Source organism: Oncorhynchus kisutch, linkage group LG6 (genome assembly GCF_002021735.2).
Source record: "Oncorhynchus kisutch isolate 150728-3 linkage group LG6, Okis_V2, whole genome shotgun sequence".
NCBI lineage: Eukaryota > Metazoa > Chordata > Actinopteri > Salmoniformes > Salmonidae > Oncorhynchus > Oncorhynchus kisutch.
In genome coordinates, this window is record NC_034179.2 from 72,738,605 (window position 1) to 72,842,843 (window position 104,239).

At 41.6% G+C, this 104,239-nt stretch overlaps 4 protein-coding genes and 1 pseudogene across 8 annotated transcripts; all 5 read left to right on the forward strand.

The window, feature by feature from the left end:
• Window positions 1-23,709: 23,709 nt before the first annotated feature.
• LOC109893385 (interleukin-21 receptor) lies at window positions 23,710-48,524 on the forward strand. Of its 2 annotated transcripts, none has more exons than XM_020486601.2 (9): window positions 23,710-23,951; window positions 34,530-34,645; window positions 35,087-35,195; window positions 35,391-35,578; window positions 35,949-36,088; window positions 36,197-36,368; window positions 36,521-36,602; window positions 37,252-37,345; window positions 47,415-48,524. In XM_020486601.2, exons 2-9 carry the CDS (start codon window positions 34,588-34,590, stop codon window positions 48,114-48,116), a joined length of 1,545 nt encoding a protein of 514 aa, XP_020342190.1. In that variant the 5' UTR covers window positions 23,710-23,951; window positions 34,530-34,587; the 3' UTR covers window positions 48,117-48,524. The 2 variants fall into 2 exon arrangements, with proteins under 2 accessions (XP_020342190.1, XP_020342189.1); XM_020486600.2 differs by lacking the exon at window positions 23,710-23,951 and adding an exon at window positions 33,981-34,210.
• Window positions 48,525-49,523: 999 nt separating this feature from the next.
• On the forward strand, window positions 49,524-52,704 carry LOC109892253 (uncharacterized). Of its 2 annotated transcripts, none has more exons than XM_020484695.2 (9): window positions 49,524-49,642; window positions 49,750-49,837; window positions 49,956-50,088; window positions 50,262-50,446; window positions 50,564-50,712; window positions 50,801-50,972; window positions 51,172-51,268; window positions 51,382-51,463; window positions 51,569-52,704. In XM_020484695.2, exons 1-9 carry the CDS (start codon window positions 49,532-49,534, stop codon window positions 52,100-52,102), a joined length of 1,551 nt encoding a protein of 516 aa, XP_020340284.2. In that variant the 5' UTR covers window positions 49,524-49,531; the 3' UTR covers window positions 52,103-52,704. The 2 variants fall into 2 exon arrangements, with proteins under 2 accessions (XP_020340284.2, XP_020340285.2); XM_020484696.2 differs by having other exon boundaries at window positions 51,175-51,268.
• Window positions 52,705-55,394: 2,690 nt separating this feature from the next.
• On the forward strand, window positions 55,395-72,416 carry LOC109893386 (3-phosphoinositide-dependent protein kinase 1-like; annotated as a pseudogene). Its single transcript, XR_004210396.1, has 18 exons — window positions 55,395-55,451; window positions 55,561-55,615; window positions 57,940-58,131; window positions 58,284-58,326; window positions 58,527-58,659; window positions 61,728-61,816; window positions 62,208-62,283; window positions 62,467-62,535; window positions 62,998-63,094; window positions 63,207-63,380; window positions 63,527-63,756; window positions 64,047-64,104; window positions 64,348-64,500; window positions 64,599-66,312; window positions 67,569-67,980; window positions 68,428-68,523; window positions 69,445-69,570; window positions 70,213-72,416. The product of XR_004210396.1 is annotated as a 3-phosphoinositide-dependent protein kinase 1-like (transcript).
• LOC109893387 (BTB/POZ domain-containing protein KCTD5-like) lies at window positions 65,825-72,416 on the forward strand. Its single transcript, XM_020486603.2, has 6 exons — window positions 65,825-66,312; window positions 67,569-67,677; window positions 67,889-67,980; window positions 68,428-68,523; window positions 69,445-69,570; window positions 70,213-72,416. Exons 1-6 carry the CDS (start codon window positions 66,094-66,096, stop codon window positions 70,240-70,242), a joined length of 672 nt encoding a protein of 223 aa, XP_020342192.1. The 5' UTR covers window positions 65,825-66,093; the 3' UTR covers window positions 70,243-72,416.
• A 4,736-nt stretch (window positions 72,417-77,152) lies between these two features.
• LOC109893388 (SUMO-conjugating enzyme UBC9-B) lies at window positions 77,153-99,213 on the forward strand. 2 transcript variants are annotated; one of them, XM_020486604.2, is made up of 7 exons: window positions 77,153-77,323; window positions 79,144-79,215; window positions 79,707-79,790; window positions 80,129-80,201; window positions 82,751-82,860; window positions 96,358-96,437; window positions 96,658-99,213. In XM_020486604.2, the coding sequence occupies exons 2-7, from the start codon at window positions 79,150-79,152 to the stop codon at window positions 96,716-96,718; spliced, it is 474 nt and encodes a 157-aa protein (XP_020342193.1). In that variant the 5' UTR covers window positions 77,153-77,323; window positions 79,144-79,149; the 3' UTR covers window positions 96,719-99,213. The 2 variants fall into 2 exon arrangements, with proteins under 2 accessions (XP_020342193.1, XP_020342194.1); XM_020486605.2 differs by having other exon boundaries at window positions 77,157-77,323; window positions 79,120-79,215.
• Window positions 99,214-104,239: the final 5,026 nt, after the last annotated feature.

Consider the following 104,239-nt stretch of genomic DNA (forward strand, 5'->3'; position numbering starts at 1 on the left):
CAATGTCTACACTGTATTTCTGCTCAATTTGATGTTATTTTAATGGACCAAAAAAATTGCTTTTCATTCAAAAACAAGGAAATTTCTAAGTGACCCCAAACGTTTGAATGGTAGTGTGTGTCTATAAATAGTCTCCTTCTTGCCCAAATAGCCATTACACAGCCTGGAGGTGTGTGGTGTCATTGTCCTGTTGAAAAACAAATGATAGTCCCACTAAGCGCAAACCAGGTGGGATATCACTGCAGAATGCTGTCTGATGAGTCCAACATTTGTGACAGACAAGGGATGTTTAGGGTTTTATCTATGTAAATGTGCATGGCATTGCCTACACAATTGAAAGCATCGCCACGTTTTGTGACTAGTCTTGTTCCTTTTGTAGCTTCCTGGATCTCTGCTCGAGCCCATCTGCACTATGAGGCATGTCCACAGACTTGTCTGGTAGTGGTGTGCAGGTCAGCTGTTTGTTTTTCCGCCCCCGCCCTCAATTGTTAATAACCCATCCCCAACCACCCGACTATATGTGATAAAGGGAAATCTGAGGCCTGCACCTGACCCTAACCTGCAAATATAGAAATTGCGCTGTAGACTACATTTGGTCCCAATCAGACAATTTTTGAGAACTAAGTGCAGTTCTCTTAATTTCTTGTGCAGTGTGAACACTCCAATGGAACTCAGAACCCTCAAAAGATCCCCAGAAGTGAACCAAACTGAGACCATCTCGAGAGGTGGTCTGTTCGGTTCGCTTGAATTCCACAGTCTGGTTCCCTTTCTAAGGGCAATGTGAACACAAAGCTCCCAGGTTCACTTGTCATTATTCCGGCACCACACACTCCCCTCAAACTCAACTCGGGACCTCAAAGCCAGTTCCACTGCATTTTTCATTGTTCCCCTCTAATCAGGGATTGATTTAGACAAGGGACACCAGATGGGTGCAATTAATTATCATGCAGAACAGAAAACCAGCAGGCCCTGGACCTCCTAGGGTAAGAGTTACCCCTGCACTAGACCACTGCAGCACTGTTTCCCCTGCCATAACCCATCCCATTGGTGCCACAAAAGAAAGAAGATGATGATGATGTGCAGGTTCACAGACAAAACATGGGGTGGGTATAATTTGTGGAACGTTCCAGGAATCCGGAATCATGGGGTGGGTATAATTTGTGGAACGTTCCAGGAATCCGGAATCCGTTCCAAAAACTTCGTAAATAACACGGTTGCCAACAAACAACGCATACAGAGTCGTATAACAGTAGAATGAGATACCGGGTAGGGAGTGAGCTATGTAATTACGTTTTTCACTCACCACGTTTATTCGGAAAAAATGTATTTTCGTTCTGGTAGCCTCCACCATTTCTCATTCGTTGGTTTAGTTATTATTTCCGGTGTTCCTGCATTTGCGGGTAAACTATGTTGCGCCTCAATTGGGGAATCGCTGTGGTTGAAATGTAACTAATGACCGCAAGCCCCAGTATTTTATTAGCTAGGTGGCTTGTACACAATTGTTACCGATGAAGCATGCATTGTATTTTGCCAAGTTCTCTCTGTTAATCCTGTTTCCCAAATATAGCAGGTAACTTGTGTCGATGTTGTTGAGTTCATCTTGTCTAGTTAAATAAATTAGAACATTTAAAATATATACTTTGACCTATTTCAGGTTACCCCAAGATGCTTGATTCACTACACCTGCTTTTGAATAACTTTCCAGTCGTTTGTGTTTTACATTCCGACTTTTGAACGTCTGTTTATTGGACATATATGTTAGTGTCTAATAAACAAAAGAGCAATGTATGTAAAGCATCCCATCTGTGTTAAGGTTATAGTGTGTGTGTATGGTGTTGTTTCTCTTTATGTCCACTAGGTGTCAGCACAGTTTCAATAATGTCACACCTGGTTCACAACATGTTTTCATGTGTAACAAATCGTCACATGCGTATTTGTCACATGCGCAGAATAGTACATATGTAGACCTTACAGTGGAATTCAGACTTACAAGTCCTAAACCAACTATTTAGTTGTAAGAAAAATATGTGTCAAGTAAAAAATATATATATTTTTAAAAGTAACAAATCAATAAAGAGCAGCAGTAAAAAAAAAAAAATAGCGAGGCTATGTACATGGGATACCTGTTAGTCGAGGTAATTGAGGTGTTCCTTTCAAGTCCAGCGGTGTATATTACTTAACAAAAAAAATATTTAAAATACTCCACTACATTATGTTTATATCTGGGGGGGTTTTGTATCTGTACTTGTACTCTTTCTGTTTCTTTACAACTTTTAAACTTTACTTTTTTACTCCATACAGTTTCCCTGGCACCCAAAAGTGCTTGTTTCATTTCGAATGCTAAGCCGGACAGGAAAATGGTCCAAATCACACACTTATCAAGAGAACATCCCTGGTCATCCCTACTGCATCTGATCTAGCGGACTTACTAAATGCTTCATTTGTAAATCATGGCTGAGTGCTCCCATGGCTATTTCTTAAATAAAAAAACAAGAAAATTGTGCTGTCTGGTTTTTAATATAGGGAAGGTCAAATCATTTATAGATTTAGTACTGATACGTTATCACAACTCTATTAAAAGACATTCTACACAAGGTGTCACTTCATTTTTTAAATATTTGATGGGAACAATCCCCTACCCCTCTACACAACTAAAGTTAGCTCTTTCATGCCCATAAAAGGCAACATCAAAAATGGCTCTCTAAAAACCTCCCTTCTTGGATTTGAACTCTCAATCTCTGGTTTGGGGAGCAAATGCCATAACCACTACTCTACCAGACAGACAGAGACAGAATGTTAAGGGGTACATCAAAATGCACACATCAAAGACAACATTTCAGAGGTTAGAGAATGGTGTGGGGGCTTGTTCTTCTTGGGTACACCAACCGTTCCTCAATCTTCTTTTGATGACTACAAACAGAGATTATGACTCTTCAAAACCTATACTATAGGATGGATGTGTTTAGGAACGGGGGACGAAATCCGAAAGAGGCGTGTCTCCAATTACCAACAAATAGACCCTAGAAATGTTATTCCAAAATCTTAATATTGGAACTTTGTCCCTTCATTTGCCTACTACTGTCTATAAGCTATCGTAACATGTGGGGTTTTTCTTGGGGACAAGGTATCGGAACGCTTTTGAATGGTCTACAAAGCATGCCCCCAGGTCAAAGTTGGCTTTTTCAGACAAGGATAATATATTGTTATTCCACGACATAGTACATTATCAGAACTCTATTAAAGAACATTCTACACAAGGTTTATACAGGTGAGGACAATGGTTAAAAAAAATGGGAGAAGAAGACTTCCTCATTGTACTGTATATCAGAATATATCACAACTTATTCCAAAAAGCTCAAGAGTTATTGTTCCCTTCAATTAAAATATTTCCAAACTACTTTCTGCACATTTCTGCTACCGTCTTAGGCTATACAAGTGCTATCTCTTGAAAAACAACATGTTGATACCTTTGCAATACCTTTAGCAGTAATAATAATAATAAACCTCTGCTTTAATAAAGGAAACAATAATGACAGGTGTGTTGTAATAAAAACAAGTGGTGTCCACTGACTAAATGCAGTATTTCTGGAAAACCCAGACATTCACAAAGTTTGTGATGAATGACAGGTTGTTTATTCATTCAAAATAGATTTGGCCTTTAAAATTAAATTAAGCTGCTTATTTTCAGGGTTCAGTGAAAGCGGGTCATTTTTTACCCTTGGGACAAGGGGGGTAAACAGAATGTTAAGAGTACACAATGGTTAAGTAAAGTATTTACAAGGTGTCTAGTCATTTGTTGTCATTAATGTCTAATTGACCACACATTAGTGCAAGTAGAAGTGCAGTCAATGCTACACAGGTGTCTGTCGTCTAGGTGCTCATTATAAGTGCTTGAAATCATAGACTGACTCCTTTGCTGTGTTCTAGAGCATCAAGACTGTAATCGATCAAGGGTGAATTGTGACTGAATTACTGAGCTTCAAATAATATTAAGTCGTTTTTTATAAATTCATCTAATCAGTCTCCATTCACCTTAAAAGTCATCTGCAATCTGGAACGGGACTCCAACAATTCATTGACACAGTTGTGACTGGTAAGGTTTATTTGTTATAGTATCACATTTGACACATGACATGGCAGAATTCATATAAATATATTATTAACATACAGACGCCATGTAATTTAAGTGAAAGGATGTGACCCTCCAATCTAAAATGTAAGACTTCACATTTCAAAAGTAGTGTATTGAAAACATTTCACCCAATTATTTTTCAGTTTGTCATTTCCCTTAAATTGTACAGTCAGTCATCCATGCTATATGAAATGATAGGGTGATGAACACTATGGGTGGAGGTCATCCGGAATTTAGAAGGATCAATGGGTCAACGGTCCAATATCTTATCTTTAGGGCCAGAATGGCACTAGAAACACATGCAGGTGAAATACCCTTTCATTTACCAAAATGACTGAATGCATTATCAGACAAACATGCATGCAATACCCTAATCTTTAGCCTTTACAGTTATGGAAATATACTGAAATGTTGAAATGGGGTTTTCTGTTACCTTGGTGGTCTGCAGCACCACTAAGGACCATTCTCCTATGCTGTAGGATACCCCATCAGAAAACATTTAGTAACTTTTTTGCTTTTATACAAAAAACTAGCCTTTAGTGGCCCATTAGCTAACCACAACGTTCCTGTACAAAGACTAATGAACTACTAAAACTATCTGACAATTTGGGGTAGAAAAAATCCATATAATGCGTGAAAAATGAACCGGGTCTTTTCTGTGCCGGTCTTTAAGCATAAATGTATACTAATATATTAATAATGCATCCAGTCTCTGATTATTGATGATATTTCCCATTCTGCCCAATTGTGACCTTTGACCCCATGCATACGCCCTTTAATTTCCACATTCTGGATGACATCCTGCCAAACTTTGGTATGTCACTGTTTGATCTAGCATGTGACTGTTTTTTCCCCAGCACTTGTCCAATGTTGGCTGGCCTACTATGCAGTTAAATGGAAAGGTTCTACACGATGTAGACATTACATGTGAATTGGGATGAGGGGAAATGCCAATCAATGACAACTGAAATGGCAAATATTATCTGTATATCAGTACTTGTTCTTGTAGACATACTTTGAATATGTTTAATATGTGGGTGAAGCATTTAATTTGTAGTCTTTATTAATTTGTGTTAGTGGAATTTTAAATTCCTGTATGTTTTGTAGCCAAAACCAAATTCACACTCTTTCTAAATCATTAATGATTTGTAAGTTCATTAATTATGCATGAAGTAGATAGAGACCAGTCTTAAAAGCCAGGTAGCAGCGTTTAATTCAAGAGAGTACTCCCACATACACATATTTCCACAGGTTATAAACTGAAAATGACGTCAGCGTTTTCTAAACGTTCACCAGTAGAGGCCCTCTAGCTCTCAAGCCTTCGCTCTACGCCTGAAGTCAAGGTCAGTCAGTATAAATCAGCATTCTAGACAGTCTGGAGATAGGCCGTTCCTGCCACCTGGAAATTGTATGAATGAACTAAGGAACAGACCTTCATTGTTACTAAACTCCTGACTACATTATATACAATTGGGAATGGGAGCAAGAGAGAAAATTCATATGTACAGTACATTATAGCATTTGGACTAGTCAGTTCTGATTGGAATGTATACATAATTCGTCATTTCAACCATAATTTCCTCTAACAATTTGTCGTTTTGAGTGGGCTGTAAATATTTTTACATAATCTGGTCTGATGCCTGTGTAACATAACTAATGATCATGATTTCAATTCAGTTTAATGATATCAAACACTCACTTCTCCTGAAGCGCGCACATAATATTATTTGCCATATGTGTAAAAGCATTTAGACTTGCACATGCATGGCCTAAAAGGACTTTGCACCATATTTCCTCTACATACTGAGAATTGAATGGGTGCACTTTGGGAGAACTGAGATGTTTGGTACTAATTACTTGCTACCTCCTTCCTCCCTCAATGAAGCTATCACTGCTTAGACAGGATTGGGCAGGTCAAACCAAGTGCTCCACTACATGGGTTTAACCCTTCTAGTTATTTATAATCAGTTATTACTTTTAGGGAGGAAGAACGGAGGGATATGTAAAGATTGAGCAAGCCACTATTGTCAGCTCGACATCCCAATCGTGTTATTTGGATATAATATACTTTTTACCTCTGACCTGTATACTGTCTGTACCATTCCAGATATCTCGTACAGTGGAAACACTTGAGCGTCTGCGTCATCCGCATCAGCAATAACTCATCACTCCTACTCCAGGTAAATTTATTAGCATTAAGTTTGATACCCAAAAAACCCCACTCAACCCCAGGGACCAAGTGTCAACATTCAATCTAACCTGGGGTCTTGCGTATCAAGTGTCTCAGAGTAGAAGTGTTCCTCTCGGATCAGTTTTGCAGTTTACAACAAGAATAAGATTAGACACATCCTAGATCAGCACTGACTCTGAGATGATTTGTGGATGAAGTCCCAGGTCCCCCTCTGTCCATGATCTGATGATCATTTGGATCTTAACATGCCACCTCGCTGGCAACTTTTTAGCCCCCCTACACAACTTGTTCTGATATTTATTACACACTTTAAAAAAGTGTTTTCTATTGTTAGGTATTGCTGCATTGTGGGAGCTACAAACAAACGTTTTGTTAGGTATTACTGTGTATGTTACAATTTGATAACCAACTGCTGATTCATAACCAAATCTCAATTTCACCTTGTGTATTTTACTATTCTAATACAATAGTAAGTGACTGAATTCTTTAAAAAATAAATCCTAATAATAATGGTAGGTGGCACCCTAGCTACTGCTTATGTCCCTTATACCTGCAGCCCACTGGTTATGAATGATAACGTAATTCCATCCTCCCTGGAAGTAATCATTGCTTAGACATGATTTGGCAAGTCATGTATTTAGAAATGATTACAGGGGGGATATGGTTAATTTACTAGAATTCACTTTAAATCCTTTACCCTTAATGTCAAATTCTGCATGAAGATTTTAAATCAAAATGATTTAATTTATGTAGAATGTAAGAGGTCTCAATTCCTTTCTGAATGTACCCCAGTCTGGCATAGTAAACGATTTGAAGCACTAGAGATATTTTTCCATATAACATTCCATATAGTTAGTTAACTGTCTTAATATCAATACTTATACCAACGTAATTTTCCTTGTCAGAATGCCAAAGAGAAAGAGGGCCCCAACTTTTGATGACATTGCCTCAGTTGTTGAAAGGCTAGGCCTCTCACCAGAGGAAGTTACAGCAGCGAGCTACCAACAGGAAAATTGATTATTTTCTTTGATAGTCATTGAACTGGAAAGGTCTAACACCTTCAGCTATCGCCGTCAACTCTACGATGTATGGAGTAAGGGAAGGATGGCCAATGCACAACCCCACTCCGTCTCCCAGATTGCCCCATCACCACCCCAGGTCCTCCAACCACTACCACAACAAGTATACACCACACGCCTGCTGCCTTTAACACCAGTACAAGCAGCTGAAATGATTGAAACGGTTGATCCCACTAAGGTATCCCACCGTCCACCACTCCACCCCAAGCCTGGAGACATTTTTCTGTTTGCAGGTAGTTCCTTGTCATGTGAGGACTGGAAAGCGGACCAAAAAAGATGGATTCAGAAGGGATCCCACAGCCTTCCTCGCCGTTCACCAAAACTAAGTGTGCGGTACTATGCAGGAAAGGAAGCACCAAGGTTCCAAAAAAGGGAGTATGAGTTGCTTCACCAGCCTGATACTCCTGTGCTAATTCACTACTTTGGTGAGGAGGCACACTCCAATGTGCCCCACCCCCACGGCAACAGCCAACAGCAGCAAGCAAGGGATTTCATCCGATCGGCTACCTCAATCATAGATGAAATGTCCCGGCGAAAGACTGAAACACCTGGCAAAGTATACTCAGACATGACTAATAACCCACCACCACCCCCAAATGCATCATTCATGCCAGTTTACCAACCTCGCAACTTGGCACAAGTAAAGAACACAATTCGTCGAGCAAGGGACGTCACTGTTTTGGACCGGGACGAGTTGGTGGCAACACATATGATGGGTGACATTCTCCCCGGATTTGTCACCCATATGGAGACTCGACCCGCAACCCTTCTGGTAGTGGCAGCACCAGAAATGGTTGAAGAGGCCAAGACAGTTATTAAAAGCAAACACCAAGGGGCACATTTTTCACTATGACACCACGTTTGACCTCTGCAATTTTAATGTTTCACCCCTTGTTTTCCGTCATGTTGCGTTTCAAGAGGCACCTGTCCTTCCCCTGGCATTCCTCATTCACACCACCCGGCACATGAAAAACCACAAACAGTTCTTTCGCACCATCCTTTCATTCCTTCCCCAACTATCAACAGCAATCTTCTGCACAGACCGTGAGGCGGCTATTGAGGGAGCAATCCAGTCTGTGCTGCCGCAAGCCAGGATTGTCAATTGCTGGAACCACATCTCCAACAATGTGAAGCACAAGATGGGGTCAGAGGGTGCCCAAGCTGTGGCCGATTACCAGCAGGCCATCAAATAGCTCTTGGCAACGAAATCAAGGAGTGACTACGAATGCACACTGGCGAGGGTGTGTCTTCACTGGAGCCCTGATTTCAAGGCTTATTTCCATCAGTCGCTCTCTGATGCCATGGACAAGAGCGCACAATACGTGCTCAACAGCTTGGGCATCCAGTCAGATGGAATAACCAACAACTGCTCAGAGAGCTTCAATGCTGTCCTCAAGGCATTGGTTGGATGGAAGGTCAGAGTAGATAAATTGGTTTATCTACTCTACCAACTCCAAACCAATGCCTTGAGGGAGGTAATCTAGGGAATTTCCACCTGACCCCTGAGTGCCATGAGCAATTTTCCAGGCGAATGACCACCACCAGTTTCCCCCACCACATTTTGCTGAAGGCATCCAGTACTGTGTGGCACAAGAAGAGGTTGTCATGGAAGAAACTGGAGCGGAGGCCATAGCCAGGATGATTGTGGCAAAAGGACGGATCCTCCTGGTGCCAAGCACCAAATCGTTCCTCTACCAGGGCTTCTCAGACAAGCAGCATGTGGTTACTCTGTTGCCAACGGAGACGTGCTCCTGCTCTGCATCTGACCGTGCCCAGAGGTGTGTCAACCGACTGGCAGCTGTACTGGCCATTGGAAGTGTGGACAGTCCTATGCCAATAAAGCTGAGGACAAGGGATCTGGCCGCAAAACGCTCTGGCCATAAGTGTGCCACCAAGAGCATGTCCAGACGGGCACCAAACAACAGGAAGAGCAATCGACCGTTCATCAACAGGTCGGTCTTATGTGTTGCTATTTAGTTACATTTCTTATGCTGCTATGGTTACCAGTGAGCTGAGATGAGGCGGGGCTTTACCTAGCAGAGACTTTTAGATGACCTGGAGCCAGTGGGTTTGGCAACGAGTATGAAGTGAGGGCCAGCCAACAAGGGTATACAGGTCACAGTGGTGGGTAGTATATGGAGCTTTGGTGACAAAACGGATGGCACTGTGATAGCCTGCATCCAATTTGTTGAGTAGAGTGTTGGAGACTATTTTGTAAATGACATCGGCGAAGTCGAGGATCGGTAGGATGGTCAGTTTTACGAGGGTATGTTTGGCAGCATGAGGGAAGGATGCAATGTTCACATATGGAAGCAATGTTTCCTCCTTTTTGCCATATTCCTTGCTGATATTCTGCATTGCAACGGGGACATGTGAAAGACAAGCCTGACTTCTCCCCTCTCTGGGCCAAAGGTGACTGAGGCCCATATGATGGAGGCAGTGCAGCTGCCAACACCAGATTCGGAAAGGAGATATTCTAATGATGAGTTCAACAGTTAAATTATATAAGCATGTTCTGCAGATAAGGCATCTTGATTATCTATGTTACTTAGCTAATTCTGATTTCTCCACCCCAGTACTATTCCACAACTGAGTACATCTATTGTATGGTCAGGCAAAAATTGTTGGACCATTTATCCAATATCCGGCATACAAGTTAAGTTGAGCTGTCAATGTTGAGACTACTTTTACATTTATGGTCCGGTTGCATATTGACTTAATTATCCTATGTGTTCATGTTATGAATGTTGTATGCTATGAAGAGAATTATAAAGCATTATTGATTTCAGTTAAGCCATCCCATTTTCATTCATGAGCAGCCATTCATGTGTTATGCAGGTGTATGAATGTTTTCCTCCCCAAACAGATACTGGTTTGATGAACGAACCCGCAGAACTGGGACAGAATCTGTTTTCAGCAATGTTCCCTGGCAGGCGGCGACAATACCGCACACCAAGCAAATCGACGGCTACAATTGTGGAGTTTATGTGCTGCTGGTGACTTCATATGCTAAATAGGTCCCAGGATAAATCGGTAGGGAAATTTGTTATGTTAGAAATCTGTGCGTAACCCTTAATGGTAGGCCACCCAAAAGTGAGTCAAAAGCAAATGCACCCACATTAAGAGATCTTTGAGGGTTTAGCCAAAGTCATTCCATTGAGAGGATTAGATTAGCATAACAAATTAGTATACATTTCACACCTGTCATGTGCACGCCTAAGAAAATGGTCTGAAATGAGTTCAAGAAGAAACAATTTTCTTCTGTTGCTAACCGATGTGCTATGGTGTCCACTAATGAATATGACCCAGGACAATAGGGAACTTGGTTGCTATGTGACAAACTAAATTAAATGTTGGTGTAATATCATCAAATCAGTGGAGCTTCAACATCACCAGTGTGCTGCCTTGTTTTCATGATTGCAGCCAAGCAACAAAGGTTTTCCAAAGTAAGATTATCACAATGAATAAGATGATTATTGTTAGGATGACAAGGCAGTTGGAGGCCTGCTTTCACACGGTCTTATATTTCCCAATGGCCCTATAGATGGTAGACATATTTATCCCATTGTCTGTCCTTTATGTACTACCTAGATGGCCAGAGAGTTAATGCAGAGGGAGAAGGCACTAAGTGACCCAACTGTCCCAATGCATGTTAACATCGGTGGTGACAGAATGGAGGTGGCCAAAGAGATCCTGGACAAAGGTGAGATTGTCTATCACTTTTTTCAATCTGCCAATCTAAAGCTGAAGACTTGTAGCCTAGTCTACATCATACACTGCTCCTTGTGTCATTACCATGTCAAATAAGGTGATACAGGCCAGCAGCCCAAGTCACTGCTGCATTATCTCATTTACTGTTGCTACATTGTCCTGGCTCCACTTTAATAGACTATTAATAATGTTTGATAGCACTATTGTTTTACCTTACATGTTTGAACTTGGCAACATTTAGTTGTAGTTTCAGCCTACATGGATGTCAAAGTAGCTGACCGACCACATTATAATTCCTCAGTAGCCTATAACCTAACATAACCTCCCCATGTTTTATTTTTTAAATGTTTAATTTCACCTTTATTTAACCAGGTAGGCAAGTTGAGGGCAAGTTCTCATTTACAATTGCGATTGTAGGGAGGTTGTTATTTTCTTCTAATTAATTTGGTTGTTGGTAAACAAAGACCCCACTGCTGAAAGACGCAAAGCCCGACTAAACTTCTCAAATCTACCTAAAAAATTTTGTATCTTTTAGAAGAAATTACACATTTATTTAAGAAAATGGTGAAGGTGACCATATATTTGGCAATAACTCTATATAGTATTTCATCCTAAGGCATTAGGTGATATAGCTGACATGCTTCCTTTATTCTTTCAGAACTTAACAGGAAACTCTACTGCAGTTTCTGTGCAACAGATGAGGGGGGAGACTGGGTGAGTTAGCATTGCAACTCCTCACACAGTTGACATGACAATTCTCTTAAGAACTTTGACCTTTCAATGTTTGAAGGGCCCAAAACATTTCCATTGCACTATGAACAATGGCTATAGGCAATTGCTGTGGTCTTTCTATTACTGTGGTCTAAGGGGGTGTTGAGTTTTGTAGTAAATATATGTTCATAACCTTAAAGGGATGGATAAGTAATTTTACTCATTTAAATGTTTTCTTACATTTAAAGCAGGTAGTGACTTCAATCTTCAGATTTTTTTAACAAGCCACTGCCAACAAATGCTAATTGTAATTTCTTCACCGAACTGTCCATTTCCCCTCTTCGCCACATTCATCGCTACATCATCTCTTGAATGGATTGTGGGTCAATGATTTCATCTAAAATGAAATGGCAGTGGCTAGTTAAACAAACCAAATTGTGTATTGCTGAGCTATCCTTTCAGCTGTGACATCATATAATGGACTCAATGGCCTGATTGACATGTACTTTCACAGATGGAGTGCTCCACATGCTCCAGTTGGTAGCACACCTCCTGTGCTGGGGTATCCATCAGCATTTACCATCAACACATGGAGAATCCTGCCTTACAATGGATATGCCTACCCTGCCACAATTGAAAACCTGCACACCAAGGCTACTATTGGGTTGATACTGTGTCAAATCTATATAATGTCCAGAGGTGTAAAAGATTTACAACTACAGTAGATAGATTTTAGGGATGTCCCCGACGGGGAAAAAAATCTGGGTTGACTTAGTCTTCCTGTTCTTTCCACCAATCGATTGGTCTAAATGTTAAAATGTATTTTTCCATATATAGACAGACACACCAGACATGCTTTATAGATTTATAAAGCCAGGTCGAGCAGTTGCCATACAGGGCAGTGATGCAACCCGTCAGGATGCTGACAATGGTAAGGCTGTAAATCCTTTTGAGGATCTGAGTACCCATGCTAAATCTTTTCAGTCTCCTGAGTGGGAATATGTTTTGTCGCACTCTCTTCACGACTGTCTTGGTGTGCTTGGACCATGTTAGTTTGTTGGCGATGTGGACACCAAGGAACTTGAAGCTCTCAACCTGCTCCACTACAGCCCCATCGATGAGAATGGGGGCATGCTCGGTCATCCTTTTCCTGTAGACAACAATCATCTCCTTTGTCTTGCTCATGTTGAGGGAGACGTTGTCTTCGCCCCACACGGTCAGGTCTTTGACCTCCTCCCTATAGGCTGTCTCCATCGTTGTCGGTGATCAGGCCTACCACTGTTGTCATCAGCAAACTTGATGGTGTTGGAGTCGTGCCTGGCTGTGCAGTCATGAGTGAACAGAGTACAGGAGGGGACTGAGCACGCACCCTTGAGGGGCCCCAGTGTTAAAGATCAGTGTGGCGGATGTGTTGTTACCTACCCTCATCACCTGGGGGCTGCCCGTCAGGAAGTCCAGGATCCAGTTACAGAAGGAGGTTTAGTCCCAGGATCCTTAGCTTAGTGATGAGCACTATGAGGGCACCATGGTGTTGAATGCTGAGCTGTAGTCAATGAATAGCATTCTCACATGGGTGATCCTTTTGTCCAGGTGGGAAAGGGCAGTGTGGAGTGCAATAGAGATTGCATCATCTGTGGATCTGTTGGGGCGGTATGTAAATTGGAGTGGGTGTAGGGTTTCTGGGATAATGGTGTTAATAATGTGAGCCATGACAAGCCTTTCAAAGCATTCCATGGCTACAGACGTGAGTGCTACGGGTGGATAGTCATTTAGGCAGGTTACCTTAGTGTTTTTGGGCACAGGGACTATGGTTGTCTGCTTGAAACATGTCGATATTATAGACGGGAAGAGGTTGTAAATGTCAGTGAAGACACTTGCCATTTGGTAAGCGCATGCTCAGAGTAAACATCCTGGTAATCCGTCTGGACCTGCGGCCTTGTGAATGTTGACCTGTTTTTAATTAAAGGTCTTACTAACATCGGCTGCAGAGAGCGTGATCACACAGTCGTCCGGAATAGCTGATCCTCTCATGAATGTTTCAGTGTTACTTGCTTCGATGCGAGCACAAGTTATTTAGCTTGTCTGGTAGGCTTGTGTCACTGGGCAGCTCTCGGGTGTGCTTCCTTTTTGTAATCTAATAGTTTGCAAGCCCTGCCGCATCCGAAGTGCGTCAGAACTGGTGTAGTATGACTCAAAAAATGTATAGACAAGTCACTGGTGCTTCATTTTTGCTTGTAAACAGAAAAAAAAGGATGATCGTAGTATCATCACACCCTGATCTATTTCACCTGTCTTTGTGATTTGTCTCCACACCCCTCCATGTGTCACCCATCTTCCCCATTAGCCCCTGTGTATTTATACCTGTGTTCTCTGTTTGTCTGCCAGTTTGTCTTGTTTGTCAGGTTAATCAGCATTTTGTGTCTCAGCCCCAAGCTTTTTCAAAGTCTTTCTCGACCTACTGGTGTTGACCCTTAGCATGCCTGCCTGACCACTCTGCCTACATTAACACTCTGCATGCCTCTGTGCCTGCCTACCTGAACACTCTGCCTGACCCTGTGCCTGACCACTCTGCCTACCTGAACACTCTGCCTGCCTCTATGCCTGCCTACCTGAACACTCTGACCACTGCCTGACCACTCTGCCTGACCACTCTGCCTACCTGAACACTCTGCCTGCCTCTGTGCCTGCCTACCTGAACACTCTGCCTGACCCTGTGCCTGACCACTCTGCCTACCTGAACACTCTGCCTGCCTCTATGCCTGCCTACCTGAACCCTCTGTCTGACCCTGAGCCTGACCACTCTGCCTGACCCTGTGCCTGACCACTCTGCCTACCTGAACACTCTGCCTGCCTCTGTGCCTGCCTACCTGACCACTCTACCTGACCCTGTGCCTTACCACTCTGCCTACCTGAACACTCTGCCTGCCTCTGTGCCTGCCTACCTGACCACTCTGCCTGACCCTGTGCCTGAACACTGCTTGACCCTGAGCCTGCCTACCTGAACACTCTGCCTGTCGACCTGGACCTTTGCTTCCATTTTGATTTCTGCCTACCCCTACCCTGAACCTGCCTGCCATCTGGTACCGTTGACCCACCTATGGTTACTGACCAGCCATACCCGGGTGTTGGACATGCTGCTAGAGCAAATCTGTGTGTTCTCTGGAGGGCAGCCTGCCACGGGGGTAACCCCACCGCTCCTCAGTAACTCGACGGTTAGCAGCACCGGCCACTCTACCTTCCTGGGAACCAGGTTACCTACTCCAGAACGCTTTAATGGAGAGCCGGGCACCTGTCGGACATTTTTAGCCTAGTGTGCCCTCATTTTCGAGCTTCAGCCCTCCTCCTTCCCCTCGGCTCGCTCCAAAATAGCCTACCTCATTACGTTGATGTCTGGAAGGGCTCTCACCTAGGCTACCGCTGTATGGGAACAGCAGCCAGCCATATGCGTGAGCCTGGAGGGGTTTGTGGGAGAGGTGAGGAAGGTTTTTGATGCCCCGTTCTCCAGGAGAGAAGCTGCCTGTAAGCTAATTCAGCTCCGGTAGAATGCCCGCAGGGTGGCCGAATATGCAGTGGATTTCCGCATGTTGGCAGCAGAGAGTGCATGGAACCCGGAAGCACTGTTTGACATGTTCCTGCATGGCGTCTCGGAGGAGGTAAAGGATGAGCTTGCTGCTGGGGAGTTACCCACTGGTCTTGACTCTCTCTCTCATCACTTTGACAATGCGCATCGATGGGATTGCGGAACGTCAGATGGAGAGGAAGTTTGATTTCATTCACACGTTCAGGGATTCGACCTCTCCTCCGAGTCATCCTGGAAGTCCCTGAATTTCCCGTGGCCAGCACCCGAGAGTTCCCGAACTTCCTCGAGAGTCACCGACGGGGGCAGAAGCACTGTTTCCCGAGTCCATACAACTAGGCAGAGCTGGGCTGTCGCCAGTGAAACGTCAACACAGGATCCGCACAAAGAGTTGTCTATATAGAGGGACTTTTGGTAATTTTGTGTCCTCGTATCCGGTAAAAGACCAGGAGCGAGTACTCTGGTTGGCCATATGGAGACCTTTTCTGCTGCCCTTCCTCGCATCATTTCACTCTGCTGTGGGGAAACCAGTCCAAATGTTTCCGGGTCTGTTAAGTGGAGCGACACAGTGGAACCCAAGAGCAGACTACGATGGGGAAACGGGGATGAATAAACCAAAATATTTATTGTTACACAGAAGGATATGGAGTGCAGATCCGGGGAAGCTCGGATGAGTTGCAGAAAAAAATAGATGTGGAGAGGTTGAAGTTGGCTGAGAAAAACAGGGTAACAGGTCCTGAGGGGAATCCAAGGTAGTAGTGGTGAGTAAAATCCAGAACAAGGTAGTTGGGTGGTGAGATGGAAAAGGAGACAGGCGGCAGAGTGGTAACTGCAATGAGAGGATAAACGGTGTCAGGTAGGGAAACAAGCACAGCAGGGTTTCTTGCGTAATCATAAATGGCTAGAATCATGTACTGACTGAGCAGAGATCTCGATCTGGCAGAGTGGAAGTGGCAGGACTGAGTATTTGTAGAGGTCTTGATTATGGAACAAGTTGTAGCTGGTAGGGATCTGACTCAGCACACCTCTCTCCAACCACACAATCATACACACAGAGAGAGAGAGAACGGGAGAGTAACTGCAGTTCAAGAAGACACCAGATGAACACCAGAGGGCGTAGCAGGAGCAGATGTGACAGGGTCCTCATTGACTCTGGGGTCGATGAGAGCTTTTTGGAGCCCACACTAGCTTCCGAGTTGAACATCCCTACTCAGCCACTATTTATTCCCATTGATGTTCGACCGTTGAACAGGTGCTCTGTAGGTCGGGTCATGATAACACCACTCATCAACCTATGGGTGTCAGGGAATCACAGCGATACCATTCAGTTCCTGCTTTGGGATTCTCCTGGGCCAAACGGCACAATCCACTCATCAACTGGTCTACCGGTGCTATCATGGCCTGGAGTCCGTTCTGCCATGACCATTGTCTGAATTTCGGCACAACTTCCCCCGGGAAGGCTTCCTGGGTCCTCGTAGGTGGTTACAGACCTCTCTGCCATTCACGAGGAGTACCAGGATCTCTGGGAGCTTTTGAACAAGTCCCGGCCCACTTCCCTTCCGCAGCACTGCTCCTATGACTACGAGATTGACCTTCTTCCTAGCACCACACCGTACCGGGGACGTCTGTACTCATTGTCGGGACCATAGACGAAGGCTATGGAGAACTACATTAGGGACTCTCTAGCTACAGGATTTATCCATCCCTCCTCTCCCACTGGCGCAGGCTTGTTCTTCGTGGAGAAGGACAAGACCCTGCCCCCGTGCATTGACTATAGGGGACTCAATGACATTACTGTTAAGAACCGATATCTGCCACCACTCATTTCCTCGGACTTCGAGCCTTTCCAGGTGGCAACTGTATTCTCCAAGCTGGATCTACGAAACACCTACCACCTGGTGGGGATACGAGAGGGGGACGAGAGGGGGACAAGTGGAAGACCGCTTTCAACACGGCCAGCGCCCACTAACTATCTGTTCATGCACTTTAGCATCACCAACTCCCCTGCTGTGGTTATCCGTGACATGCTGAATCGGTTCGTCTTCGTCTACCTTGATAACATCCTTGTCTTCTCCCACTCCCCCCAAGAACACATGCTCCAAGTCCAGCAGGATCTCCAGCGCATTCTGGAGCGATTTCCATCGCTCCACCACTCCACCAACACCTCCTGGGGTTAGCCAACTTTTATCGCCACTTTATCTGGGATTACAGCATCCTTGCCTTCCCCTGTCTGCCCTCACCTCTACCAAGGTTCAGTTCACGTGGTCCACGGCCGCTGACCGGCTATTCCGGGACCTGAAATGGCGCTTGACCACAGTTCTGATGTTGGTTGATCGGGACCCTTCCTGTTAGTTTGTGGTGGAGGCAGATGTTTCTGATGTCGGAGTGGGGACTGTTCTGTCGCAATGTTCTGCCCTGGATTGGAAGTTGCATCCCTGCGCCGCCTTCTCCCACCACCTCAACGCCACAGAGGAATTATGATGTGGGGAATCGGGAGCTTCTAGCAGAGAAGATGGCAATGGAGGCACTGGCTTAAAGGGGAGGAGCATCTGTTCATTGTGTGTACAGACCCAAAAAAATCTGTAGTATCTCTGCTCCGCTAATCGCTTGAACTCCAGGCAAGCGAAATGGTGGCTGTTTACCCAGTTCAACTTTTCCCCCTCCTACCGGCCGGGGTCCAAGAACATCAAGCCGGATGTTTTGTCTCTCTGCTATAACCCCACGGCTACCACCCCAGAGCCCGAGACAAACCTTCCTACCTCTTGCCTGGTGACCCCACTCAGCTGGGGTATAGGTGAACAGGTCCGTTAGGCGCAGCAGTCAAATCAAATTGATTTATATAGCCCTTCGTACATCAGCTGATATCTCAAAGTGCTGTACAGAAACCCAGCCTAAAACCCCAAACAGCAAGCAATGCAGGTGTAGAAGCACGGTGGCTAGGAAAAACTCCCTAGAAAGGCCAAAACCTAGGAAGAAACCTAGAGAGGAACCAGGCTATGTGGGGTGGCCAGTCCTCTTCTGGCTGTGCCGGGTGGAGATTATAACAGAACATGGCCAAGATGTTCAAATGTTCATAAATGACCAGCATGGTCCAATAATAATAAGGCAGAACAGTTGAAACTGGAGCAGCAGCACGGCCAGGTGGACTGGGGACAGCAAGGAGTCATCATGTCAGGTAGTCCTGAGGCATGGTTCTATAATTTTGCACGCCCAATTTTTCTGTTTTTGATTTGTTCGAAAAGTTTGAAATATCCAATAAATGTCCTTCCACTTCATGATTGTGTCCCACTTGTTGTTGATTCTTCACAATAAAATGCAGTTTTATATCTTTATGTTTGAAGCCTGAAATGTGGCAAAAGGTCGCAAAGTTCAAGGGGGCCGAATACTTTCGCAAGGCACTGTATATACAGGGGGGTGCTGGTACAGAGTGAATGTGCGGGGGCACCGAATAGTTGAGGTAGTATGTTCATGTAGGTAGAGTTAACTAAAGTTACTATTGCTTGCCCCTGTTTGAGTATTAAACTATTGTTTCTTTGACGTGGTCTGCATCTGGGTCTTACCTTCATACCTGATAATTATGGTAAGATTTGCCAAGTGTAGGGCTTTGTACGCGTCTCTGTGTGTGGAGTAAAGGTGGTCTCGAATTTGTTTCACTCTGGTTGTGCATTTAACATGCTGATAGAAATTAGGTTAAAAAAATTGCCCACACAGATGTGCCTTTGTTGCAACCAATTAAATTACTTCCTACAGCACATTTGCTACTTCTCCCTCAAATTCAAAGGAAAAGGTAATGTGTAAAAACATTAAGGTAACAGAAGAATTGACAAAATATCAAAGGCATGTTGGATTTTTCAAACTTTTTTTACTCAGTACTTTGTCAATTATATACTTTTACTTGTAGGGTGTTTTTTTTATATAGTCAAATCTAATTAAAGTAACAGTACCCCGATCATTTCATACTATTGCAATACTGAACTGTATAGATGGGTTATGGTTAAGCTGGCATAAGCGAATGATAGTGGATTTCAGTTCACTTTTTTTTTTTTTTTTCAATTAACTGACTGAAATTTACCTCTAGGTTCTTAGAGAAATGCACATGCTCGTTTAATTTTGAATTTAAAAAACAACCTATTATGTGTGAAAATTGGTAGCCAGCAGGAAGCCTACATAGCTACAGTACGTATTTTCCTTTCTGCAACTTCTACAGAGAACGTTAACCATTATATTGACGAAAAGGAATTTGGACACAGTTGGTGTTTACCATCAGTGGCATTAAAAAAGCCTTCACTACCATAATGGTATAAAGGCATTGACTCTTGATTAATGTATTGGAAGACTGTCCTAAATGTCTTGGGTATGATGGGATAAGTTATACTATCCTGACTGTATTAGTCTCAACCTACCATTTCTGATTTTAACTATATGGTTACTGTGCTTCAGGAAGTATTCAGACCCCTTGACTTGTTTGACATTTTGTTACGTTACAGCCTTCTACAATTGATTACATTGGTTTTCTCTTATCAATCTACACACAATTAGAGCACAAGGTGAGACCCCGATGCAGACATGGGAGGCAGATGGTTTGAGTCTTGATATTTATTAAACAATCCAAAAGGGCTAGGTAAGAAAATGGTCGTGGACAGGCAAAATGTCAACCAGTTCAGAGTCCAGGAGGTACAGAGTGGCAGGCAGGCTTGAGGTCAGGGCAGGCAGAATGGTCAGGCAGGCGGGTACAGAGTCCAGAAAACAGGCAAGGCTAAAAAAAAAAATGTGAGGACTAGCAAAAGAGAATCGAAGCAGGAGCAAGAGAAAATGCTGGTTGCCTTGAAAAGCATACAAGACAAACTGGCACAGAGACAGGGTAATATACACTAGGGATAATAAGTAACACCAGGATGGGGTGGAGACAATCACGAGAAAGGTGAAACTGATCAGGGTGTGACATTTAGAAAGGAACTCCAATTTATTGAAACCAAAATGTAAATCAAAATATGGTAATGGCTCACATCAAGCAATCATGCCGGAAACCCTAGACCCACTCCAATTGGCATACTGCCCCAACAGATTATTTTTTATTTTACCCAATTTCGTAGTGTCCAATTGTTGTAGTAGCTACTATCTTGTCTCATCGCTACAACTCCCGTACGGGCCCGGGAGAGACAATGGTTGAAAGTCATGCGTCCTCTGATACACAACCCAACCTAGCCGCACTGCTTCTTAACACAGCGCGCAGCCAACCTGGAAGCCAGCCGCACCAATGTGTCGGAGGAAACACTGTGCACCTGGCAACCTTGGTTAGCGCACACTGCGCCCAGCCCGCCACAGGAGTCGCTGGTGTGCGATGAGACAAGGACATCCCTACCGACCAAGCCCTCCCTATGCTGTTAATTGACTATAGCTCAGCGTTCAACACCATAGTGCCAACAATGCTGATCACTAAGCAAAGGATCCTGGTACTAAACACCTGTCTCTGCAACTGGATCCTGGACCTCCTGACGGGCAGCCCCCAGTTGGTAAGGGTAGCCAACAACACATCTGCCACGCTGATCCTCAACACTAAGGCCACTCAGGGGTGGGTGCTTAGTCCCCTCCTGTACTCCCTGTTCACCCATGACTCCATGGCAAAGCACAACTCCAACACCATTAAGTTTGCTGATGACAACAGTGTTAGGCATGATCACCGACAACGATGAGACGGCCTATAGGGAGGAGGTAAGATACCTGGCAGTGTGGTGCAAAGACAACAACCTCTCCCTCAACGTGAGCAAGACAAAAGGAGCTGATTGTTGACTATAGGAGAAGGAGGGCAGAATAGAACCCCATTAACATGGACAGGTCTGAAGTGGAGAAGTTGAGAGTTTCAAGTTCCTTGATATCCATATCCCCAACGAACTATCATAGTCAAAAACACACCAACACAGTTGTGAAGAGGGCATGATAACACCTTTTACCCCTCAGGAAACTGAAAACATGGGTCCCCAGATCCTCAGTTATACCGCTGCACCATCAAGAGCATCCTGACCGGTTGCATCCCCTCCTGGTATAGAAACTGCTCGGCATCTGACTAAGGCGCTACTGAGGGTGTATCGTCGGACGGGGCCACAGTATTTAGGTTGCAGTAGTTTGTGTAGGGGGGTTAGGGTCAGTCAGTTAAACCTGGAGTATTTATCCTGTCTTATCTGGTGTCCCGTGTGAATTTAAGCATGCTCCCTCTAATTCTCCCTTCTATCCCGGAGGCCCTGGGACCATGCCTCAGGATTATCTGGCATGATCACTCCTTGCTGGCCCCAGTCCACCTGATCGTGCTGTTGCTCCAGTTTGAACTGTTCTGCCTGCCACCCCTCATAGCCTGGTTCCTCTCTAGGTTTGTTCCTAGGTCCCTGCCTTTCTAGGGAGTTTTTCCTAGCCACTGTGCATCTGCATTGCTTGCTGTTTTGGGGTTTTAGGCTGGGTTTCAACATCGGCTGATGTTGTAAGGGATTTCTGAATAAAATTTGATTGCTGACGGCCGAGTACATCACTGGGTAGAAGCTTCCTACCATCGAGGACCTACTGTATATACTAGGCAGTGTCAGAGGAAGGGCAAGAAATAGTCCAACACTCCAGTTACATTGTAAAGAAAGTAATTTCAATATTATTGTGATATTATGTCATGGAGTAAAAAACTTGAATTTGGATAAATTACAAACCTTGTGTGCAGATGGCTACTTTGACCTGGGGGCATGCTTTGTAGACCATTCAAAAGCGTTCCGATAGTTTAAAAATAGTTGTAGTAGTAGATATGATGGTGAATTCCCAAAGGAGAGGTTGTGAGTTAAATTCAGTTCAAGAGCATGCTAACTTGCTTTTGTTGCCTTGACAGAACAATGTTGAGGTGGGGTTCCGGAAGGACATAGACAGACAGGGAAAATGGATTATAAAATGTGAGGGGAAAGGAACTAGTGTTGAGAAGGAGTGCTGATCTACAAACAAACCCACCCCAGTCCATATAATCTTATTCCAGAGACAACTGATTCAGAATGATCTAGGCAAAGCTGATCGTAGAAAAGTGCTCCTCTGTACGCATTTATGTCAAAGTAATATTATTCATTCTACTCACAAATGCTAAACAGATCCTAGTTCAGATATACGTCTTGAACAGTGGTTGAAAAAGTTAATATATGTTAATAGAAAATGTCTCAAGTAAAAGTGAACCAGTAAGATACTAAGTAAACCTCATTGCTAAAAGATACTTAAGTATCAGTGGTAAAAGTATAAATTATTTGACCTTCCATATATTAAGCAAACCAGACAGCACAATTCTCTTGTATTTTTAATTATGAAATAGCCATGGGAACACTCAGACATAATTTACAAACGAAGCATGTGTTTAGTGAGTCCGCTAGATCAGAGGCAGTAGGGATGTTCTCTTGATAAGTGTGTGAATTGGACCATTTTCCTGTCTTAGCATTGAAATGCATAAAGTACTTTTGGGTGCCAGGGAAACTGTATGGAGTAAAAAATATATTATTTTCTTTAAAAATGTGGCGAAGTAAAATTGAATGTTGTAAAGAAACGGAAAGAGAAAGTACAGATACAAAAAAAAAACAGATATAAACAGAATGTAGTGGTAGTTTAAATACATTTTTGTTAAGTAATTTACACCACTGTACTTGAAAGGAACACCGGTACCCCATGTATATAGCCTTGCTATTTTTATTTTACTACTGATCTTTAATAATTTATTACTTTTATTTCTTATTTTTTACTTAACCAACAATTTAGTTGTAAGAAAAATGTGTTAAGGGCTTCATTTCAGCATTTAACTATAAGGTCTACACGTAGTATTCGGCGCATGTGACAAATACAATTTTATTTGTTACACATGAAAAACATGTTGTGAACCTGGTGTGACATTATTGAAGCTGTGCTGACACCTAGTGGACATCAAGAAGATCTACACTACACACACACATATTAAAGATCATATATATATTATACTCACACACACTTTAACCTTAACACAGATGGGATGCTTTACATAAGTTGCTCTTTTTTATTAGACACTAATATATATGTCCAATAAACAGACGCTCAAAAATCGTAATGTAAAGCAAAAACGACCGGAAGGTTATTCAAAAGCCGGTTCTAGTGAATCAAGCATCTTGGGGTAACCTGAAATATGTCAAAGTATATATTTTAAATGTTCTAATTTATTTTATCTTTATTTAACTAGGCAAGATGAACTCAACAACATCAACACAGATACAAGTTACCTGCTATATTTGGGGGAAAGGATTAACAGAGAGAACTTGGCAAAATACAATGCATGCTTCTGTAGTACGAGTAGGTATATACAGTATCATCGCTAACAATTGTGTACAAGCCACCTAGCTAATAAAATACTGGGGCTTGCGGTCATTAGTTACATTTCAATCACAGCGATTCCCCAATTGAGGCGCAACAAAGTTCACCCGCAAATGCAGGAACACCGGAAATAATAACTAAACCAACGAATGAGAAATTGTGGAGGCTACCAGAACGAAGAGTATTTTTTTCCGAATAAACGTGGTGAGTGAAAAACGTAATTACATAGCTCACTCCCTACCCGGTATCTCATTCTACTGTTATACGACTCTGTATGCGTTGTTTGTTGTCAACCTTGTTATTTACGAAGTTTTTGGAACGGATTCCTGTTGGAACGTTCCACAAATTATACCCACTCCAAAACATGTGCTGTAAAAACATTAGCGATTGTGAAGGATCCACAGACATTACAAAATATACGTGGAGTTTTGTACTGACACAATGTTTAGATTGTTTGTTTGCCATATGTGATCTTTAGGCTAAGGGAGCTTCAAAAACATTTTATTCCATTGTGGGTTTGAATAGTGTGAAAAGACAACACATTTGGTCACAACATAGGGTACAAAATCAACGCTAGCTCTTAAAGGGGTAGTAGCCTACATTGGGTGTGCAATTTTCAAATACAGCATTATCTGCTGTTATTATGCTAATTATTCTGTTGTCAATAAATGTACATGTCAATAGTATCTTCTGATTATAATTTATGGCTCATAGTTGAACTAAATGCAATCTATTAGCTTCCAAAATGTGAGTAGGTATATCTAGCTGTCCAATAAAACCTGACAGAGGAGGTAGTTGCATCCCAATATAGCGTCTGGAGTATAGGCGAGTGTGTGTGTCAAAAGGAAAGTAGTGGGCGTGCGGAAAGGAGTGGGATGTGTCGAAAGCACTCTGCTTTAGGTTAGAATAAAGACAGAAAAACTCTGTGGTTAGACGGTTTTAATTGAGAAATGTTTTTCTTCCACGATTTCTGATCACGCAACGACCATACGTTGAGATACAGTACCGCGAGAGTTTGGACTTCTGTTTTGAAGCCAGAGGATGAGTCTGAGTTGTATTTCACTGATAGTTTTACATTGTCGGTATTGATGATGGGTGTACTGTTGCTTCTTGCGTTGTATGTGTGTGCTTACCTGGACTGTGACCCGGATATTGGCTACTAGGTAGCTATTTCCCATGTATCAAGGTCACATATAGATGGTTATTAATATTAGTTATTTATTGTGTAGGCTTATTCTACTTGAAATAAAATCATGTGCGAGAAAAAAAAATCCACATTGCTCCTGCCGGCGACACGACCATGATAACCAGTAGGAAGACTCTTCAAGTCGGCATTGTCATGCTGGAGGGTCATGTCAGAGCACTGGTCGCCGGCTTACTATCGATTCTTAGTGCAGCCCAATCAGCCATGCAAAACAGTCTTAATTGTTCATGTTCAGCACTACTTGTTGAAGTTAGGATGTTGCCTGGTACAGAGTACCAGCGAAATGAATAGTGGCAGTACGACATACGGGTAAAGCATGAGCGCATCACAATAATTAGATGGCATGAAAACTGTAGGCTATTACACCACAATATATCATTACCGCCTATCAGTCGCATCATTACCGCCTATCAGCCTATGGTCTTAAAAACGTGTGGTTCGAAGTTAACACGGACATTTTGCCAAGGCAGAGATGACTGGCGTAGACACGCGTGGGCAGCAAGACGCATCAATCAATTTGAGCTAAAAAATATATACCTTTTATGACAATCACCGAATTGACATACACTTTTTGCAGTTTGTAACATACGTCACATACGGCACAATGAACTGTTTGGATGCTGGGATTATTTTAGTGGATGAACGTGCGCAGCTAGTCTACTTTTTTAAGTAATTTGTTTGACAATCAGATGAAAACATCATGACTGGTTGTGTTCATGCCACATTAAAATGCAATACATTTTTACAGTTAAAAATGACCTGTTTTTACTATTCACTAAGAATAGTGGATATGACCCCTTCATACATTGCAATTTGGTCAATAATACATTAAAAATACAAATCTAAAAATATAAGTTGTTACCCAAACCTGCCTGGATTTCTGGAATAGTTCAAAAATACTAATCTAAACGGAAAATATATATTTTTCAAACCTAGCAAACATCTGAATTGAGAAGTTAACCTGTGGTATTTTCCATTGGGGGAGAACTGCTCTGATGTAGTAGGCCTACATAGTCTCAATTTCTACTGAGCATCTGCCACAACCAGGTCTCATAGACTAGACGTAACATAGTAAATGTAAATCTGCAATCTCAAATTAGTATGATTTTACATTTAGTACGGTTACATAAGACATATATGGTTACTTAAGTAAAAAATGAAAGTAGGGTGGTTGGTCGGGGAGGATGGATGGGCATGTAACGCGACATTTTAGCTAAATGCCAACTTTTCAACTACTTACTACTTTTGACCTACTTTGTAACTAAACTCAGCAAAAAAAGAAACATCCCCTTTTCAGGACCCTGTCTTTCAAAGATAATTAGTAAAAATCCAAATAACGCCACAGATCTCCATTGTAAAGGGTTTTAACACTGTTTCCCATGCTTGTTCTATGAACCATAAACAATTAATGAACATGCACCTGTGGAACGGACATTAAGACACTAACAGCTTACAGACGGTAGGCAATTAAGGTCACAGTTATGAAAACTTAGGACACTAAAAATAGGGCTTTCTACTGACTCTGAAAAACACAAAAAGAAAGATGCCCAGGGCCCCTGGTCATCGGCGTGAACTATGCCTTAGAAATGCTGCAAGGAGGCATGAGGACTGCAGATGCGGCCAGGTCAATAAATGACAATGTCCGTACTGTGAGACGCCTAAGACCGCGCTACAGGGAGACAGGACGGACAGCTGATCGTCCTCACAGTGGCAGACCATGTGTAACAACACCTGCATAGGATCGGTACATCCGAACATCGCATCTGCGGGACAGGTACAGGATGACAACAACAACTGCCCGAGTTACACCAGGAACGCACAATCCCTACATCAGTGCTCAGACTGTCCGCAATAGGCTGAGAGAGGCTGGACTGAGGGCTTGTAGGCCTGTTGTAAGGCAGGTCCTCACCAGACATCACAGGCAATAACGTCGCCTATGGGCACAAACCCAACGTCGCTGGACCAGACAGGACTGGCAAAAGTGCTCTTCACTGACGAGTGACGGTTTTGTCTCACCAGGGGTGATGGTCGGATTCGCGTTTATTGTCGAAGAAATGAGCGTTACACCGAGGCCTGTACTCTGGAGCAGGATCGATTTGGAGGTGGAGGGTCCGTCATGGTCTGGGGCGGTGTGTTACAGCATCATCGGACTGACCTTGTTGTCATTGCAGGCAATCTCAACGCTGTGCGTTACAGAGAAGACATCCTCCTCCCTCATCCTGACATGACCCTCCAGCATGACAATGCCATCAGCCATACTGCTCATTCTGTGCGTGATTTCCTGCAAGACAGGAATGTCAGTGTTCTGCCATGGCCAGCAAAGGGCCCCAATCTCAATCCCATTGAGCATGTCTGGGACCTGTTGGATCGGAGGGTGAGGGCTAGGGCCATTCCCCCAAGAAATGTCCGGGAACTTGCAGGTGTCTTAGTGGAAGAGAGAGGTAACATCTCACAGCAATAACTGGCAAATCTGGTGTAGTCCATGAGGAGGAGATGTACTGCAGTACTTCATGCAGTTGGTGGCTACACCAGATACTGACTGTTACTTTTGATTTGGACCCCCCCATCCCCCCTTGTTCAGGGACACATTATTCAATTTCTGTTAGTCACATGTCTAGAACCTGTTCATTTTATGTCTCAGTTGATGAATCTCATGTTCATACAAATATTTACATATGTTAAGTTTGCTGAAAATAAACGCAATTGACAGTGAGAGGACATTTCCTTTTTTGCTGAGTTTACTTAGCATGTTAGCTAACCCTTCCTCTAACCCTAACCTTAACCCTTTTAGCTAACCCTTCTCCTAAGCTTAACCCTTTAACCTATTGTATTTCATAACATATCCCTACGAAATGGGTGATGGACACCCACAAATGAATACATACCATACGAAATGTAACATATCTCATATATTGAACAAAAATATAAATGCAATATGTAAAGTGTTGGTCCCATGTTTCATGAGTTGAAATGAAAGTTCTCCAAAAAGCTTATTTCTTAAAAATGCACAAATTTGATTACATCCCTGTTAGTGAGCATTTCTCCTTTGCCAAGATAATCTATCCACCTGACAGGTGTGGCGTATCAAGAAGCTGATTAAACAGCATGATAATTACAGAGGTGCACCTTGTGCTGGGGACAATACAAGGCACTCTAAAATGTGCAGTTTTGTCACACAACACAAGCCGGCTCCAATGTTGTTTTTGAGAATTTGGCAGTATGTTCAACCAGCCTCACAACCGCAGACCACATGTAACTACGCCAGCCCAGGACCTCCACATGCAGCTTCTTCACCTATGGGATCGTCTGAGACCAGCCACCCAGACAGCTGATGAAACTGAGGAGTATTTCTGTCTGTAATAAAGCCCTTTTGTGGGGAAGAACTCATTCTGATTGGCTGGACCTGGCTCCCAAGGTGGACCTATGCCCTCCCAGACCCACCTATGGTGGTGCCCCTGCCAAGTCATGTGGAATCCATAGGTTAGGGCCTAATGAATTCATTTCAATTGACGGCTTTCCTTATATGAACTGTAACGCAGGAAAATCGTTGAAATTTTTGCATATTGCGTTTATATATTTTGTTCAGTATAAATGGAGTGTACAGAATATAATGCAATACTCTGAGACCAGGTTGGTTGCCCAGGGGGTGCCTCAAGGTACATCAATGGTGATCAGTGCCATTTAAGATTAGGGAGAATGATTTGTTTATTTATTAGCATGGCCTTATTTCTATTACAGCATATTGGATGACAGTCATTCATATTCCATTCACCCAGCTCAATGTAACATCAATAGGTTTAGGCTATAACGTGAACAACTAGCAACCCAAAGGTTGTGAGTTCGAATCTCATCACAGACAATTTTAGATGATTAGCAACTTTTCAACTGCTTACTACTTTTTAGTTATTTTGCAACTACTTAGCATGTTAGCTAACCCTAACCTTAACCCTTCCCCTAACCGTAACCCCCTAACCCTTTAACCTAAATCCTAACCCCTAGTCTAGCTAACATTAGCTCCTAGCCACTTAGCCAAAATTTGTAACATATCATACGTTTTGCAAATTTGAGACATATAGTTCATTGAGCAAATTCGTAACATATTGTACGTTTAGCAAATCCGTAACATACCAATTGTCATTCGTAACATATCATACAAAATGGGTGATGGACATCCACAAATTAATACATATCATACTGTAACATATCATACTTAATGGAGTGTGTCACCAGGTTGGTTGCCCAGGGGGTGCCCCAAGGTACATCAGTGGCGGTCGGTGCCGTTTAAGATTTTGGAGGACAATTTGTTTATTTATTAGCATGGCCTTATTTCTATCTCAGCATATTGGATGACTGTCATTCCTTTTCCATTCACCCAGCTCAGTGTAACATCGATAGATTTAGGCTACTTACTACATGACACTCAAATTTTCCCTATACCCATCATGATGTTGCTACAACCTAGACTATAAATGCAAGTTTACAATGTAGGTCTACAGGTCGAGAGAAAAAAATTGAGTAATCAAGGTGACAGACAGTGACACATTCAATACTGCCTTACACACTCTTGCCTGCATCTAGCTGATCTAGGGTGGATTCATTAGTCCAAAGAGTTGCAAACAAAGGTTTATGTTGGACATATTCAGGTATGTTTCTTCCCGTTTCGTTCCGTTGGATTCTGTTTAAGAAATGTTTTAAACAGAATCGGCTGAATGAATACACCCCTGTTCACCCCTAAACACAGTTCACTTTCATAGCAGCCTCATCAGCATGATATCTCCCATCTACGCGCTATTCTGTGACCAAGCGGAAAAAACTTTCCCCAAGACAAATCTTCATACCATAACCGCTAACCGCTACACACAGCCTACATCGTTATCACCATATTAGATAGTCATAGTCAACATAGCTACTAGAACTAACAAGTTAGTAAACCCACTACAATCATGCAGTACAGTGTGCAGCAAGCAGTTTAGGAGTTACACTGGCATGCCTCGGTGGCAATAAATGTCTTGACTTGGAAGAGATCCAGTGTTGGATAGCCATAGCCAGCTAGTTAACATAGCATCGCTCTCTATTTGAGCCGGATGTTTGAGTAGGCTAAACTAGCTAGCTGCATTTTCTAGCTGCAATATGTAACATTTTGGGTGACCTGACCAAATTCACATAAAAATGTGTGTTATAGATCTGTCATTATCATTGAAAGCAAGTCTGAGAAGTGGTAGATCTGTTCTATGTGCGCTATTTCTATGCTTCCCATTTATGTTTAGTTTTTGTGTCTTTTACTTTCGGTTTGTACACCAGCTTCAAATGAGTTGAAAACACAATATTTCTGTGTTATGGAAAATATATTTCACAGCTGTTTAATGGTAGGTTTATTTGGACAGTGAGAGACAGAATAACAACAAAAAATCCAGAAAAGCACATGTCAAAAATGTTATAAATTGATTTTCATTTTAATGAGGGAAATAAGTCTACATTTAAGTAGTGGGGCTGCCACTCCTTTCGCATTTTTTGAGCTTTATTAAATAGATACAGTAGTAGCCTACTGTTTGGGAACGATGGGAGGTAGCTGAAATGACATCATTTTAGCTTGTGATAGCCATATCTCACATTTCCCAGCATCTTTGCAGGAACTAGTCATTTCTCAGTGCTGCAGCCACAGTGCGAGCCAAACACAAACAAAGAAATATCTAATAGTCAAATCATCTTTTTGGCAATTTTCTGGTGGAAAAGTGAGTGGGTCAGGCATAACATGTCTGTAACACAGACAGGCGAGCCATGAACCTCGTAAAAAAAAAAAAATTTGGGAAGCTTGCATTCAATTGACACTCAATGTTGTACACAACAAGCTTCCATTCCCCCTGTCACAATGGATTCATGGCTGATTTAAGAAGAAATCATCAATCCTGTTACTTTATTTAGCCCTTAGTAATTAATTGTTTTAAATTTAACCTCTCGAGATGGGAAAACATGTTTTTTATGAAGTTGAGAATAAACATTGTGAAATAAAACTTTTTTTCCCACCCAGTTACTTTTCGAAAGGCACCGAATTAGTGGAATGACCCATTAATTAATAAACTGACTTTCCAAACTGTGGTCTAGAGACCCTCTTCTCTGCCCCTCTTCTCTAGTGGATCCTGGGTTGTGACGTACCGGACACCACTGAAGCTGGTGCCCCTCCTGGCCGCAATAGGGACAGAGCTCCAGCTGTCACCGGCGACGCCACTCTGCCACGGAGAGGTGTGGCCCCTACCTCCAAGGGTCCAAGGAGGGAGGTGAGTGACAAGGTGGACACCAGCGCTCCCGAAGAAGGTTATCCAGAATGATGGCCAGAGCGTCCAAGGATATGTTGTCATCCTGACATACCAACTCCATCTGGACCTCTTCGTACATTCCACTGTGGAATAGTGTGGAGTCCCAGCTCATTCCATCCGCTGGAGGCTGCCACAGTCTGAAAGGTGAGGGTGTACTACGAAGTGGTCTGAACACCCTGCTGGAGTTGTAAAAGTCGCTCACCTCCCTCTAGAGGACGGTCAACGGTGAAGAGAGCCATGAACCTCTCATAGGAACCCAGCTCCTCCTCTCCTGCCTCCCAGACGGCCATAGCCCACTCCATTGCCCTTCCGGTCAGCAGGGAAATGACCGTGGCAACGTTGGACCTCTCAGTGGTGGGGGCTCCCGTCTGATAGATGAAATAGAAGGAGCACTGGCTTAGGAAGCCACAGCATTTAGATGGAGTAACATCATACTTCTCTGGATGGGACAGTCGGGCACCACTGACCTGGACGGACAACTCGATAGGCTGGGGGACTGGCTCACTGTGACGACCTGTGGTAGGAGGCCCTCAATCAGAGGTATGGAGAACCTCGCTTGTGGTGTCGAGGCGGTGGAGAATGTGGAAGACCACATTCGTGGTCGTACCCAGTAGAGCCAACTGGTCGTGGTCTTGGTGGAGTAGATGTCCCTGTTCCTCGACCGTCTGGAAGAGGATGTATTTTCTACTGCTTCCATAATTTCTGAGGCAGTATTCTATAAAGTATATGCAGGGAGTCAAGAAGCAGGTGCAGAAGGTGAGTATAATAATAACGAAAACCAATACTGCCTGATGACTGAGGCTACTGAGGGCTATATGAAGGGAGAGTAATCAGTGTGATGATGAAGTCCAGGTGTACTTAACGATGGGGAGCAGGTGTGCGCAATGATGGCTGCCAGATGTGCGCAATGTGGGTTGCCAGGACCGGTGGTTAGTAGACCGGCGACTTCGAGCGCCGGAGGGAAGGAGCAGGAGTAGGAGTGACAACTTCGCTGACCGCTTCCATATGTATTCTTTTGTAAATATATACTGTTAATAGTTCACTAAAGTTTATTGCAACATACCGGCCGCCTACTCTTCTTTCTTTGGATTATCTGCCATTTTAGGGGCCTACCTTCCCACTGCCTTCTTGTCATCTGGAATAATACTGTGAAAATTAGGATAATGTTGGAGTTTTGGCCTTTATGGTGGCAAAATTACACACTTTCTTATACACATGCGCTGCATACGCCTTAAACCTGTACATTTCCACTATCTGTTTGTCTCGCGTAAGAAGAAGCCATTATTTTTTCTCTCTTGTTTCTGAGTAACTTCGTCAAGCGGCCAAAGACAAAGAGCCTCTGAGAGTGACCACCGTTTTTGGTCCATCGTGTTCTTTTCCTATCTTTCAAGGGCACGGCTGTGTGAAGATATAAAGAGAGCAAAGGCTAGCTTGAGCAGCAGCGACAATTCTATCAGCAGAAAGGGGTAACAAAACTGGCGTTATCACTTGTTTGTACGCTATGTTCCCACCATGATCTCACACACCTGCTAAACTGCAGGTGAGGTTGTATTTTCCTATAAAGGCTGAGACCCAACTCTTGTTTGATGGTTTCTTAACGCTGCACTGTTGAGTGGATTGTTAACCAGCTCCAAATGTGCAAATCTTATAATAAAAAGTTGTTGTTTTGAAGAATCTGCAGGCTCTCTTCCTTTTGATTAGAATTTCCAAGACATCTTCCATGGTGACATCACCATGTGGTAAATTATATACCAATACAAAAGAGAGCTCCAAACCTCTGCCAATAAAAGCTAATTTCTCAGACCACCCCTAGACAGTCCTAGGAAAATTCTTGCTTGAGAAATTGCCGTTTGCTAAGAAGCTATTTTTGTTACTATTTGACCATTTTAATTGAAAACAATCACTGTTAAGTCCATAATTGTTACCCAGAAATGATTTGATATTCTGTCTCAAATTCCACCCTATATATGAACCAAGAATCTCAAATTTGGACTCATCAGACCAAAGGGCAGATTTCCAGCAGTCTAATGTCCATTGTTTGTGTTTCTTGGCCCAAGCAAGTCTCTTCTTCGAATTGTTGTCCTTTAGTAGTGGTTTCTTTGCAGCAATTTGACCATGAAGGCCTAATTCACGCAGTCTCCTCTGAACAGTCGATGATGTGTCTGATACTTGATGTCTTCACTATTATTCTACAATGTAGAAAATAGTAAAAATAAAGAAAAAACCTTGAATGAGTAGGTGTGTCCAAACTTTTTACTGGTACTGTATATATGGAGACAGTTTAGTGCCAGAAATAAGTAGTTAAATACATGTACAATTGAATTACAAATGTTTCCTGATCTGTCTTTATATCGCTCAGATGTACTGTAGGACAGACACATTTTTGGGGGGGAGGGGGGAGTATCTAGTAGTAAGGCCAAACAATCCCATATACTGTAGCTTAGTAGACATTTGACGAATTGACTTGTTGGAAAGGTGGATTCCTATGAGAGTGCCACATTGAAAGTCACTGAGCTCTTCAGTACGGGCCATTCTACTGCCAATATTTGCCCATGGAGATTGCATGGCTGTGCGCTCGATTTTATACACCTGTCAGCAGTGGGTGTGGCTGAAATAACCAAATCCACTCATTTGAAGGGGTGTCCACATACACTATATATATATATAAAAAAGTATGTCTCAAACGTTGTTGTCACAGATGGATTATGTTGCGAAACAGAAGCAGGGTTTGGAAGGGACCTCCTACAATGCTCACAGGGTAGCTACAAAACAACCACATCCTCAGTGACACTGCAGCAGATGATAACTTTCAATATGTCAGATATGTCATTGTGCACTGAACTTGATCACACAGTCTGTGACACGAATGAATTCATTTGGCTTTAGAACTAATCGAACAATTATGCCATGTGTCATGGTTAGCAGAATCTATCAGAACCAATAAGGTAAGAATACTATCTGAATAGTATTTTTCTGAATAACATGAATAACATTGAAGTACAATATCTTTATTCTATTGTTAGCGTTGTCTACCATTGTTAGATTTCTTTGTGTGGGGTTTGGTGGTTTTTGTAAACGCATTTGTTGCTTACATTTCCGGACTTGACCTTTGCTTGACATGAAAGTGATAGACTTGAATGAATTTGTTTCCTTCTTCTCGACTCCAATACAGTACTATATATTTGTTTCATACGCTTCCAGTAATAGTTATTTTATTTCAAGAAATGAACAACACAAGGAGATATGTGATTTATTGTTTTTCAGGCTTTTAGGTGCCATTGATGATCTCAGTTATCGAGCAGAACATTCCATTGTTGCCCTCATGGCTGTGAAACAACAGCTAATCAGCTCACTGGTGTTGTGTTACCTGATTCAATATGGTAAGTTGAACTTTTTCTCATCTATTATTTGTGCTATATATTGTATTGATTTTCAAGTTATGCATTTTCTCAAACACATAGCTAGTCTGTGTAGTAATTAGTTAGATTAGCAGGAAATGTTTTACCACATCAGGGTACCAGCAGAGCCTTATATAGACTATGAGTCTGGGTACCATGGCACTGGCATCACACTGGGGCGGCAGGGTAGCCTAGTGGTTAGAGCGTTGGACTAGTAACCGGAAGGTTGCAAGTTCAAATCCCCGAGCTGACAAGGTACAAATCTGTCGTTCTGCCCCTGAACAGGCAGTTAACCCACTGTTCCTAGGCTGTCATTGAAAATAAGAATTTGTTCTTAACTGACTTGCCTAGTAAAATAAAGGTAAAATAAAAAAAATTATGAAAAACACTGACCACATCATCCTTTTTTTCCTGCATTCACAGTTGCATGTTTCTGCAATGTCACCTGCACCACAGACTACAGTACATCCCTGAACTGTTCCTGCTCAGGCACAGTGCCCTCGTCTCCCATTCTCCTTGAGGCAGAGTGCAGGTACACACTGTTCTCTATCACTGCTGTGTGTCTGGCCTTGCGCCAATAGATTTAAGAGAACACATATTTATGTACTGTACAGTTTAAACATATCATTTTAAGAAAAACATCTGAATGTTACATAAACCTTTTCATATCTTTTTTTGTTTACAAAAGCTGTATTTGAATATTATAATCACTCTTCTCTTTTTTCAGAGATTTTGAAGACCAAGTGAATGATAGCTGTGAAATAACACCCTCACAAAGCTGGTGTATAATACAACCAGAAGGTTTTTTCATGTTAATATCCACTGACACTACTTGCACTGCAAGAGTAAAGCACACAGGAAATGTAGACAAAATGAAAACAGATGACTCAACTGACTGGAAATTGTATAAATTAGGTAAGTGGAGTAGACCTATGTCTTAGGATGGTTTGTACTTTCCCCTGAACATTGCCTCTGATTCAGTGACAAGATATGGCATGAATAAGAAGTGTCTATTGTTAGCAGTAAGGTCATCTTATCAGCCATTCTGCTGTGACAAATTCTTTTCAGCAGTTTTGAACTTTGCACAGCTTTGAAATGACAGTGTTGAACAGTCTTTACAATGAGGGTTATTGTGTGATGTGGACTGAGTGTCTTGGGTTCTTATATATCTATCACCCGCATTTGAAAGCTAATATGGTACAAATGATTGAGCTTTGTGCACTTGAATCCATGCCTTTTTCATATAATGGTTCCAACCCAAGCTTCTCTGCCTTTTCTTCCATAGTGAAGCCGCAGTATCCAGTCAATGTACAAGTGACGGAGAACATTGACAGCTACAACATCACTTGGCAGATGGATGAAAACCTTTACCTTGATAAATTATTAATGTACAGGGTGCAGATTACAACACATAACTATTTAAAGGTAAACAAAATATATTTACAATGTTACATGTTTCCAATCAAATATTACAGTATGTGAAATACCAGGTCCCCCAAACGGTTAAATATAAGTTTTTATTTTGACCTACAGGATCCAGTCTATTACCCTGTAAGAGAGGACCAGAGGTACCTAGTGCTAAACAGCCTTCAACTGCAACCAGGAACTGAGTATGTGGCAAATGTTCAGGCCTCAGTGAACCCTGTGTGTAACTACCAAGGTCCCTGGAGTGAATGGAGCTCCACTGTAGAATGGAGGACTACAGGTACATCAATGCAGCAAGTTTAGATTTAACTGATCTGTGTTACATGCTTTTCCTGGGTATATTGGATTGGGACTTAATTTTTCATGTTATAGTAATGTATGAAATGGAGTAAAAATGTTCTCTCTTTCTATACACTATGTGTATTTTTACAGAAGGGAATGGTAAGTTAGGGTGTCAGTGGCCCGTTTTACTGACCATTCTCCTCTGTTTGATCCTGTGCTGCCTCTTTAAAATGTGAGTATTCCTTATTTATGATCATTCCGGTAACAGTAACTGTTTGTGTTTGCTAAGCATTTTTGATTAGACACCAACTTGTATCCTCAATTTCTTCAGGTCTGCCAATAAATGAAATGTTCTAGCCTGGTCACCATCATATGTGCTACATCCAACTTCTCTGACTTTCGTCAGATGCCCTGAACAAACACAACAGTTGGCTAAAGCACAAATTGATCTGCGACCAGGCTAGAAATGTTCAGCCTCTTGGTGTTTTTATAGAAAGCGTGAATACACTATACACTTTCCTGGCATAACCTCCCACATACACAGAAACCACAGCTGATGCTCTTTACTTGCAGATACACAATGTACATATAGGGGTGAGAAGACACAGGAAGTCAGAGCTGCTTCTACATTATTATTATACCAAACCTAATCCATGATAGCGCGGTGGTTAGGTTTGCACCTACATTATTAGTACACCACTTACCCTATAAAACATTAACACCTGCATAGAGAGAAATTCCATCCTCCCAGAAATTAAAAGAGTATTTGTGAAGACCTGAATAGTTCTGCTTATGTCACTTTCACATAGATTACAGTCACATATAATTTCCTTTGTGAAAGCAACCTGTTTGTCACTTGCCTCTACATCTCTTCCCTACAGATTGTGGCTGAAGAGGCTACACTTGATGAACTATTCCCCAAGCCCAGAGGACTTTTTCAAACCTCTCTACCACACATATGGAGGGGATTTTAAGGTAAAAATACAGGCAAAAAAAAAAAAAACTAATTGTGTCTGTGGGACTTGTTCTAAACCCCTCCAGCAGGTGTTACCTATAGGGGGAACTTCAGCATGGCCAGCAATGGGACTGCAACGACTACACATATGAGGGGGGCATTATAATGACTCTGCAGGGGCTTCAAGGGCTTGCTTTCAACTCATATGTGGGTAGATGCTCAGTAGACATTGAGCTTATGTATTACATCAGAGCAGTTCCCCCCCCCCCCCATCCCCCAATGGAAAATACCACAGGTAGAAATCTAAACTAAGATGTTAGCTAGGGTTATATTTAAATATTTTCCCCTTAGATGAGTATTTAATAAATATTCCAGAAAGGTAACCACTTATCTTTTCAGATTTGCCTTTGTATGTATTATTTACAAAACAATTGACACTCTTATGAAGGGGTCATATCCACTATGCTTAGTGAATAGTAAAAACATGTCATTTTTAAATGTAAAATGTATTGCCTTTTTAATTTGGCATGAATACAACCAGTCATGATGTTTTCGTCTGATTAACCAGGTTTGTATCCAACGTTTTTACGCGGGTAAAGTACGTCAGATAAAAATGTAATGACATGCCTGATGGAAACAGTAAACATTTACAAATGTCGACGAAACAAAATATGCTAGACAAGGTGAGATATTTTTGTGTCGGTAAAATGAATTATGCGAGAAATGTCGTTGGATACGCTTTTATGTGCAAATATTGATACCATCATTTCGAAGTAAATTTGGTGTCACGCGATTACGTGTTGTGCGTTCCTCCCACTATGACTTGGTGGGAAAGCATGCAGTTTAGTTTATTAAACTACAGATGAAATATATTATGATTAACTTCACAGGGTGGTGAAAGTGCAATTGTTTAATCTCGCTCTTTTGTCCATATAATCTCATCATGTTGGCTATACGTGCGTTCTAGCCAGCAGCACGCTGGCAAGAGCAGTGAGTAGATCCCAACTGTGGGGGAACTCAGTCCGGCCTTCAATTTACTCTTGAAAGCTGTAATAGTAGAATGCAAAAGGAATGATTTTGGAAATGGGTAGTGCATCATCAGTTTTCCTCTTGTAATGTCAGTCATTGCATACCTTAGAGAGCTATTTTGTAAGTTGTTATAAATGTCCATATCAACAAGTCCATGTCAGCTAACGTTTTTTTAGCCCATGTATTTTGTAGTAATGTTCTAGTCACTCAAATATCACATGCATACAGATTAGACATGGAAAAATGTATATAATTACAAAAAAATGAGCTTTAAAACTGCTAAATGCTCTCTGCAACCCATGACAAAATGTGTAGAATTTCAGGAAATTATGACAGTTTGTCATGAACAGTGCTTGTGCACAAAGAAATAAACGTGGGGGGCGCGGGATGTTCCCCAATGTTGGATGGGTGTGGCACTGAGTGAAGACGTTTGGGAACCCCTGTGCTCGATCGCACGTATCAATACCAGAGAGGGCACACTATATTTACATTTTTGGCATTTAGCAGACACTCTTTCAAATAGTAGATTTAGGGGATTTGAACCAACGCTCTTAACCGCTCGGCTACCTGACAAAAATTATCACGTAAATTATTTTGTGAGAAAACCATCAGTTGAAAATGCGATGGAAACTTTTAAACGTATTTTTATGTGCACTACACTATCACGCACATCCTTTTATATACAACAAGTCAATTTGATGGAAACATCTCTGGTTTTCACAATGCGCATTTGATTCGCATGAAGATCTGTAGCCAATTTCTTCAAAAAAGTAGGCTACTTGCTCACGTTTGTCCACAAACATAATCCCAGCATCCAAACAGTGCACTGTGCACCCGCCATTTGAAAATGGAAAGAGACATCTGTTATGCTACAAAACACCAAACAGTGCAATGACAAAGTGATTGTCATAAAAGGTCTACTCTTGTAGCCTGATGCGTCTTGCTGCCCACGCGTGTCTCGGTCTCGGACAGTCATCTCTGCCTTGGCAAAATGTCATTGTTCACATCGAACCACACAGTATTTTGGAGCAAAGAAAATTCGCTAATTTCTATTGCGACTGACAGGCGGCAACGATAAACTGTGGTGTAATAGCCTACAGTTTTCTGGCCATCTTCATTTAAATTATTGTGATGGGCTCATGTTTTACCGGTATGGCATAATGCCACTATTTATTTTGCTGGTAATCTGTACCGGACCATGTCAGTTTACTTTCACCCCTGACTATAATTAAACTGTCAACTGCAGTAATCTTAACTGGTACATATTTGTATGAACATAACAAGATTCAACAACTGAGATAAACTGAACAAGTTCCACAGACATGTGACTAACAGAAATGGAATAATGTGTCCCTGAACAAAGGGGGGGGGGGGGGGGGGGTCAAAATCAAAAGTAAAAGTCAGTATCTGGTGTGGCCACCAGCTGCATTAAGTACTGCAGTGCATCTCCTCCTCATGGACTGCACCAAATTTGCCAGTTTTTGCTGTGAGATGTTACCCCACTCTTCCACTAAGACAAGTTCCCAGACATTTCTGGGGGGAATGGCCCTAGCCCTCACCCTCCGATCCAACAGGTCCCAGACGTGCTCAATGGGATTGAGATCCGTGCTCTTTGCTGGCCATGGCAGAACACTAACATTCCTGTTTTGCCGGAAATCACGCACAGAACGAGCAGTATGGCTGGTGGCATTGTCATGCTTGAGGGTCATGCCTGGAGGGTCCGTCATGCACAGCGTTGAGATTGCCTACAATGACTAAAAGCTCAGTCCGATGATGCTGTGACACACCGCCCCAGACCATGACGGACCCTCCACCTCCAAATCGATCCCGCTCCAGAGTACAGGCCTCGGTGTATCGCTCATTCCTTTGACGATAAATGTGAATCCAACCATCACCCCTGGTGAGACGAAACAGCGACTCGTCAGTGAAAAGCACTTTTTGCCAGTCCTGTCTGGTCCAGCGAAGGTGGATTTGTGCTCATAGGTGACGTTGTTGCCGGTGGTGTTTGGTGAGGACTTGCCTTACAAAAGGCCTACAAGCCCTCAGTCTAGCCTCTCAGCCTACAGTCTGAGCACTGATGGACGGATTGTGCGTTCCTGGTGTAACTCAGGCAGTTTTTGTTGCCATCCTGTACCTGTCCCGCAGGTGTAATGTTTGGATGTACCGATCTTGTGCAGTTGTTATTACACGTGGTCTGCCACTGCGAGGACGATCAGCTGTCCATCCTGTCTCCCTGTAGCGCTGTCTTAGGCGTCTCACAGTACGGACATTGTAATTTATTGCCCTGGCCACATCTGCAGTCCTCATGCCTCCTTGCAGCATGCCTAAGGCACATTCATGCAGATGAGCAGGGACCCTGGGCATCTTTCTTTTGGTGTTTTACAGAGTCAGTAGAAAGGCCTCTTTAGTGTCCTACGTTTTCATAACTGTGACCTTAATTGCCTACGGTTAAGAGTGTTTAAAGAATTTTGAAAATAATAATGGGAAGATGTTGCACAATCCAGGTGTGGAAAGATCTTAGAGACTTGCCCAGAAAGACTCACAGCTACAATCACACAGTTGATCATGTATGCACAGTTGATAAATGAGGCCCCTGATGATAGAAGCACCTTTGGTGGCGATTACAGTATTGACTCAGGAGTGTAAATGAGATATTTATGTATTTAATTTTTTTTTTTTTTATCAAAAATGTATGAAAATGTGTTTTCACTTTGTCATTATTGAGGCATTATGTGTAGATGGGTAAAAAGATGGGTAAAACATATATTTCATCAATTTTGAATTCAGGCTGTATCAAAGGGTATGAATATTTTCTGAAGGCACTGTATGTGAAAAAGTAGGTTTTATTGGAAACATACAATGCTATGCCTATAATAAAATGAACAGACATAAACCCCTATTGCTAAGCCCCGATATCTATGTACCTCAACCCACTAACCCTACACCCAATTACCCACACACCCCAGCCCTGTTACCCCAATGCCCTTACCCTAAGACCCACATGCCAATACCCTAATATTGATACAATTTAGTCCGGATGCACCTGTATCCTAGCCATATAAGCCCTATTTCTTACCCCTGGACCACAGTTCCTTTGCCAAAATAGCTCATCCCTGTTACTGGCTTATCTCAGCCCTTTTCCCCACTTTGCCTTGACCATTGAAGTACCAGTGTACCCCACCTTCCATCACCGATATGGAGCGTACCGAAGGGCCCGTTAGTAGGGAAGTCCGCTGATTACGCCGAACATCCGCTCGTTTAACTAAGGCTAGGTTAAAGCTAGGCCTGTATTCCGCTAATAATTTCATAGATCAACTCATAATACAGTGGTATAACACATGTGCCCAAACCCCATTCACTTTTATTCCTACCACAAACTTGCTGCCAGAAAGGATTTGAATAGGCAAATAGACATCCATCCAGATCCATTAGCTGTATGAGCCTTGTGTATCCCTACACCCCATTACTCATAAAGTAAATCCATGGGCGCACTCATATAAAACAGGTCTACCCCAGTCCCCAAGCCTCAACGTTCATACAAACCAGGTCTACTCTTTTTTTGTTTTTTGACCACATTTCTTTTTGTTGTTGTCTTTTTTTTTCATTGGGGTGGAGCTACAGGTACAATATTCAAATTCATATAATTTAATATTCTGTTCATATCATGTTTCCCATTCATTATTTCACACATATATTTGTGTTGTACCTGTGGACTGCCACTCCAGGAAAGAAAAAAAAACATAATTTGTATCATATCACAGTTTAAGTAATAATACATTCAGAATGTAGAAGAAAAGAAAAGAAAAAATAAGTGGGCCTCATAAACCACCCCCCATCCTCCCATCCCATTCCCCCGACCCCACCCAGCTAACATGTCTCCATCCCACCTCCAAATACAATTATGATTCAAGCCCATATTAATAAATGTCAAAGAAACATAGTCTACAAGCTGCTATCTCCTTGCCGACGGCAAATTCATCTGTTTTAACATTAGGCTATGTTTTTATTAGCTGACCATTATTTCAATTCCATTGTGGCGCACTCGAGTCTTTTTTTTGTGCATATGCACCTTTGATAAATGAGGCCCCCGCTGGTTTCTCAACTACAGTTACATCAACATCCAGTAGGGGGAAGTGATGTCCATGGAAAAATGAAAGCATTGGCCAACATTGAAAGAATTGTAGAGAGAGACAGATTCTCTGTCTGAAGTCAGTGAACAACCCATGGTGTCAAAACAAGTGCCTATTCAGAATGCCATTATCAATTTGTACTGGGCTGGGCTTTGGTGGGGCACAATGTGGACTACAGAGTATAACTATTACACACACACACACACACACACACAAAAAAAAATAGATGATGATAAATAATTTATGGGTAGATGTAAATAATCTTTTCACATAAAATTGTGAAAATGCAAGTATTTGCAAAGAGCGCTGAAATATTTTACTTCCTCTGTGGTTGCCGAGAGTCTGGCAGAACACCAGTAGCTCAACCACAATCTTGCAAGCTGTCCTTTGAAATTATCTTGAGAAAAAGAGTCCAAGATGTGTCCATGACCAGGGTCGTAACTAGGTTTGAGTTAAAGTGGGGTCAGATATGTTTTTTGAAGTTGAAGCTTATTTACTGCATTTCTATCACCTTGGCTGCTGTAGGTTCATTCACCTCAATCGATCTACAAACAGATAGCCTATTAGCAATTCGGTTGTAATGTTATACCCCTGAAAGGGGGAAAATATGAGACATGATTCTCACTGACACGTAGCATCAGCGATTGTTCAGTCATTTGTAATGATACAATCATTAAATCATCAACCCTTTACATACTGTAGATATCGCTTTCCTCAAATTGCAAACACTGAGTTTGTAAAACATTAGGAACACCATCCTAATATTGAGTTGTACACCCTTTTGTCCCCAGAACAGCCTCAATTTGTCGGGACTACAAGGTGTCAAATGCAATCCAATGCTACACAGACTTGTGTCATATTGGCTGGATGTCCTTTGAGTGGTGGACCATTCTTGATACACACGGGAAACTGTTGACCGTGAAAAACCCAGCAGCGTTGCAGTTCTTGACATACTCAAACCAGTGCGCCTGGCACCTACTACCATACCCCGCACTTAAAATATTTTGTCTTGCCCATTCACCCTCAATGGCACACATACACAATCCAAGTCTCAATTGTCACGAGGCTTCTTTAACCTGTCTCCTCTCTTTCACCTTCATTGATTGAAGTGGATTCAACAGGTTACATCAATAAGGGATCATAGCTTTCACCTGGTCAGTCTGTCATGGAAAGAGCAGGTGTTCCAAATGTTTTGTACACTCAGTGGATAGTGTTCACTTTTGTATTCCTAGGCATTACGAATCAAGCTCCGCATAAACAGATATCCAACTGGAGCACACAGACAGTGGTGTAAAGTACTCAAGTACAAATAGTTTAAAGTACTACTTAAGTCGCTTTTGGGGGTATCTGTACTTGACTATTTATATTTTTTACAACTTATTTTTACTCCACTACATTCTGAAAGACAATGTACTTTTTTCATCCCTGCTGCCTCTGATCTGGTGGACTCACTAAACACACATGCTTCATTTGTAAATTATGTCTGAGTGTTGGAGTGTACCTCTGACTATCCAAAAATACATTTAAAAATTAGAAAATTTTACCTTCTAGTTTGTGTAAAATAAGGAATTTTAAATTATTTATACTTTTACTTTTGATACTTATTTGAGAAATTACATGTATTTTTGATACTTAAGTATATTTAAAAACAAATTCTTTTAGACTTTTATTCAAGTAGTATTTTACTGGGTGACTTTCACCTTTAGTTGAGTCATTTGCTATTAAGGTATCTTTACTTTTACTTGAGTATTACAATTGGGTAGTTTTTCCACCACTGCACACAGATAATCATATCACATTCACATTAATTATTAGAATATTACTTATGATTCTGTATTAATATCAGTGATGTAGTGGTACATAAGTGGGTAATTCACTGATATAAACGGAAAAGTATTCCATTTTTATAACTGTATTGTTTGCATTTTAATGTACGCCATGTCGAGATGATCATATTGAAACATATCTTCTTTTTAAGTTCCTACCTTGTTTGATAAGACTAGTACAAATATGGGGCAGAGACCCCCAATGAACCACTGCACTAACCTCTCTCTGCTAGCTTCCTCGCTCTCCTCTGCTTCCTCCTGCATGCATTGCAGCCTGCCTCAGCCTCGATCACTACACCAATGTCTCAGTAGCAAACTCTCTGTAAAGCAAAGTTATTATGATAACCTAGAAGCCTGTATGTTGCTCCTGCTGAGGTATGCTCCGTTTAACGTTAGAAGGATGAAGTAAGAAGCTATCTGACTAAATAATACTAGCCAGAGCACTTCAACGTTGGTTAGTGCTATCCACCCTAACCCTAACCCCCACCCCTACCAAAACCTTACCTAATCTAAACCTTACCTTACCTAATTACCGTAACTATTTTACATTTCAGCTATAATGCGGTAGGGACGTCCCAATGATTCCGAATAGCATGGACCCTTCAAAGTTACTGCAATAGAAGTCTCTACCAACAGCTAGCCACCTGCCTGACTGTCTATTTACCCGTTGTGCTCTCATTCTCCGAGAGTCGTTTTTTGTTTGTTTGGGGGATGTCTGTAGACACGGCAGGAGTCGCGGGACGGTTTCAAAATCGCCTTTTGTCCGGCATCTCGCAAACACTGTCAGAAGCCGAGCAGCATCTCCATTTTTGCCTACTCAACTGAGCCGACTCCGAGCTTGGGTAGCTCATTTCACGGCCCCAGCCTGTTCGCGAGAGGGTGGAGTTAAGAGAGTGGTGCATGTGCTACTAAAAAGGAATATCCAGGGGACGAAGGTGAACATAACGAACTGAAAACTATTCACTAATCGTTGGCAAAGAGAATACAATCGTCTTCAATTCTGTCATTTAGCAGAAGCTCTTATCCAGAGCGATTTACAGTAGTGAGTGAATACAATTTCATACTTGTTTTTCTCCTCCGTACTGGTCCCCCGTGAGTATCGAACCCATAACCCTGGTGTTGCAATCGCCATTCTCTATCAATTGAGCTTTGATCAACGCTGGGAGCAATATTTAGACTCATAATTGAGTTTCTTTATTGTGTACAAACTATATTGTAGCAACCTTAACCCAAAACCTAGCCAAAAGGTTTGGACCGAAACTGGGCCAATTGTGCACCGCCCTATGGGACTCCCAATCACGGCCGGGTGTGATACAGCCTGAAATCTAACCAGAGTCTGTAGTGACGCCTTTAGCACTGAGATGCAGTGCCATAGACCACTGCACCACTCGGGAGCGCAAATGGTAACAGTTAAGGTGTTGACTTGACAGTCGCTGGACCTATGTGTAACGGCAAGCTTAGTTAGCGGTGCGCGCTAAATAGCGTTTCAATCGGTGACGTCACTTGTTCCGAGACCTTGAAGTAGTGGTTCCCCTTGCTCTGCAAGGGCCTCAGCTTTTGTGGAGCGATGGGTAACGATGCTTGGTGGGTGACTGTTGTTGATGTGTGCAGAGGGTCCCTGGTTCGCGCCCGGGTATGGGCAAGGGGACGGTCTAAAGTTATACTGTTACATATGTTCGAGTCCCTGTTGGGGCTACATTGGTGTCAGAAGTGGGATGGAGCAAGGGCGGCCATCAGAAAGCAGTGTACACGTGAGGAATTTGGTTTTGAGATGCGTGGAGACACCCTCTCCTAAAGGTAATGTAGTGACTTTAACCCAACACCTCTTGGTGTATTAGTTAAGGTGTTGGCTTGACAGTCGCTGGACCTGGGTTTGAGTGCCATTTGGGGCTACCCTCTGAAATTGCTTCGGAGTCCTCATATGTAATTATGGCCATGTCCATGACAGTCACATCATTTCAGAAGATTTAGTAGGCAGGAAAAAGATAATGAAAGATAAACCAGAGTTACTGGAACCTGTGAAAACATCCTCTTGCAGCAGCCCACAGAGATAAGACACTGATCTTGCACGCACTACAAGAACTGTAGATTGGTGTCTTCACTTTTCTGCCACACACGAGACACATTAGATCGTATTCCTGCTCAACCTAATGTAAACCTAAACTAATCCGTTTTTATAAAGGATGTACTTACTCTATGTTGCCCTTTTACTAAGCAGTATACATTTCTCTGAACTGTACAGATGTTCTGTGAGAAGTTCATAGTCATGAGAATGTCCACAGGGTTTGGTTATAGTTGAGGAGCATGACATAGCTGTACTAACAACGCTGTCTTAATGCATAAGCTCAATGTCAGTGATGAACGCACCGAAAGTCCCTGATCATATAGTATAAAAATAACCTCACAGCAAATTATATATTTTTTTTTAAAGAAAGCATTTTGTCAATATATGATAAGCACAGTCAGGTAGATGTTTTTAAATGCCCTCTCTCTTTAGCTCTCTGACAGCTGTTAGTGGTGCAGTATGGTCACTTACTGCTGTCTTTTCAGATGAAAAACGGTGAATAGATTCTGCTGAATTGCTCTTCACCCAGATAAGGTATTCTGGTGAAAAAGCTTGTCCATGCATATCTGTGGGAAACATCTTGTTCTAGAAGGGTTCATAGTTGTACAAAATAACTACCACCAGTTTCATAAACATTTCTAAATGTAAAAAAATTTAAAAGGTAATTCTTTCTGTGATCGATCTTCATATTGACGACCAAGGTTACCATGACCTGCTACCAATAACAGTGATAAGCTCTCATTCAACCTTTTGCATTCAAGTGTAGCTCAGTTGGTGGAGCATGGCACTTGCAACACCAGGGTAGTGGGTTCTTTTCCCGGGACCACCAATACATGAAAAATGTAAGCATCCATGACTAAGTCGCTTTGGATAAAAGCGTCTGCTAAATGACATGCTGTTTAAACAGTGTATATATATATATATATATACTGTATGAGCCTATAGGGGCAAGGGTTTGTTTCTGCGGGGGCGGGCCTACCTTTCACCTCAAGTGTACCTATTTCTCCTTAATCATCCATTTTTTCATTATATTTTGCAGAAATGGGTTGGACCTGTCTTCATCTTCAGTGAGCTGGATCCCTTGGAGAAAAACCCACCTACACAGAGGATGACTGAGAAGCAGCTAGACATCCTCGGGCTGTCCAGGCTGAGTGTGGAGGAAGACAGCAGCAGCAGCAGTGGGGACCAGGGCACCTGTCACTCTGCTGGACACGTCTCCATCAATACTGTGATGGTGTCTGGGGAGGAAGGAGCTTTGTTAGGGAGTTCTTGGGTGACATACAAGTGCAACCAAGGTGGGGAAAGCTTCTCCCAATATACTGGAGGCAGCAGAGGAGGTATCGACACTGAGGCGGAGAGCCCTCTTGGTGCTGGGGCAGAAGAGGAAGGAGGGTTATGTGGGCAGAGTGGAAGACGGGCATCAACGGGCCTGCCTGCTATGAAGTGGCAGTTCCAGCTACAGGCCTGCAACTATCAACCAGAGCAGATTTCATTGGACTCAGAGGATGGCTACCCTCCTATGGTGCTGGATCTGGACAGTGTGGACACCATTGACAGTGGAGTCTTTGTTGAGTCTGACTGTAGCAGTCCTGTGAACACTAACTTTGAGTCTGAGAAGCAGATTGACTCTGCTTTACTGAGTGGGGTAGGCAGTTCCCCTTCTGAATATGTCAAACAGTGGGTGACGGGTAACACTATGCAAAAGGACACAACCAACTCAGGACAGAACAGGACGATGTGAGTTCTCCCTCATCTCCTGTGTCACTGACAGTGTTTCAGCATATTTGTAAAATTCCTTACTTTCCCTGGCATAGGTATATTGTTCATATTGTCATCATGTTTTCTTTACAAAGTGGAGTAGGAATGATTTCTTCCCAACATAAAAATTGTTTGACAATAGTTGTCATGTTGCATTATGTAAATAGATGTATATTACTCGTTTTGGCCTTCCCAGACCTAGATTTTGGCCTTCATGTAAATTAATATTTTTTTTACGGCTTCATTTCTCATGCATTTTCCATGTGGAAAGGGTATTGTTTTTATATCATGTTTGTCACCTAATGTTTCTTATGTTTGTGACAATGGATCCAGTTGAGTTTGCATTCATTTTCAATCACTTGTTAAATCATTAAAGGGATAATCCACAGTTGCTACATCCATTTTTTGAGTTCTAAATGAATTATATAAACTAATTTATTCTTGAAGAGTATAACTTTAAATGCCTCATGAGCTTAATTCAACTGTCATACCCAATCAGAAGACAAAATATAAGCTTGTTTTACTCCAATGTTTGTAAACATTGTAAGTGGAAACAAAAACTGTACAGCCTCAAAATATGCTTAAAATGTTGATATATTGGATGGTCATTCCTTGCATCAATAGCGCGGTCTATGAATTTATGAGTGGTTACATGTCTCCAGGCCCATCCCTCATGTATTACCAAAACAGAGGCTGGTGGCCACTTTGTTATTGTTTCAACTAATGATTGCCCATTTAAAGTACACATTTTTTTCTCATATGCATGATAATGTCCCATAGGGGTCAAAACAATATTATTAAGTTATGGGAGCATTCCAGCATTCAGATATTAGTCTCCTTTTTCTGTACGATGCATAAATGCATCAGAACACAGATTTAGGTCTGCTTTAATGCAGTTCTGTCATTTCTCTTTACCATTCTCATTTGCTGATAAGAAATTATAGCTACTTGTGACTGTGAACTAAAAGCGTGCAGCGGTAGGCTACATCTGATAAATTGACTCTCCACTAGGTATCAAATTCTATAATCTAGATATTGCCGTTGCACTGTTATCACAATGAGTTAAACCACTGTCTAGTTTCCGTTAACAATCTTTGAGAAATGTGAAACAGATTGATTTGATTGCACTGAAGAGTATGATAAAACATATTTTATATGAATTTCAGGAATATTATAATAAACTATAGCTTAGTTCATTATATTCATGATGCTTAAATATGACTTGTACACCAACATATCTCCTTTTTTTTAATTACAAGTGTGTAATGAGAAATAGAAAATCTTAGAGATATGTTCATAAAAAAAATATTACGATGGGTTAATTTGAGCAATTAGATAGTAATCAACTCTGTCACCGAGAGGCATTGAAGAAGGCGTGGAGAAGTGAACAGCTTTCATATGATGACAGGACCTGACTTCCTCTCATCGTGTTTTTATAGCATTATGATGCTTGACTTCACTCATTCATTCTCTCCGAGAGATGCCCTATCCACAAGACCCATGCACAAGGTAGTATGGACCTTTCTCCGAAATGTTTTCCATTGTACTTTCCACATTACGATAAAATGCATAATTTGCACATTATACATGACTTATACATGTTTTTCCTGGTTTAGCCCTACACTCATGCTAGGATGAAGCTTCTGCTTGCACTTTGTGCAGTTTGGAACATCATCCAACTATCAGTGTGCTGCTCTTCTGGAGGTACTGTACAATAGTCCATTGTACTGTTCTTTTTGTTCATGTTCAGATTCATGTCCAGGAGTAAAAGATCATAATATAGGTGAGATGGGTTGTGATAAAAGGGTGTGTTTCTTCACAGAAATGACAGATCGACTCACCTGTGTATCTGATTATTGGTTTACAATTACCTGTATTTTGAGCATCACTGATGAACCTGCAGGTGTCAACAATACCCACTACTGGTTGAATTTTACCTGGTCTGAAGGAGTTGGGTGAGCCTTATTGTGTGCAGATGATGGATTCTTATGTTATAAATCTCTTGGTTCTGTTCATTGCATGAAGTGGAGAGATGAATAGACAACATTAAATGGGGAAAAAAATATGCAGAGGATAAATCATTTCTAATATCATTTGAATCACACAAATTATTAACATTTTTCCACAGGATTACATTCAAATGTCCACTGGTGAAGATGGGGGACAGTTATGGTTGCACATTTGTGGCCGATTTTGATAAGAATGTAACGTACCACGGCTCTTCATTTAATGAAATGGACTGTTTCAATGTACAGCTTTGTTATAACATTGACTGCCAATCAAACTTGACAGGCTTTGAACCATTCAAAAATAGTAAGTTCCCTGTGAAGATTATATTGATTTGCAATTCATGAAATATGGCATGAAATAATTATGATTGTGCAAAATATAGCTGACAAATATGTGTAATGACTAACTCTCTGTCATCAGTTCAACCAACAGCTCCAAGTCATCTCGCTGTCCAGTGGACTTCAGAGGGTTACAAATGCACTTGGCAAAGTGGATATGAACACCATCCATATATAACAGAGTTCCATTACCAACTCTTCTTCTACAAATACCATGGCGATAAGAGCGAGGTAAATAAAGAGCATCTTAATAAAATTCATGCTTCAATTGTTAAAGTCAATGGTTGTTTGCTAAATTGTTTCCTGGATTTTTTCTCAGGGGTTTTCTGTGTCCCCTCAAAACAAATCTATTTTAATTGATGCATCTAGACTTGAGCCAGATACCACATATGTTCTGAAAGTGAGATCTGGGCTATATAAGTCCTCTGGATATAAAGGACAGTGGAGTCCGTGGAGTGCATTGGTGCAATTGAGGACTGATGCAAAGGAAGGTGAGAGAGATCTGCTTTGGAGACAAACTAGTTCAATCATATACCACTCTTACCTATCGCCTCTTTGTTATTGTCCCAAAATATGCTATGGCAAACCATTTAGGCTGTGTTTAGACAGACCAATTAGTGATAAAAATATCAGAATTGGGCTGCTTGTCTAAACACAGCCATTGATGCATATACTAATTTTCTCCTTCAGCAGAACCAACTATAGTCCTTGTCCTCAGCAAGTTTGTATTTCCAGTTTGTGTGATTGCTGGAGTTCTGTTGTTTGTATTTTACAACCCCACGACAAGGTAACTGGTCTTCTTCAGAAACCCATACAAATACTTAAAAATTGTGTCATGAGAGAGCGAGACTGATTTGGAAGCAAACAAACACAAATAATTTGCAATAATTTGTGTCATAGAATGAAGATAAAAGCTTTCTATGATGTGCCAAGCCCAGCCCCTTTTTTCAAACCTCTCTACAAAGATAACAAACATTTCCAGGTAAAGTCTACTAATTAATGTATTATTTTCCCAAAGTGGTCCTCATAACACCTTCAAAATGGTCCCTGGGATACAGTTTATATCTTAATCATTTTTTCTCTGTAGGACTGGCTTGAGTCAGAGTGCAATCTGATACAAACATACAAAACAGAAGATCTCCTGCCCATCGATACTTTGATTATTGAGGCCAAACCTATAGTAGAGGACCAGGACTGTTCAGCTACAACACCATATCCCCTAGCACAAGTTCACACTCCCTATGTTGGTCCCTCAGTGATGGACTGGGTCTGCAGTAACAGTCCAAATGGAAATGGTCCAGGGGACATTCCTTACACCCAGCTGCCCTGCTCTCCCCTAGAACTCCAGTTTGGAGGGAAGGGCACCTCTTTGTCTCAGGACCCTTCGGTCGCCTGTGAGGGGGACTCTGGATGCGAGGACTTAACACTCAGCCCTGAGAGCAGCTTGCCTAATAGTCCTGTATCTAGTGAGCCAGAATGCATCTGTACTGATTACTGTATCCTACACGAAACCTCTAAAGGTTTTATCCCCACTGTTGTGTCCAAAGAGGTCTCTACTCATCCCTTGAATAGTTATTGCATAGAGGGACCAGGTAAGGAGGAAACCTGTGCCACTGAGTGAAGTTACCAAATGTTACATCAAATGCCAATAGGACACAGACGGCTTACTTCTTGGGTTTTGATAATGTACTGAGCAAGGGGTGTCATAGTCTTTACAATTTCCTAAATGACATAATGTTGACTTATGATCATTTGCAGTTTCTTTTTTGTAATTCTGAAGTAGAATTGTGTACTATACTGTAATGAAATGTGTTTTGTCCGTTTGAAATATTGTAATTTTTTGTATTACTGTTTCAATTGTGTGATAGCTTAAATTGCTACTTTGGACCAGTTCATTTCATTATTTGTCTGCACTGATGGCACTAGAGCCATTGATCCTTCAGTATGTGAGTTAACCACCAGAGGATGCTGCGACTCAACACTTAGAGGAGAAATTGGCGAGGTGCAGTTTCTTGGATAACAATTTGAGCTCTATGTAAATATTTTGAAAGTAGTTTGATAATCCTGTAATTACTATGTCCTTTAATTTGTCTTGTATTAATTTGTCTTGTTCGCTATTGTAAATACAATAATACATTGGTATGGTTTATATGTATCGTTTTCTATTTCGCAAAAAAAGTAGATGAGTAGCTATAGTTATCAGTAAAGACAATTGCAACAATATATATGTATAGCCAACCAATGGTCTTCAACTTGCTTCATCTTTCATTCTTGGTGCAATTTCAAAACATGTGCGCGTGCTACAAATGAACAAATGAACGAGAGTAAAATGTTTTGTTGTGATATGACGTCATGTTTCGGGAAATGAACCCAGTATGTAGCTAGCTTGCTTTAGGACTTCCATCCATGTCAGCAAGCAACCACTGGCCAGATAGTGGTGCATTGAGAAGTTGATTGTGGGAATGGTGAAAGTCAGGCAATAGTGACCTTAAACTACTACCGTTAGCTAGGCAGTTTAGAGTGTGCGGGTAAGATTCACTTTCATGTTCGGTGTTGGGTCTAACAGTCAGCAGCTAGCACTGGTACTGGCTAACGTCAGCTATATTGCTACCTTAGCACATCCGTGTGTGCAGATGTCTTCTCAAATTTGAGAAATGTATTGACTGACCAACACTTTTCAAACTGTGGCAGCACTAGCCGACTAAACTTTTTGTTTTTAAATATTACGGATTTCAGCACCCAAAGAATAGTCCGCATTTACAAATTACATTGTCCTGTGTAAATGCGGACTATTCTTTGGTTGCTGAAATCCGTAGTTTAAAACCCCCCCCACAAAAAACGTTATTTTATGTGACGTCGGAGCTGCAGTCTGCCACGCTAACGCTAGTCGGAGCTCAAATAGATCGTAAATCGTTGAGTTTAGTCGGCTAAATCTGGCTAGGCCTATACTTCTGCAGCCATCTCTTAACATTACTGTAATGTTACATCTAGAAGGATTGTTCATTTAACATAGCAATGATGTTGGTTTTGGTTATCTGCTACGGTATTTACCACCGACCTGTGCCATAAAGGTCAGAGGATGTAGGCCAGGGTTTGATTTTATTTGCCCCCCCTTTTTATGTTAGACATAAAAGACCTTTCAAACAAAAGTAAATCAGGAAATCTGTTCCAAAGTATTCCCATGCATAATAGTGAGATATACTGTATTTGATCATATATAAATGTCAGCAAGGTTTGAAATTATTATGTTTTAGTCAAATATATCTGTTTGGGCTTCTTGCGGTCAATTTTTTGTCTTCGAATTGTTTGTAATTATGTCTCGGCCCCCTGACCATCCGCACAAGAAAGAAAACGGCCTGCTACTGAATATAGTTCCCTGATGGAGACCGATTACCCACACAGAAACAGAAGGCTACAGTCCTCCTGAGAGCTGTAATATTATAGGGCCATAGAGTACCACAGTCATCATACCTAGCGGTCAAACAGGGAAATGGTTTCAATTGTTTTTCCACCATTCATAGGGAATTTTAGAACCACTTAAAATAAGGGCTTTGTTTTGTGTAGGCTTACCCTGGTGTGATGTTTTGATAACCGTTTCGATCTCTCTAGGTCTATGACAAGGTGACTTTTATCAATATATTCACCTGGATTAACCCCCCCCCCCCCCCCCAAAAAAAAAATGAAATGCTAATTAGCTGCCAATGTGGCTATCATAAAGAACTACAAATGCCATGATGATCTGGATGAGACTGCCGAATCGAGGCGAAGTTAAGAATCTCTGGATTACCTATCTAATGTTAATTAAATGTAGTAATGTAAAAATTGGCTACATTTCTTTAATGGACAATTCTGTGAACTGTCTTGTGCAAGTTTTAAATTGGCCTGTTAGCAAAGGTGTCAGCTAGAGATGGCGTGTAGGACCTTTCATGGTTTTGTAGTTTTGCATGTCTACTTTGTTGCTAATTAGCATTTTTGAATCTGAGAGTAAATAGGCCCATTATATTCGGCTCTATGTAGATATTCCATTAAAAATCTGCCATTTCCAGCTACAATAGTCATTTACATCATTAACTATGTTTACACTGTATTTCTGATCAATTTGATGTTATTTTAATGGACAATTTTCAAAACAAGGACATTTCTAAGTGACCCCAAACTTTTGAACGGTAGTGTGTATATATTGATAAAAGTCACCTTGTCGGAGAGAAATTGACATGGTTATCAAAACATCACGCCGGGGTAAGCCTACACGAAACACAGCCCTTATTTTAAGTTTTTCTAAAATCCCTTATGGGAAAAATGAATGGTAGAAAAACTATTCTAACCATTTCCCTGTTTGACCGCTAGGTTTATGGGTATTATGACACCTCCACTGTGGGGCTCTATTATGGATAAGCTTGAACACAAACATTTAAGGAAGCTCTCTTTCTCACCAAGGCAAGACGTGTCACAACAGGAAACCACAATGATCTTAATCTGTTCATAAAATAATGTTGTTTAAAAACACAGATTTATGACCAGTTATTTAAGTTTCCAAGAACACAGGCCATTTACTTTTATTGGCTTGTTCACTGCTTTGGAGGTTAGACTAGGCTATGATTTCCTGTCTCTAGGACAGATGGCTTTGATTGTCCCAGTTAATTATTAGCTTTTTTGTTTTTACTGTAAGAGCTGTTTTCTTCTAAATTGTACATTTCTATGTGCAAAGGGACATACCCTTCTGGTTTCTGTGGTTTATAGTTTTGTCATGGTGTTGTTGGAGCACTGCCTTCCGTGGCAGGTGTCTGGAGTGGAAAGTACCCTACATCAGGGATTATCAACTAGATTCAGTCACAGGCTGTTTCTGTTTTTTTCTTGAGTGGATGGTCAGGGGGACGGAAAATAAGTACAAATAATTTGTGCACTAGATTCTACTCTGCTGAAATAGTATGTGCATTACAGTATTTGCATTCTAAAGGTATAATTCACAGGTAAGACCAATTTCACCATGTATTATGAAGTTTGACATGAACATTAATTTCTTTGATATTTTTTGATCTTTGAATAACTTTTAATTGAAGTTTTATGTTCCTTGTTTAGAAATTGTGGGCTCTATTTTCAGCTGGCGCTAAGGAGTTGCAAGTGTCAAAAGCATGTTAGTAAGTGTTTGTTTGCAATTTCGTCATGTTAAAACTGGCGCACAATTGATTGATTTATCCAGTCAGTCAATAAATAATATAATAATACTTGTAGGAAAGGTTTTCACCTTTGGCTCACAATCTGTGGATACTATATGATTAGAAAGGTACAAAATGTATGTAAAATATCACAGCACAATTGAAAAATATATGGCACATGGAAACCAAACGAGAGTGGTCTATGGTGATAGGTGGGATGAGCTGAGCGTGGCAGAGGGGTGGGATTAAAGAGTTTATTTTCAGTAATGTATTATTGTTATGTGATCATTTGTAGACTAAAAATGTACCGCAAGAAGCCCAAACATTGAAAATATTATGTTTTATTCAAATATACAGTACCAGTCAAAAGTTTGGACACACCTACTCTTTCAAGGGTTTTTCTTTATGTTTACTATTTTCTACATTGTAGAATAATAGTGAAGATATCAAAACTATGAAATAACACATAAGGAATCATGTAGTAACCAAAAAAGTGTATGTAAATATAATATTTGAGATTCTTCAAAGAAGCCACCCTTTGCCTTGATGACAGCTTTGCACATGCATGGCGTTCTCTCAACCAGCTTCACCTTGAATACTTTTCCAACAATCTTGAAGGAGTCCCCACATATGCTGAGCACTTGTTTTCTGCTTTTCATTCACTCTGTGGTTCAACTCATCCCAAACCATCTCATTTTGGTTGACGTCGGATGATTGTGGAGGCCAGGTCATCTGATGCAGCACTCCATCACTCTCCTTCTTGGTCAAATAGCCCTTACAAATCCTGTAGGTGTGTTGGGTCATTGTCCTGTTTAAAAACAAATGATAGTCCCACTAAGCGCAAACCAGATGGGATGGCATATCGCTGCAGAATGCTGTGGTAGCCATGCTGGTTAAGTGTACATTGAATTCTAAATAAATCACTGACAGTGTCACCAGCAAAGCACCATCACACCTCCTCCTCCATGCTCCGCAATGGGAACCACACATGCGGAGGTCATCCATTCACCTACTCTGCATCTCACAAAGACACTGCAGTTGGAGCCAAAAATCTCCAATTTGGACTCATCAGACCAAAGGACAGATTTCCACCGGTCTAATGTCTATTGCTTGTGTTTCTTGGACCAAGCAAGTCTCTTTTTCTTATTGATTCTTATTCTTCCTTCAGTATTTTTTTTTTTTTTTTGCAGCAATTCGACCATGAAGGAAAGAAATTCCACAAATTAACAAGCCACAGCTGTTAATTTAAATGCATTCCAGGTGACTACCTCATGAAGCTGGTTGAGAGAATGTCAAGTGTGTGCAAAGCTGTCATCAAGGCAAATGGTGGCTACTTTGAAGAATCTAAAATATATTTTTATTTGTTTAACACTTATTTTGGTTACTACATGATTCCATATGTGTTATTTCCACAAATAACCGGGCTCTCAAGTGGCGCAGCGGTCTAAGGTACTGTCTAAGGTAGTGCTTGAGGCGTCACTACAGACACCCTGGTTTGATTCCAGGCTGTATCACAACTTGCTGTGATTTGGAGGCCCATAGGGTGGTGCACAATTGGCTCAGCGTTGTTTGGGTGTGGCCGTGTTGGCCGTCATTGTAAATTAGAATTTGTTCTTAACTGACTTGCCTAGTTAAATAAAGGTTAAATATAAAATGTTAAAAAAGCATGGCAGCAACACATGACAACAATGTGGTAGCAACACAACATGGCAGCAGCACAATATGGTAGCAGCACAAAACAGAGTACAAACACTCTTGGGCACAGACAACAGCACAAAGGGGAAAAAGGTAGAGCTAACAATACATCACGCAAAGCAGCCACATCTGTCAGTAAGAGTGTCCATGACTAGGGCTTTGAATGAAGAGATGGAGATAAAACGGTCCAGTTTTAGTGTTTGTTGCAGCTCGTTCCAGTTGCTAGCTGCAGCGAACTGAAAAGGGGAGCGACCCAGGGATGTGTGCTTTGGGGACCTTTAACAGAATGTGTTGGATGTGGAGGATGAGGGCTGCAGTAGATATCTCAGATAGTAAAGACCCTTTCTCTCTTGGAGTCTTACTTGAATAATGAAATGGTATTTATAAGGAATTGGAACAACACCTGTAGTCATGTGTGAAGAAAAAAAAAACAAGAACCCTCCCTGTGCAGAAGCAGCACGCTTGTTTATCAGCTGTGGGTTACTTGCTGTATGGTGGTTTTCTTGTGTGTGTGTGTGTGTGTGTGTGAGAGAGGGGAGGGAAAGTGTGGTGTAGCTTCCTTTTTTTGTTATGTGACTTGTTTTTCTGTTTCTGCACATCCTTTAAGGTATGATGCCGTTCCTATTCTGTCCAGCATCATCCTGTGTTCCTCCCCTCCTCCTTCTATGGTAAGAATCACCTGGACTCCAGTTTGTTCCTCCATCTAAGAATGGAGGGCCCTCAAGCCTCCCCAAAGCTTGTAAAGCAGCCAGAGGACTTCAAATTTGGTCGAATTCTAGGAGAAGGCTCCTATTCAACAGTAAGTCCTCATAATTTTCTATGGTGTTGTATTTTGTGTGGGGGACTTACAGATTACAGTTTCAGTCATATGAATTACTTTTTATTTTCTATTGTTGGTAAAGGGTTGGATTGTTAAAAAACAAATCTTTGTTGATTGCAAACTTGTTTCAGGTTGTGCTGGCAAGAGAACAGGCCACAGGGAAGGAATATGCTAGTAAGACACTACAAATATGTTTTCTCTTGTTGCATGATGAGGCTGATGATCCTCAAGTGGCGTTCAAGTGACTGTCCTGGATTCTACTTATAACTTAAATGTATTTTTGCTGAACAATACTGCTCTTTGAAGTGAGGAAACTGGAATTTGATTCAGTCATAAACACAGAGTGAATCATATCGGTTTGAATTGTGTTTCAGTGAAGATTCTGGAGAAGATGCACATCCGGAAGGAGAACAAGGCACATTGCGTGACACGAGAGAGGGATATCATGTCAAGCTTAGACCATCCATTTATCGTCAAGCTCTACTTCACATTTCAAGATGTGAAAAGGTTGTGTATCCTTTGAAATAATCATAACATGGGCTACTTTAAGACTTCTGGTCTCATCTATTTTGTGATCTTAGTACCATTATCCTTAACTGCCTCCTGTTAGATTTTGGCATAAGCTATGCAAGAAATGGGGAATTACTGAAATACATTCGCAAAATAGGCTCCTTCGATGAGACGTGCACTAGATTCTACTCTGCTGAAATAGTATGTGCATTACAGTATTTGCATTCTAAAGGCATAATTCACAGGTAAGACCAATTTCACAATGTATTATTAAGTTTGACAAACATTAATTGATTTTATATTTTTGTATCTTTGAATAATTTTTCATGGACTTTTTATAATGTTCCTTGATTAGAAATTGTGGGCTCTATTTCCGGCTGCCGCTAAGGAGGTGCAAGTGTCAAACGCACGTTAGTTTGCAATTTTGTCATGTAAAAACTGGCACACTGGCATTTTCCAGACCTAATGCCAGGTTCGGCAATTTGCCTGTCTAATATCAGCTCGCTTGCGCTGAGTAAACATTTTGGAGGTTTTTGCCCTCTGCTTTTTCATTATTCACAATACACATACTTACAATACGCATACTACACTGCTCAAAAAAATAAAGGGAACACTAAAATAACACATCCTAGATCTGAATGAATGAAATATTCTTATTAAATACTTTTTTCTTTACATAGTTGAATGTGCTGACAACAAAATCACACAGAAATTATCAATGGAAATCAAATTTATCAACCCATGGAGGTCTGGATTTGGAGTCACACTCAAAATTCTAATGGAAAACAACACTACAGGCTGAGCCAACTTTGATGTAATGTCCTTAAAACAAGTCCAAATGAGGCTCAGTAGTGTGTGTGGCCTCCACGTGCCTGTATGACCTCCGTACAACGCATGGGCATGCTCCTGATGAGGTGGCGGATGGTCTCCTGAGGGATCTCCTCCCAGACCTGGACTAAAGCATCCGCCAACTCCTGGACAGTCTGTGGTGCAACGTGGCATTGGTGGATGGAGCGAGACATGATGTCCCAGATGTGCTCAATTGGATTCAGGTCTGGGGAACAGGCGGGCCAGTCCATAGCATCAATGCCTTCCTCTTGCAGGAACTGCTGACACACTCCAGCCACATGAGGTCTAGCAATGTCTTGCATTAGGAGGAACCCAGGGTCAACCGCACCAGCATGTGGTCTCACAAGGGGTCTGAGGATCTCATCTCGGTACCTAATGGCAGTCAGGCTACCTCTGGAGAGCACATGGAGGGCTGTGCGGCCCCCCAAAGAAATGCCACTCCACACCATGACTGACCCACCGCCAAACCGGTCATGCTGGAGGATGTTGTAGGCAGAAGAACGTTCTACACGGTGTCTCCAGACTCTGTCACGTCTGTCAGATGTGCTCTGTGTGAACCTGCTTTCATCTGTGAAGAGCACAGGGCACCAGTGGCGAATTTGCCAATCTTGGTGTTCTCTGGCAAATACCAAACGTCCTGCACGGTGTTGGGCTGTAAGCACAACCCCCACCTGTGGGCGTCGGGCCCTCATACCACCCTCATGGAGTCTGTTTCTGACCGTTTGAGCAGACACATGCACATTTGTGGCCTGCTGGAGGTAATTTTGCAGGGCTCTGGCAGTGCTCCTCCTGCTCCTCATTGCACAAAGGCGGAGGTAGCGGTCTTGCTGCTGGGTTGTTGCCCTCCTACGGCCTCCTCCCCGTCTCCTGATGTACTGGCCTGTCTCCTGGTAGCGCCTCCATGCTCTGGACACTACGCTGACAGACACAGCAAACCTTCTTGCCACAGCTCACATTGATGTTCCATCCTGGATGAGCTGCACTACCTGAGCCACTTGTGTGGGTTGTAGACTCCGTCTCATGCTACCACTAGAGTGAAAACACCACCAGCATTCAAAAGTGACCAAAACATCAGCCAGGAAGCATAGGAACTGAGAAGTGGTCTGAAGTCACCACCTGCAGAACCACTCCTTTATTGGGGGTGTCTTGCTAATTGTCTATAATTTCCACCTGTTGTCTATTCCATTTGCACAACAGCATGTGCAATTTATTGTCAATCAGTGTTGCTTCCTAAGTGGACAGTTTGATTTCACAGAAGTGTGATTGACTTGGAGTTACATGGTGTTATTTAAGTGTTCCCTTTATTTTTTTGAGCAGTGTATATAAACATTTTTGAAAATCTGCCGAGCACATAGGTAACGATACAATCGACAGGAGCCTAGTATTTTGTATAGACGTGCAAATGCTATGGGTGAAGACACTTGAATTGAAAATATACTGTACATCCTAAAACATACACACATATGCCTACCTGCATACTTCATTTCACTTGTTCCAAGTATTGATCCCCAGCTCCAAAGAGCGCCTCTCATCTGGTTACCAAAGACGCACTCCTCCAAACATATTTAAATTATTCAGTCCTATAATGCAGTATCAAGTATTATAAGTATTATAAGCTATATTTCGCTTATTGAGGATGTGCCTCACACATACAATACAATTTACCTAGTATTTATTTTTTATTTTTTTTTAAGTTTGACACATAAAGACATATAAGGCTAGGCTAAGCTCTTTGAAGCCAATTACAACAATGTTGACTTCCAACTCTCCAAACATAGGCTATTGAGCAAACTTGTTACTGTAGCCTATGCTATTTAATAAACTTTAGTATCAATCCAAAATGGACCAGGACGAAATAATATTCTGTGCCTCCAGCCGAATTGGAAGTGATGACAATTCAAAGACTGTCAATAACAAACAGAACTTGAGACAAACACATGCAGTATTAAGCCATGGAACGCATTGATTGGCCGGTGTGTGGCCAAGCCCTCTTCACACCTACAACTTGTTCATTCATCAAAACCCAGGCTTTTGCGCCACTGCCAGCTATTGTAGTCATAATTCCAGCTGTGAAAATTTCTAAAATATTTCTGACACACCCCTGAACCTACAGTGCTATCGCCAGTGCTTAGATTTACCACTGTGTTAGGTTTGTTAAAATGTCATGATATTAATTTTATTTTAAGGTTTTAAATGGTGTGGCTTTTTCTTTACAGGGACCTCAAACCAGAGAATATTTTACTGAATGAGGACATGCACATTCAAATAACAGACTTTGGAACTGCAAAACAACTCTCATCAGATGGTACACAAAGTAATTTAACACATATTGCTTTGTCTTTGTGTAATTTTCCTCCAATTTGTTGATAGACTAAGTACGGTACATTGGTTTGTTTACCCCTTATCGTATTGTGGTTAACTTATCTATCTATACCTCTCTAAAGGCTAACAGAAAAGTGTTTTTGTTATTTATAGGCACATGCACAAGGGTCTCTATGTGGACTTCATAGATATGGAAGCAAATTATAGCAAATTGCTAGTTATACGGTGCTCGGAATATAATTTTAATAATAGGTGTGAGTCAATAATGTCATTTTAAGCACAATTGACTCAAGACATCTTCAGTGACGGTACCAAATGTGTCATGTGAATAATTTGTACATACATCTAATTCATATGATTGTTTTCTTTTGCAGACAGAGCAAACTCCTTTGTTGGAACAGCTGAGTATGTTTCTCCAGAACTACTGACTCAGAAATCTGCCTGCAAAAGGTAGTTTGACTTGAATTCATTCAAGACCCTGATTTGAATCCAATATTCAAAGGTCATCTGTTAGTGTATCCTCGCTTGCCATGCTTTATGCAGCTGGGAACAAGGCAATTTTTACATCACTATGATAAAACCCCAAACTGAAAAAAGTTAACTGAATCTGTCATGTTTTCTGATGTGTTTTAGCTCTGACCTTTGGGGTTTAGGCTGTATCATCTACCAGTTGGTAGCAGGATTACCTCCATTTAGAGCCGGGTAAGTTGCGTATCGTACATTATTATTTTCCTTTTTGAATATTCAGGTAACATATTTGAGAAGCGTCATTGTCAGGGGCTTTGCAGAAGCGCACTTTGATTTGGTAAACGATGTAGTCTATTTGTTATCACAGTGTAAAAACACTGTGTGAAATAACAGGAAGTTATGGCTGTGGTGTTTATGACTTGTTTGTGTATTGAGTGCCTGGAGGCTTGAAGAAACCCCAGTCACTCTCTCACATGGCAGCAGCTTCATGGTTCAACTATAAACCAACACATTTACCTCAAAGCCCTTTCAAAGGCAAGTACAGTGTGACAGTTGTGTATACTGTATGCGTCTTCCACCTCCAGGCAATCAAGCCCCAAAGAAGACATCAATATGACACAAGTTGTAACATGTGCCTTGCACTCTCATATGATCTTCTGTCTGTCCATGTGTTTGATTGTATTATTTGCTCACCAGGAATGACTACCTGAAATTCCAGAAGATTATTAAACTGGAGTATGAATTTCCTGATCAATTCTTTCCTAATGCGAAGGATCTAGTGGAACATCTTCTAGTGAGTCTAATCATAGGAATTATTCAAATACATTCGGATGTTATTCCTCAGTTCCATACTATGACCCAATGAGTGTCATTATTAACTAAGCATTGCTTTATTTTTGTGGTAGTGCTTGGATCCCTCCAACCGATTAGGTTGTGAGGAGATGGGTGGGTACAACCCTCTCAGAGACCATTTTTTCTTTAAGGCTATCACATGGGAGAACCTTCACCTACAGACACCCCCCAAACTCACCCCCTACCTGCCAGCCATGGCTGAGGATGATGAGGACTATTATGGAAACGTAGGTTTTTCCCTCTTGACATATATAATTAAAGGTTAACACAAATCCTTGTTGACATATTGTTTCCCCAATATGTCAAATTAGCATGTCCTTGTTTTGTAATCTGTACTGAAAACACCCTGATCATGATGTGGTTCCATCCACAGTATGATGACCTCCTCAGCCAGTTCAGCAACATGCAGGTTGTCCATTCCCGCTCCTTTCAACCACTGTTTGTGGCCAACCCCAGTCCCATCCCCAACCCTGCACAAAGGCCCAACAGCAACATCGAGCAATACATTCATGACCTGGACAACAACTCTTTTGAGCTGGATCTGCAGTTTTCCACTGAGGTGAAGCGGCTACTGCTTGAGAAGCAGACAAGCAGAAACCCCTGGTAGGCCTGCAGCGATGTTCTCGTGATCAAAACATGTTTTTGTGGAAAGAGTGTCAGAAGACTGTCAATATTATCTCACCATAATATTGACACATACTGTAGTTGATGATCTCATGCTCGTATGTTGGGATTCCTATGTTTACTTACAATATTTACACAATTCTACCTGTGATATCTTGTAAACATGAAGCACTTTACCTAAAGACAATACAATGCCAACAATAATATGATATACTGTGTGAACTTTATCAAGAAAGATTTTGTGAATTAACTTTTTTTGATCTATTAAGGAATCAGTTTGTGGAGAATAATTTGATCCTCAAGATGGGACCAGTGGACAAAAGGAAGGTAAGGATTTATGTATTCCTGAATTACTTTACAGTAATGTTCTATTTTTCAGTTTGAAGGGGAGGAGTGAATGTCTTGAAACTGTACTCTTCCAACCCTAAAGCAACATACTTCCCTCCTCTGGCAGTTGTTTGCAATTGCTGCCAGGAATCAATTTGGGGCATCTTGAACCATACTTACTGACTTTACCTACAGGCAAGGGATTTATTTTTTATGTCTGAGAATTGCTCTCTGCTTTTAAAGGGTCTGTTTGCACGTCGGCGCCAGCTATTGTTGACTGAGGGACCACACCTTTACTATGTGGACCCAGTTAACAAGGTTTTGAAAGGAGAGATCCCCTGGTCCCCCGCACTGCGCCCAGAGGCCAAGAACTTCAAGACCTTCTTTGTCCATACAGTAATGAATTAGTCTTTTGCAATTAATAGCTCACCCTTAGCTAACAAAACTCACTTTATAAAACTATCAGTAACAGTGACCTATCCTCCTCTTTGCAGCCTAACAGAACATACTATCTGATGGACCCGTGTGGGAATGCTGACAAATGGTGCAACAAAATTCAAGAAGTGTGGCAAAAAATCTATAACAAGCATTTTAACTCCTGCATGTAGGTTGGGTACACTATCTTTTGAAAACAGGTCTTACCCTGTAATGACAGGAGACAGAAAATGAAGGCGTTAATTCATAAATGATGGAAAACACCTAGCTGTAATGTAGCTTACAAGTCGTATTCCCTATTACTCCACACATTTAATTTATTGTAGGGCAGCAGGTTCAGGGCATGTTCCATTGTAATGCAGAATTTGATACATTCAGCTGGATCTAAAGCCATTCTGGTATAGAAAGGACCTATTATTTAAGAAAGTAGAATGGCTATTGCAACTATTCTAACTGACGATTTCTTAGGCTTGGATGGTCTCATGTCTGACATGGTGGCCTTGGTTTTCCTAAGCTATTTGTCTTCTATAGCAGAGAATAAACGTTGGTCAAACCACATAGGCTGGTGCTGCTTTACAAATTAGGAGTTGACATGGATGTTGGTTGAACAGTTCATCCAAATTGCAGAGGAGGATGTTGAAGCCTGTTTTTTGACTGTTCTCATTTCTGGGAGAAGTTGATTGTAAATGTTAGACAGATATTATGTTAGTCTATTCTAACGACCATTGCTGTGATGTACAAAGTGGGATGCAAGTAAAGTGTAAAATGTATATTTTGTATTTGTTTTAGGGTTTTATCCTTTGCTGATTAATCCTCATGCTATCCAAACAGTTCAAATACGGTAATAATTTGGATTAATGACCTGGCTCCATGTTTACATAATTTAAATGTAAATCAATTGAATGTAAATAGTTGATAATGGTAAATTATTATATTTTGCTACCTTTCATTGTAATCTATATTTTATTTATGGATGGTGACATTGTTATTTTTACATAAAGAGATGTGGGCCTATTTTTGTGTGTGCAAGTTTCAAATTGTTAATTGGAAGAATGCAGCATATATATATATACGGTGGCTTGGTAATAAAAGCATGTGGGATTTTGACACACATGTTTATTTATACTTAGCTTGGGTGAAGGCTCAGTATCATCATTTTGGGACCAAACCTTTTTTGAAGTCATGGAGTCCCAACTGCAAAAAATATTCTTATGATAAGGATGCAGGGAGTGGGGGGATGGGTCATCACTAGCTTCAGTAGCCACAAAGTTATAAACCCCGCCCATTTCTACAATTGATTATCTTCGAATTTTATTTTAAAGTTAAGCCTAACATTAACCACACTGCTACATTTATGCCTGACCCTAACCTTAAATTAAAACTGTGGCTGTGGAATCTGACGGATGTCTAATAAAAACTGTGGAAACCGGTGGGTGGGGGTTGTCAAACTTGGATTACCGTACTTTATGACTATGCCTTGCCCAGTTTCCCGGCTCGCTTCAACTCAGTTCCTGTAACTTTAGCTAGCGACGCATCCAAGTTCGAGGAGCTGGGATGGCGGAGAAGAGCCCTGACTCCAGCGGCTCAGTTGACCAGTGTCCCGCCCTGTCTCCGGAACAGAGAATGCAGTCACCTGGGATCGGGGCATCCAAATGGGTCCGTCTGAATGTCGGTGGGACATACTTTCTCACAACGAGGCAAACGTTGTGCCGAGACTCAAAATCGTTCCTGTACCGTCTTTGCCAGGCCGACCCCGACCTCGACTCTGACAAGGTACGGATATCTGTCTAGCTAGCTAACCAACTAGCTAGTTGGCTAATGTTAACTAGCTAACCTTTGTCTGTTTTACACAGCATGTGAATGTTCTAACGTTAACTTACGTTACCTAGCATATCCAGACCGATTTACTAACTAGTTAGGTAGTTATTTTAATTGTTTAGCCAGGAAGTAAGCCAAACGGATAGCTAATTTAGATGGTCAACGTTAGCTACTAACGTCGTTACTAGTACAGGCTAGCTAGTTCAGCTGGCCAACGTTAACTCCCAAATAACTTGTCTAACTAGCTAAATACCGTTAACGTTAGTTTGTTTTCCTGTTTTTTTCTGGATAACCCTCCTGACTACAGATCTACAGTAGCTAACTAACAAATATTAATTTGTACAGCAACACGTTTCTATTCCTACTTAGATAACATTCGTATATAGTACGAGTCAACCACGATAAACTGTTACTGTAGCTATCTAGATGGTGAATATCAGAATTACGCCTACACGCAAATGGACCATAAAATATATTGTTGACAAGACCAACAAGTAGTGTATATATATATTTTTGTAAATAATTGGGCTTATAATATACAATTGTGCAAATGAGCCCCCCTTTCTGGAAAAGGAGCGTTGCCCCCTGTAAAATAAAGTTTGATAATCCACATGTTGAATATGTTTACCATCCTGATTTCCAACCCTCAAAGGTCACCATGCATCATTTAACAGGAGGATGACATTTACAAGCTGGCAAAATACCTTACAAGACAAGTTGGCTCAGTCATACAGATGCAGTTGCAATGAGTCTTGGGCTCTGAAAGATCCACAGTATCCAAGCAGAATAGTTTCATCCCATAGTTATCTAGGATATTTACGAAACTATGCCTATTAGCATTCCTAATTTGAAGTTGAGGTGAAAGTCTCCAATGTCTGTAATGTTCATGTGCCCAGTGTAATGTGGTAAGGATATGTATCTCTGCCCTCTATATTGATTCTTGCTAATGATGGCGTGTGTGTGTGAAGGCCGGAGCAAGGTGTGGTGATCCTTGACGGATAATGAGACCTGTGAAATGTCAGTTACCCCATGTTGGCGCTGCTCCAAGCTCTGGGCACAGAGCTGTTGTATCCATGGATTGGCTATGGGTTTATGCTATTGCACAGTTCTGTTTTGATGTTTGTCACTGTACAAAAATCGGCAATGGTTTCGCCCCAGATTTGTTATTGATTGTCTGCTTTTCTCATTGTTATCGACTTCTCTTTCTTCAGGATGAAACGGGTGCCTATTTGATAGACCGGGACCCAACATACTTTGGTCCAGTGCTCAACTACCTGAGGCATGGGAAACTGGTGCTCAATAGAGGTCTTGCAGAGGAAGGTATGATGATATTCTGGGATATGCTGAGACATGTCTGAAGAGTTGTGCCATTCTGTCATCTTTGTTGCTGTTTCTTTTTCGCTCTAACACGTCACACGCTAACAATCACACTTATTACATTTAACACCACAGCGGTTCTCATTAGCATACATTGTTTTTTTCAATGATTGGGGTTTTAAGAATTGGTTAAATACATTCTGTTCCTCTCAAGGTGTACTGGAAGAGGCTGAATTCTACAATATCCCTTCTTTGATCAAGCTAATTAAAGACAAAATCAGGGAGAGGGCCTGCAAAACATTTCAGGTGTGTGGGCTCGACTAAAATTGTCATTGGTATCTGAGTGATTTCTTTCTTCCCTGAGACTGTCCTGTTGTAATCACTAATACAGAGCTCTGGATATTAAAGGGGGCAGTGGAGTGGCATGTCAGCCTTGGTGCCTATAAGGCCCTCTAACTACTGGCGAGAGGCAAATCCTTGGCAAGCCAGCCTCCCAAGGATCACCTCTGTTTACATGGTTTAATACGGCAATGACTCTGGGCACAAGCTCCGCTTAAGCTACTGGGATTTCCAGGTCTTGTTGATGTATTGGCATTTGTCCAGTCTCCTTGCCAAGTAGATGAGGTCAGGAGTTGGCACATACTGGCTATGCTCTGCTCTGGGGGGGGATGGGATATTTGTATGTAGCCTATTGAGAGCACTTGCTGCTCTGTTGCATGTGAATTAACATTGCCTCTTTCTCGCTCTCCACAGCTCCCTATAAAACATGTCTACAGAGTCTTGCAGTGCCAAGAAGAGGAGCTAACACAAATGGTTTCCACCATGTCAGATGGTTGGAAGTTTGAGCAGGTAATTACCTTGAAAGGAAGACATTGGGGAGTGTTCTGCCTCCTATTTTCAGAAATGTTCCTTTCGGCTGCACTTTGACTTGTGTTGGTTGATTTACTGTTCACAGATGATGCTGAGTTCAGTGTATAACATAAATACTATAATTGTCTTAATTTGAAGTCCCTGTGAAATATAACCTTGCAGCATAATTTGGTTACATAGCTGTTATTGTGGTACTGTATTTATTTTTGTGAAAGTCAGAATTGTCTGACCAACCTTTGAAAGGAGCTATGGTTGTGCCTGGTTCAAATAGACACTGGTTTCTGTCAGAGGCCAGGTTGCTAGAGTTAGATTTTGTCTGTTTATGGAACAGCAGATAAAAGGGAATGTTTCTGTTCATTCAGGAGGACACCCTGTACTAGGTGCATTTCTGCTACTAGCCCCCTCTCTCTAGACCTTGCAGGGTGTTAGGGTCTTCCCCTCAGAGAACTCATGAGTGGGCTCAGGCTGCTACTCACGTTTCCTTTTTTGGGAGCCAGCAAGGTGACAGAATGTTAGGCATTCTGCTCGTGGCAGCTTTGTGAAAATGGGAACCTACTGTATAGTGTAGTCCATTTGAATTAGCTACCACCTTAAGGACAGATTTCACCCTGTGGTCTAATCCAAGGGATACTAAACATTCATGAGCAATGTAACAGCTCAAAGTGCTCAGGTGTCCTAGATAAAAATCTGTGTTTGTTACTTTGACATAAAAAAAGAATCCTTGCGTAGAATAGAAATTGTCTACTGTAATCTGTTACATTGTTTTGACTGTGCCTGGCATGCTGTTGGAAAAATTAGATTTCCCATGTGTGCATGTTACCTCTAGTCCCTTAGAAACATTTCCCTTCTCACTGGGCATTGCCCCCCCCCCCCCCCCCCCTTTTTTTGTCCCCCCCTCAGTTGGTCAGTATTGGCTCCTCATATAACTATGGAAATGAAGACCAGGCAGAGTTCCTGTGTGTTGTCTCTAAGGAGCTACATAACCAATCATACGGCACAAGCAGTGAACCAAGTGAAAAGGCCAAGGTGAGTATTCCAGAATTGCAACAAAAACGTCTTTCATCAACTTCCTGACCATTGTTACAACCATTTATTGTGACTTACACTAAGTTTTGTATACATGTTGTCTATCACATGTCTAACATAAATGCACACAATTGTTTTATTGGTCATGGATGCTGCAATTCCTTTCTTTGCATGCTGCATTTCCTGCAGAGGACAAGTACAAGGATTGTTAAACATTTTGCCAATGAATGTATCTACCTTTGAATATTAGGGGACAATTGGTGAGATTTTGTTTAGACCCCTGCCATTGTGGCCTTAAACCTTTCTCCAAGAGCCCCTTTTCCCCTTGTGCCATATCATCCCTATGAGTCCATTACCTAGAGAGCATCCTGCTAATCATTATCTAGACAAGAGCAATGCCTTGATAATGATTTAAACTACTTTAATATTTAATGACCTCTTGTCACTAGCTTCTGCAGTTTATGGAATTCTCCATAGCCTTAGTCTCCCCGCTTTCCAGTCAAAAAAATTGAAATTTTAGGTTTCTTCCTGCCTGTTAAATGCTAACTCATACCTTTTGTCAAAGGTTTTTTGAAACATCTGTCTAGGATGAAATATACAGGCCTAAACATCTTATTTTTCTCTGACCATTTTCTTTTGCAGATTCTTCAAGAACAAGGCTCTCGAATGTGAAGAGACTGTTCAGTTCTTAGGATTGTGTCCTGCTATGATGTCCAGATATAAAGACACAAACTACATCACATTCTGAGGAGCATTATGGCACGCTGGAGAAGCTGGCTAACTGCAGTCTACACATTGTACACCATTTTTCTTTCAGATCTCAAATCAAAATGTGCAATCGATAGCGTTACTCTGTTTTTGGGCCTACATAGTAAAACTGGACTGTAGATTTTCACACAGAAAAGGGACTGATCACTATTGTCCACAGCATTTATACTTGGTCCATCATTTACTCAGGGTCTCTAATAGTGTTTTGGAAGATGCATTAGGTGTGCACTGTCTGGTGGGACATTATTTCAAACATTTGTGCGTACTACATTATGCCAGTCCTTCACATACAAAAATCAAACCTCTCTGAGAAATGAATTGGAAAGCAGGTTTTAAAAGTTAGATATTTAAGACTATTTATATGGAGTTGTATAGATTCATACTGTCTTGTTAGAGGTGAAGACTGTATCGACAGTTTTTATTTATTTTTTACATGTCTTTAAACAGAGATTATTTATGTCCCTTTCCAAATATCCTTTCAACCTGCACATTGTCCGTTTTTTGGAAGGAGGACATTCTTAGAACTATTTCTACCAGGGTTATTGTTTGATAATGAGGTTGAGGTGATGTTAGGGAATGCCAGATGTTAAAGGACTAAAACTTGTCTTCCATCCCCAGACTCTGGCGTGTTTTAGTTGGCTTACCTGTTAGGCAGCCACTGTGGAACTGGAACACATTGTTATATTTTAGGACATTATACCTAGAGCCATTTGATAGGCACATTTTTTCCCCACATTGACATATGACAGTGACTTATCGGCTGGTGTTGTGAAGGGCCTGTTTTCCATTTTACGTGAGAAAGAAAAGTGTTTGTCTCTTGCATGAATTAGTGCATATCTGCTTATTTGTGTGTGTATACACAATCTTTACGCTTCTGCGGTTTGACTGTATTGAGCTTTGACAGGGCTGTATACCAAGCTAAATTACACCAAACTGGCAGTTTGCAATCATGCAAGTTCTGAGCAAAAATGCTTTGGTCATGTATTGATGAAAAGATTGGAAATTATAATGCACAGTCATTACCATTGTTCAACTTGTAGATGGTTGAGCTACCTATTGAATACGTTAACATTGTCAGTACATGAAAACATTTATTTTTGAAAATGTTGCCATTGTTCAATGACCAAATCGATGTCTGAATTTCAACTTTAATCTGAATTTCTTTTGTCAGCAATAGGGAAATTCGGTAGTCTACATGCATATCTATGAGGATTTGTACATAGAGGAAGTATAATAATATTCAGATGTGTTATCAGTGTATGCTTTTTCTTCCTAACACACACACACAGGGCTTTAACTAGTGGAATACAAGCTATAATTTCTGTAAAGGTCAACTGGACCCCTCCTGTTGCCTGATCAAGGTAAAGTTTACATGTCTAGTGTTTTATAATCGGGATCTTACCATGCCATTGTGACACAATGCTCTAATTTGGCTTGTTTAAACATGTATATTACTATGTTTACATACCAACTACCTGGGTATCTGGGATGTCAGCCATTTATCTAGTACGCAGACGGATAGTTTTCCAACATTTTCCTTGGACAGGTTTTTTCTTGTTCACTGAGTTGTCTTGTGGTGATAAGTGCCTCTTGCCTCTGGGGCTTCACAGTGCATGTGAAATCTGTGTAGTAGTGATGCCCATAACCACAAGGGCTCACTGTTTGTGTCCACCCTGCAGTGACAGTGAAGACATGTGTCTAGTGTGGTGTCCTTTGACTGCAGATTCTTAAACAGAAGGGGGTGTCAGCCATTGCATGCATGGCCTGATTCACCTTCCACCATGCCCTCAGCTTTACAGGACACCACTTCACTCCACTGTGACACTTCAGCTCCTGTGGGTTTCTAATGGGACATTGTTGTAGTTTTCCATTAAATGTATTTTTAAAATGAACAGATGCAGACCATTTTTATTTTCTCACTGCTGTTCCTATATAGTAGTATCAAATGTTTTGTATTTTTTATGCTTACTGTATATACATACTATATTATATGTAATAGCATGTTTTGACTGGAGATAATGGAAATTATGGTGATGCTAGACCTGGTGGATTTAATCAATAAATGGTAATGAATTCAACTCTTGTATTGTATTTGAACAAACTGTTTAGAGAAATACTAACCACATGGCTGTCATTAATATGTTAGATGTACTGTATAGAGCAAGGGTGCACTTGAAAGGAAATATGGTAATAACTAAACATCTTTAGACACTGGTTGGCCGTCATTGTAAATAAGAATTTGTTCTTAATGGACTTACCTAGTTAGATAAATATCAAATGACAGACTCAGGTTTGGTCCATCACAGGGTTAAATCATTGAGCTACTGTTCAAACACAGCTCCATTCAGTAGTGCACAAACAAAGACCGTACAGTATAAAGATGGGCAGAAACTGCTACTCATAGAGTCCCAAAGTGGACGTGTCATAATACCTATAAAACCTAGCGGTTAAACAGAAATGGTTCCATATAATCCCTACGTAATGTATAATATGTAGCCTACGGCATATGATCCAATGTATCATTTTTTATTATGACTTATTGTATGTTTGTGTGTATATATACACTGCTCAAAAAAATAAAGAACATTTAAACAACACAATGTAACACCAAGTCAATCACACTTCTGTGAAATCAAACTGTCCACTTAGGAAGCAACACTGATTGACAAATTTCACATGCTGTTGTGCAAATGGCATAGACAACAGGTGGAAATTATAGGCAATTAGCAAGATACCCCCAATAAAGAAGTGGTTCTGCAGGTGGTGTCTACAGACCACTTCTCAGTTCCTATGCTTCCTAGCTGATGTTTTGGTCACTTTTGAATGCTGGCGGTGCTTTCACTCTAGTGGTAGCACAGCCCTCCATGTGCCTGCCAGAGGTAGCCTGACTGCAATTAGGTACCGAGATGAGATCCTCAGACCCCTTGTGAGACCATATGCTGGTGTGGTTGGCCCTGGGTTCCTCCTAATGCAAGACAATGCTAGACCTCATGTGTCAGCAGTTCCTGCAAGAGGAAGACATTGATGCTATGGACTGGCCTGACCGTTCCCCAGACTTGAATCCAATTGAGCACATCTGGGACATCATGTCTCGCTCCATCCACCAACGCCACGTTGCACCACAGACTGTCCAGGAGTTGGCGGATGCTTTAGTCCAGGTCTGGGAGGAGATCCCTCAGGAGACCATCCGCCACCTCATCAGGAGCATGCCCAGGCATTGTAGCGAGGTCACACAGGCACGTGGAGGCCACACACACTACTGAGCCTCATTTTGACTTGTTTTAAGGACATTACATCAAAGTTGGATCAGCCTGTAGTGTGGTTTTCCACTTTAATTTTGAGTGCGACTCCAAATCCAGACCTCCATGGGTTGATAAATTTGATTTCCATTGATAATTTTTGTGTGATTTTGTTGTCAGCACATTCAACTATGTAAAGAAAATATTTCATTCATTCAGATCTAGGATGTGGTATTTTAGTGTTCCCTTTATTTTTTTGAGCTATATATATATATATATATATTATTATTTTTTTACGCTTATCTGTCACTTTGTCATATTGTTGTCTAATATCTTTTCACTTTTGTTCTTTATGCAAAAATAAAATATTTCAAAAATATATTTTTTAAATGGTTCCAATCGTTGTTCCACAATTCATTTTTCCTATAGGGAAATTTAGAAACTATTAAAATAAGGGCTGTGTTTTGTGTAGGCTTACCCTGGTGTGACGTTTTGATAACCACGTAAATTTCTCAGATAAGGTGACTTTTATTAATATATTCAGCTCTATTTTCTCTCAGATCTGAAAAAAAAAAATTGTAATTAGCATTAAAGTAGACATCATGCAAGACGACAAATCCCAGCAAGCCCCTGCACGTCATCTCTAGCTGACACATTTGCTAACAGGTATTATGTCCATTTAAAACGTGTACAAGACCTTTCACAGAATTTTTTTCCTTTCAAGAAATGTAGCCAATTTAATCATTACTACATTTAGCTAACATTAGATAGTTAATCCAGAGATTCTTACTTTTGCTTTGATTTCGGCAGTCTCGTCCAGATCGTCATGGCATTTGCAGTTCTTTATGACAACCATATTAGCGGCCCAAAAAAATATTAGCAGCTAATTAGCGTTTCATTTTGGGGGGGTAATATATTGATAAAAGTAACCTTGTCCTAGAGAGATTTACACTGTTATCAAAATGTCACGCCAGGGTAAGCCTGCATGAAACACAGCCCTTATTTTAAGTGTTTAAAATCCCCTATGGGATAAATGAATCGTGGTAAAACAATTATAACCATTTCCCTGTTGGACCACTAGGCTTTATGGGTATTATTTAACTAGGCAAGTCAGCTAAGAACAAATTCTTATTTACAATGACGGTCCACCCCTGCCAAACTCTAACGACGCTGGGCCAATTGTGCGCCGTCCTATGGGACTCCCAATCACGGCCGGTTATGATACAGGCTGGAATCGAACCAGGGTCTGTAGTGACACCCCCAGCACCGATGCAGTACCTTAGACCGCTGCGCCACTCGGGTGGTACTCTATAGAAATCACCTATCACACTTGTAGGCAATGTCATCGGGTCTAATGGTCCAGACTGTGCACATACATCCTGTCAAAGGCACTCCTTCAATATATAGTTGTTTTTTACGTAAATTAACTAGTCAGTTTGTCACTTTCACGAGGTTAGAGTAAAAACATGTTCCACTACTTAAGACATGGGCTCGAATCTAGGTTGTGCCTTCAGATTTCGAGAAAATGTACAACTAAGGAAGATTGTTTCACTTTTCTCACTGACTTCTCAAACCCCGGCTTGATCTGCTTGGTCAGTTTCGCAAGCATTCCTGGACGTCTCACGATGTTGCACCTCTGGGTTTAGAAACTCTGTGGCACAACGTTGCAGAACGTTCTGATAGAAACACATCGATGAACTCTTTGGTAAATCAATCTAACACAACAGTTTCAGTAGCCTACGATGCAAATATGTTCTAGTTCCGTTCTGGTTGCTGGTTGTACCCTCCTAAACACAATTCAGGTTTTGTGAACAAGCCTCGTTTGTGAAGGGATCATCTGTATGTGTTAGAAACGAAGTAGTGTGATTATTGTCATCATAATGTTTAGCAGCTACTATATGGCTTATTAATGCATCACTATTCATTTCCACACAGAATGCAATATTTAAGTAGGAAAATACTCTCTCAAGTAATTACCAAAAATATTGTCATAAACTAATATTTTGGACACAGTCCTAGCCAGAAGATTCCAACCCTACTACACTTTTTTTTACAGTGAGTTGCACTGAGGATGGAAAGCCATCATGGTTAAATTAAGACAGCTGAGCCAGCATAAGATATGGGTAGGAAAAACATACCTCAATGCAGACATGGGGTATAGAGAGAAATAGTAATGGTGTCTTTTTGTAGGCATTAACTCCGCCGTGATCCGTTGAACAAAGCCTATTGGGAAAATAAATGCTGTTTTTGTGGGGGATTTGGATGAACAACAAAAATAAGATCTGTGGTAAACACAGGCTTAGGAGATCTTATATATTTTGTTCTATGAAATAATCTTCATAAGCTAACGTCACATTTTGTAAATGTTTAAGAATTTGTTATAAAAAAAGCTAAAATGCTTCATAATTCATAAAAGTCATGTTAACAGACTGCTATTATCGTACAGAACAAAACTAATAAGATCTCCTAAGCCAGTGTTCACCTCAGACCTTTCTCCACTCATTTTTTTGCATCTCAGTGCAAGAGGCGTCACTGCAGTACCTGGTTCGAATCCAGGCTGCATCACATCCGGCCGTGATTGGGAGACCAATAGGGCAGCACACAATTGGCCCGTAATCCGGGTTTGGCCAGAGTAGACTGTCATTGTAAATAAGAATTTGTTCTTAACTGACTTGCCTAGTTAAATAAAAATATAAAAATTCCCATTGGGATGGCTGAATGAACCACAGGTAACTAATTTCCGGGTTTTAGGACTACAATCTGGCGAGCTCTACCAGCACTGAACTCCAAATGTTACCTTTATCCAAACTGATACATCGAGAAGATTGAAATACAGCTTGTTTTTTTGAGGTGAAAAAATGCCCTTTTCGTCCTCATGCTATAAGTAGCCACTGGAGCCATTTTGGGATGACTGTACAATCAGTTATTTTGTTGTTCAACACGACATGCCAATCCATAATGGCTGATGTTACTACTTCTAGTTAGCTTGAAGTTGGAAAAGGGCTTGAAAACAAACAGTATTTTAATCTTCTGGTTGTATCAGTTTGGATGAAGGTCAAATTTGGAATACAGTAACATATCCCATCCCTGTATTAAGGTTTGTTTACTGACTCATATCTCATGCCAACTCTACAGTGTCTTAAATAAACTATGACGGTGTTCTGACCCCAGTGCAGCTCAGTGTAAACAAGCATAATGGTAGGGTCGGAATCTTTTGGATACATTCAGTCCCTAACTTTGGATGTACTGTCTCTTTAAATGCATAGCTGTCAAATGCTTTGCCTGAAAGTTATGATTAAAATCTTAAATGATCATATAATTTGTACCAACATACGCTGTACCTTGCATGTTTTGCAAAATATAATACATTCATCGTATTAGTTGTGACACCACATAGTTCTCACGGAATATTCAATGTTTCATGTTTTTGTCTTGTTTGTTCTTGGTAAATAGCTGTCTCATAATACATTTTTGATGGTAGCAAATTTGATTACATACACTCTTAATAAGCAACACCTTGTAGAGAACTAATTGTCATATTTAGTCATTAAAGCTAATTGTTTTCAGGCACTAGCAAGTAATCAGGTCCCATTTAGCCTAGGCTAAATTTCAGGGGGCTTTTCAGGAGGGAAACTTCACTAGCCTAGCTAGATTTGTCTCGAGTTAGATTTATTTTTATTTTTAATTGTGCTACCCTAGTGTTCTTTTAGAAATATAGCTAGTGATTTTTTTTTATCACACTGAAGGTACGTCTTTGTCGCCTACTGAGAATGTTTTGTTTTTTATCCGTAGTCTTAAGTTTTCGTTGTTTTTTTGGTTTGGAGTTTATGAAGCTAACGCTAGAAAGCTTGTTAACTTGCTACTGTTAGCTAGGCTAAAGTAGTTGGCTGGCTAACTACGCTATCCAGACTGAAGACTGAAACACCTGCATTCACGTCGATCTTAAGCGTCATGTTCTTTTCGGTTGGATATGTATTTAAAAGGTTAAGGCATCCTAAACTGGACTTCTATGTAGCTAACCTAGCCTCGAAATGTGACGGCTGCGCACTCTGTTGTACACTTGTTTAGCAGTTTTTCGTGACAGAATTGCGCAGAGTTGCATCTTCGCTTTAGACAACAGACTGCATTTGTATCTACTGCTTTACAAGTTATCCAATCAATATATACTTTGTGGCATGTGTGTCAACAAAAGACACTGCTATAACTAACGTGTTAGTTTGCTACATTTGCAACCAGCGTTACCTGTTAATGCTGCTTTGTACCATTCCCGCTGAGTGATAACCTAACATCCAACAGATATCTCGGTTGTGAGAATTTAATTCCTTTAGCTCAAGGCCAAAGTTTTCCCTGTCATTAAATTCTAGGTCTCTCAATCTTGTCAGCATATTGGTAGTGGCACATTCAAAAAACGAGTTGCGTTAGTCTGGTATGAAGCTTCAATACTATAGCCACAGATGGAACAATGAGACTGATTACACTGAATTTTTAAATATGAAGCAGTGTTTGGTAGTGAGAGGAAGTCCACTGGCGTGCAGTGGGAGAAGATACAACGAAATCGATGTTGGTCTATATTCAGCACATTCTCTCATCGATTAAACACTTGATCTCAAAACAGTTTTCTATGTTTTGAACAGTAGATTCAATTCAGTGGACTTTGGCAAAGTTTTTAAAGTCGCTTTGTTTAGGAGTGCAACGTTGAGTTATTGCACATGCGAATTCGAGTAGGCGTTCCCAGGGGCAGAATGACAGATTTGTACCTTGTCAGCTCGGGGATTCGAACTTTCAACCTTTCGGTTACTAGTCCAACGCTCTAACCACTAGGCTACCCTGCCACCGCCCCATCTTGGTTCAGTTATTAAAATATTTGCTATAGCTTTTCTACACCAGGGGCCCCAGCTACCTACAATAACCATGCTTCCCAGATAATGTGATGTAAAATATTTTCACCAGTGTATGAATCCACCAGATTATTCAGTTTTCTTTGTCTTGTTTTATCCAGTCAATGCTTACATTACACTGAGAGAAAAAAGGGCTCCGAAAGGGTTCTTCGGGCTGTTTCCATAGGGGAACCCTTCTGGGTTCCAGGTTCTACCTCGATCCAAAAGGGTTTCTGCAAAGGGTTCTCCTATGGGGACAGTTGAAGTACCAGATTGCACCTTTCCTAAGAGTGTTGGAGAACTTAAAGCCTACCTGAAAGGAAATAGTTGTACCTTTTTACTACACACATATATGAGCAACAAGCTGCATTACAATGATGTTGAAAACAATATGAAAGAATGAGGTCATATTTAACACATTTAGGCTAGGTCTCTGGTTGTGCCCCTTGGCACCTGTGGATGTGACCTAGTTGAAGTGGTTGCAGCATTGAGCTTTCTGAGCACCACATTTGGCTGTGCTGTTATCCAGAGACTAGTAACATTAATTGATCAAGTGCCAGAGAGAAATGACAACTACCTTAACTGATCTGTAGGCTGAACTTGTGCATCACATATGCATTGTTTTTCAATAGAACTGTGCACAACTGTTGATCCCTTTTTCCCAGTTGATCTGAGTGTTTCTGATTTAGGGAGTCATGTCTGGTATAGCCTTAAGTCGTCTTGCACAAGAAAGGAAGGCCTGGAGAAAAGACCATCCTTTTGTGAGTATCAAGGGACTTGGGTGGAAGCCATTTTCATATCAACAGTGCCTTTTCGTAGAAGCCAAGCTAGTTCTTTAAGGGCATGTGTCATTTTGGAAGACCTGTTTGTGAAAATGTGTGTTCTGGATCTTCTATTCCACATAACATTTTACACTATGCCAAGCAGAGCTGTACTGCCCTGGCCTGGTTGAATAAACTTTATTGATCCCAAATGGGGAATTGGAGTTGTCACCAGCATAACTCTGACAGGGAGACAATACAGGCATAGGCCTACATCTGAACACGTACTGCATGGCTGTTGGAACAAATAAAATAGCCTACATTACAGGTGACTGAGCCGTTAACAGGGCAGCGCTGCCAACTAAACACATTGAGTTATGCCTCCATAGAGGGTCGGGGGGCTAAGGATTTGTTCTGGGCAGGGCTGTAGTTGGCAAGTTCATGGAGTTGGACATTTAACGTGTTGAACAACATCTCGTCTCTCTCCCTAGGGGTTTGTTGCTGTGCCAACAAAAAACCCAGATGGAACAATGAATTTGATGAATTGGGAGTGTGCCATCCCTGGAAAGAAGGGGGTAAGTCTCTCTGGAGTGAGCGCTGAACTTTATATCTATTGTAGGCACCACTATGTTCAGGCTGGAGAAAGTGATCACTCCTGTGCAGCATAATAAGTTGTCATTGTATGGTGTTTTTCAACTGGACAGCAGATCTTGTTTTAATACAACTAAGCAGGGTATTAATTGGTTGTAGGAGATATTAAATACACTGAGGTGCTGGTACTAACATCTGTATCTGGTGGATGACCAGTGAACCAATGTTAATTGATTACCACAGTTTTGACATTCTCATTGCTTCACTATGAGTAACTCCAGTTACTGAAGGAGTGACCAAATTTCTGTATTTCTCTCCACAGACCCCATGGGAGGGGGGCTTGTTCAAACTTCGAATGCTCTTCAAGGATGACTATCCTTCTTCACCTCCCAAGTGTATGTTTTCTCTTTTTAAAAAGAGAATCCAATCCAATTTCTCTTTTTAAAATCAATTTACAATATTACACTGATTAGCCAGATGGTGGCCCTATAACAAGAAAATGCAAACTTTCAGAGGTCATGCCCCTCACCCCATATTACATAGTCATGAAATTCGCTACAAGGGTCCCTCATAAGGACCTCATTTGCCTTGGACCCACAAGGTCCGCCATTGAGAAATTTGTGAAACACCTAAGGTGCTACTCTTATGGCACCGAATGACTGATCTCCATGGAACTTGATATGGCATCTATGGCCAAAGGTCTCAACGCAATATTTTCCAGACTAGTACCTAAAACATGGCCACTATTGATGGTAACGCACAATTGACCCAGCGTTGGCCGTCATTGTGAATAAAATAAAAATTCTTAACTTCTTACGGCTGAAATCCCGTTAACGGGATCGATTTGACAACAGCCAGTGAAAGTGCAGGGCGCCAAATTCAAACAAGTCTCATAATTAAAATTCCTCAAACATACAAGTATTATACACCATTTTAAAGAACCTTGTTAATCCTACCAGTGTCTGAATTAAAAAAAACTTTAGGATGAAAGCATACCATGCGATTGTTAGGTCAATGCCAAGTCACAGAAAAACACAGCCATTTTTCCAGCCAAAGAGAGGAGTCACAAAAAGCAGAAATAGAGAATTAATCACTAACCTTTGATCTTCATCAGATAACACTCATAGGACTTCAAGTTACACAATACATGTGTGTTTTGTTTGATAAAGTTCATATTTGTATCCAAAAATCTGTTTACATTGGCGTGTTATGTTCAGTAATGTTTTGCTTCCAAAACATCCAGAGATTTTGTAGAGAGCCACATCAATTTACAGAAATACTCATAAATGTTGATGAAAATACAAATGTTATGCATGGAATTAAATATACTTCTCCTTAATGAAACCGCTGTCAGATTTCAAAAAAGCTTTACGGAAAAAGCACACCATGCAATAATCTGCGTACAGCGCTCAGGAACCTAAACAAGCCATACAGATACCCGCCATGTTGTGGAGTCAAAGTCAACGGAAGTCAGAAATAGCATTATAAATATTCACTTACCTTTGATCTTCATCAGAATGCACTCCCAGGAATCCCTGTTCCACAATAAATGTTTGTTTTTGATCGAGAATGTCCATTTATGTCCAAATACCTCCTTTTTGTTCGCGTTTAGTTCACAAATCTAAATTCACGAGGCGCAGGCACTTAGTCCAGACAAAGTCAAAGTTCCATTACAGTTTGCAGAAACATGTCAAACGTTGTATAGAATCAATCTTTAGGATGTTTTTATCATAAATCTTCAGTATTCCAAACGGACAATTCCTTTCTTTAGAAATGAAAAGGAACGCAGCTCACTCACGGCTGCGCGCATGACTTAGCTCATGGCATTCTGCCAGACCTCTTAGTCAAACAGCTCTTATTTCATCCCCCTTCACAGTAGAAGCCTGAAACAAGGTTCTAAAGACTGTTGACATCTAGTGGACGCCTTAGGAAGTGCAATTGGACCAAATCTTACACTGTATTGGATAGGCAAAGACTTGAGAACCTACAAATCTCAGATATCCCACTCCCTGGTTGGATTTTTTTTCTCAGGTTTTTGCCTGCCATATGAGTTCTGTTATACTCGGACATCATCAGTTTTAGAAACTTCAGTATTTCCTATCCAAATCGAATTATATGTATATCTTAGCTTCTGGGCCTGAGTAGCAGGCAGTTTACTCTGGGCACCTTATTCATCCAAGCTACTCAATATTGCCCCCTAGCCATAAGAAGTTAAATTACTTTTCTAGTTGAATAAAATGTTTACCGATGTTAATATGGATGTGATCTGGCACATAAATGCATGTATCAGTCAAGCATGTTCATTGTAACTAAATTTGGTACGCGTATTGTAAACACTGTCAATACTCAACATATGCAAGAGCATTCATATTGACGACATGGTGGCTTTATAATGGGCACATGTTTTTATTGCTGTCTGACTCAATGATTAAATTTGGCACACATGCTTAGGGATGACACAATATCTGACACCACGGGACCCATTTTACACCATGGGTGAGTGATACATCTTGACAAATGGATCTGTCATTTACAGAATTAATGATTGCCCCAAGGGGGCGTTGCATTTTTAGTGGGGGACGACATGTTTACTCATGCCTTGTTTTCAATTAAAATGGCCAACAAACAAAAATAGCTTCTTAGCGAAGAGCAATTTTCAAGAAGGAATTTTGTTAGGACTGGTGTGAGTGGGTAGTGGGAAAACAGAACCAGATGTTTGAACTCTCCTTATTGGTCTAAAACATTTACCAAAACAGCTGAAAATTCAGTCTTTTCAAACCGCTCTTACACTAAAAGGGCATTCTCATTATGTTCAGTCTTATTCCAACCTCTGTGCGGATAGAGGGAGATATCTATTGAAAATCACTGTTTAATGAACTGCAAATAAGTGCCATCTGGAATTTTCTCCAGATTGTGCTAATTATATTTTCTCCGCTCTTGGCAGGCAAATTTGAGCCCCCTTTGTTCCATCCAAATGTATATCCCTCTGGTACAGTCTGTCTATCGATTTTAGAGGAGGACAAAGACTGGAGGCCAGCCATCACTATCAAACAAGTAAGAGCTTTCATCCAAGACCCCTTCTATGGTTTTAGCTTTTTATTTGCCTATAACTCCAGGAATAGTCATATACACTCTCCTCAGTATGTATTTGGACAGTGAAGCTAATGTTACAAATTTGTCTGTGTACTCCAGCGTTTTGGATTTGATGTCAAATGTTTCATGAGGCAGTACAGAATGTCACATTTGGAGTATTTTCATCTGTTTTAATCATTTAGAAATTAAAGCATTTTATGTATCTAGTCCCCCCTTTTCCAAAAATGCAGAGAAAGATACAGAAATAATAGAAGTGTTAATAAATGCACAACGAGTAACGCAAATGTGGCTATACACATGAGTACCAGTAGAGTCGATGTGCAGGGGTACAAGGTAATTGCCGTAGATAGTGCATTCACCTTGACTTTGTCAATTTTGTTACGTTACAGCCTTATTTTAAATTGATTTTTTTTAAATCATCAATCTAAACACAATACCACATGACAAAGCACAACAGGTTTTTAGAAATGTTTGCAAATTTATACAAAAAACATACCTTATTTACTTACGTGTTCAGACCCTTTGCTATGAGACTTGAAGTTGAGCTCCGGTGCATCTGGCTTCCTTGAGCTGTTAACACAACTTGGATTCTACCTGTTATACATTCAATTGATTGGACATGATTTGGAAAAGCACACAACTGTCTATATAAGGTCCCATGGTTGACACTGCACGTCAGAGCAAAAACCAATCCATGAGGTCGAAGGAATTGTCTGTAGAGCACCGAGACAAGATTCTGTTGCGGCACAGATCTATGGAAGGGTACCAAAAAATGTGTGCAGCATTGAATGTTCCCAAGAACAGTGGCCTCCATCACTCTTAAATGGAAGAGGTGTTTGGAACCACTATGATGTTTCCTAGAGTTGGCCAAACTGCGCAATCGGGGGAGAATGGTCTTTGTCAGGGAAGTGCCCAAAAACCTGATGGTCACTCTGACAAAGCTCCAGAGTCCCTCTGTGGGAGAAACTTCCAGAAGGACAGCCATCTCCATCTCTGCAGCACTCCATCAATCAGGCCTTTATGGTATAGGGGCCAGATGGAAGCAACTCCTCACATGACAGCCTGCTTGGCGTTTACCAAAAGGCACCTTAAGACGCTCAGACCATGAGAAACGAGATTCTCTGGTCTGATGAAACCTGCCACCATCCCTACAGAGAAGCATTGTGGTGGCAGCATCTTGCTGTTGGGATGTTATTCAACGACAGGATCTGGGAGACTAGTCAGGATCCTGGCAAAGATGAATGGAGCGAAGTACAGAGATTAGAGGTCGCCCGATTAAATTAGGGCCGATGTCAAGTTTTCATAACGGTACTAAATTGGTATTTTTTTGGGGCACCGCTTTGGCAGATTTTTATTTTTTAAATTATTTATTATTATTATTATTATTATTTACACCTTTATTTAACTAGGCAAGTCAGTTAAGAACTCATTCTTATTTTCAATGACGGCCTAGGAAAGGTGGGTTAACTGCCTCGTTCAGGGGCAGAACGACAGCTCGGGGGATCCAAACTTGCAACCTCAGTTAACTAGTCCACCGGTATAACGACCTGCCTCTCTCTCGTTGCACTCCAAGGAGAATGCCTGTTATGTGAATGCAGTAAGCCAAGGTAAGTTGCTAGCTAGCATTAAACTTATCTTATAAAAACAATCAATCAATCATAATCACTAGTTAACTACAAATGTTTGATATTACTAGATATTATCTAGCGTGTCCTGCATTGCGTATAATCTGAATATACAAGTATCTAACTGAGCGGTGGTAGGCAGAAGCAGGAGTGTAAACATTCATTCAAACAGCACTTTGTGTTTTGCCAGCAGCTCTTCGTTGTGCGTTAAGCATTGCGCTGTTTATGACATCAAGCCTATCAACTCCCAAGATGAGGCTGGTGTAACCGAAGTGAAATGGCTAGCTAGTTAGTGCGCGCTAATAGCGTTTCAAACGTCACTCGCTCTGAGCCTTGGAGTGGTTGTTCCCCTTGCTCTGCATGGGTAACGCTGCTTCGAGGGTGGCTGTTGTCATTGTGTTCCTGGTTCGAGCCCAGGGAGGAGTGAGGAGAGGAACGGAAGCTACTGTTACACTGGCAATACTAAAGTGTCTATAAGAACATCCAATAGTCAAAGGTTAATGAAATACAAATGGTATAGAGGGAAATACTCCTATAATTCCTATAATAACTACAACTTAACTTCTTACCTGAGAATATTGAAGACTCATGTTAAAAGGAACCACCAGCTTTCATATGTTCTCATGTTCTGAGCAAGGAACTTTATTTTAATTAGATTTTTTTTTACCCCTTTTTCTCCCCAATTTCGTGGTTTCAAATTGTTGTAGTAGCTACTATCTTGTCTCATCGCTACAACTCCCGTACGGGCTCGGGAGAGACGAAGGTTGAAAGTCATGCGTCCTCCGATACACAACCCAACCTAGTCGCACTGCTTAACACAGCGCACATCCAACCCGGAAGCCAGCTGCACCAATGTGTCAGGAAACACTGTGCACCTGGCAACCTTGGTTAGCGCGCACTGCTCCCGGCCCGCCACAGGAGTCGCTGGTGCGCGATGAGACAAGGACATCCCTACCGACCAAGCCCTCCCTAACCCGGACAACACTAGGCCAATTGGGCATCGCCCCATGGACCTCCCGGTCGCGGCTGGTTACGACAGAGCCTGGGCGCGAACCCAGAGTCTCTGATGGCACAGCTGGCGCTGCAGTACAGCGCCCTTAACCACTGCGCTGGGAGGCCTTGAGCAAGGAACTTAAACGTTAGCTTTCTTACATGGCACATATTGCACTTTTACTTCTCCAACTTTGTTTTTGCATTATTTAAAACAAATTAACATGTTTCATTTTATTGATGTATTATAATATAAAATAAGTGTTCATTCAGTATTGTTGTAATTGTAATTAATACAAATAAATATCGGCCGAATAATCGGTATCGGCTGTTTTGGTCCTCCAAGTATCGGTATCGGCGTTGAAAAATCTTATCCGGGTGATCCTTGATGAAAACCAGCCTGAGTACTCAGGACCTCGGACTGGAGCAGATGTTCACCTTCCAACAGGACAATGATCCTAAGCACACAGCCAAGACAAAGTCTTTGTATGTCCTTGAGTGGCCCATCCAGAGCCCGGACTTGAACCCAATCTAATTTCTCTTGAGAGACCTGAAAATGGCTGTGCAGCGACGCTCCCCATCCATGACGGAGCATGAGAGGATCTGCAGAGAAGAATGGTAGAAACTCTCCAAATACAGGTGCCATTGTCATACCCAAGAATACTCGAGGCTGTAATCACTGCCAAAAGTGCTTCAACAAAGTTTCATAGATTAGAATAAATTTGCAAAAATTTCTAAACTTGTTTTTGCTTTGTCATTAAACATGTTTTTTTTTTTTGGGGGGGGGGGGGGGGGGGGGGGGGGGGTGGACTATTAATACATTTTAGATTAAGGCTGTAAGATGACCAGGAACTTGAGGCTCTTGATCCGCTCAACTACAGACCTGTCGACGTGAATGGGGGCGTGCTAGGCCCTCATTTCCTGTATTCCACGTTCAGCTCATTTGTCTTGCCGACGTTAAGGGGGAGGTTGTTGTCCTGGCACCACACTGCCAGGTCTCTGAACTCCTATAGGCCTGATCCCAGACAACGATGACAGCCTATCACCATTGTCAGCGAACCTAATGATTGGTTGTAGTTGTGAGTTGAGGGGCACCTGTTTTGACACTCAGCATGACTGTTTCCTACCCTCACCACTTCGGGGCGACCTGTGAGGAAGTCCAGGATCCAGTTGCAGGAGGTATTCAGTCCCAGGGACCTTAGTTTAGTGATGCACTTGTTGGGCACTATGGTGTTGAATGCTGAGCTGTAGTTAATGTACCGTTTTCACAAACTCAGCAAAAAAATAGACGTCCTTGCTGTCAACTGCGTTTATTTAAAGCAAATTGTAAAATGTTAGTTGAATCGTATGTTCATACAATTATTGAAACATAAACCGAACAAGTTCCACAGACATGTGACTAACAAATTGAATGTGTCCTTGAACAAAGTGGGGGGGTCAAAATCAAAAGTCAGTCAGTATCTGGTGTGGCCACCAGCTGCATTAACTACTGCAGTGCATCTCCTCATGGACTGCACCAGATTTGCCATTTCTTGCTGTGAGATTTTACCCCACTCGTTCACCAAGGCACCTGCAAGTTCCCAGACATTTCTTGGACTGGCCTTAGCCCTCACCCTCTAAACCAACAGGTCCCAGACGTACTCAATGGGATTGAGATCCGGGCTCTTCGCTGGCCATGGCAGAACACACATTCCTGTCGGGCAGGAATTCACACACAGTACGAGCAGTATGGCTGGTGGCATTGTCATGCTGGAGGGTCATGTCAGGATGAGCCTGCAGGAAGGGTACCACATGAGGGAGGAGGATGTCTTCCCGGTAATGCACAGCGTTGTCATTGCAGGCAATCTCAACCAGCTCAGTCCGATGATGCTGTGACATACCGCCCCAGACCATAACGGACCCTCCACCTCCCAATCGATCCCGCTCCAGAGTACAGGCCTCAGTGTAACGCTCATTCCTTTGACGATAACCGTGAATCCGACCGTCACCCCTGGTGAGACACAACTGCGACTCGTCAGTGAAGAGCACTTTCTGCCAGTCCTGTCTGGTCCAGCGATGGTGGGTTTATGCACATTGGTGACGTTGTTGCCTGTGATGTCTGGTGAGGACCTGCCTTACCACAGGCCTACAAGCCCCCAGTCCAGCCTCTCTCAGCCCATTGTGGACAGTGAGCACTGATGGAGGAATTGTGCGTTCCTGGTGTAACTCGGGCAGTTGTTGCCATCCTGTACCTGTCCCGCAGGTGTGACGTTCGGATGTACCGATCCTGTGCAGGTGTTACACGTGGTCTGCCACTGCAAGGACGATGGGCTCTCCGTCCTGTCACGCTGGCTTAGGTGTCTCTCAGTGCGGGCATTGCAATTTATTTCCCTGGCCACATCTGCAGTCCTCATGCCTCCTTGCAGCATGCCTAAGGCACATTTACGCAGATGAGCAGGGACCCTGGGCATCTTATTATTTTCTTTCAGTCCGTAGAACTTAGGACACTAAAGACTGCTTTCTAAGTTTTCATAACTGACCTTAAATGTCTACCGTCTGTATGCTGGTAGTGTCTTAACGACTGTTCCACAGGTGCATGTTCATTAATTGTTTATGGTTCATTGAACAAGCATGGGAAACTGTCTTTAAACCCTTTACAATGAAGATCTGAAGTTATTTGGATTTTTTTCAAATATTTTGAAAGACAGTCCTGAAAGGGATGTTTCTTTTTTAGCTGAGTTTGTTCCTCTTGTCCAGATGGGAGAAGGCTGTGTGGAGCGCAATGGCTTGCCTCATCTGTTGATCTTTTGGGCTGGAATGGGAGTTGGTTTGGGTTCAGGCTGTCTGGGGTGATGGTGTGAGCCATAACCAGCCCTTCAAACTGTTTCATGGCTACAGATGAGTGCTACGGGGTGATTGTCATTTAGACTGGTTACCTTTTTTTTTTTACTTGGTCACAGGGATATGGTGGTCTGCTTGGAACATGTAGGTAGGTATTACAGACTGGGTAAGGGAGGTTGAAAATGACAAGTTAAACACTTGCCATCTTGTCAGTGCATGCTCTGAATATGCGTCCTGGTAATCCGTCTAGCCTTGTAAATGTTAACATGTTTTAAAGGTCTTCCTCACAATGGCTACGGAGAGCATGATCAGCTGGTGCTCTCATCCATGTTTCAGTGTTGCTTGCCTCAAAGCTAGCATGGAATGCAATTCACATCTGGTAGGCTTGCGTTGCTGGGCAGCTTGCGGCCGGGTTTTCCTTTTTAATCTGGGAAAAGCCCTGCCTCAACCGACGAGCGTCAGAGCCAGTGTAATAGGATTCGGTCTTGGTCCTGTATTGAAGCTTTGACTGTTTGATTATAAGTCATGTTGGAGGTGTTTGTAAGCTTCTCACCTTTCCACGGAGGGTCATATTAGTGTAGTTCAAACTGTTAATCTGCTACAGACAGAAGTTTGAAGTCGGTACAGCCAATCTCCCGAGTAGTCCTAAGACTCTTCAGAGCAAAACGGAGACCGCCATCGTGTCTGTGAGAGGGAGTCGTAGTTTTTAGGCCAAACCGTTTGGACGCAACAGACAATTTTGTGAAGACAGATTTTTCGTATCTCATTCTGACAAACACCGCTCTAGCTCTGTCACCGCAAATGTAGAAGTGTGACATCGGCGGATGAGGTGGATTTTTATTTTATTTCACCTTTATTTAAGCAGGTAAGCTAGTTGAGAACAAGTTCTCATTTGCAACTGCGACCTGGCCTAGATAAAGCAACATACAACAACAGAGTTACACATGGAATAAATATACAGTAGAACAAAATAAAAGTCTATATACAGTGAGTGCAAATGAGGTAAGTTAAGGAAATAAATAGGCCATGGTGGCGAAGTAATTACAATATAGCAATTAAATACTGGAATGGTAGATCGGCAGAAGATGAATGTGCAGGTAGAGATACTGGGGTGCAAAGGAGCAAAATAAATAGATAGATACCAGTATGAGGTAGGTAGATAGATGGGCTATGTACAAGTGCAGTGATCTGTAAGCTGCTCTGACAGCTGGTGCTTAAAAGCTAGTGAGGGAGATGTGAGTCTCCAACTTCAGATTTTTGCAATTCGTTCCAGTCATGGGCAGCAGAGAACTGGAAGGAAAGACAACCAAAGGAGGAATTGGCTTTGGGGGTGACCAGTGAGAGAGGCTATTTTATAGATGACATCACCGAAGTCGAGGATCGGTAGGAGGGTCAGTTTTACGAGGGTATGTTTGGCAGCATGAGTGAAGGATGCTTTGTTGCGATATAGGAAGCTGATTCTATATTTAATTTTGGATAGGAGATGCTTAATGTGAGTCTGGAAGGAGAGTTTACAGTAACCAGACATCCAGGTATTTGTAGTTGTCCACGTATTCTAAATCAGAGCCGTCCAGAGTAGTGATGCTGGACGGGCGAGCAGGTGCGGGCAGTGATCGATTGCATAGCATGCACTTAGTTTTACTTGCTTTTAAGAGCAGTTGGAGGCCACGGAAGGAGAGTTGTGTGTCAACTAACCTCCAGACGAGCTTCAATAAGTGTCCAAGGAGGGGCCAGAAGTATACAGAATGGTGTCTGCGTAGAGGTGGATCAGAGAATCACCAGCAGCAAGAGCAACATCATTGTATACAGAAAAGAGTCGGCCCGAGAATTGAACCCTGTGGCACACCCATAGACTGCTAGAGGTCCAGACAACAGGCCCTCCGATTTGACACACTGAACTCTATCAGAGAAGTAGTTGGTAAGGCGAGGCAATCATTTGAGAAACCAAGGCTGTCGAGTCTGCCAATAAGAATGTTTTGATTGACAGAGTCGAAAGCCTTGGCCAGGTTGAATACGGCTGCACAGTAATGTCTCTTATCGATGGCGGTTATGTCGTTTAGAACTTTGAGCGTGGCTGAGGTGCACCCATGTCCAGCTCTGAAACCAGATTGCATAGCGGAGAAGGTATGGTGGAATTCTAAGTGGTCAGTAATCTGTTAACTTGGCTTTCGAAGACCTTAGAAAGACAGGGTAGGATAGATATAGGTCTGTAGCAGTTTGGGTCTAGTCACTCCCCCTTTGAAGAGGGGGATGACCGCGGAAGCTTTCCAATCTTTGGGAATCTCAGACGATATGAAAGAGGTTGAACGGGTTAGTAATAGGGGTTGCAACAATTTTGGCAGATCATTTTAGAAAGAGACGGTCCAGATTGTCTAGCCCGGCTGATTTGTAGGGGTCCAGATTTTGCAGCTCTTTCAGAACATTGGCTATCTGGATTTGGGTAAAGGAGAAATGGTGGGGGCTTTGGCGGGTTGCTGTGGAGGGTGCTGGGCAGTTGACCGGGGTAGGGGTAGCCATGTGGAAAGCATGGCCAGCCGTAGAGAAATGCTTATTGAAATTCTCAATTATAGTGGATTTATTGGTGATGACAGTATTTCCTAGCCTCAGAGCTGTGGAGAGCTGGGAGATGCTCTTATTCTCCATGGACTTTAGTGTCCCAGAACTTTTTTGAGTTAGTACTACAGGATGCAAATTCCTGTTTAAAAAAGCTTGCCTTAGCTTTTCTAACTGCCTGTGTATATTTGTTCCTAACTTCCCTGAAAAGTTGCATGTCACGGGGGCTATTTGATGCAAATGCAGAACGCCACAGGATGTTTTTGTGCTGGTCAAGGGCAGACAGGTCTGGAGTGAACCAAGGACTATATCTATTCCTAGTTCTACATTTTTTTGAGGGGCATGCTTATTTAAGATGGTGAGGAAGGCACTTTTTTTTTTAAAGAATAGCCAGGCATCATCTACTGACGGGATGAGGTCGGTGTCATTCCAGGATACCCCGGCCAGGTCGATTTAGAAAGGCCTGCTCGCAGAAGTGTTTCAGGGAGCGTTTGGCAGTGATGAGGGGTGGTCGTTTGGTCGCAGACCCATTATGGATGCAGGCAATGAGGCAGTAATTGCTGAGATCTTGATTGAAAACAGCAGAGGTGTATTTGGAGGGCGAATCAGTTAGGATGACATCTATGAGGGTGCCTGTGTTTACTGATTTGGGGTTGTACCTGGTAGGTTCATTGATCATTTGTGAGATTGAGGGCATCAAGCTTAGTTTGTAGGATGGCCGGGGTGTTAAGCATGTCCCAGTTTAGGTCACCTAGTAGCACGAGCTCAGAAGATGGTTTGGGGGGCAATTAATTCACATATGGTATCGAGGGCACAGCTGGGGCCAGAGGGTGGTCTATAGCAAGCGGCAACAGTGAGAGACTTGTTTCTGGAAAGGTGAATTTTTAGAAGTAGAAGCTCAAATTGTTTGGGTACAGACCTGGATAGTAGGACAGAACTCTGCATGCTATCTTTGCAGTAGATTGCAACACCGCCCTCTTTGGCAGTTCTATCTTGAAGGAAAACGTTATAGTTAGCAATGGAGATTTCAGGGTTTTTGGTGGTTTTCCTAAGCCAGGATTCAGACACGGCTAAGACATCTGGGTTGGCAGAGTGTGCTAAAGCAGTGAGCAAAACAAACTTAGGGAGTAGGCTTCTAATGTTAACATGCATGAAACCAAGGCTTTTACGTTTACAGAAGTCAACAAATGAGAGCACCTGGGGGGGTGGGAGTGGAGCTAGGCACTGCAGGACCTGGATTAACCTCCACATCACCAGAGGAGAAGTAGGATAAGGGTATGGCTAAAGACTATACGAACTGGCTGTCTGGCATGTTCAGAACAGAGTAAAAGGAGCAGGTTTCTGGGCACGATAGCATAGATTCAAGGCATAGTGTACAGACAAAGGTAAGGTAGGATGTGAGTACATTGGAGGTAAACCTAGGCATTGAGTAATGAAGAGTCTCTAGAGATGTTTAAACCAGGTGACGTCATCGCATATGTAGGAGGTGGAACAACATGGTTGTTTAAGGCATATTGAGCAGGGCTAGAGGCTCTACAGTGAATTAAGACAATCACTAACCTGGACAAGGCATATTGATATTAGAGGGAGGCATGCGTAGCCAATTGAACATATGGGTCCAGTGAGTGGTTGGGCTGGCTGGGGACACGGCGATTCAGACAGTTAGCAGGCTAACAAGCTAACAGTTAGTAGGCTGGAGATAAACAAACGAGCAGCTAATAGACCGGGGCAAGCTAGCAGTTAGCGGGCCGGGTTAGCAAGCAAGCAGATAGCAGGGGCTAGAAAGTTAGCCTTTGGGGGACGTCGCGATGGGGGTGAGTCTGTTTTTGCCTCTTCGTGCGGTGACGTCGATAGACCAGTCGTGAAATTAGTAGGGTTCCAAGTAGCTCTAGGTAGCTAGTGGGCCTAGCTGGTTAGCATAATGGGCCTTCATCGGGCGTTGCGCCTGAGGGGCCTGTTGGAGTCCTCGGGCAGATTGTCGGTATTCCAATCGTAGGGGATCTGCGGGATTCCATGCCCCATACCGGCTGTAGAAGGGGTCCAGATATTGTAGCCCAGGAGTATACTTCGGTGGTAGCACAGGAGCCCTGGCAGGCTAGCTTCAAGCTAATTGGTGCTTGCTCTGGGATGGAAACGCTAGCCAGGAGTAGTCATCCGGGATTGCGGTTATCTAGTTGTGAAGATCCAGATGAAAATGTTATGTTTGCGGTAGGAATCCGGGGATAAAAATAGCAGGTCCGTTATGCTCTGGTTAGTCACGTTGTTCGAACTGACGAGAGCTTTCCAAGCTGAAGGTTAGCTGATGACCGCTGGCAATGGTTTGCTGACTGATATCTGGTAGTTAGCTGGCTAGCTTCAGTTGAGGGATTCTGAATCTAAAGTAAATATAAATACTTTAGGGGGAAAAAGCAGATTCACGCCACATTGAGTGAGGCGGGTTGCAGGAGAGTATTTAGATGTTGCGGTTTACCAAAATATTTGAAAGGATATGCGACGAAAAAGATGTAAAACAATATACAAGGGACACGACTGGACAAAGACGCCTGACTGCTACGCCATCTTGGATTAAGACATCAATGCAAAATAAACCATCTCTAGTTTCAACTACAGATTGTATGGTGTTATAATTTTTTTAAATGATAATGCTAATTAGTTTTCCGTGAGTGTATGGACATCGAATCTAGGGAGTTAAAGGGTAGGAAGCATGACTTTTCTCATCCAAGTAAGTGTGGTCAAAGAGTAACTTAGTTGTAGTCTAGATCTGGTTACCTTTAACTGCAAACACAGTTTTAGCGTTTTTACATTTCATTTCTGGATGTCTTCGGAACTACCCACGAGGCACTTTCTGAACGGCATATGGAGAACAGCTGCTACCTAGCCATTTCCATCTGGCTAATGTTATCTACTACCCAATAGCTATAGGAGGACAGGCTCATTGTAATGGCTGGAATGGAAAATGTAAAGTTAATTCCAGTCCAGCCATTACAATGAGCCTGTCCTCCTATAGCTACTTCCAAAAGCCTCTGGTTGATAGCACTGCGCGTGTCAGCCAGTAGCAAATGTAGTGTTAGCAGGCTAGTAGTGATAACAATAGCAGGCTAGTTGGCTTGCAAGCTCATTTGTAGCAATACATTCATAGTGTTTGCTTGTAAGTTGGCAGAAAATGTAATTGAAACCGGTAGTCATGAGTGCAATCGATTGTGGGTTACTAATGCATTCCTTAGAATTCCGATCAGTTTTTATGTAATAACTCAATAGAGAATTGAGGGAATGTTTACGCATATTCTAATTCAAATCCATAGGTTACATTTATGCTACCTACCCATTTAATCTTATCTGGGTTTCAAACTCTATGAAAATGCCCTTCATGTTACAAATTTAACCAGAACATTGCACATCCACTAATCATGACAAACTTCTGGTAGCGGGCAATATAGGAAATTAACACTGGTCTCAAGCCGACCTGCTAGTGAGTAGCCAGCTAGTCTTTTATATTTAAAGTCTAGCCAACTTGTAACTATTTGGTTGCTAACAAGGTAGAACAGTATAACTTTTATGAATACACTTGTCTGTCTCCAACTGTTTGAACAGCCTTTTTAGATGTTGAAAATCAAGTGGCATACCTGGATAAGATGCTTATTTCTGAGAATGAGAACAGGATGCCAATTCCTTATGTAGATGTCTTTTTTTTTAATGCTCATTGCACATTTATAAAAGACTAGACAGCTAGCACAAGTCTGGCTAAAATGCTGCTAGCGGTATGTGATGCTGCACGCGACAAACAGATTATTTCATTTTCCACAATCATTTTCATTGATACTCCTGCTCTGTTCTACATTTTGGGAGTTGAGACACAAGGGTATTGTTACAAAGGATAAGTTCTCCATTACAGTAAAATGGCTTCAATGCGTTTTGTGACGGTTTGACTTCTAATGTATTTTTTGGGGACAAAATGCAAAAAGCGAGTTCAAACTGCTTGTCAGAGATGAACCTTTTTTGTCTTTGTTGTGATTGCGGGGAGGGGTTTGGTGTCTGCTAGTGGGAAGTTGCACAGAAGGAGAGAAGGAAACCAGACCCTAAAGACAAACTCATAAAAATGTATTCTTGCGCTACAGACATTTTGAGCGTTTTTATGTTGCCCAGCCCTAATGTACATCCGGTCACTGTGGGGACGATGTCATCGATGCACTTATTAATGACGCCCGTGACCGATGTGCTAAACTACTCGGTGCCATCGGATGAATCCCAGCACTTTATCGGTCTGTGCTAGCGAAACAGTCTTGTAGCCTAGCATCCGCTTTATTGGGCATGTCACTGGTACTTCCTGCGTATTTGCTAGTAAGCAGGAATCGGGAGGATGAAGTTGCGGTCAGATTTGCCAAATGGAGGTCGTTGGAGAGCTTTGTATGCTTATCTGTGTGGAGAGTAAAGGTGATTGAGCTTTCGCTTCTAGTTGCTCAGGTGACATGCTAGTAGAAATTGTCATGGATTTCAGTTTCCCTGCATTAAATCCCCAGCCACTAGTAGCGCAGCTTCTAGATGACTGTTCTTGTTAGCTTATGACCCTATACAGCTTGTTGAGTGGCGGTAAATAGACAGCGACGAAAAATATAGATGACCCCCCCCCCCCCCCCCTTGGTAAATAGTGTCAAAGGTTTAGTGTTTGGGACTCTAACTCGTTGAATGCATTTGCATTTTGTTTTGACAAATGGGAACTGAATGGTGATTTGATGACTGGAGTAATTTTATCTTGGCAAGTAGAGGTTTTTGAACACTTGTAAATGAATCCCGAGTGCCATGATTTTAAGAAGTCATGAATAATGATTCCAGTTAGAGGCTACAACAAAACATGCTACCATCTCCAAGAACAGGAGATTATCATTTTTCAGAGGTATGATCTTTGTGCCTCTAACCTCACTTACCGTAATTCACGAATACATTTTGAGACAGTAAAACAGATATGTAGGAAAATATCCTTGAATAAAAGGTGACTTTCTGTACTGTCACCTCATTGGGCCCCTGAGTGGCGTACTAGAGGCATCACTACAGACACCCTGGTTCGATTCCAGGCTGTAACACAACCGGCCGTGATTGGGAGTCTATAAGGCAGCGCACAATTGTCCCAGCGTTGTCTGGGTTTGGCCAGTGTAGGCAGTCATTGTAAATAAGATTTTGTTCTTAACAGACATGCCTAGTTAAATGAAATGTTTTAACTGACCTCAAATCCAAAATGCTGGGCTATAGACTAACATTTTTGAAATATTTTATTGTCCAAATTCATATGGAGTGATCTTTGCATCGGTGTGGATGAGAACTACTTGTGTATACAGGTGACTCTTGGCTGCACTGTAAATGGCTTTGCTGCAGAGGGCAGCATGGCTTCATGGTGGTTACTTATTAGGTAAAATTGATTGGAAGCCATGGAAAGTTGCGAACACAAATTGCCATTATACTTTGTTTTCATCCACAGATATTGTTAGGAATCCAAGAGCTCCTAAATGAACCAAATATCCAGGATCCTGCACAAGCTGAGGCGTATACAATTTACTGGTGGGTCTGAGTAGATATTTTTAATTAAGTGAAAGGTTTGTCAAATGTCAGTTGGAATAGGATCTACACAGCTGCTGGCAATTTTCTCATTAGCTTGTGCCCCTCCTGGGTAATGGTTTGTCTAGCTGTTTGCAAACATTGTTGCAAGGTTGTTAGTTGATATTTCCTGGAAATATGAAGTATCTCATTCCTCATAACATGCCTCCATCTTTCATTTCAGCCAAAACAGAGTGGAATATGAAAAAAGGGTTCGAGCACAAGCCAAAAAGTTTTCTCCATAAAGCTTCAAGACTACACAAGATAGAAGAAATTGGTTTGCTGAGGATTTTGTCTCTGCCCCCTTTTTGTCTGCCTCCAACTATGCCATTGCTCACCTTTTTCCTGCTGGACTGTTTTAAAACTGAATGTGTGCCATTTCTGTCCATCACCCACATACTGATGCACCCTTTTGCTTTTTTGATTCGGAAGTCCTGGATTTGAAGGTGCACTGTGCCACCACCACAAAGGATATTCTGTACTCCAACTGTGGTATTTCTTTTTTCAAGAGCTCACGCTTGTCAGAAAAGACTGTATGAAATGGGAGTCACTTCTGTTGATTTTTATTCATGTGTTCAATGGTAGGCAAAATAATTGTATGTTCTGATAAAGATATAGAAAAACAGGCCTCACTGAATCTATTCAAAGCTAGTTAAGAGTCTGATGCAGAGATGCTAGTTGTTTTGGTCCAACTATTTAGATTTAAATATGTTTGTACAAAGCTAGTGTTAATAATACATGTAGATGGACTCAGTTCCATCTTTCCCAATGCATTATGTTGCCAGTTGAAGGTTGACTTTGGGTAACAATAACAGCTTTAGACTGTGTACATGATCAAATCAATATTCAAGGTAATTTTAATGCTTAAAAACAAATAGTTGAATAAGCTATTTGGCTACAGAAGTGCCATTCCTTATCGATCGCTTTTGTCCAAAAACCAAATCCTGTGACATGACAACACATACTGAGGAGTTACTGGATAGTTAACTAACGAACTAGCTATATCCGGTAGCTGCATGCATGACTAGAATGAACAACTAAAAGCACACCCTATTTCTGTTTTGAAAATGGAGAAAGCGTAGGTGTTGGACTGTTTGTGCCCAAAATCTACCTTTTAAAGCTGTTAAAAGGTTTTGAGTGACCTTCAGGACTGTTCAAACGAGACTGTACCTATGAGACAATCTGGTAACCCTACATAAGGGACCCTTTCAAGATCCTGGCGTTCCGTCATTTATTTGGGTATTTATTTATTTTGTTTGCACATAAGACTACAACGCCAACAAATCAGCTCCAAATAATTGTAATTTGAGATCTGTTCCAAAGTATTCCCACGCATAATAGAGATGTGATTTGTGAGCAGGTTTTGAAATTGTCTTGTTAAATATCTGTTTGTGATTCTTGCGGTCAATTTGCAGTCTGCAAATATTTGTTATGTTCTGGCCCCCTGACCATCCGCTCAAGGAAAACTCGTCCCGCGCTGAATCTAGTTGCACTATCCCTTTAGAGCAGGGATCGTTGACATTTTGACAACTAAGACATGTTATCCATGAGTTCATATGACTGGGCAGGTAGAAAAAGGCAAAATAGCCTAAATATATCTCTTATCCCTTTTAATCAATATAACTAGGGAATAGTAATTGACTTCTGTGTGTGTGCATGTCACACCTTTTCAAAGAGGGAATCCCCTTCGCTCTACGCTAACCCCATGGGCCCTTATGATTGCGTTTCACATTCTGGTTACAGCTAGCAATTAACACATCATGCAAATTTCAGGTTTTGTGATGCAAATGATATCATTAGTGCAGTCACCGTCATGCACACCAGCTATACATCCTGTTTTGTGCCAGATTTGCTCAGGAACACAGTGTTGATATTACATGACCAACATGTTTATCAGGCTGTGTGATTTGAAGTGACTCATTCCTGTCTGATTGTCATTGACAGACTGACGTGAGTTTTTTGGGGGGCCTTTATTCCTTCGTTTCCTCTGATCTTCCTCAAATTGCTACTCTTACTGTGTATGTGAATAATAACCAAAATGAGTGTCGCTGTGTTGATGAACCAATCCGATGCCATAAGGTGTTCCTTGGGTTGAGGTGGCATAATTCTGTAAGTCAGATTTCTAATCAGCTCAGTTCATCCACTAAGGCATTCACTTTCAGAAAATCTCCTTGGTGTCATACTTATAATAAGCATGATACAAACATTGATTACACCTCAGTGACAAGGTGGTGTGTTGTGAATGGCTATTGATTTAGTCAGTGTTAAGTCAGTGTTCGCTACTTGTGGTGCTGTTTTGACAACCCCACATAAAAAAAAACATGGGACGTGGATCAGCTCAAATAGCACAACTGAAAATTTCAGGGTGAGAACAAAAAACTGGGTGAAATGGATGAGTGTTGATGACTATCTGCAGGTTGGCTTTATGGGGCACATTAAACATGGATTAAAGCTAATCATTTTTGCCCAAAGTTATTTTCCCCTCCTTACTCCCTAAACTAGGGGGCTTGTTATTTAAAGATACTGTGCCACTGCCACTTCAAACAGTTCCATCCAGCTGGGGCGGTGCACTAATGATGTGGCCATGGAAACGGAGCTGCCAGAGGGTCACCCTGTGTCTTATCACTAAGCACAAAACATGGACAATCCTTTATTCCCTTCTGCAGATTTAGAGTTAGGATAGCTTACATGATGGAAGATAAACCATGGAATAAATGAATTGCATATTCATTCAAACATGCTTATTTGCTGTGGAGAAATCTTACTTTTCAAAACCTTTTAACTGGGATGTGGGACACGCAGGAGAGGGAATCCTATACTAGGTTCATCAGAAAATGGAAGAGAGTTGCAACCTGTCCTTGACGAGTAGGTGGAGGAGGTAGTACAGGTGCTCCATCTAGCTGCAACTTCAAAGGCCTAAGAGGACCCGTTGACTGGACTGTTGCATCCTCTTTCAATGCTGTGCTTTCATTTCTAATTTCTGACTCTGAAACGCTGGGTTCTTCAAAGAGTTATCCTATGGGGACAGCTGAAGAACCCCTTTAGGTTTTACATAGTACACTCTTTAGAAAAAAGGGTGCTATTGAGAGGTCCTTAGGAATAAAGGCACCTAGCAGCAGACCAAAAAAAAAAGTTTAGAGGGGCTCTTTACATGGGAAACAGTCCAATCACAGTCTAACCCTTGCTGAACCCCGAGTCTCTAATTGTCTGACTGGGGCAAGTCATTCATTTTCATAATTAAAGGGGAAATATTAAAATAACCAACTCATCTGTTAATGCCATTGTCTGCCCACAGTCTACCCCACTGTTTTTTCTCTCTCCTTTCGCTATAGGCATGGCAAACTCTTTACATGACTCCTGAGTGATAACAACTATATTGAGCAAAATATAATTGCAACATGCTACATTTTCAAAGATTTTACTGAGTTACAGTTCATATAACGAAATCAGTCAATTCAAATAAATTCATAAGGCCCTAATTTATAGATTTCACATGACTGGGCAGGGGTGCAGCCATGGGTGGGCCTGGGAGGGCATATAGGCCCACCCACTGGGGAGCCAGGCCCAGCCAATCAGAATGCATTTTTCACCACAAAACGTCTTTATTACAGACAGAAATATTCCTCAGTTTCTTCAGCTGTCTGAGTGGCTGGTCTCAGACAATCGCACAGGTGAAGAAGCCAGATGTGGAGGTCCTGGGCTAGCGTGGTTACACGTGGTCTGTGGTTGTGAGGCCGGGTTGCATGCACTGCCAAATTCTCTAAAGCGATGTTGGAGCCGGCTTATGGTAGAGAAATTAAGATTTAATTATCTGCCGACAGCTCTGGTGGACATTACTACAGTTAGCATGCCTGTTGCACTCTCCCTCAAAATTTGAGTTATCTGTGGCATTGTGTTGTGTTTCAAAACTGCACATTTTAGAGTGGCCTTTTATTGTACCCAGCACAAACTGCACCTGTGTAATGATCATGCTGTTTAATCAGCTTCTTGAAATGCCAGACCTGTCAGGTGGATGGATTATCTTGGAATAGGAGAAATGCTCACTAACAGGGATGTAAACAAATTTGTGAAAAAGATTTGAGAGAAATAAGCTTTTTTTGCGTATGGCACATTTCTGGAATGTTTTATTTCAGCTCATGAAACATGGGACCAACACTTTACATGCTGCGTTTATATTGTTGTTCAGTATAATTCTATCCACATAACTGCTGCGTTTATATTGTTGTTCAGTATAATTCCTTCCACATAACATAAAAGTAAATTAAAACTCAAAAGAGCATGACAAGTGCCCTTGAATTGCCTTTCCTTCAGCAGATCAATGGATGTGAACAGCCAAATCACAAGATTCTGTTGCACCTTGGCTTTTCCGCTGGCGCTAAGTGGTTCTATTTGGGAAGTGTCCTTCCCTGTGCCATGAAATGGTGCCTGACTGGAGCTTTTTCTTCACTGTGTGTGGAATAATTGCTGCACGTGGAGAGGCAACTCACCCCAGCAGCCGGGTAATTAATATGTGTGTGCAAATGAGAACGAGAGAGAGGAAGAGAGCGATGTGTAGTATCTGACAGGGAAGCTAAGGGTTGTTGGTGATGGTGCCTTTCACTTGCTCCATGCGGGTTCATGGAAACTAGGAAGGAGATCCTCTGAAGTTGCCATCGTGTTGTTGTGTGTGAAAGAAAAACACATTTTCCTTGCTGACAATATTCTCATGTAGTTTATCACTTCTCTAAAAGACTAATTGTTGGCCTTTTGCAAAAAGTCTGATTACAATATGAAATCTTGGTTTCCTGGCTGAGGGGAATAACATGTAATACATTTAACTCAGGCTGAAGATGATCTACAATCACACTGAATAATGTGACATACTCACTCTCAAGGCACAGGAGAGACCTTACAGATGTTTGGGGCCCCGTACACTAGTTAAAAGTCTGTAATAATCCAATTACAAAATCCCACAATGTTTGCATGGATGCCCAGACGGTTGCAGCACAGATATCCTCAACAGATCACCTCTGAGCAGTGCCCAGGAGGTGGTAACACCCATGCTGTGACTCAGAACCCCTGCGGGGACTCTTGGACAGCATTTGAATAAGCAGGCAAAATAGCCTCCGCAATCCAGAGGGAAAAGGCTTCTGATCTGAAAACCTGTCAAACGTTAGGAAAGAGAGAGCCTGTTCTTAGATGGGTGTAGCATGTATCAACCTGTTAGGGGATTTGATATCCTGCAGCCTATTCACAACAGTACACCATACGGCCCACCATCAAATAACTTGGAACCCTAAAAGTCATGCTGGCAGTATTGGTGGCCATCCTTCAAGTGCATTATAGGTTCACAAGGAGGAAGCCAGCTATGGTCTTTTCTGAGCCAAAGTCTGGTTTAGTAGCAGCCCTTCCCATATTAGGCTAGAGCCAAAATACCACTCAAAAAGATGTTGTAGAGCATGAACCTGCAGGAGCGAGTCACTGCATCTTTTGGTATTTGTTTCATTTATTGTAAGTTTTCTTCCATATTAAGCAATAAAATAGAAAGATAAAATAAGAATAAAAAAACGAACAAACAGATGGAAATTGAACACTAAAGCTCGGTTTAATAAAGGAAATAGCCCCAATAGATGGAATGTACAGTATAATCATGAGACAAGTAAACAACCATTCTAAGAGAATCCTTGCAGCAATGATAGCTGATAAATCAGGTTATTGGTAATTCAGGTAAGGTTCCCACACTTTGTACAACTGATCTGTTTTAGAATGTGATGTACATGTCAAATATTCCAACGGAACCCATTGAAAAAGTATCTTATGCCAACCTTTAAAAGATGGGACCTTGTCAGCAGTCCACTGTAAGAGGATGTTTTTCCTCTCTGTGAAGGTAAGGATGTTTTACAACCTCCTCTTACCCATAGAGGTAACATGCCTACTAGGGAGACCTAACAGCAAAGAAACCAAGCCCTAGAATTTGTTCAATTTCTTGAAGGACATTAGAACAGTACCTTTGTAATTTGGAAAAGGACCGTGCATATCTCCAAATGTCCTCCCACATCTTCTCGTCGAATAGTAACAGACAGTTCATTCTCCCACACTGGCTTGACCCCTTGTGTGTCTACAGTAGAAAGGGGCCTTAAAGCATCATAAAATGAACTTACAGACATTTCCTTTGTGAGGAAAAAATGCATTCTTTCAAAGACAGACATATCAGGTATGCCAACTAAGATGGTGCTCTTCAAAATATGTCTGATTTGTAGAAAGCGGAAATAGTCCTGCTTTGGTAGCTGATATTTCTCAACCATCTGCTCCAATGACATTAGAATCCTGTCAGCTAATACATCATTTAGTCTGCCTATGCCCTTATTAAGCCAAAGGTTAAAACCAACATCCAGCAATCCTGTTACAAAATCATGGTTGTTAAGAATCGGGGTAAGAGCAGAGGTTAGTTTGGACCTTCCCTCAAAACTCTCCATGCTTTGAGTGTATTAAGTGTAATGGGATTATTGCAGCTATAGATTTAAAGCTGAAAAATAAAAGATCCTGCAAGAGGTATTTTGAAAAAGAAGTCACAATGTCTAACCAAATAGAGGAGTCATCATTTGTTATCCAATCAGTAATATGCCTTAAGTGGGCACACCACTTATAAAACCTCATATTGGGCAGATCTAAGACCCCTATAGAACCTGGCAGCTGTCTAGGCTTGCATTTATTCCATATAAAGGAATTTAACCAGCCATTTTAACATTGTATTACTTTATTGGAAAATAAGACAGGGATCAATTGGATTGGGTTAAGTAGTCTAGGTAAAACATTCATTTTCAGAAGGGATATTCTACCTAACCAAGAAATCGGAAGATAATTCCAGCGCTCCAGGTTAGTCCATTGTTGATACAGTCCCAAAATGTTTTGCTTTACAGCAATTGAGTTTTTAAGATATAGAACTTTCATCAGTGGTATAAAGTACTTAAGTAAAAATACTTGAATGTACTACTTAAGTAGTTTTTTGGGGTATCTGTACTTTACTATTTATATTTTTGACAACATTCCTAAAGAAAATATGTACTTACTACCATACATTGTCCCTGACACCCAGAAGTTACATTGCAAATGCTCAGGCAGGACAGCATTATGGTCCAATTCATGCACCTATCAATATAACACGTTGTCATCCGTACTGCCTCTGATCTGGCAGACTCACTAAACACAAATACTGTGTTTGTAAATTATGTATGAGTGTTGGAGTGTGCCCATGTCCGCCTGTAAATAAAAATAAAAATGTGTGCGGTCTGGTTTGCTTAATATAAGGAATTTGATGTATAGCATTTACTTTTACTCAAGTATGACAATTGTGTACTTTCCCCATCACTGTACTTAAGTACATTTAAAACCAGATAGTTATAGACTTTTACTCAAGTACTATTTTACTGGGTGACTTTCACTTTTATGTGAGTCTAACCCTAACCCAATTTCTATTAAGGTATCTTTACTTTTACTCAATTATGACAATTGAGTACTTCTTCCACCACTGACTTTCAAAATACAGAAAGTGTCACAGTATGATGCGCTTTACATGGTATTTTCATTTTATTAATTAGCCAAGTAGCTAACAGCTTGTGGCTATTGGCTATGCTAAACTGAGTTGGGGGGGAAAAACATCCCCCAAGCAGGAAGCCTTTTCTGCTGTGCAGGCCAATTAAGCATTGGGTATAAGAGATTCAGAGTTCACACAAATTCAAAGTTCACACACATTCTGATTTTATTTATTTATTTTATTTATTTTACCT

Excerpts from the sequence above, each read along its gene's own strand:
- LOC109893385 (XM_020486601.2), top strand. The coding sequence starts at position 34,588 with ATGGCTGTGAAACAACAGCTAATCAGCTCACTGGTGTTGTGTTACCTG. Across the intron at positions 35,579-35,948 it reads CTGGAAATTGTATAAATTAG|TGAAGCCGCAGTATCCAGTC; the intron begins GTAAGTGGAGTA and ends TTTCTTCCATAG. Across the intron at positions 37,346-47,414 it reads CATATGGAGGGGATTTTAAG|AAATGGGTTGGACCTGTCTT; the intron begins GTAAAAATACAG and ends TATATTTTGCAG.
- LOC109892253 (XM_020484695.2), top strand. The coding sequence starts at position 49,532 with ATGATGACAGGACCTGACTTCCTCTCATCGTGTTTTTATAGCATTATG. Across the intron at positions 50,447-50,563 it reads CTTTGAACCATTCAAAAATA|TTCAACCAACAGCTCCAAGT; the intron begins GTAAGTTCCCTG and ends CTCTGTCATCAG. Across the intron at positions 51,464-51,568 it reads AAGATAACAAACATTTCCAG|GACTGGCTTGAGTCAGAGTG; the intron begins GTAAAGTCTACT and ends TTTTCTCTGTAG.
- LOC109893388 (XM_020486604.2), top strand. The coding sequence starts at position 79,150 with ATGTCTGGTATAGCCTTAAGTCGTCTTGCACAAGAAAGGAAGGCCTGG. Across the intron at positions 79,216-79,706 it reads GGAGAAAAGACCATCCTTTT|GGGTTTGTTGCTGTGCCAAC; the intron begins GTGAGTATCAAG and ends CTCTCTCCCTAG. Across the intron at positions 82,861-96,357 it reads CAGCCATCACTATCAAACAA|ATATTGTTAGGAATCCAAGA; the intron begins GTAAGAGCTTTC and ends TTTCATCCACAG.
- LOC109893387 (XM_020486603.2), top strand. The coding sequence starts at position 66,094 with ATGGCGGAGAAGAGCCCTGACTCCAGCGGCTCAGTTGACCAGTGTCCC. Across the intron at positions 66,313-67,568 it reads CCGACCTCGACTCTGACAAG|GATGAAACGGGTGCCTATTT; the intron begins GTACGGATATCT and ends CTCTTTCTTCAG. Across the intron at positions 69,571-70,212 it reads AACCAAGTGAAAAGGCCAAG|ATTCTTCAAGAACAAGGCTC; the intron begins GTGAGTATTCCA and ends TTTCTTTTGCAG.